At 45.4% G+C, this 124,607-nt stretch overlaps 1 protein-coding gene across 1 annotated transcript; it reads right to left on the reverse strand.

Annotated features, from left to right (window-relative positions):
• Positions 1-282: 282 nt before the first annotated feature.
• On the reverse strand, positions 283-73,666 carry fbxo46 (F-box protein 46). Its single transcript, XM_084328983.1, has 3 exons — positions 73,316-73,666; positions 9,023-9,703; positions 283-2,955 (listed from the first exon to the last, which is right to left on the reverse strand). The coding sequence occupies exons 2-3, from the start codon at positions 9,536-9,538 to the stop codon at positions 1,192-1,194; spliced, it is 2,280 nt and encodes a 759-aa protein (XP_084185109.1). The 5' UTR covers positions 9,539-9,703; positions 73,316-73,666; the 3' UTR covers positions 283-1,191.
• Between the last annotated feature and the right edge of the window lie 50,941 nt (positions 73,667-124,607).

Consider the following 124,607-nt stretch of genomic DNA (forward strand, 5'->3'; position numbering starts at 1 on the left):
TAGGCAAATGATTTTCAGCAGCATAATCAGGGGTCTGTTCGATGGAGGACGACATTTACAGAACATTCATTAGAAAGAGATGGAAACATGTGGCGACGGGGGACGTTAACGGTCCGGTGAAGTCGTGTGTGACGGGAGGTCAGGTTAGCTCTATACAATCACATGTTCTATTGTAACGCTGAACATTCAGCCAGTGAACAGCCTACATCGTGGAGAAAACAAATACTGCCATGCAGCTCATTCCTTCAAAAAAAAAAAAAAAAAAAAAAAAAAAAAGCACCATTGCACGACTGACATGGGAACGTCTATGGATAGAAACGCACAATGTAGATAGAACAGATATGAGAGAGTTGTGGCCATAACAGGAGCAAGTAAGTAGGCTCTAGGGCATTACATTTCTATGCATCATTGTTAAATATGAATGTGTATCTCAAGTACACTCACCAAAAAATTTAATTCACATGTCAACTATGAACCAAGTATGGAGTCAGACAAACTTATACAGTAAAGAGGCATAGAGCTACACATAGACAGACACACATGGACACACACAGAGCAGCAGGAAGGGACCCCAACCCTGGTATCGCAGCTTCTCAAGGTGCCACCGTGAGAGTAGAATGGAGACACACACACACAAGTGTGTTTACATGCACATCTATATTCCAATATCTTCATATCCTGTTGACCAATATGGCCCTATACAGGAGTAAACAGAACGTTGCGAGTGTTACTATATGGAAACAGAACCCACACAGACCACAAAGATTCTACAGTAAACAGTACAGTATAAGGCGTTTACGTGGGCTGGGTAACATCAGGGTCAATCGTATTTGGGTTTCTCATGGCCTGGGATACAAGTTTTTATCCCTGGCGGTTAGTAAAACGGGATCGACTCAAAGACAGAACACAAGAGTATCCTGGACGATACAGGAATGTCGATGTGCATGTAAAAGCACCCACAGAGAGGGCAACTGGAGGGCTTATCAGAAAGGCAAGGAGAGAGACCCCCCTCCTCTCCCACTCATGCACCTCCCCCGAGTGCTAAAAAAATATATTAAAAGAAATTTGCCAAATCCTCATGTTCTCCCTCTAACTCCTTCAAAGAAGGAGAAGGAGAGGAATAGAGAGGAGGAAGGGTTTCTTGAGTTTAGTCAGTGGTGTGGGGGCCTCCTTCCTCCCCTCCTCTTCTCTCTACCTGGCGTCCTCTGCCCTTCTGTCCTCCCTCTTGGCACGGACGGGTTGTGAGCCGTCCGCGGGCGTCGGCACCCAGTTGTTGTCGTGGAGCCCCACACGGCAGCCCGGCGTGTCCTTGTCCGTGCGCCGGCAGCACATCCAGTAGGAGCGTCCGTAAGGCAGGTCGTGGTGGTAAGGTTTGGGGTGCCAGCGGCACAGGGATACGTCCCCGCGCTCGTACTGCCGCTTGCACTGCTTGCACGGGTCGTCCCGGTAAAGCGGGTCCTGGTTCCAGCGCGAGTCCACCGGCCGCACGCCATACGCCTCGATCAGCACCTTGAAGTCGTGGCAGGTGCACTTGAGAGCGGCCAGCGAGCGCGTGGGCAGGTGGCCGAAGATGGTGACCATGATGTGGTCTGGGAGGAGCAGCATGTACTGGCGGGGCTCCAGCAGGCGCTGGATCTGGAAGCGGATCTCCAGGAAGTCGTGGGAGACGTGGCGGTAGAGGCGGCACAGCGAGGGGTCCGAGCAGTCATCCACCACCCCAACGCCGGCCAAGGGAGAGTCTGGCCGCAGCAGCCGCTCCCCCGGGGCCAAGATCACGCTACCGCTATTGTTAGCACAGTCCAACAAACACATTCCTAACCCGCTGCCGCCACCCTTCCCCCCATCCTCCTCGGAGGTGCAGCGGGGCGACGGGAGGAAGAAGAGTTGGCCAGGAGGGGGGTCGTCTGATGAGGGGTCGGTAGAGCTGCCCACGCCCCCTCCCCCGCCAGGCATGGCGAAGCACACCGTCTCCTCCTGCACATTCTCCGTGCTGTCCTTGCCATAAAACACGCACTGGTCCACGGCGCCCGTCACCACCACCTCCACGTGGAAGCCGGTCACTCGCTCCCTCACCGCGGCCTTCTTGTCCCCGGAAGAGAGCTCCTGGGCCGTGTCGGGGGCCGTGTCGGCGAGCAGCAGACTGCTGGGGTCTCTGGAGGAGGGGCTAACCAACTGGTACAGGTCACAGGTGATTTTCTCTTTGGCCCTGGCGCCTGCCTGCCCCCCTCCGCCACCACAGCTCATGAACATACAGCGGGGCCTGCCGGCGGGCTCCGACTGGGACCGGGGGTCCAGGCTGGACACACGGAAAGCTATCCTCACCTCGCCGCGGCCATGGGCGGGGGGCGGAGGAGGGGCCGAAAGAGCAGCTCCCGACTCCCCTCCCCCACCCCTCCGCTCGCCGTCTCGGTCCCAGCTAGATGGGTTCAGACTGTTCATAGAGTCTGGTCGGAGGGTGTTCTCCAGATGCTGGGATTCGAAGTGTGCGATGGCCTGCGCCACCCGGCGTGACTCCTGCCATTGTTGCTCCTCCTCCTCCTCCTCCAGCTCCTGGTCAGTCTGGATGGGGGAGGAGGGGCCCTGGGAGTCGTCTCGGCTCTCAGACAGGAAAACCATGGGGGTGGAGTCGGACACTGTGTCCCGGAGGAGGGTGTGCGGTTGGGGGGAGAGGGGCTGCTGGTAACTCCCCTGGACGGCCACCATCCCCTGCAGCGCCATGGCCGTCCGCTGCTCCACCAGCGCCACCATCTCCGCCACAGACAGCAGGTCCGTCTCGCCCATCCCGCCCAGCGGGGGCTCGTCGGGGCTGGGGGGCTCATCGTCTGGTGCCAAGGAGGTGGAGTCGTGGTTGAGGCTGGGATCTAAGGAGGACTGTGAGCGGGTGGGAGGGTCGTAGGAGGAGCAGCGTCTCCGTCGTTTGGCCTTGGTGCAGTCGGTCGCCCAGTTCCCCTTCACCTGGGAGGAAGAAACACCAGAGTGAACCTCCTTTCCTCATGTCCCTGGATCTATTGTACCATCTACTTATGCATCAATGGAGCAGCATTAACACTATGAGGCCATGGAGCAGCATTAACACTATGAGGCCATGGAGCAGCATTAACACTATGAGGCCATGGAGCAGCATTAACACTATGAGGCCATGGAGCAGCATTAACACTATGAGGCCATGGAGCAGCATTAACACTATGAGGCCATGGAGCAGCATTAACACTATGAGGCCATGGAGCAGCATTAACACTGTGAGGCCATGGAGCAGCATTAACACTATGAGGCCATGGAGCAGCATTAACACTATGAGGCCATGGAGCAGCATTAACACTATGAGGCCATGGAGCATTAACACTATGAGGCCATGGAGCAGCATTAACACTGTGAGGCCATGGAGCAGCATTAACACTGTGAGGCCATGGAGCATTAACACTATGAGGCCATGGAGCAGCATTAACACTATGAGGCCATGGAGCAGCATTAACACTGTGAGGCCATGGAGCAGCATTAACACTATGAGGCCATGGAGCAGCATTAACACTATGAGGCCATGGAGCAGCATTAACACTGAGGCCATGGAGCATTAACACTATGAGGCCATGGAGCAGCATTAACACTATGAGGCCATGGAGCAGCATTAACACTATGAGGCCATGGAGCAGCATTAACACTATGAGGCCATGGAGCAGCATTAACACTATGAGGCCATGGAGCAGCATTAACACTGTGAGGCCATGGAGCAGCATTAACACTATGAGGCCATGGAGCAGCATTAACACTATGAGGCCATGGAGCAGCATTAACATTAGGGATGGGTATCGTTAGGATTTTATCGATACTACTACTCTTATCGATACTGCTTAACAGTTCGGTACTTTATCGATACTCTTATCGATTCTTTTAGATTATTAGTATTTAAAAAAAATAATTATACATTTATTATTTGAACGGCTTAAGGCTATATCTGTACTTGATGTTTGTTTGTTGTGTTGCATATTTTAAATAAACTTCAATCAAATCAAATCAAACCCCCTCTCTTAAAAACAAAAAACCTGTGTTTAACCTATCCATCTATAAAACATCATGCTAAAACTGTGAAACAAATGTCCTCCCCTAAAAAAAGAAATACATAGCAAACATGACTCAGTTATCCAATAGTGCTCCTGCTTTTTATTGTTAAAATATTTGAGTTAATAAGACTAAAAGACTACAATATGACTACAACGATTTCATGACGGCTTCCTGTCCTCGCATTTCCATTTCCGGTTTGATGTTACATTTTCAACAACAGATTGCTGCTAATTAAACACTTCATGGAAACGGAGTAACGTTAACGTTATGTCGAGTTCATTACGTGTAGTGTAGTATGAACTCGACATAACGTTAACATTACTCCGTGTCCACTGTTGCTGCCACCGTTGTCGCAGATGGATGGTACACTCTGTTAGCTCCGTAGCTAATCTGCTCCTAGACTACAGTCAACATTACTCCGTGTCCACTGTTGCTGCCACCGTTGTCACAGATGGATGGTACACTCTGTTAGCTCCGTAGCTAATCCGCTCCTAGACTACCGTTAACATTACTCCGTGTCCACTGTTGCTGCCACCGTTGTGTCGCAGATGGATGGTACACTCTGTTAGCTCCGTAGCTAATCTGCTCCTAGACTACGGATAGCAGTACCGATAACGTCGGAGTTTATCAATACTGAGTTTTTTTCTAATTTAGTACCGGTTCCCGTTTAGAACCGGGTTTCGGGGGGCATCCCTAATTAACACTATGAGGCCATGGAGCATTAACACTATGAGGCCATGGAGCATTAACACTATGAGGCCATGGAGCATTAACACTATGAGGCCATGGAGCAGCATTAACACTGTGAGGCCATGGAGCAGCATTAACACTACGAGGCCATGGAGCAGCATTAACACTATGAGGCCATGGAGCAGCATTAACACTGTGAGGCCATGGAGCAGCATTAACACTATGAGGCCATGGAGCAGCATTAACACTATGAGGCCATGGAGCAGCATTAACACTATGAGGCCATGGAGCAGCATTAACACTATGAGGCCATGGAGCAGCATTAACATTAGGGATGGGTATCGTTAGGATTTTATCGATACTACTACTCTTATCGATACTGCTTAACGGTTCGGTACTTTATCGATACTCTTATCGATTCTTTTAGATTATTAGTATTTAAAAAAAAATTATACATTTATTATTTGAACGGCTTAAGGCTATATCTGTACTTGATGTTTGTTTGTTGTGTTGCATATTTTAAATAAACTTCAATCAAATCAAATCAAACCCCCTCTCTTAAAAACAAAAACCTGTGTTTAACCTATCCATCTATAAAACATCATGCTAAAACTGTGAAACAAATGTCCTCCCCTAAAAAAAGAAATACATAGCAAACATGACTCAGTTATCCAATAGTGCTGCTGCTTTTTATTGTTAAAATATTTGAGTTAATAAGACTAAAAGACTACAATATGACTACAACGATTTCATGACGGCTTCCTGTCCTCGCATTTCCATTTCCGGTTTGATGTTACATTTTCAACAACAGATTGCTGCTAATTAAACACTTCATGGAAACGGAGTAACGTTAACGTTATGTCGAGTTCATTACGTGTAGTGTAGTATGAACTCGACATAACGTTAACATTACTCCGTGTCCACTGTTGCTGCCACCGTTGTCGCAGATGGATGGTACACTCTGTTAGCTCCGTAGCTAATCTGCTCCTAGACTACAGTCAACATTACTCCGTGTCCACTGTTGCTGCCACCGTTGTCACAGATGGATGGTACACTCTGTTAGCTCCGTAGCTAATCCGCTCCTAGACTACCGTTAACATTACTCCGTGTCCACTGTTGCTGCCACCGTTGTGTCGCAGATGGATGGTACACTCTGTTAGCTCTGTAGCTAATCTGCTCCTAGACTACGGATAGCAGTACCGATAACGTCGGAGTTTATCAATACTGAGTTTTTTTCTAATTTAGTACCGGTTCCCGTTTAGAACCGGGTTTCGGGGGGCATCCCTAATTAACACTATGAGGCCATGGAGCATTAACACTATGAGGCCATGGAGCATTAACACTATGAGGCCATGGAGCATTAACACTATGAGGCCATGGAGCAGCATTAACACTGAGGCCATGGAGCAGCATTAACACTACGAGGCCATGGAGCAGCATTAACACTATAAGGCCATGGAGCAGCATTAACACTATGAGGCCATGGAGCAGCATTAACACTATGAGGCCATGGAGCAGCATTAACACTATGAGGCCATGGAGCAGCATTAACACTATAAGGCCATGGAGCAGCATTAACACTATGAGGCCATGGAGCATTAACACTATGAGGCCATGGAGCAGCATTAACACTATGAGGCCATGGAGCAGCATTAACACTATGAGGCCATGGAGCATTAACACTATGAGGCCATGGAGCATTAACACTATGAGGCCATGGAGCATTACAACTTTGGTCGCCAGGCTTAAATTCAGAATAAACCATCCCACACCAGCTCTATTTGTCTATGGAGAAGTTCCCCTTCTTTGCAGGGCTATAACTTTTTAAATTGTATTGCTAAATTGACATTACTATGGCCCATTCAACATCAAGTATCTATTGTTCAGGGTGAAGCAACGTTATACTTTTTCATTCACATATTCATACTAAAATACGGTCTAAAGTATAAGTATGTTTTTATCGTTTTCTGCAGCTTTCTCCAGAACGTGATTTATAGCCCCAAATGCATTATATTGATGATCAAATACAGTTTGATAGCAATCTGTGAGAGATAAAAAAAATTCAAATGGACGTGCTTCTAGAAGTTACTACTGATCATCTGATGTTGACCGGATGGGGGGGGGTAGTTTATAATTCCGTGGCCAACGTTAGATGATTCATCTAGTGTGGGTGATATGATCATCAGAGCAGTTTATATTGAACACGTTAAAAAATAATGCTGAATCTTACCGTAGCTTCCTCATAGCGTTGGGCGATGAGCGTGGAGCAGAAATATTCCTATTATGGGATGTAGAAATATGCGATCCATTTCCAGGTTGTATAATAGTATATACGTCCAAATCATGTTTATCGAGTTATTGGTAACGGATTGCTATCCGTTGCGTCTAGCTCGAGTCCTGGGACTATTAGCGAGTGATCGGACCGAATTGGAATGAGCACCAGCTTCCATTTCCTGTTTCCGCTCTGGGCGATCCGCCGATCGGCCACCAGATGGCGCTCTTGAACCGTTGGAGTTGAGAGGGGATCAACAGTACATCTCAAGTCTCCGGGGGAATTTTTGATATCAAAGACGTGGTACGGCGTCTTTGGCAGAATGAGCATGGCGGGGAATGACGTGGTACAGCGTTTTTGGCGACCATAGTGTTAACACTATGAGGCCATGGCAGGGCTGTACGCTAAGATTTTTCACTAGGGGCACACTTGCCCCTAAATGAGAAATTTAGGGGCAAAGAATATTTTTTAGGGGCACATTTTTTAATAACTATTTTACCATTATAGTAGGGCTGGGCGATATGGCCTCTAAATGATATCGCAATATTTTTTGGCCATATCACGATATATCGTGATATTTTGACATTTCCTCTAAAGCACTTAAAAATGCTTGATTTAACCCTTTGATGCATACAGTCACGCCAATATGATGATTATAATAAGTCCCTGCAACATATGTTTGCATTATTAAACCATGAAGATGCTTTAAAAAATTATTTAATGAAAATGTACTAAGAGTAGTCTACTGACACACTAATAAATTTTTTTATTTACATCTAAGACCATTTATATAAAAACACTTGGGTGCCTTTTTTTTGCACAGTACTGTGTTTTCTATCCACTTTAGCCAAACACACACACATATATGTATGTATATATATATATATATATGTATGTATGTATATATATACACACACTACTGTGAGAAAATAATACACACAAAGGGATAATGGCTTATAGCAGACTTAATGATTTTAGAATATTTCAGATAATGAAATTAAATGTTTATATCATCAACTATCCAGTTAGTATTTATACTGTCTGTAACGTTTGGCTACTTTAAATCATTGAATGTAGAAAGAGAGCGAGAGAGAGAGAGAGGGGGCGAGAACGAACGAGACCCCCAGCCCCCCCCCCCACTCGGGTTTTGTTCTAGGTTCGCGTTTTTTTTTTTTTTTTTTTTTACTTTGACCAGTCAGCTGGTTCTTTTTAGCGTTTATCGCTTTTTCTTCGCATTCATACTTGGTCAAGTTCGACCGACAGAAGCAGGCTGAAAGGGTTCAGATGGGGGGGAAGACACTCTGGGAAAGGCACGGCTGCCGTCCGGGATTCGAACGCGCTCAGCCCCAGATCCGTGACGAGCACGGTTGTCCACGGCGCTGAAATAGCACTCGCGGTACGTGGTGAGCTACTGGAGCTCCCTAGGTTCGCGTTTTGATTGTCTAAGCTGCCATAGGTGATGACGTCACACTCGAATGTAAACAGGAAGAGTTTAACACACGGAGATGGAAACTGGATGATATACAGAAACGAATAACCAATAAATATGAAGTTATGTTTAAACTTCTGTTGTCAAGCGTTGTCAATATAACCCACCCCCTTTCCTCACGAATGGAACTAGTGTTGTGGAGTCCGCTTTGACCGTTTTCCAGGGTTAGCTAGCATAGTCCTAATGGATACCTTGGTTAGCAGCTAACGTTAGCCCATTGCTTGTGTCAATAAAATTGCATGTTATTAAAGGTCCGCGCTGGTCTGTCTAATGAAATTACAACCGCAACATTATGTCGCACTGTACAGCCCTGGTTGTAGGCTAATGTTTTACTATTTTTTTTATCCAATTTGTATGGATTAATGAGTGAAATGCGAATGAAGGGTTGAAATCACTAGTCGCAAGCTTGCCCCCAAATATTACTTTCCACTCGCACAGGCCTAATTAAGGGGCAATTTGCGATCATCTCGTCGCAGTGTACAGCCCTGCATGGGGTCTCAATGTTTCCTTACCTTCATGGCACTTGGTCTGGGAAGCCCCGCTCCGCTGAACTGATGCGCTACGAAGAAAGCGATCTTCTCCTTGGTGTTCCCCGGCTTGATGACGTACCAGGTGTCAAGCAGCACCCGCCCGTCCTCCATCTGCATCTGAGGAGAGAGAGCGACTGAGGGGGAGGAGGCGGCGGTGGGAGGAGGAGGAGGCGCTTGGCTCTGTGTCAAGTCGAGCTCAGGGGGGTTAGGAGGGGTGTTCTCAGAGCCCGCATCATCATCCTCCTCCTCTTCCTCCTCCCCATCTCCTTGAGGCTCCATTACCATCATCCGCCCTCCATCTCCTCCTCCTCCTCCTCCTCCACTTCCATCCAGTGATCTCCGACCGCGTGTGGAGGGCTCGGCCTTGCAGAGGGACGGGGCACCACCCGGCCCTGACCCTCCGCCTGCCGAGCCTGCGGTGCGCGCCTTGTTCTGGGAGTAGGTGCCGAAGGGGCGCGGGCACCACAGACGGATGTGGGAGAAGGTGTCTCGGTCCATCAGGGAGCCGACCACCAGAACATATCAGCATCTAGGCTGGCCAGCAAGCGCCCACCGCCACGCCTCTCATCCTCCTCCTCAGTCCCTCAATTCTGGTCCCCGTGCCAACCGGACACCGGGCACCACCTGCCACCCGACCCCGCAGGGACACTGGGCATATACAATCTGGATGAAGAGAGAGATAAGAGAGAGGATAAGAGGGGAGGGAGAGAAAGAAAGTACCGTTAGCTAGGGCTGGGCGATATGACGATATTATATAAATATCGGGTACAGTTCATTAACGATACACTTTTTCAACGTATCGTGGATATCGTGATGTTTTGCCCAAGAGGATTGTGTCGCGTCAATCTGTCCACACGTTACTCGTTCATATCTCAGCCCGTGCTGAGATATGCCCATTCCGCGGTCTGTTAATAAAGTTTTCAATCAGACAGATGTATGGAAAGGCTTTTATTATAACATTCGTTGTAGTAAAATCATTATGCCTCATTTAGTCATCCTGTTTAGCACTGGTCTCCTACTCGACGGCCGCGGGGAGCTAACGTTAGTAGCCTTGTTGACGTTGTTCAGCCACAGGACATTCAGGAAGTAAAAAGCTAGGAGCTTGCCGATTGGTGCTAAGAACAGCAGGGCGGGTGCAAGCGCTGTGACGTAATTGGCAGACTCGACTGTCAATCAAAATTATATGTTTCCGTCAGAATGAATGAGTGAAGACTTTGTTAAAGGGTTGCAGAATGGGTACAATACAGTACAGGAGGATGAAGACCAGAAAAAGACTTTCGACTTTTTTACATAAGGGTCCTCCATTTTCAATTCATCAAAACATTTAGAGACATACATATATACAGTAGTTTCATTAAAATGCTATTGATTGATTGATTGATTGATTTAAAACTTTATTAACATATTGCAGAATGGGTACAGTACAGCTCAATACATACAATTGTTAAGGGGATGCAGACCAGAGAAAGACTTTAGTCTTGTTTACATCAGGGTCCCCCATTTTCAATTAATCATATTTCATATCTAAATCATATAATATCTCATTGCTAAATATATGCAATATATAATCTAATAATCTAAATCTAATATATAATATAAAAATGCTAAATGCATGGGTATTTTATTTTGTCTTTAATGTTAGCTTGCAAAATCAAATACTGTCTTGGTAAGCCTCATAATGAATTGTTTGGGGTAAAAAAGAAAAACATCGTGATGTGTATCGTGTATCGCCGAAAGGTCAGAAAATATCGTGATATCATATTTAGGCCATATCGCCCAGCCCTACCGTTAGCGGAGACATAAAAGAGCTCAGCCATCGAATCAATGTTCAGAACTATAGAACAACAGTGCTTCACACAGCTGGGATCAAATGATCCCATCAATGACCAGTTGAGGTGGTAGCATTTAATGGTTTCCTGGAGGTACCGCAGGAGCTTGAGTCAGGCAAGAAGATGGATACCAGTTTCCTCTCTGTGCGTTCAGTAGAAAGCTATCCAGCTACAAGCTAGCCTAGCTTTGCACAAATGAATGGAAGTGCATACAGAAGACGGACCAGACAAAATCTCTCCTGGAGTCAGGCTAGCTGGTCTGTATCCGCTTCCATTCATTTGTGCTGAGCTAAGCTAGCTTTCTACTGAACACAGAGGAAATTGGTATCCATCTCCTTGCCTGACTCTTATTTCCCATAATGTCGACGTGTTCCTTTAACTACACTGTGTCCTTTACCAAGAAGACATGAGTCTCATATCCATCCAGCCCTTACATTTGTTGCTTTACTGTAATATCAATTATCTTGCCTTGGGAGACTCGCAATGAAATTAGAGGCCTTTCAATTCAAGCCAGGTGTCTGGGCTGGAACCTTCTTGACAGAGAGGAGGAGGAATAGAGAGAAAAGTACCAAACGGATTCTTCTCTCATCTCTTCGTCTCTTCAGGCTTCAAAGAAGCCTTGCCTAATAGGAGGCAACGCGGGGAGAAGCAGGCGAGGCATATGTTGGGACTATTTGTAGCGGGGAGGGGAGGGAGGGTAGTAGTTAAATGAATGGTGCCATCCTCTGTCCTCAGCCCCCTCTCCCTGCCAAGAGAGCCCCAGGCTGCAGGCTAGCGGGGAAGGCCTTTAGTCTACCCACAGTGCTTTTCTCCTGCATCACCGGGCCAGCTGTAGGGGCTGCCAGGAACGTGCCGGCGTGCTTAAGAGTGGTGGTGGTGCAACATGTTGACCTGCTGATGTAAAGCCCTGAGCTATGGAACAGCTTTAGCCTACACACAATAAGCTCTTCTGTTTGAAGGTATCCAGCAGAGGTTTGTTTCACATTTCCACATGGTATAGATCGAGTTTTCTATTGTTGTTCTATAATTTACAAGCTGAATACATTGCATACCTCATATAACCTTTGCAAAGTCGCCATTATCGCAATGTTTGTTTTAGAGTTGTTCCGATACCGATACCAGTATCGGAAATGCCGCCGATACTGCCTAAAATGCTGGTATCGGTATCGGCAAATACCCTCTAATTTTGCGCTCCGATACCACGTAATTTATCAACAACACTGCGGTCTGCTGTAAGGCTGAGCCCGAACCCTGTTTTTAGGGTTCGAATGTTCGCCAGGGTTTATCGAACGAACGTTCGTTTTTTGTAATTTTTTTAATAAAAAAAAATGTATTACTTTTATTTTAATTTTTTTTATATAATTTTTTTTTTTTATTATTATTATAGATCCTACGGAGGGCGGCATTGCATAATCTATTGGTGAAAAAACATGTTGTTTACAGTGGTGGCTGTTCATGTAAACATGTAATTAAACAAAGCACTCAGAAGAAAATAAACAAGCTACCGAGTACTGCATAAAGTTCCTACTTATGATAAACAATAGCCCTTGCACACCGCAGTCACGTAAGGGGCTAGATAAACAAATGCATTCGTTTTGTGGCATTCACGTTATATAGTTAGTGTTACACGTTCAATAACAGGTATTCACTCTTGGTCGACAGGAAGGAGAGAGGCGCACGCCTCGGCTCCTTCCACCGTCTACCTCTGAACGGGGGACGGCAGAGAGACAGAGAGACACCGGCGCGGGGGTCCCGCCGGGCTCCCAACACGCCTGCCGCCTCGGCCAGAGTTGTTTCCAACGCAACCACCTCCCGCCATGAAGCTCGCGCTCCGTGGCCGAAAAAGTCTGGTATTCATTAATGATCCTTCCGCAGGTTCACCTATGGAAAGTTGTTACGACTTTTACTTGCTCGGCGGGGAGCTAACGCTACGTTAATGCTTCTCTCAAGCAGATCAATGGCGGCATTGCCGGAAGTAAAAAAAATAATAAACGCTTGCCGATTGGTGGTAACAGCAGAGGCGGGTGCAAGCGGTGTGACGTAATTGGCAGAATCGCCTGTCATTCAATCAAAATTGTTCTATTGCATTGGTTGAGACTAGAGCTCTGGTTGAGTATCCAGCAACAGCCCGTCAGAGACCATACTGGTTGAGCCGAGCGACTCGGGGGACGTGCCGCTTCACATCGCCTCACCGTCGTTGCGCCTGCTTTATTTTTTTTCACCGAACGTTCGAACCCATTAATTAAAGTCTGAATGTCAGCTTAACGAACGAACGTTCGAACGTTCGGGCTCAGCCTTAGTCTGCTGTGAGCATTATAAAACAAACATGTGTATACTCGAGTAGCCTCCAGCTCCAGCAAGGATTCTCCGGCGCTGCAGCTGGACCCTACTGGAGCTAACGTGTACTAGGTAGCTACCTATCCAACGGAGGTATTATGCACTACTAGACTTGCTGGAGCATTTGTTAGTAGCTAGCCGGCTAGATAACGGACAATGCCTCAGTATTAAACTAAAAGTGAATAGTTGACTGGGTCATTTTGTAACGGTAGCTAACGTTAGAGCAGTCAGCAGACTGCCCGGCCCGACTCTAGCCTCTCTGTTTACATGGGGTTGGGAGGGGCTGGAGGAGGGAGGAGCAGTGTGTTGCATGTCTGTGTGCTTGAGACAGCGAGTGAGAACTCCGCTAAGAATTGGATCATGTTATTCGATCGGTTTTCACATGACTATTTCGTTGGCCGCCACATGGCGGACAGACCTCTCAGTCCCACCCGCCAAAGGTCAAATCTGCCCGCAAATGGCGCTTGGCAGGCTTTAATTTCGCTCCCTGTCTGTGTGTATACTCGAGTGGCCTCCAGCTCCAGCAAGGATTCTCCGGCGCTGCAGCTGGACCCTAAACGCTACATTCAGCATGCAAAAGGATTCTCCTGAGCTACAGCTGGATCCTATTCAGCAGCGATGTAAGCCAGGGACTCGAATACGCATGTTGTTGTTGTAGGATGTCAGGAGCTTTCTGTAGCTACTGCTGGATGGCGTTGGGACAACGCCTCAGTGAACTATTTAGTTTACTGGGACATTTCGTAGTGACTAGTGAGCTACCTAGCCAACGGAGGTATTATGCACTGGACTATTGCTGGAGCATTTGTTTATGTCGGGAGCTATCCGTAGCTAGCCGGCTGGATAACGTTACACAATGCCTCATGTATTAAACTAAGTGAATAGTTGACTGGGTCATGTAACGGTAGCCAAAGTTATCTCACGGAGGTCCCTCTGACTAGACTAATGTCATGGTGACTGTCTGAGGCAATAGCCTCTGTTTACATGCAGGCATACAGAAACAGGTGGGGAGTATAGGAGCAGCAGCAGCAGCAGCAGTGCGCGGTGCGCTGCATGTCTGTGCTGAGACAGCGAGTGAGAACTCCGCTAAAGAATTGGATCATGATTTTCGGTTTTCACATGACTATTTGATTGCCCGCCACACGGCGGTCAGACCACTCAGTGGGAGGCGCCAAACGTAAAAACTGAGCGCAAATGGCGGGTGGCGCTCTCTAGTTTCGGTCCCTGGCCATAACGTTACCTTGCAGGGTTAGAAATTAACATTTTTTTTCACAGGCTTTTTTTTGCCCCCCTTAATTGATTTTCGGGGGCTTTTTTTTGTATTTCGGGGGCACTGAATTTTTATGATAAACGGTAGGTGTGGGACGGTTCACAAAATGGACGGTTCGGTTCGTATCACGGTTTTGGGGGTCACGGTTTTCGGTTCGGTTCGATATACGTTAATTTTTATTAAAAAAAAATAACACTCAAATATAAACATGCTTCTCATTTATATATATATATATATATATATATATATATATATATATATATATATATATATATATATATATAAAAAGGTTTACAGTGTTACAGTGTTTACAGCCTTAAATAATGTTTGGCACACAAAGACCGAACTGACTGAAAAATATAGGCTACATTTGTCAAAGTATTAACTTAGTGCAAACAAACAATATGCTCAGCCAGCACTAGACTTTCCTTTCTATAATATAAACACAAAAAAACAATGTCAACCATGTTTAAATTCCCTGATTGTCAGTTCTTAATGGAAAGATTCGTTTTCTGCTTGAAATTATTATGTATCTCTACATTTATTTAGACTAACATATTGAGTGCAACTGTGGTGGATTACGTAATTCGTTGAGTTGGAACTTGGAACTATCTATGGGTTGGCGCCGGGTCCCCACGGACATTTTAGCGTGTGGCACCTTCAGCTCCGGTAACGTTAGGAGGAGATCATTATAACATCAACAAGCAGCACGAATGCGGCAATAGTCCCGGTTGGAGTTAGTAAAACACAGTTGTATGTTAGCCTTCTTGGATGTTGAATAAACGCCTATCATTGTCTTTAAACACCCCGCCTCTCAGACTCTCATTCCCTCCTCTGCTAGCTTGTAGCTACGATAACATTTCATTGACTGTCTTAGCTGGGGCTAGTGCTACCATAGTTAAAACGTGCGTTGTATTGTACAAACTGCTAACGCTATGGCAAGATGTGTGTATGCCTATGTAATGTTAATGGCTATGTTTTTAAAGTCGTAATGAAGATTGATTTAGATTGTGCGTGCCATTTGTACACAAACTGACTAGCACCCATGGCTGCAGTGCTGCCTCTCCCGGCTCCGCCAAATAATTTTTTTTATTTGCGCGTCATCTGAACCGTACGATACACAGACGCTCCATTACCGGATAAATATATATAATTAGTCAACTGTCGGGGGCATTTTGTGCCCCCCTTAACTGATTTTCGAGGGCATTTTGTCCATTTTCAAGGGCATTATGCCCCAAGCCCCCGTTAATTTCGAACCCTGTTACCTTGGCTAAGGTTGGGGCTATTCATAATCCAGAAATAATGGCTGCAGACCTGCAAGCAAAGTACAGCAAGTTGGCAAAGGAGTATTCCAAGGAAATCACATTTTTTCACCAGTAAAGTTAGTCTTTCCATCTCCCGGTAGCTCATGCTAGCTAACCTAGCTCACGTTAGCGTCGTCACTGAACCACCTCGAATACACAATTAATGACATGTTGCGGACAGCCATATCGGTGACAATGCCAAATGATAAGAGTCTGAGGCGGAGTCTCAAAAGAGAATGTTGAATATTTATTGTGCAAAAATCACAACAGATCGGGCGGTTACGTGGCGTAGTGGGCAAGGCGCTCACCACAAATGACGGAGACGCTGGGCTTGCCTGTTTGAGCCCAGCGCTCCACATTGCTTTCAGTTTAGCTGGTCGTTCATACTAATACCAGCGTTTCCGTTAGCCGGTAATTACCGGTATTTGACCGGCAAAATCTGTTGAAGTCCGACATATTTAATCTCTCCGGTCATAGTGTCCGGTGAAAATAGTTCCCTCTGGGCACAGTTTGATTATTTGAATTGTATTTGGATGGGCTGGAGTTGGGTGGCCTATGCGATGAACGAAACAATCATTGCGTTTGTTGTCGTTGCTTCGCCAAGCAGCCGGTCTGGTAATGACGACGCTGTGTCAGCGAGAGCTTGCTGCTGGATTTGCGGAAGGCATGCAGCTGCAGACCCACAGAACCCACCAGCTTTGCTGGCACAGTGCGGTCCCCAGACCTGGAAAGCTGCTCTGCGGGTCTGCAGCTGGATGCTTCTTGCAAACTAACTGCGGCCGGCTCGCGCTGACAACAGCGTTCATTGTTGGACCGGCTGCTTGGTGGAGCAACGATGAAACGAATGTAATGAATCGTTCGTCGCATGGGCTATTTAATTTTGGCCTGTTTTGGTACGGTTCGGGTGGTCAAGTTGTGCTTGGAGGGAGTTGTTTTCACCGGACATTATGACCAGCACCAAGTCGTTGGGAGGTGGAGATATACATCACGCAAACCCACGATAATGTTGCCGTCTCTCTCTGCCAAATTTCTCAGTTCTTCGCTTGATATAATTAATACAAATGTCCAATATAACGGAATTCGTTAGCTCATAAAAATGTGATTATAACAGACTGCTGTTTAGTGTCGGACCGACTGCCCACATACGCGGTCTATTTTATTTCAAGTCAGCAGCAGCACGGAGTATCGAGGGACTTATTTTATTTGGAATATATTAATGACTGTATACGCAAAAGTAGCCTAGTTTTAAGTAATAATATTATAAATCTACATGCCTTGAGGATGCCATTCTTTATATAGCCTGCCTATCAATTGTTTTAAAGCTCAATAAACTATGACCGGAATTAATCTCATTTGTCCGGTAGATTGAAATCTTGCAGGTCACGGAGACCGGCAACAATTTTTTCTAACGGAAACCCTGACTAATACACATTGGCCGTATTAGGGGGTGGGAAACTGATGGGTGGGGATCGGGCGTTGTGGACAGAGACTCCTACAGGTCGGTTGGTGCGCCTGCGCAGTAGAATCAGGAAGTGTCGGGGGCAGCGTGAGCCTCCCACGCGTTACTCCTCGCCACTGAGAGATCGAGCTGCGCAGGTGAAAAGATGCGACTGCTGTTACCTCAAGTACCGGAGGGGACTTGTGCTATGTATGACTTAGCTTGTGGGAGGCAAGAAACAGCGTTTGTGACAGGGGAGGGTTGAATTGGATGATACGAAATTGGGATGGGAGAAAATAGAAAAATGGGAGAAAAAGTGGATCAAAAAAATAAATCACAACAGATCCTCTGCTACTTCAACGGAGCCTTCTGGAAGCAAGTGCAGCAACGAATAATGTCCGTGTGGATCATTGGAGTAGGGTATATCTGCAGTGCTGCAGCCCCATACTCATTGATTAATGATACTAATACAAATCTATACAATCACCTGTTGTTGAATAAATACCATTACTTTTTAGTTATTACTAAAAAACAGTATATATAAAACAGTAGCTGTATAAAAAAATTAAATTATAATTTATATTATTTTTTTTATTTTTTTTAATGTATGCACCGGTATCGGATCAGTATCGGTATCGGCCGATACCCAAAGCTTAGGTATTGGAATCGGATCGGAAAGGAAAAAATTGTATCGGAACATCTCTAGTTTGTTTCCCCACCCGTGTTAAGTTTCACTTTCGGTTTTGGCAAAATTCTAAAGAGTCTGGCCTTCTTTGTGGAAGTTGGCTTGTTAAGATTTCGAGGAAGATTGTATAGTATAGACCAATCAATTTGAAGCACAACGGCATGTTTACACGTCTACAGTGCACTCTTTGAATACCTTTAATTCAAGCTACATTGCACACTTGGGGAAAAATGTAATACATTCATACTAGTGAATAAAATCACAGGGCACAGGACAGGACACCAGTGGCGGCCGGTGTGAACTACATTTGGGTGGGTGCGGGGGGGTGAAGGGGGGGCGGGGGGGGGCAAGCGGACAGCTGACCAAACGAATACTGACTTGAGTCTCGACATAACGTTACCCCGTTTCAGTTCATTCATACTACACTAGTACACACCCAAGGAGATCGAGACGACACCCCGCCATAGTCCTAACAGACCTTGACTACGCGGACGACATCAGCCTGCTCTCTGACCAGGTGGAGCAGGCACAGGAACTCCTGTGCAGAGTGGAGACGGAGTGCGCCAAGGTTGGCCTTAGGCTAAATGCCAAGAAAACCGAGGTCATAATGTATAACATCCTCCCGGATCATCCACCTCTAAGGACAACAGGAGGCTCTGCTCTAAAGAAAGTCAGCGATTTCAAGTACCTGGGCTCGTGGGTCAACTCGTCCGAGCAAGACATTAAAGTGAGGAAGGCACTTGCGTGGAGGGCTCTGAACGGCATGACCAGTGTGTGGAAATCCAACCTCCCCCGTCAAATCAAGCTCAACTTCTTTCATGCAACAGTTGAGTCTGTCCTTTTGTATGGCAGTGAATGCTGGACCTTGAAGCCCACCCTGCAGAAGTCCTTGGATGGGTGCTACACCAGAATGATGCGTGTGGTGCTCAACATCAACAGGGATGAGCATGTCACTAATGCAAACTTGTATGGGGGGGTGCTAAAGGTGAGCGATAAAGTGGCAGTCAGGAGAATGAGGCTGGCAGGTCACTGCCAGAGACACCATGAGATGCCAACCAGCAAACTTGTACTGTGGGAACCAACACACGGGCATCGATCACGAGGACGTCCCACGTTAACCTATGTGGACGTACTCAGGAGAGATGTGGGAACAGAAAGCACCGGCGAGCTAGCCAGATGCATGGAGGATCGGGATGACTGGAAGCACCGATGGAGGGCCCGTCCGAGGACGACCTAGATAGTACACGTTAGGGGTGGACGGTATAAACGGTATGAATTTGCTCTACGGTATGGATTTTGACTATACCGTGTAACCGGTAGCGCAGCTCTAAAATAGCAATGACGTCATGTAACCACAGCGACTATTTCAATCGCATTTGCCCCTAAAAATAGATCAAATTAGTCATAGATAATAGATATGTGCAAACTGGAAAAAGTTATTTAGGAGGCTTCGCGCAGTGGGCGCACTGGGCGTGTCAACACGCAATTGTCATTTCATAATAAACACATATCACCGCGGCGCACAGCAAGTTTCAATTTCAGTTCAGGCATTTTTAACCAGTGGAGAAAGGTAAGAGATCTTACCTATCGTTTTTCTTATATGAATTATTCTACGTTAATAAAACATACCTGGTGATCAACTACAGTTTGCTGTAAACATTATGATATGTGTGTAGTGTTATGATAACGACGGGAGGACGGCTGCAGCAGTGGATTTGCGAAATAGCATGCAGCTGCAGAGCCGCAGAGCCAGTGGCTCTTTCAGGTCTGGTCACAGGCCCGCTCAACAGCGCCCCCCCCACCAAACGGCTGAACGACCTGAAAGAGCCACTGGCTCTGCGGCTCTGCAGCTACATATGCTTCTAGCAAAATCCAGCCCCGCTGTTTGCAATGGGAGCAGCACGGAGTCTCGACTCGGGACTTATTTTATTTGGAATATAATGACTTTATACGCAAAAGTAGCCTACACGTAGTTTTAAGTTAAAATATTATAAATCTACATGCCTTGAGGATGTCATTCTTTATATAGCCTGCCTATCAGGCAAAAGAAATTATTCTAACGGAAACACTGATACCGTGATATATACCGTTACCGTCTATGCTTCAAATTATACCGTGATATAAATTTTAGACCATACCGTCCACCCCTAGTACACGTATGATCAATCCAATAATGAACACATATATAACTTGTCATTTTAAACAAGTTACCATTCATTCATTCATCCATTATGCGTCACCAGCGGCGAAATTAAATGTTATAGTTCAACAACAACACGCTGTGTTGAGAGAGCGAGAGAGAGAGAGACCGCATTAACTCACTTTGTTTAGTTGAAACGTGGTCCAGGAGGGCTTGATAAAGTGTATATGTCCACTGTCCCACAGTCCCAGACTGTTGATGTATATCCACTGTCCAGACTGCATCCAGCTAGCCAAATAGCTTCTTGTTAGCCAAGTTAGGCACACCAACACAAGTACTGTGATGAGTAGGGCTGACCTTCGAATTTTTTTTGGCAATCGAAGCTTCGGGGCCGAGCTTCGATTTTAATTCGAAGCTTCGATTTTTTTTTTTTTATTATTATTATTATTATTATTATTATTATTATTATTATTTTTGTATCTTATGTTGTGGGACTTGTACAGCACTTTGGTAAACGTTGTTGTTTTTAAATGTGCTCTATAAATAAAGTGGATTGGATTAATGAATTAAGTAGCCCCTTTCGTGACTGTGACGCAGCCAACACGGCTGTGTGATTTAATTCAAGGTGGATCGCTGTTGTCGTTTGAACAACTTCAGATTTCATGGGAACTACCAATCCCCCAAATCAAGAATGTTTAAGATGAATGAAGTAAGATTTTGATTATTTGAAATATGGCCTGTGTAGACTAAACTATGCACAGAATTATGTCAGTCTACAAGGTCCGGATTCTACATGGTCCGGCAATGTAGACCTTGTAGACTCCACTACAGACCAATTATCAGTGAATGTTCATATATATAATATATCCCATAATGATAAAATTTCTACTCGACGATGATCGCCCAACGGCGCGCGGAGACTGGGGTGAGTTTCAGCGTGTAACGTTACCGTCTTCGATAATAACTGATATTATCAACATTTGACCCACATTAGATGATTGGTATAACGCTGCCCACGGAATTATAAACGCCCCCTCGCCCATCCGGTCAACATCAGATGACGTGTAGTAACTTCTAGAAGTACGTCTAGTTGGAATTTTTTATATCGCGCTGATTGCCATCAAACTGTATTTCATCATCAATATAATGCATTTGGGGCTATATATCACGTTCTGGAGAAAGCTGCAGAAAGAGATGAAAACATACTTATACATTAGACCATACTTTACTATGAATATGTGAATGAAAAAGTTTAACGTTGCTACACAATGAACAATACATATAGGACTTTGAATGGGCCCTAATAATGGCAATGTAGCAATAGAATTTAAAAAGTTATAGCCCTGCAAAGAAGGGGACTTTCTCCATAGACAAATAGCGCTGGCAATCTATGGTATATCATTAATTTAACCTTAGGCAACCAAAGTGTTAACCAACTTCGAAGAGTAACTAAGCCTAAGCAGTGTCAGAGAGCGTCTCAGAGAAATGCGGCTACGGAAAGAGAGCGTCTCCGAGAAATGCGGCTACGGAAAGTATAGATGCTGCTTGCTTAGATGATATAGATCGCTTGAAAACGCGCCCGGCTTCCATCATATTACATCATATTTTAACGCACAGTGCGTTACGTGCGTTGACCTATTTGATTGGCTGCGAGGATACAGCGATGAAACCAGTGCACGCCCTGCTGTGTGCGATATGTCTCGCCCCGGCCTGAGAGGTAGTTATTAGTGACTTCCTGTGAATGAAAAACTATTATTTATATTTGATATATTAACGTTATATATTGTGCATTGGAAACACAAACACTTCAAATGAGTAAATATTCTTAATTTTAAAGATGTTTATTTTATTTCTATGGCTCTTAACACTTTAAGTGCCGAAAACGTGTTTAGGCGTCCTTCCCCGCCATGCTCAAGTTGCTGAGGACGCCGTAACTCGTCTTTAATATCAATATTTAAAAAATCTGTGATCTGAATCATATTTTCCATCCGCAGCCTTCACACACAGTTCTGAGCTCCTCTCAATCCTCTAGCAGTTCAAGAGCGCCATCTGGTGGCCGTTAGGCAGAAGCGCCAAACAGGAAGTTATGTGGATGAAGTGCTGATCACCCATATTACTTCCGGGCACTCGCTATAGGTCCCGGGACTCCATCTTGATACACTGGACATCGATCGGTTGCAAATAACTCGATAAACAACATGATTTGGACGTATATAGTATTATACAACCTGGAAATGGACCGGGTATTTCGACATCCCATAATGGAAAACTGTCTACCCCACGCTGATCGCCCAACGGCCCGCGGAGACTGGGGTGAGTTTTAGCGTGTAATATTACCGTGTTCGACACTAACTGCTATGATGAACATTTGACCCACATTAGATGAATGGTATAACGCTGCCCACGGAATTATAAACACCCCCTCGCCCATCCGGTCAACATCAGATGACGTGTAGTAACTTCCAGAAGTCCGTCCAGTTGGATTTTTTTATATCGCGCCGATTGCTATCAAACTGTATTTGATCATCAATATAATGCATTTGGGGCTATATATCACGTTCTGGAGAAAGCTGCAGAAAGAGATGAAAACATACTTATACATTAGACCATACTTTACTATGAATATGTGAATGAAAAAGTTTAACGTTCATACACCCTGAACAATACATATACGACATTGAATGGGCCCTAATAATGGCAATTTAGCAATAGAATTTAAAAAGTTATAGCCCTGCAAAGAAGGGGAACTTCTCCATAGACAAATATAGCTGGCAAGGGATGGTATATCATGAATTTAGCCTTAGGCAATCAAAGTGTTAAAAAAAAAAAAAAAATCTTCTCTCTTTTAACCAGGGAGGGCGGCGCTCTAGCGCCCACTATTGGCCGGCCGCCACTGCTGGACACCCTTTTAATGCAACATGTGGAAACGCTTTCTCTACAGCATTCCTCTTTCAACACTTGTCAATAAAAGTCATGCTAATAATAATTTGCTTGGTATTTGTACATAATGAAAGGATGTCTGAAACTTGACTTTTAGTTATTGTTATATTATTGTTTATGAGGACGACTTTGTCCATTAACACATTCGGGGCCATTTGGGGCCGTCTAATATCACTCTAGACGGCCAGCATTTCAAAACAGACTTGCATTGTATGTGAGGCTGTTTGTAGAGCTAAATCTATACTTTATAGTATTGCTATCTGTCCATTCTCATTGTCAATTGAGACCATAAACCGTCCCTTCAAAATGGCTTAAAGAAATAATTTTTTCATCAATACGTTCTCATTTTATAGCCTCGTGAATATAAGCGTTATATGGGGTTTGGTCTAGTATATTTCCTGGAAGGCGAGATACAGGGCGCCAAGCTAATAACATTAAATCAAACAGCGTTTCGGCACTACAGAAGCTGGAGCTAAAACGCAAAATGCATATTGTCGGTATTCATGGTCCACCATTAATGCATGAAGGGGGGGGGGAGACGTCGTTTCTGATTATCAATAACCGCGTTAGCCTCAGTAGCCACATTCGCTGATCGGCTGGTTGGTAGGGGTGGGACGGTACGCATTCTAACAGTGTACCGTACGGTACGACCCCCATGGTTCGGGGCGTCTGTGTATCGTACGGTTCAGATGACGCGCAAATAAAAAAATTAATTTGGCGGAGCCGGGAGAGGTGAGCACTGGCTGCAGGCAGCAGCAGCAGCACTGCAGCCAGGTGCTAGTCAGTTTGTGTAAAAATGGCAAGCACAATATAAATCAATCTTCATTACGACTTTAAAAACATAGCCATTAACATTACATAGCAGGGCTGTACACTGCGATGATATCGTCGCGAATTGCCCCTTTAATTGGCCGTTGCGATTGGTAAATATTATCTGGGGGCGGGCTTGCGAGTAGTGCTTTCAAGCTTTGCATTCACTCCTAAATTATCCAAGGCGTCACTCACGCGAGCTGAGCAGTGAGCACTCAGCAGGTATGATCAGCGGGAACAATCGACTGAGCACTCACTCTGATAGACTGGCTGACTGTCTGATTTAGCTATGAAGAAAAGTAAAGTTAGTATTGCTTCATATTTTCGACGCGTTCGACCTCCTATAGTGAGCCGAACTGAACTGAACTCAGACACACGGAGAGAGCTGCGGCGTCTGCTGCTCCTCCTACCTCCCGCACCCGTGGCTGTTGTAAACACTAGTCTCTAGTGGGACACTGGGACCTCGGTGAGCCTGCCAGCCGGCTAGCTACTGATAGCCATCAACAAATGCTCCAGTAAGTCTAGTAGTGCATGATAGCTCGCGTTAGCTTACTGTTCAAAACGAAACGTCCCATTAAACTAAATAGTTCAGATAGCTCCTGATATCAATGTCTTATAACACTGAGTCGATGCATATTCGAGCTGAGGGCACGCTGAATATAGTCAATAGGGTCCAGCTGCAGCGCCGGAGAATCCTGGCCGTAGCTGGAGGCTACAGTATAGGGTCCAGCTGCAGCTCCGGGGAATCCTGGACGTAGCTGGAGGCTACTCGAGTACACACAGACAGTGGAGCTGGTTGCATATAGCGAGCATTTAGACTTGTTGCATGGTGGCGATGTCTCGCAGATAATACAACTACAAGTATGATTATATAATACCGTAATTCCTCTAATAGTAACCGGGTCTCAAATACAAGCCGGGTCTCTATTAATGGCCGGGTGCGCTCTTGAGCTAAGCAATTATAAGCCGGCCTCCTAATACAAGCCGGGTTACTAATATACTGAGCTGCATACTGAGCTAGTTACTTGATTTCACTTTGAAAACGTTGAAATGACCAGTGACCACCTGTAATTGCACTGTTTACTATTTCATACAGTACTGTACTTGGTTTCAATAAATGAATCCAGTACATTTTACTGGGTTCAAACTGACACAAAATGTTGATTTATTCATTATGATCCGTTTGAAAATTTGAAATATAGGCCTCCCTCTTATACAGGCCTCCTCCTAATACAAGCCTGGTACCCGCTACAATTGAAACAAATACAAGCCGGGGTTACTATTAGAGGAATTACGGTATATATATTTTATATATATATTTTTTTTATCAAAAACAATCGATATAAATAATGGTAAAATTGTTATTTAAAAATTTGACCCTAAAAAATATTTTTTGCTTCTAAATTTCTCATTTAGGGGCAAGTGTGCCCATAGTGAAAAAGCTTAGCGTACAGCCCTGCATAGGCCTACACACATCTTGCCATAGCGTTAGCAGTTTGTACAACACAACGCACGTTTTAACTAGAGTAGCCCGCTAGCTAATACAGTCAATGAAATGTTACCGTAGCTACTAGCTAGCAGGAGGAAGAAATGAGAGTCTGAGAGGCGTTTAAAGACAATGATGGGCGTTTATTCAACATCCAAGAAGGCTAACATACAACTGTGTTTTACTAGGGCATAAAAAAAATATTGTTTGTTTCCTGTTGGTTGTCAGTTAAGGCATGGGTAGGTAGGGAATTTATTTAATTTTTTTATTTTATTCTTTCCCACGGCGACTATGGATAGGGAATTTCTTTATTTAATTAAAATGTTCACAACAACATGGATGCATGTACCAGCGTTTCCGTTAGCCGGTAATTACCGGTATTTGACCGGCAAAATCTGTTGAAGTCAGACATATTTAATCTCTCCGGTCTTAATGTCCGGTGAAAATAATTCCCTCTAAGAACAATTTGATTATTTGAATTGTATTAAAATAGGATAAAATTAAATAGCCTATGCGATGAACGAAACAATCATTACATTTGTTTCATCGTTGCTTCACCAAGCAGGTATAATAATGTTGTCAGCGAGAGCTTAGTGCTGGGTTTTGCGAGTGCATGTGTAGCTGCAGAGCCGGAGCAGCAGCGGCACAGTGCAGTACTCCAATTCAGCCATTGGAAATTCAGCTGTTGGGTGGGGGGCGCTGTTGAGCGGTCCCCAGATAGAGCCAAAAAACAGCTGAATCTGCTGCTCTGCAGCGCCATACTCTTTGCAAATAAGTCGTTGCGAGGTGGAGTCATCACGCAAACCCACGATAATGTTGCCGTCTCTCTCTGCCAAATTTCTCAGTTCTTCGCTTGATATAATTAATACAAATGTCCAATATAACGGAATTCGTTAGCTCATAAAAATTTGATTATGCCCACAGACACCCATTTGATTTAAAGTCGGCAGCAGCACGGAGTCTCGGGACTTATTTTATTTGGAATATAATGATTGTATACGCAAAAGTAGCCTAGTTTTAAGTTAAAATATTATAAATCTACATGCCTTGAGGATGTCAATTATTTTTAAGCTCAATAAACTGACCGGAATTTCTCTCATTTGACCCTGAGACCGGCAACAATTTTTTCTAACGGAAACCCTGGCATGTACTCTGCCAGCATGTTTAATATCCATAATACTAAAGGTTTGACTAAGATTTCTATGAAATTTTATTAAAAAATAAAATACAAATAAAAAAAAAAAAAAAATCGGTCGGCAACCGGAAACAAACAATATTTTTTGTTATGCCCAACTCCAACCGGGACTATTGCCGCTTTCCCACTGCATGCCATCACCTCCTAACGTTGGCGGAGCGCGTTGATAACATTGCCTGAGCTGGCGGTCCGTGACACTAAAATGTCCGTGGTGACCCGGCGCCAACCCATAGATAGTTCCAACTCACCGAATTACGTAATCCACCACAGTTGCACTCAATATTTAAATAATGTTAGTCTAAATAAATGTAGACAGCTACATAATAAGTTCAAGCAGAAAACGAATCTTTCCATTAAGAACTGACAATCAGGGAATTTAAACATTGTTGACATTGTTTTTTTAAAGAAAGGAAAGTCTAGTGCTGGCTGAGCATATTGTTTGTTTGCACTAAGTTAATACTTTGACAAATGTAGCCTATATTTTTCAGTCAGTTCGGTCTTTGTGTGCCAAACATTATTTAAGGCTGTAAACACTGTAAACCCTTTTTTTTTAATATATAAATGAGAAGCATGTTTAGATTTTTGAGTGTTACATAATTTTTTTATAAAAATGTACGTATATCGAACCGAAAACCGTGACCCCAAAACCGTGATACGAACCGAACCGTCCATTTTGTGAACCGTCCCACCCCTACTGGTTGGCTAACAAAGCAAGGCCTGATCAGCGTGTAATTTATGTGAAAAAGATCTTACCGTGGGCCGGTTGGATCCCCAAAAGGATTTCCCAGTTATCGATCGCCATCTGGTAGATTGATATGTCCATTGGCTGATGATATATTCCTTTACTGCATAGTGAATTCGGCGTCGCAAAAGGAATTCCAAGCTACAGGCTACACATATAGAATCCAGCTAACAGTAAACTCCATTGAAAGTAAAAAAAAAAAAAAAAAAAAAAGTGCACCGTTCTGCCACAGGGAACACTACATTATCGAGACAGCGCCCCTAAGAGGATCTGGCCGGTAATGCACTTTTCAGAATTCGAAGAGTGGGGTAAATCTGCAGTGCTGCTCGGTGACATTGAGTAGATTATTAAAATGGAATAAAAGCCAAAACAACCTTGCCACGGACATATCCGTGATTGGTCCTTTAAACATGGCACCGAAACACGGACATATCCGTGGTCGGGCGGGAATGTGTTAAACACATAATGGTTGAAGAAGTGAGTCTTTAGTCGACAGCGAAAGATTGGACGGGATTCGGCTGTCCTAACTGGGGTGGGTAGTTCATTCCACCATTGTGGGGCAAGGACTGAGAATAGGCGTGTAGGTGGTGTCAGCGTTTCCGTTAGCCGGTAATTACCGGTATTTGACCGGCAAAATATGTTGAAGTCCGAATATTTAAATATCTCCGGTCATAATGTCCGGTGAAAATAATTTCTCTAAGCACAATTTTATTATTTGAATTGTATTAAAATAGGCTCAAATTAAATAGCCTATGCGATGAACGAAACAATCATTACATGTTGCTTCACGCTGATAAAGCGCGGATGGCGCCGCTCGGATGTGAATCTTTTTTTCTTTCTTTTTTTGAGCCTGTCTGGCCACCATAACGACAAACAGGTATACGAGCGAGAGAGAGAGATGGCCAAACAAGCTAAGCTTAACAAATATTTCATGAAACCAAGCACAAGCAGGTCTAATAATAATGACAACGAAGATGAGTCTTCTGAACTTGAAGTCACAGAGACCGCTGATGCCGTGGTGAAAGAAAACAGAAACAGAAATGTCGAGCGTTCAGGCCCGAGTGGAAAGTTTAATTCTCCTGGCTGAGGTGCGACATTATATCCACATTTTCCAGTTCACTGATCCAGCCAGGGTTACCAGTGACAGTTCATTCTGGAACCTCAGATCCCCGCTGATCATGGAGTTCTACAGTATCGCGTTGGATCCATACACGTATCGATTTTTTCGAATGGTGATCAGGAATTGGATACCATCTGATGTCAGGTAAGGACTCTATGTTATCAGTGTTAGGATAATCAGAGTAAGTTTGATGAAGTTATAAGCTGTTTTGTGAAATGTCTTCTTTCGGTTTCAATGTAAAAGTCCGAGAGGAAATCAACGGGGCGATTATCCGCGCGCGGCCGTAATGTGCTTGCGTGCACGTATAATATTGATCATCTAGCGTTTATTTGAAAACGATTCATAAAAAGGCAGACGAATATCAACGTTGTGGAATATTCCACTAAAAGACGATTTTCATAGAATGCTCCAGAATTAGCTGTTTTTTATCTGAAAACGGGGGCTTTTCTAAATGCTCTGAAACGGAAACGACGCAATAAACAGCCTTGACAGCACTGACTCGAAAATAGTCTTTGATAATGCGATGGGCAGATTAGACACATAGCCATAATTTAAAACATAGATTAGGCGATATTAACGTTAACATTGGCGCCGATGGTGGCATTCAGCGGGTAAAAAGGAAAACCAGGCTGACCGGAATTTCTCGAATATGTCCGGGGATAGAAATCTTGCAGGACACCCAGACCGGCACGAATATGTTCTAACGGAAACGCTGGGTGGTGTATATGTGTTTGAGGATGATATCCTTCAAACAGGCAATAGTGATGATATAATTTGGGCAGTGCTGAGCTGGGTTACTTTCCTCCAGTGTATTTGACCCCCGGCCCCACCCAATGGCCCCATGCACACACACACACACAGAAGTAAAAATAAAAATTGAAAAAATTAAAATTTGAAAAGAAAATTTCTTTTTTTACTTTCTTTTTTTAAACTTCGATTTTTTTTTATGTTCGAAGCTTGTGCCATCGAACGAAGCTTCGAAGCTTCGAAGTATTTAAGACAGCCCTACTGATAACTGAATAATAATAATAATAATAATAATAATAATAATAATAATAATGATGTTATTGAACTGAACAGAACTACACACAGGCTACAAACAGTGTAGTACAGTGTAGTACCCCCTAATAGGCAAAACATATTTGAATAGATATCACTATGAAACTTTCCCAGTTTGTTATGTACATATAAACTAAGAAAAAATATATTGCAAGTTTTCTGAATTGTATGTTTATATATGCAAATGAGGCACTTCCCCATTAAATATGTGCACATTTATATATATTTTTTAATTTTTTATTTGAGATACTTTTTTTAGGCCATATCGCCCAGCCCTACTCCCAGAGCTTGGATAGGAGTAGGTCTGAGGCGGCCAGAAGATGCAGAGCGTAGGGGTCTTGAGGGTGTGTAGTAGGGGTGGACGGTATGGTCTAAAATTTATATCACGGTATAATTTGAAGCATAGACGGTAACGGTATATATCACGGTATCAGTGTTTCCGTTAGAATAATTTTTTTTGCCTGATAGGCAGGCTATATAAAGAATGACATCCTCAAGGCATGTAGATTTATAATATTTTATCTTAAAACTAGGCTACTTTTGCGTATAAAGTCATTATATTCCAAATAAAATAAGTCCAGAGTCCGTGCTGCTCCCATTGCAAACAGCCGGGCTGGATGCTGGATTTTGCTAGAAGCATATGTAGCTGCAGAGCCGCAGAGCCAGCGGCGCTTTCAGGTCTGGTCACAGCTTTCAGCCGTTGGGTGGAGGGGCGCTGTTGAGCGGACCTGACCTGAAAGCGCCGCTGGCTCTGCGGCTCTGCAGCTGCATGCTATTCGCAAATCCACTGCTGCCGCCGTCCTCCCGGCTCCCGCTGCAGCCGTCGTTATCATAACACTACACGCATATCATAATGTTTACAGCAAACTGTAGTTGATCACCAGGTATGTTTTATTAACGTAGAATAATTCATATAAGAAAAACGATAGGGAAATATCTTACCTTTCTCCACTGGTTAAAAATGCCAGGAACTGAAATTGAAACTTGCTGTGTGCCGCGGTGATATGTGTTTATTATGAAATGATAATTGCGTGTTGACACGCCCACTGCGCGAAGCCTCCTAAATAACTTTTTCCAGTTTGCACATATCTATTATCTATGACTAATTCTATCTATTTTTAGGGGCAAATGCGATTGAAATAGTCGCGCTGTGGTTACATGACGTCATTGCTATTTTAGAGCTACTCTACCAGTTACACGGTATAGTCAAAATCCATACCGTAGAGCAAATTAATACAGTTTATACCGTATACCGTTTATACCGTCCACCCCTAGTGTGTAGTTAGAGACCATTGACCGGATGTAGGCGGGAGCGGTTCCCTTTGCTGCATGGTATGCCAGGTCGAGGGCCTTGAAGCAGATTGGTGCAGCAATGGGGAGCCAGTGCAGGTCCCTAAGAAGTGGAGTGACATGGGCCGACTTCGGTAGGTTTGAGATCAGGCGGGCCGCTGCGTTCTGAATGAGTTGAAGAGGCTTGGTGGCAGTGGCCGGGAGGCCAGCAAGCAGTGCGTTGCAGTAGTAGCAAACTGTTGACAGCAACATCACACAGTTGGCCTACATGTTGCCTTCATACTGTTGACAACGTCACACAGTACGTAGGCTTACATGTAGTGATGCACGATATATCGGCCGCCGATATAATATCGGCCGATATGGCCGTTTTTTTACACATCGGTCCAATATTATAAAAAAAATAAATAAAAATTACATGTTTTGGCCTTAAATAGTTTTCATTTATGAAAATAAGTTACAAAAGTAAAAAAATTATGCGTTTTGGAAAATAGCTCTTTATTTGATCATAAAAAAGTGTTTTCTATACAGAGATATCGACATCGGTAAATATCGGTATCGGCCAGAACAGCAATATTAATTAGGGATGCACGATAATTATCGGGCCGATAATTATCAGGCCGATATCAGCAATTATGACGTCATCCCGATAAACTCGATAACGTTATTGATAGCTCCGATAACATATAATAAATTTTTTGGTTAAAAGAAATCCGGTGTGGGTGGATTTGGATGAAGGGCGCTTGTTTTTATTATAGCCTCCTCCCGTTTTGCCAGTACTGTGGTAAAACTGATAGCGTGTGGTTTAGGAACAGGGAGTTTTTCACAAATCCAGCGCTCCCCTTCTTGGCTGTGACGTAGTCACGTTACATTCGGAGACAGACGGTCGATCTGCCAATTATGTTCCACGGCTTGCACCCACCTCTTCTTCTTACCACCAATCAGAAGCTCTCGTTCGTTTATTTACCTCCGGATTGTCAGCCATTACTCTACTCGGAGCTAACGTTATCTCCCCGCCAGCCACATTGACAAGTACCAGCGCTTATACATTACTGGCAAATGTCTTGTTGCACTTGTGGCAACGAGCGTTGTCAGCATCGACTTTAGTAAAATAGACCCAGACTTTTGAACATTTCGTTCTGTCCATTATGAGAGCAGAGCTGTCTGTGGCAGCGCAGCACCCGTGTCTGTGTGTGTGTGTGTGTGTGTGTGTGTGTGTGAGTGAGTTAGTGTGTGTGTGTGGGAGGGAGGGGAAGAGAGGAGAGCACAGCAGGCAGAGACACAGGCAGGAGAGATAATAGACAACTGCCAACAAGATTAGTTTGCGACATTTAAATTCCTAAAAAAAAAACTCCATAATTTCTCGAGTACCGATAGCAGTACCGATGACGTCTGAGCTTATAAATACAAAAAAAAAAAAAAAATTGATAAAAAAAAAATATATATATATATATATATATACCAGGGTTTCCGTTAGAATTTTTTTTTGCAGGTCTGAGTGTCCGGTAGATTTCAATCTACCGGACAAATGGGATAAATTCCGGTCAGAGTTTATTGAGCTTAAAAACAATTGATAGGCCTATATAAAGAATGACATCATCAAGGCATTTATAATATTTTAACTTAAAACTAGGCTACTTTTGCGTATACAGTCATTAATATATTCCAAATAAAATAAGTCCCTCAAGACTTCGTGCTGCTGCCGACTTGAGGTGTCGGTGGGCAGTCTGCCCGACATTAAACAGCAGTCCGTTATAATCACATTTTTATGAGCTAACGAATTCCGTTATATTGGACATTTGTATTAATTATATCAAGCGAAGAACTGAGAAATTTGGCAGAGAGAGACGGCAACATTATCGTGGGTTTGCGTGATGACTCCACCTCCCAACGACTTGGTGCTGGTCATAATGTCCTGTGAAAATAATTCCCTCTAAGCACAATTTGATTATTTGAATTGTATTAAAATAGACTAAAGTTAAATAGCCTATGCGATGAGCGAAACAGTCATTGCATTTGTTTCATCGTTGCTTCGCCAAGCAGCCGGTCTGGTAGTGACACCGCTGTGTCAGCGCGAGCTGGCTGTTAGATTTACGTGAAGCATGGAGCTGCAGACCGACAGAGCAGCAGTGTTTTTAGGTCCGGTCCGGTCTGGGCTCAGCAGCGCCGCCCACCCAACAGCTGAATTGCCAATGGCTGGATTGGAGTACTGCATTCTGTGGGGCTGCAGATGGATGCTTCTCACAAATCTAGGAGCAGCGGGCTCGCGCTGACACAGCGGTGTCATTATTGGACCGGCTGCTTGGTGAAGCAACGATGAAACAAGTGTGATGATTGTTTCGTTCATCGCATAGGCTATTTACTTTTGGTCTATTTTAATACAATTCAAATAATCTAATTGTGCTTAGAGGGAATTATTTTCACCGGACATTATGACCGGAGAGATTAAATATGTCGGACTTCAACAGATTTTGCCGGTCAAATACCGGTAATTACCGGCTAACGGAAACGCTGATATATACAGTTAAAAAAAATATTATAATACAATAAATATCGGTTATCGGTATCGGCTTGAGGAGCATAAAGTTATCGGTATCGGTGTCAAAATCAATATCGTGCATCCCTAATATTAATATCGGTTATCGGTATCGGCCACAATTTTCACATCGGTGCATCACTACTTACATGTTGCCTTTAAACTTAACCAACATCACACAGTTGGCCTACATGTTGCCTTCATACTGTTGACAACATCACACAGTAGGCTTACATGTTGCCTTTAAACTTGACAGCAACATCACACAGTTGGCCTACATGGTGCCTTCATTCATACTAGGGGTGGGACGATACATCGATCCAGATAGATATATCGATCTATTATCAATAATCAAATAGGATCGATGCAACGTAAAAAGATCGATTCATATTGCGATACTCTTATTTTGAAAATCCCATGTGTCGTATCCGCTCGGCTTGGATCAACAGCACACAGCAGTTGCGTCTAGCGTCACTAGAGCAAGACTAGTGTGCCTATTCTGTGACCCAAAACATGTCCCTGCTGTTTTATTCCGCAACGGGTCCAATGCATCTAACCTGCTTTGCAATCCTCGCAGGGAGCGAAATTAACTTTTTGACTCACCGGCCAGTGGCGGGTAGATGGGAAGAGTCTACCCGCCAAGCATATTTCTTACCTGCCAAATTTTTTTTGATTAAAAAAAAATATATATATATTTTATATAATTTTTTTTTTTAAATAAAATATATATTATATAATCATACTTGTAGTTGTATTATCTGCAAGACATCGCCACCACGCAATAAGTCAAAATGCTTGCTATCTGCAAACAGCTCCACTGTCTGTGTGTATACTTGAGTAGCCTCCAGCTCCAGCAAGGATTCTCCGGCCCTGCAGCTAGACCCTATATTCAGCTAGACCCTACATTCAGCATGCAAGGATTCTCCGGCGATGCAGCTGGACCTATTTATAACGTTACCGTTCTTTTGTCAAATCACATTCAACATGCCCTCAGCTAGAATACGCATTCAATCAATGTTATAAGACATTGATATCAGGAGCTATCTGTAGCTACTGCTAGCCCGGTAGATAACGTTAAGACAATTTAGTTTACTGGGACATATGGATCAACGTGAGCTAGCTAAGCTAGCTAACGAGGGACCGGAGGTATTATGCATTCGAGTAGACTATTGCTGGAGCATTTGTTGATATCAGCAGCTATCAGTAGCTAGCCAGCTAGATACCGTTAGACAATGCCTCGTCATGTATTAAACTAAAAGTGAATAGTTGACTGGGCCATTGTTTAAACAGTAACGTTAGCTCTTGGAGGTCCGATATAGACTAGAGCAGATGAAGTAAACAAGCCAAATGATAGCTTCCGATTGGTCATTTGCTTTTTTTCTCATGAAACCAGTCACGTCACTCTACTGTGATTGGACCTAGTGCGATGTGGGACTTGTAGTTTTTTAACGATCTCGCGGCGGAGAAAAAAAAGACGAGCGGCTATAATCTGTACTCGCACAAGAGTATCGTTATGAAGTTATGAACTACACGTCTACACGCCACACGGCGGGCAGCCCTCTAAGTGTCATGCGCCAAAGGTAAAAACAGCCCGCCCCTGGCGGGCGGCGGGCTTTAGTTTCGGTCCCTGAATCCTCGCCACTCCATTATGCCCATGTCGCGTTAAAGATCGAAGATAACGTTACGTTAGCTAACAAGCTAAGCTAACAAGCTAACCCAGAGCCATTAGGCAGAGAGAAGTGGGGACTGGGAAGGAGGGTGCATTCTCGGGATAGCCCCACTAACAGGATCTGGCCGGTACTGCACCTTCGGACTCCCAATATGCCTTTTCCAGCCAAAATACAGCTCTGTGACAGTGAATAGGATATTAATATCGAGAAAAAAAAAAAAAAAAAAAAAAAAAAAACAGTGAACAGGAGGTCTATTTGTATTAAAAACAGATTGTTTTTCATTTAAATGTCTGGAAGAGCTCAAAAATAAAAATGTCAAATGATATTTCCATTGCCTTTTTTTTGGTTGATTTAAATGTTACTGATTGTGTTAAATGGGCATATAATATCGTCTCATATCTATCGCAGGCACCTGAATCAAATCGTATCGTGGCAGACTGTGTGATATCGGATAATATCGTATCGTTGTCCAAAGAATCGATATCGTATCTTGATGAAACTGGTGATTCCCACCCCTAATTCATACTGTTGACAACAACATCACAGTGAGTAGGCCTACATGTTAACTCCATACTGATAACAGCAACATAAGAAATGGTAGTTTATTGTTATTAACACTATGGGTGCCGGCCAGAAATCCGGAAAATGACTGTGGATTGCCAGCGCTATTTGTCTATGGAGAAATTCCCCTTCTTTGCAGGGCTATAACTTTTTAAATTCTATTGCTACATTGCCATTATTAGGGCCCATTCAAAGTCCTATATGTATTGTTCATTGTGTAGCAACGTTAAACTTTTTCATTCACATATTCATAGTAAAGTATGGTCTAATGTAGGGGTGCACCGATATATCGGTCGGGTATCGGTATCGGCCGATAAGTGCCTTGTTGACTGCTATCGGCCTATCGGCCGATAAGCTCAAATGTGCCGATAGCAGTCGCCGATAAATACCCATCAATTTGTGTAGCGTCAAAAGGCAAAAAAAAAAAGTTCACTCGCGACCTACCTACCTGCACAACGCCCGCCGTCCCCCACACACACACACACACAATCTACTGCATCAAAGTAACTATTTATGATTAACAAGGCATTCGTTTTGTGGCATTAGCGTTATATAGTTAGTGTTACACGGACAATAACATCAGCATATTATTATTACCCATAGCAGCAAGGCATTACTCCGAGTCCGTTCATTAGCTACCGGGAGATGCAAGACTAATGTTACTGGTGAAAATGTGATTTGCGTTGGAATACTCCTTTGTCAACTTGCTGTACTTTGCTTGCAGGTCTGCAGCCATTATTGCTGCATTATGAATAGTCCCAACTTTAGCCAAGGTAACGTTATGGCTAAACCTTTAACAATAGTTAACGCTAGCTTTCGGTTAGCTGTTCAATGCTATTAATAACACAACTCCCCGTCAACACCCTCTCTCGGGAAGATGGCATTTAAGAAAGTATCTGCTGTTAAAATGAAGTGTTACACGTTCAATAACAAGCATTATTTACCCGAAGATAGCAGTAAACAAGGCATTACTCCGTTAGTCCGTTCATAGCTCGGTTCCATTCCGTTGCTCATTCCGTACCCAACTACACATTCTGCAATCTGTTAAAAGTTTTCAACCAGACAAATGTATAGAAAGGCTTTGTTTTATTATAACATTTGTTGCAGTAAAATCATTATGTCTCATTTGGTCATGCGTGGAGCGCCGGTCGGCGGGCCGGGCAGCTAACGTAGCTACGTTAAATGTGTTCTGCTCTCGCAAACAGAACAATGGCGGCATGCCCGGAAGTAGAAAAATGCATAAACGCTTGCCGATTGGTGGTAAGGACAGCAGGAGGTGGGTAGAGCCATATGGAATCCGCGATCACGGAATCGCGGACGGAATCGCGGAATTGAGCAATAAAAATGGAATCAACTATAAATTTTTTTTTTTTTACTTTTTTTTTTTTTATGTTGTGGGACTTGTACAGCACTTTGTTCAACTTTGTCAGTGCTGTAAAGTTTAAACCTTTTTAAATCTTAGACAAACAAAACACTTTGCTTTCATGAAATATTGTAAGCAGTCATTTGAGGCTTCATAAAAGCAGCACAATGAACACAAATATGTCAGTGCCGAGTCCGACCTCATCTTAAATAACAAACGGCATTGCTTGTTGTAGTTAACAAAGAGAGGCAGAGTTGATTTTGCAAAAATATATATACCTTTTTATTTTTATTTTTTTTTAATCGAATTTTATTTTCATATTCGAATGAAATAAATGAATGAAGCTTCGAAGTATTTAAGACAGCCCTATTAAATGGACTGTTATATCTTATTAAATTGTGGACATTTATTCATTCCCACTTATTAGACACTATTTCTGATGGTAAAATGAGCGTACAAAGCAAAAAACAGAATTCTGAAATATTAAAACGGAAAAAACGGAATTTGGAAAAAAATAAAATGGAATTTGGAAAAAAATAAAACGGATTTCATATGGCTCTAGAGGTGGGTGCTAGCGGTGTGGCGTAATTGGCCGAATCGACTGTCAATCAAAATGGTTCCATTGCATTGGTTGAAAGCTCTGGTTGAGAGAATAGTATCCCGCTGCAGGCCGCAAGAATGGTTCCATTGCATTGGTTGAAAGCTCTGGTTGAGAAAATAGTATCCCTCTGCAGGCCGCAAGACGATACTGGGAGAGAGATAGTGATACCATAAACATATTTCTTGATGTTTCCTTTTTTTAAGTAAGTAAAGAGGCCTACAAATACAAACATACAAATACAAATATACAGTAGTTTTATTTAAAAAGAAAAAAAAAAAAAAAAAAAAAAAAAATTTACAAATACTTATATACAAATATACAAATATCGGTATCGGTATCGGCCGATAGTGTTAGTTGAACAATCGGTATCGGTATCGGCGGCCAATTTTCATATCGGTGCATCCCTAGTCTAATGTATAAGTATGTTTTCATCTCTTTCTGCAGCTTTCTCCAGAACGTGATATATAGCCCCAAATGCATTATATTGATGATGAAATACAGTTTGATGGCAATCGGGGCGATATAAAAAATGTCAATTGGACGTACTTCTAGAATGATCTACGTATGATCTGATGATGACCGGATGGGCGGGGGATAGTTTATAATTCCGTGGGCAGCGTTATATCATTCATCTAGTGTGGGTGATATGTTCATCATAACAGTTTATATGGAATATGATCAAAAATAACGCTGAATCTTACCGTAACCTCCTCGCGCCGTTGGGCGATGAGCGTGGAACAGTCATTTACCTATTATGGTATGTAGAAATATCGGGTCCATTTCCAGCTTGTATAATAGTATATATGTCCAAATCATGTTGTTTATCGAGTTATTGGCAATCGATCGCTATGTATTGTGTCGAGATCGAGTCCCGGGAGCCAAACAGAGTGCCCGGAAGTAATATGGCCGACCAGCACAACCTCCATAGCACTTCCTGTTTGGCGATTGCGCCGATCGGCCACCAGATGGCGCTCCTGAACCGCCAGAGAGCTCAGTGGGTCCTCCTGGTGGATCTCAGGCCAGCAGAGGGGAAATATGAATCCGATACGCAGATTTTTGAAATATTGATATAAGGACGCTGTACAGCGTCCTCCGGCAACTTGAGCATGGCCGGGAATGACGCTGTACAGCGTTTCCCGGCAGTCAAAGTGTTAAAATGTCTATTTTAGCCTAATTGTGCAGTGTGGTAGCAATACATTCAGCAACTATTAACACTTTGAATGCCCATCACGAGATATCTCGGGTTATCAGCCCGCCCCCTGAATGCCCATCACGAGAATTCTAGTTTTTTTAATTTTTTATTAGCGATCGGAATTCATATTTCATCAACCGAGTCTACCGTTGGTAAACCAGCCTCATCAGGCGCTCAGATGTGAAAAAAGCGCCCCCTATCGTCTCCCAGATGGTAATGCACCCTTTTGGATTGGACTCAATGAAAATGGATGAGAAAAAAAAACCTCCGGAATCCACATTTTTTTTTAACTTCATTTTTTAGCGTTTATCGCTTTTTCTGGTCAAGCATGACCGACAGATGCAGGGTGAAACGGGAGGGAGAACAGGGGAAGACATTCGGCAAATGACGGCGGGTCCGGGAATCGAACTCGGAGTCAACCAGATCCGTGACGCAGCACGGTATTCCCCGCCGCTTTTGCGTCGAGGTACATGGTGAGCTACTGGAGCTCCCCGGAATCCACATTTTACTTCTCACGCATGTAACCAGAGCCGATCAGATTCATTGTGGACCCTCAGCACAGCGTGTAATATGTGTTTTACAGTATACGCGTTGGATCAATAAAAGGATACATTTTTGGAATGGCGATCAGGAATTGGAATAATCCATTTGGATACCATCGGATCTCAGGTAAGGAATCTATTTTACCAGTCTTAGGATAATCAGACCTGTTTTCACGGAGATATAAGCTTTTCCCCTATATGTGATATGGCTGTTTGACTGTGAGCGATCAGGAACTAAGAGAATCGATTTTCAGCTCGCGGCACCAGCGTGCATACGTACACATACCATCGATTAGGGCTGGGCGATATGGCCTAAATATGATATCACGATATTTTCTGACCTTTCAGCGATACACATCACAATGTTTTTCTTTTTTTCCCCAAACAATTTATTATGAGGCTTACCAAGACAGTATTTGAGTTTGCAAGCTAACATTAAAGACAAAATAAAATACCCATGCATTTAGCATTTTTATATTATATATTAGATTTAGATTATTGGATTATTAGATTATATATTGCATATATTTAGCAATGAGATATTATATGATTTAGATATGAAATATGATTAATTGAAAATGGGGGACCCTGATGTAAACAAGACGAAAGTCTTTCTCTGGTCTGCATCCCCTTAACAATTGTATGTATTGAGCTGTACTGTACCCATTCTGCAATATGTTAATAAAGTTTTAAATCAATCAATAGCATTTTAGCATTTTTATGAAACTACTGTATATTTGTATGTCTCTAAATGTTTTGATGAATTGAAAATGGAGGACCCTTATGTAAAAAAGCCAAAAGTCTTTTTCTGGTCTTCATCCTCCAGTCCACTGTTGTTGTATTGAGCTGTACTGTATTGTACTAGGCTTGGGCGGTATGAAGGTATTACGGTATACCAGCAGGGCTGTACACTGCGATGATATCATCGCGAATTGCCCCTTTAATTGGCCGTTGCGATTGGTAAATATTATCTGGGGGCGGGCTTGCGAGTAGTGCTTTCAAGCCTTGGATTCGCATTTCACTCCTAAATTATCCAAGGCGTGTGATGACGCCACTCACGCGAGCTGAGCAGTGAGCACTCAGCAGGTATGATCAGCGGGAACAATCGACTGAGCACTCACTCTGATAGGGCAAAGTGTACCGGTGGAATAAGTCCCCGCGTCGGCAAAATGTCAGGCTGAACTCGCGATGCATCTTGTTGTAGCGTCTTTGCATCATCAAAAACCGATGCATTGATATAATTTCCTCTCATCCACTTGTCAGCAGTGCACTGTGACTGCACACACACACAGCAGATACTATTGCTTCGCTACTACATATAAGGCGAGAGCCGCGTCACAGTTATCAACAAACAGTGGAAGTCGAGGAGACATGAATAGAATTGCTCAACATGCTAACGCTAGTAGCCTCTGGCTAACGCCAGTTAGCCGTTCAGCTAACGCTAAACTAGTGTCTAACTAAAGTGACTCTGCAACACCAGTACCATTAGTGAGGAGGGGGGGGGGTATATTGAAGACGCTTGACAACAGGGGTTCAAAGATAACTTCACATTTATTGGTTATTCATTTCTTAATTATATCGCTTCATGCAATCCATCCAGGCTGGCTGCCTCCGTGTTGTTGACATAATGGAGCGGTCGGAAAGTATAGACGACGCATCCTAGTGACCTAGTCTAGTGTGTGACATCATCAACTGTCGACGACAGCTCAGACGGGGATTCCCTCTCTCCCTCTCTCCCTCTCTCCAATTCAAATGGCTTTATTGGCATGACGTACTTCTACATGTTGCCAAAGCAATATTAAACATAAACATGGATTACAAACAGATATAAGTACATACAAAATATCATTGTAAAATATAGTATATACAAAAATGTTCATCATAAAATAGAACATAAAATATTACGGCATATCTCTCTCTCTCTCTCGTGTGTTTTTAGCTAAAGTGGATAGAAAAGACAGTTTATGCAAAAGTCTTCTTAGGCACCCAAGAGTTTTTATATAAATTGTCTTACAGTAGATTCTTTTATTTTTAATAATAATATAAGCTGCATATAAGGAATACAACCAAATCCTCTGTCATACCATAAAATTGTATTATTTATTATTATTATTATTATTTTGCATCGTGTTGAATCGCATCGTATCGCATTATGTTGAATCAAATCGTATCGTATCTCAACAGGGGGTGAATCATATCGCATCGCCCGGTGCTTCAAATGTATCGTTAATGTATCGTAGGCACCGTATCGAGATGCACATCGCATCGGCCTCAGTGAGGAGATGCACATCCCTACAGTATAGGGCCCAGCTGCAGCTCCGGAGAATCCTGGCCGTAGCTGGAGGCTACTCAGTACACACAGACAGTGGAGCTGGTTGCATATAGCGAGCATTTAGACTTGTTGCGTGGTGGCGATGTCTCGCAGATAATACAACTACAAGTATGATTATATAATATATATATTTTATTAAAAAAAAAATTATATAAAATAATTTTTTTTTTTTTTTTTTTTTAAATAAAAAACAATCGATATAAATAATGGTAAAATTGTTATTTAAAAATTTGCCCCTAAAAAATATTTTTTGCCCCTAAATTTCTCATTTAGGGGCAAGTGTGCCCCTAGTGAAAAAGCTTAGCGTACAGCCCTGAACAGGGTATTTAGAAATCCCGACGGTATTGAAAACCAATACAGTCAAAATCAGTTTCAGTTTATATTACAGTGAAACGGAGTTTTAACAGTGGTTCTGTGGTTGGTTGTAGTGCACTGCACACACGCACCAGCAGAGGGCGAGACCAGTCCTCACTAGTGGAGCAGAGCTGGTTGTCTACACACATGAGGAGGAGGGGAAACCCCGCTTCACTGGAAATTAAATTGAAAATACCGTAAAGCGTTGTGGTAACTAGGGATGCACGATATTGATTTTTTGACACCGATACCGATAACTTTATGCTCCTCAAGCCGATATTTATTGTATTATAATTTATTTTTTAAATGTATATATATATTTTCTTTTGATAATTTTTTTTTTTTTTTTTAGTATTTATAAGCTCCGACGTCATCAGTACTGCTATCGGTACTCGAGAAATTATGGAGTTTTTTTTAGGAATTTAAACGTCGAAAACTAATCTTGTTGGCCGTTTTCTATATCTCTCCTGCCTCGGTGTCTCTACCTGCGTGAGGAGCGGGCTGTGCTCACACACACACTCACACACGGGTGCTGCAGAGTACAGACAGCTCTGCTCTCATCATGGCGGACAGAACGAAACGTTCAAAAGTCTGGGTCTATTTTACTAAAGTTGATGCTGGTGACAACGCTCGTTGCCACAAGTGCAACAAGACATTTGCCAGTAATGTATAAGCGCTGGTACTTGTCAATGTGGCTGGCGGGGAGCTAACGTTATTAGCCTGAGCTCCGAGTAGAATAATGGCCGACAATCCGGAGGCAGGGACCGAAACTAAAGCCCGCCGCCCTCCAGGGGCGCTCAGTTTTTACCTTTGGCGCTTGACACTTAGAGGGCTGCCCGCCGTGTGGCGTGTAATCAATCAAGTTCATAACGATACTGAAAATCTGTGCGGGTCTCATTTCCGCCCCAAGCGCATCTCCAGTCATAATATCGATGGCTCCGGCAGTTAGCAACATTAGGTTCGTATAATACTCTTATTTTGAAAAAAACGTGGCAACGAGTCATATCCGCCCAGCCCTGCAGCGGGATACTATTGGCTAAGGGCTTCTGCTCGCAGTGCTAGTGTCAACACAGGCAGTCTGCTCTAGTCTAGAAGAGCGGACCTCCATGAGCTACCGTTACTGTTTAAACAATGACCCAGTCAACTATTCACTTTTAGTTTAATACATGACGAGGCATTGTCTAACGTTATCTAGCTGGCTAGCTGCTGATATCAACAAATGCTCCAGCAATAGTCGACTCGAGTGCATAATACCTCCGTTCCCTCGTTAGCTAGCTCACGTTAGCTAGCTCACGTTAGATCCATCTGTCCCAGTAAACTAAATTGTCTTAACGTTATCTACCGGGCTAGCAGTAGCTACAGATAGCTCCTGATATCAATGTCTTATAACATTGATTGAATGCGTATTCTAGCTGAGGGCATGTTGAATGTGATTTGACAAAACCGTAACGTTATACCAATAGGGTCCAGCTGCATCGCCGGAGAATCCTTGCATGCTGAATGTAGGGTCTAGCTGAATATAGGGTCTAGCTGCAGGGCCGGAGAATCCTTGCTGGAGCTGGAGGCTACTCAAGTATACACACAGACAGTGGAGCTGTTTGCAGATAGCGAGCATTTTGACTTATTGCGTGGTGGCGATGTCTCGCAGATAATACAACTACAAGTATGATTATATAATATATATTTTATTTAAAAAAGAATTTTATATAAAATATATATATATATTTTTTTTTTAATCAAAAAAGATTTGGCAGGTAAGAAATATGCTTGGCGGGTAGATTCTTCCCATCTACCCGCCACTGGCCGGTGAGTCAAAAAGTTAATTTCGCTCCCTGTCCGGAGGTAAATAAACGAACGAGAGCTTCTGATTGGTGGTAAGAAGAAGAGGTGGGTGCAAGCGGTGGGACGTAATTGGCAGATCGACTGTCTGCCTCCGAATGTAACGTGACTACGTCACAGCCAAGAAAGGGAGCGCTGGATTTGTGAAAAACTCCCTGTTCCTAAACCACACGCTGTCATGCGTACCACAGTACTGGCAAAACGGGAGGAGGCTATAATAAAAACAAGCGCCCTTCATCCAAATCCACCCACACCGGATTTCTTTTAACCAAAACATTTATTATATATTATCGGAGCTATCAATAACGTTATCGGGTTTATCGGGATGACGTCATAATTGCTGATATCGGCCCGATAATTATCGGGCATTATCGTGCATCCCTAGTGGTAACGAGAGTGTGTGTTGTTGTGGAGCAAGCAAATAAACGGTAAAACGTTACGTCGCAGTCCGGTGCATTTTTGAATACACAATACTAACGTTACTAGTACTAGGGTGCTGCGGGGCTCCTGGCTATTATTCTGAGAGTTAACGTTAGTATTACTAGGATGCTGCGGGCTTCTGGCTAGTGGCTACCATTCTGAGAGCTAATGATAGTAGCACTCGGATGCTGCGGGCTAACTGGCCATCTGCGCTGATGAAAATGAAAGTCATACCGTTCAATACCGTACACCGGGGTATTAAGTCATCAAGGTTTGACGTGTGAAATAAATGATACCGCCCAGGCCTATATTGTACCCATTCTGCAATTGTTAATAACGTTTTCATTCATTCAATCATTCAGCCGGCAACAGAATCATTTTGATTGACAGTCGAGTCTGCCAATTACATCACACCGCTTGCACCCGCCCTGCTGTTCTTAGCACCAATCGGCAAGCGCTATGCGTTTTTTACTTTCCGCTCTGTCCTCCATTGATTTTGACGAGAGCTCAGCTCAACAACAGCTCCCCGCGGCCGACGAGTGATTACCAGCGCACCGCAGCATGACTAAACGAGCCATAATGATTTTACTGCAACGGATGTTATAATAAAAGCATTTCCATACATCTGTCTGATTGAAAACTTTATTAACAGACCGCAGAATGGGCACGCACAACTCAGCACGGGCTGAGTCATGAACAGTAATGCTTGCTATCTATGTCGTCATCGGACGTTGCTATGTTTGGGTAAATACGCTGATGTTATTGAACGTGTAACTATATAACGTTAATGCCACAAAACGAATGCCTTTGTTAATAATAAGTAATAACTTTGATGCAGTAGTGCGTGTGTGGGGGCGGCGTTGTTCAAAAGTTTGAACGGGTGTGGACCAGATTGACGAGACACAATCCTCTTGGGCAAAACATCACGATATCCACGATACGTTAAAAAAGTGTATTGTTAATTAACTGTACCCGATATTTATATAATATCGTCATATCGCCCAGCACTACTATCGATAATCTAGCGTTTATTTGAAAACGATTCATAAATAGGCCGAAAAATGACAACGTTCTAGAATATTACAGTACAGGGCGTTTATCACGGATTATTTTTTTCCCCCTTGAAAACGAGGGCTTTTCAAAATGCTATAAAACGGAAATGAACCGATAAAAAAACAATCCGCTACGACAATGTTGACTGGAAAATGAGTCATTGATAAGCGACGGGCAGATTAGACACATAGCCATAATTTAAAACATAGATTAGGCGATATTAATGCTAACATTGAAGTGGATAGTGGGCATTCAAGCACTAAATGTGCGCCCCCTGCTGGGCACTGAAAGTGTTAAAAGGAATAGTCATTTGCACTGAGCCCATGCACAATTTATATGCATTTAGATGAAATAGTAAATGGACTGAATTAGGGCTGACCTTCAAAGCTTTTTTTGGCAATCGAAGCTTCGGGCCGAGCTTCGATTTTAATTCGAAGCTTCGGACATTTAAACATTTTTATATTAAAAAAAAAAAAAAAAAATTATCTTATGTTGTGGGACGTGTACAGCACTTGGTAAACTTTTGTTTTTAACACTATGATCGCCGGGGACGAGTTAAGACGTCATTCCTAGCCATGCTCATTCTGCCGAAGACGCCGTAACTCGTCTTTGATGTCAATATTTCAAAAATCTGTGACCAAAATCATATTTCCCTGAGACACACTGCAAAGCTCCACTCAACTCTCTAGCGGTTCAAGAGCGCCATCTGGTGGCCGATCGGCAGATCGCCAACCGGAAATGAGCCTTTGAACCGGTAGTGCTCATCCATATGTGGTCCGGGCACTCGCTATCGTTAGAGAGACTCCGTCTTGACACAGTGAACATCGATCGGTGCAAATAACTCGAAAAAACAACATGATTTGGACGTATATACTATTATACAACCTGGAAATGGATCGGGCATTTCTCCATCCCATAATAGAAAAGATTCTGTTCCACGCTCATCTGCCAGCGGCGCGAGGAAGCCACGGTAAGATTCAGCGTTATATTCTAACGTGTTCCATATAAACTGCTATGATGAACATATGACCCACTCTGGATGAATCATCTAACGCTGCCCACGGAATTATAAACGATCCCCCGCCCATCCGGTCATCATCAGATGATATGTAGTAACTCCTAGAAGCACATCCAGTTGACATTTTTTATCTCGCACAGATTCCTACTAGGGATGCCACGATCGATCGGCCACCGATCGTTATCGGCCGATATTCAGTATAAATATGCGATCGGGGAATTCCGATAATGAGTCATATTCGCCGATCGCGGAAACTGATCAAGTGGATATCTCACTCGCTTGTCTCAGACGCACAGGACCTGCAAACTGCTCCTCCTCCCTAGCCCCGCCCGCACCCGTGTAGAGTTTGTAAACACAGAGGAGGCGGCTCCTCTGCTGAGTCTAGATAGTGCATTCGACCTGAGCTAACGTTAGCTACCTAGCTATCGTTACTGTTTTATTTTCGCCGATCGTCAAAACAGATCTCACTCTCTGAGTTCCGTCTCAGACACCGGGAGCTGCACACAGTGCTGCGCGTCTTCTGCTCCTCCTCCGGCTCCTCCCGCACGCATGTAAACACGGGTCTAGTCTAGTCTAGTGGGACGGGACCTCCATGAGCTAACGTTAGCTACCGCTACAAAATGACCCAGTCAACTATTCACTTTTAGTTTAATACATGATGAGGCATTGTCTAACTGAACGGTATCTAGCCGGCTAGCTACTGATAGCTCCTGATATCAACAAATGCTCCAGCAATAGTCTAGTTATCTAGTACTAGTGTATGTTACCTCTGTTAGCTCACGTTAGCTTAGCTCACTGTTCAAAACGAAATGTCCCATTCAACTAAATAGTTCACTGAGGCGTTGTCTTAACGTTATATTTCCGGCTAGCAGTAGCTACAGACAGCTCCTGATATCAATGTCTTATAACACTCATTCGATGCATATTCGAAGCCCGGCTTGCGTCGCAGTCATTAACGGGGATAGCTGAGGGAGTAGGGTATATCTGCAGAGCCTAGGGTAAATCTGCAGAGCCGAATGTGATTTGATCAAAGCAGAGTATGTACACACAGACAGTGGAGATAGCGAGCATTTTGACTTGTTGCGTGGTGGCGATGTCTCGCAGATAATACAAGTACAAGTCTAATTATATAATATATATATTTTATAAAAAAAAAAAAAAAAAAAAAAAACTTTTTATATAAAATAATTTTTAATTTCTTTTTAATCAAAAACGATCGGTATCGGATCGGTATCAGCCGATATGGCTCACGACGATCGGTGATCGGTATCAAAAAACGTGATCGGGGCATCCCTAATTCCTACCAAACTGTATTTGATCATCAATATAATGCATTTAGGGCTTTAAATCACATTCTGAAGAAAGCTGCAGAAAACGATAAAAACATACTTATACTTTAGACTAGGGATGTCCCGATCCGATCACGTGATCGGCGTCGATCACGTGCTTTTCAGAGGATCGGGAAAAAATTATAATAAAAATCGGCAGTCAAAAAAAGAACAATTTTATTCAACAAACATGACCATGTCCACGTCTTAAACTCATACGGAGGCCTTAGTTTTGGTTTTAAATTACATATAATATATAATCATTAATGTATTTATTGTCACACAGAGCAGAATAATTGTCCACAACAAACACATTCCCCTTTAATTTACACCGTTGCAACAAACACATTCCCTTTAATTTAGACCGGCTACACGCTAGGGCTGGGCGATATAACGATAACGATAAATATCGCGATATATTTTAATAATCGAATATCGAAATTAAAAAAAAATCGAAAAATCGTTTTTTTTTTTTTATTTAATTTTTTTACCTGCAACAGGGCAGTTTTAAAACCAGAGACAGTGGACAGACTTGTCTTTCTTGCCTGCAACTTAAAGTAATGGCTTTGCTTGTCCAAATGACAATACTGACCAAATTCAGATTTCTTTTTCTCTTGTCCATTTATTTTGTTTGCTTTCTAATTTAAAATACATTGAAACCGTCTGTACACAGTAGGCTATGTGTGCTAGCAGAACTAGACTCCAGTCACGAGTCACAGTGCACATGTGCGGTGGTTTGTCCACCAAAAAAGCGCCAAAAGATCGAAAATAAACTAGCAGAGCCAGAACTGTTCAACTCCTCTGGAGCCACAGCCAGCAGAGAAGCCGGTTTACTTTAGCTTTTAAACCAGCTGCAGCCTGAGAACTGGAGTGTGAGGGGATGTAACACTAAAGATGGCGGCAATGACAAAGAATTGCTGCAAAATAAACATACATATGTTGTTAAAAAAAAAAAAAAAAAATTTGTTTTATACTTATAACAATTCGATAATTATCGATATCGAGAAATAAAATAAAATAATCATATCGTTATCGCGATATGATTTTTTTCCATATCGCCCAGCCCTACTACACGCTACACGCTCCACATCACAACAACAGTACAACACGTCGCTCCCGAAACACGGTTAATATCCACTGACTTGAGCAGCTAGACTTAATGTCAGAGGTTTGGAACTAAGCATTTTAAAATAGAAAGTCAAGCCAGTTGCAATATTTGCAAGGAGGACAGGCTAGGGGTGGACGGTATGGTCTAAAATTTATATCACGGTATAATTTGAAGCATAGACGGTAGCGGTATATATCACGGTATCAGTGTTTCTGTTAGAATAATTTTTTTTGCCTGATAGGCAGGCTATATAAAGAATGACATCCTCAAGGCATGTATATTTATAATATTTTAACTTAAAACTAGGCTACTTTTGCGTATAAAGTCATTATATTCCAAATAAAATAAGTCCCGAGTCGAGACTCCTGCTCCCATTGCAAACAGCGGGGCTGGATTTTGCTAGAAGCATATGTAGCTGCAGAGCCGCAGAGCGAATTGAATTGAATAAGAATTGAGACAAAGGTGCCACTCATCCTCAGCTTTAAGAATTGACAATTGTGTCAACAAATTGACACACGTGTCAACAAATTGACACACAAAATGCTTAGAGACGATGGGGGTCAGAACGGCGCAAGGGTGGGGGGGGCGCTGTTTGACGGGCCTGTGACCAGACCTGAAAGAGCCCCTGGCTCTGCGGCTCTGCAGCTGCATGCTATTCACAAATCCACTGCTGCAGCCGTCCTCCCGGCTCCCGCTGCTGCCGTCGTTATCATAACACTACACACATATCGTAATGTTTACAGCAAACTGTAGTTGATCACCAGGTATGTTTTATTAACGTAGAATAATTCATATAAGAAAAACGATAGGGAAATATCTTACCTTTCTCCACTGGTTAAAAATGCCAGGAACTGAAATTGAAACTTGCTGTGCGCCGCGGTGATATATGTGTTTATTATGAAATGACAATTGCGTGTTGACACGCCCACTGCGCGAAGCCTCCTAAAAAACTTTTTCCAGTTTGCACATATCTATTATCTATGACTAATTCTATCTATTTTTAGGGGCAAATGTGATTGAAATAGTCGCGCTGTGGTTACATGACGTCATTGCTATTTTAGAGCTGCTCTACCGGTTAAACGGTATAGTCAAAATCCATACCGTAGAGCAAATTAATACCGTTTATACCGTATACCGTTTATACCGTCCACCCCTAGGACAGGCTGGAGGCGAAGTTTTCAGACTAACTTTTCACCTGGAGGATAACGTGACTGAGGATTATCGTCGGCGTTTCAGACCAGAATGGACCATTACGTAAGTCGAACACTGAATGTATACTAATGTCACGTGCAAACATATATTGAAACTTTTAATATTTCTCATATGAAGCAGAAGCACATTTCTCAGGGTGAATGTAATAACAAAAGCCTCCGCGCTCGCGCCCCGGACTATAGGCAACAGATGGGCTTGTCTCGCTCTGCCAGTTTCTGACAAATGCGTCAAAATTGATTACTAATGTGAAAGATCGGATCGGAAACGATCGGATCGATAGATATTTAAAATCACATGATCGGGATCGGATCGGGAGCAAAAAAAGGCGATCGGGACATCCCTACTTTAGACCATATTTTAGTATGAATATGTGAATGAAAAAGTTTAACGTTGCTACACCCTGAACAATACATATAGGACATTGAATGGGCCATAATAATGGCAATTTAGCAATAGAATTTAAAAAGTTATAGCCCTGCAAAGACAGGGCTGTACACTGCGAGCATCTCGTCGCAAATTGCCCCCTAATCTGGCCGGTGCGAGTGGAAAATATCATCTGGGGGCAAGCTTGCGAGTAGTGATTGCAACCCTTCATTCGCATTTCACTCCTAAATTAATCCATACAAATTGGATAAAACATTAGCCTACAACCAGGACATATTGTTGCGGTTGTAATTTCATTAGACAGACCAGCGCGGACCTTTAATAACATGCAATTTTATTGACACGAGCAATGGGCTAACGTTAGCTGCTATCCACGGTATCCATTAGGATTATGCTAAGCTAACTAGCGTTAGCTGCTGCTAACCCTGGACACCAGTCAAAGCGGACTCCACAACACTAGTTCCATTCGGGAGGAAAGGGGGTGTGTTATATTGACAACGCTTGACAACAGAAGTTTAAACATAACTTCATATTTATTGGTTATTCGTTTTTGTTACTGTATCAGGGTTTCCGTTAGAAAAAATTGTTGCCGGTCTCCGTGACCTGCAAGATTTCAATCTACCGGACAAATGAGATTAATTGCGGTCATAGTTTATTGAGCTTTAAAACAATTGATAGGCAGGCTATATAAAGAATGTCATCCTCAAGGCATGTAGATTTATAATATTATTACTTAAAACTAGGCTACTTTTACGTATACAGTCATTAATATATTCCAAATAAAATAAGTCCCTCGATACTCCGTGCTGCTGCTGACTTGAAATAAAATAGACCGCGTATGTGGGCAGTCGGTCCGACACTAAACAGCAGTCTGTTATAATCACATTTTTATGAGCTAACGAATTCCGTTATATTGGACATTTGTATTAATTATATCAAGCGAAGAACTGAGAAATTTGGCAGAGAGAGACGGCAACATTATCGTGGGTTTGCGTGATGTATATCTCCACCTCCCAACGACTTGGTGCTGGTCATAATGTCCGGTGAAAACAACTCCCTCCAAGCACAACTTGACCACCCGAACCGTACCAAAACAGGCCAAAATTAAATAGCCCATGCGACGAACGATTCATTACATTCGTTTCATCGTTGCTCCACCAAGCAGCCGGTCCAACAATGAAAGCTGTTGTCAGCGCGAGCCCGGCCGCAGTTAGTTTGCAAGAAGCATCCAGCTGCAGACCCGCAGAGCAGCTTTCCAGGTCTGGGGACCGCACTGTGCCAGCAAAGCTGGTGGGTTCTGTGGGTCTGCAGCTGCATGCCTTCCGCAAATCCAGCAGCAAGCTCGCAAGCTCTCGCTGACACAGCGTCGTCATTACCAGACCGGCTGCTTGGCGAAGCAACGACAACAAACGCAATGATTGTTTCGTTCATCGCATAGGCCACCCAACTCCAGCCCATCCAAATACAATTCAAATAATCAAACTGTGCCCAGAGGGAACTATTTTCACCGGACACTATGACCGGAGAGATTAAATATGTCGGACTTCAACAGATTTTGCCGGTCAAATACCGGTAATTACCGGCTAACGGAAACGCTGTACTGTATATCATCCACTTTCCATCTCCGTCTGTTAAACGCTTCCTGTTTACATTCGAGTGTGACGTCATCACCTACGGCAGCTTAGACGATCAAAACGCGAAGCTAGAACAAAACCCGGGCGGGGGGGGCTGGCTCTCTCATTCGTTCTCGCCCCCTCTCTCTCTCTCTCTCGCTCTGATTGATTGAAAACTTTATTAACAGATTGCAGAATGGGTACAATACAGTACAGCTCTCTCTACATTCAATGATTTAAAGTAGCCAAACGTTACAGACAGTATAAATACTAACTGGATAGTTGATGATATAAACATTTAATTTCATTATCTGAAATATTCTAAAATCATTAAGTCTGCTATAAGCCATTATCCCTTTGTGTGTGTGATTATTATTTTCTCACAGTAGTGTGTGTGTATATATATATATATATATATATATATATATATATGTGTGTGTGTGTGTGTGTGTTTGGCTAAAGTGGATAGAAAACAGTACTGTGCAAAAAAAAGGCACAAAAAAGTTTTTATATAAATGGTCTTAGATGTAAATAAATTTAGAGATATCATTTAGAGGCCATATCGCCCAGCCCTACTATAATGGTAAAATAGTTATTTAAAAATGTGCCCCTAAAAAATATTCTTTGCCCCTAAATTTCTCATTTAGGGGCAAGTGTGCCCCTAGTGAAAAAGCTTAGCGTACAGCCCTGAAAGACAAATAGAGATGGTGAGGGATGGTAAATTATGAATTTAACCCATGGCGATCAAAGTGTTAAATGTGCTCTATAAATAAAGTGAATTGGATTAATTAATTAAGTAGCCCCTTTCGTGACTGTGACGCAGCCAACAAGGTTTCACTCGGCTGCGCTGCCTGGGTGCAGTGGGGCTGCTCTCACAGCCAACGACATGACATTACATAATTATGTTGCAACCTTCGTCTATCAAGCAAACAATTATATAAATATTTATATGTAGTTGATAGAGACAAAGGCAGAATTCGACTTAAAGGGGACATGCATTGCTATTCCTAGCACTATTTGGGCAACTTTACACAATTCCTGTGAGTCTATTGAAGACATCTGTAAGGTTTTTTTCAAAAAAATGCATTGTTTTATATTTCTAATCAAGTACTCAAAACCATCATTCAGCCTCAAGATTTCAGGCGGTTATGGCCTGGCTCCGCCCATAAGCACTTTGAGTGACAGTGAGTCCACACAGTCTGCGACTGGTAGACAGAGAGAGATAGAGAGAGAGAGAGAGAGAGAGAGGGGGTGGGAGAGAGAGAGAGAGTGAGGCCCCGTCCACACGAACGCTGGTTTTAATATAACCATGATTGTATGTGCGCAGTTGCACTGTTCGGCCACACACAACCGGGGATTTGCTACACTGCAACCGCGGTCTTTGAAACCGGTGGCCAGGGTGAAGTTGTGCGGTTTTGCAGTTGCGTGTGGGCATAGCAACCGAGGTTATTCCCAGTGTTTACAGCAGAGCTGTCGCAATTATTTCCCATGTTCACGGCAGACCGCGGGGTAGAGAGATTATAGCAGAGCCAACTACACCAGTGTTTACAGCAGTCCCAAGTAGCGTTATATGAAAATGATTGTAACAAACTTTTGTTCGAAACGTATCGTCTGTGTTGAAGAGTGTTGTGATCGACTGATGTCTTGTCGCATTCCTGACCTGACGCTGAGAGTAAACATGTAGCTGCAGCTAAACTAAACTCATGTGTTGTCAAGTTATTGTTATAAGGAACCCAGTCCAGACTGCATCCCCTTAACAATTGTTTGTATTGAGCCGTATTGTATTGTACCCATTCTGCAATGTGTTAAATAACGTTTACATCCATTTCATATCGGTAACGTTACCACATTACGTTAGCATTTAAGCTATATACTAGGGATGCACCGATATGAAAATTGGCCGCCGATACCGATACCGATTGTTCAACTAACACTATCGGCCGATACCGATATTTGTATATTTGTATATAAGTATTTGTAAAAAAAAAATTTTTTTATTTATTTAAACTACTGTATATTTGTATTTGTATGTTTGTATTTGTAGGCCTCTTTACTTACTTAAAAAAAGGAAACATCAAGAAATATGTTTATGGTATCACTATCTCTCTCCCAGTATCGTCTTGCGGCCTGCAGATGGATACTATTTTCTCAACCAGAGCTTTCAACCAATGCAATGGAACCATTCTTGCGGCCTGCAGCGGGATACTATTCTCTCAACCAGAGCTTTCAACCAATGCAATGGAACCATTTTGATTGACAGTCGATTCGGCCAATTACGCCACACCGCTAGCACCCACCTCCTGCTGTCCTTACCACCAATCGGCAAGCGTTTATGCATTTTTCTACTTCCGGGCATGCCGCCATTGTTCTGTTTGCGAGAGCAGAACACATTTAACGTAGCTACGTTAGCTGCCCGGCCCGCCGACCGGCGCTCCACGCATGACCAAATGAGACAATGATTTTACTGCAACAAATGTTATAATAAAACAAAGCCTTTCTATACATTTGTCTGGTTGAAAACTTTATTAACAGATTGCAGAATGTGTAGTTGGGTACGGAATGAGCAACGGAATGGAACCGAGCTATGAACGGACTAACGGAGTAATGCCTTGTTTACTGCTATCTTCGGGTAAATAATATGCTTGTTATTGAACGTGTAACACTTCATTTTAACAGCAGATACTTTCTTAAATGCCATCTTCCCGAGAGAGGGTGTTGACGGGGAGTTGTGTTATTAATAGCATTGAACAGCTAACCGAAATCTAGCGTTAACTATTGTTAAAGGTTTAGCCATAACGTTACCTTGGCTAAAGTTGGGACTATTCATAATGCAGCAATAATGGCTGCAGACCTGCAAGCAAAGTACAGCAAGTTGACAAAGGAGTATTCCAACGCAAATCACATTTTCACCAGTAACATTAGTCTTGCATCTCCCGGTAGCTAATGAACAGACTCGGAGTAATGCCTTGCTGCTATGGGTAATAATAATATGCTGATGTTATTGTCCGTGTAACACTAACTATATAACGCTAATGCCACAAAACGAATGCCTTGTTAATCATAAATAGTTACTTTGATGCAGTAGCTTGTGTGTGTGTGTGGGGGACGGCGGGCGTTGTGCAGGTAGGTAGGTCGCGAGTGAATTTTTTTTTTGCCTTTTGACGCTACACAAATTGATGGGTATTTATCGGCGACTGCTATCGGCACATTTGAGCTTATCGGCCGATAGGCCGATAGCAGTCAACAAGGCACTTATCGGCCGATACCGATACCCGACCGATATATCGGTGCACCCCTACTATATACTATACATGGATATAGCCATTCACATTAGCATGTAGCTAACAACACCGGCGGTCTTTTGTGAGACTAAACTATCCGCTCTTGGTGGTAAATTGTGTTGCTGATGGTTTTGTTTCATCAACAAAATGAGAGGCAGAACACAGTGAATGTATCCGTTTGTTTATTGCAGTTTCTTTCTTTGCTGAAAATAATATGTTCCGTTGGCAAAATGATCCAGTCCAGCTGTGCTTCTAAACAGGAAGTTTACTTCTTCTTCTTCAGTGAATTAATGGCAGATCGCGACCCAACAGGAAGTTTAGTGAGCGTACAGCCTTTTCTGATTGGTTGAAATGGCCTTCATGTCTGAACAACATCGCCGCCTACTGTTTTGGCATTGTACTAAATGTATCGGTTACTGGGTTCCCAGCTCTGCCGTGAGTACGCAGTTATACACGGTTGTTCGCCTGTGTTCACCGTGTGGACGGAGTTTTATTTTTTCAAACTTCGGTCATATTAAATCCAAACCCTCGTGTGGACAGGGCCTGAGAGAGAGAGAGAGAGAGAGAGAGAAAAAAGACAGGCCGTTATTGATCTCTTTTTTTCTTTCTTTCACTCTCTCCCTGGCGGGGGGGGGGGGACCTGCCGCGCGGCACCCCCCCCCGAACGGGAGAGGGAGAGTGAAAGAAAGAAAGGAAGAGGTGAGTCAGAGCAATCCGCCAAAAATGACTTTATAATGAATGTCACCTTTAATTATTTTTATCCAAAGCGCTTTACACCTAGTGTCTCACATTCACTCACACACCGACAGCAGAAGCAACCATGCAAGACGCCAACCTGCATTTGCATGGTCCCCCCCTCATGCAGTCAGTGAACTAAAGTCAACTTGTGTTGCATATATATTTTTTAGACAAAATGATATTTGCGTAAACTATTAAATGTTTTTGTAATTTAACGACTATTTGAATATTAAAAAATCGATTCCCATCCCTATTCTGCAGGAAGGGTGTCCATCTTCGATTAACTTTCCCTCAGCACTGTTGGCTAACCCCACTTGATGCTGAACTGTGTATTTACTATCATTTACCACACAAACCGTGAGTTTTTGAGGCGCAGTAATCAAAAGTATAAAATTGAAACGGTTAACAGTCAGGAATTCTATTGTGGTTTAGTTTAGAATAAAACCAGTAACCAGTTTCATCCCAAACACCTGACATATGTCACTACAAGTACAATCACCCACGGTCAGGTTCGGATTATGGGAGCAGAATAGACCACTCCAATTAATTAATGCATCACAACATGTTGGTGATCACTGATTGTTATTAGTTGTGATTAGAATTCACCCAGCTTCCATTGGGAGGACGTAATTGGTTCCATGCCAGGAAATGCAACCCACACCATTGCATGACTACCAAAACCCTTCGCTGTAGTGGGAATTTTGTTTATTTTGTAGAAGACAAGGAAACAATAATAATAATAATCTTCATTTATATAGCACCTTTCATACACGGAGTGCAACTCAAAGTGCTTAACAGAGACACGTCTTCTTTAAACAAGTCAAGAAGAAAAAAAAACACTGTAAGTCAAGAGAAAAAAAAGAATACCATAAGGTCCATGAACTCAAAATAAATAATAAATGCTTGCATGCATGCAACACTCCCAGACCCCCAGGCCTAACAAAAATAATAGTTGGTTTCAGGTTGGTTGTCAGTTTGGCCATGGGTAGGTAGGGAATTTAATTTATTTTATTTTTTTATTTTATTCTTTCCCATGGCGACTATGGATAGGGAATTTCTTTATTTAATTAAAATGTTCACAACAACATGGATGCATGTACTCTGCCAGCATGTTTAATATCCATAATACTAAACTAACTTTCCGTGGATAGTCCGGACTTTCTGGTGGACCAAATGTGAAAATGATACATTGTTTGATTTGGTCTGCGTTCACACTACCCTGTTTGGTGCGGATCTAATTTGTAAACAAAGGACATGCTGTCGCCAAGTCGTTCATCTATTGGACTAGCACTCACAAACATAACAGTTGCCGACAGCGTCTCTTGTGATAAAGCAGAGAGATACTGTCATTACGAGCGTGGGCGTGGCGCAAGTCGACTAGAGAGTAGAGATATAGAGAGAGAGAGAGCGAGAGAGAGAGGACGAGAGAGACTGTCCGCGCGCGGCGCCAGTCTAGAGAGACAGAGAGAGGAAGAGAGAGAGAGAGGCAGAGAGAGAGAGAGAGAGAGAGAGAGAGGACGAGAGACTGTCCGCGCGCGGCGCCAGTCTAGAGAGACAGAGAGAGGAAGAGAGAGAGAGAGGCAGAGAGAGAGAGAGAGAGGCAGAGAGAGAGAGAGAGAGGCAGAGAGAGAGAGAGAGAGAGAGAGAGATTGAGGACGAGAGAGACTGTCCGCGCGCCTGTCATTCATTTGAGTTGGGTCGCGCGCAAGCTGTCACTTGGCGCTGTCAAGTTGGGTCGCCCGACCGCCGCTACTAGGCACCTGTCACTCATTTCAGTCATTTGCTCTAGATTAGATACTATATAAAGTTCGTTTTGCGTTCACACCAACAGCAAACGAACCGAGTCCCAACTTTTCAAGAGGACCATGGTTCGGTTGTTTGGTCCTCATTATAGTTCGGTTTGCGTTCATACCTGTACAAACCAAACGGACTATCGATCTAAAGGGACCATGGTCCACTTAAAGGGACCATGGTCCACTTAAAGTGGACCAAACAGGGTAGGTGTGAACGCGCCCTAAGATTTCTATGAAACTTTATTTGTAAAAAAAAAAAAAAAAAAAAAAATCTGATTTTTTTTTTTTTTTATATAATTTTTTTTAAAAACTCATAAAATATATTGGGTCGCACCTAAATCGGCAGGGTCGGTCGGCAACCTGAAACCAACGATTATTTTTGTTAGGCCCCACGCAAAGGTAAGGAAAAACTCACTAAAACCTAATAGGAAAAAATGCACCACAGGCAATGTGGCGGAGAGAAACCTTAGAAGGGCCAATTCAAGGGGGGGATCTCCCTTCTTAGATGTCGGTGATATTAGTGTTGCATGTTGCATTAAAAACAGGCAAACAGCTGGTAAGCATGCACCCATGTGTGTAGTGAAACACAAATGAGTGCATGCGATAGCAACTGAACATTTTGAAAAATTAAATATAGAGCTGATGGTGATAACAACTGAACATTTTATAAGATTAAAGATAGAACTGATAGCGGCTCTAGTTGAGGCACAGGGGTGCGTCCTCCAGGGACGTTCTACACTCTGGTCATCACTCCGAGACAGCCGAAGACAGGGAGACAGGAGGCGACGCAGAGAGGGTTGCTATGTTCGCCCATCACCATCACAATCACGCGTGCAGTCTAACGCCTTTCCCGTCTCCCTGTCTCCCTGTGAGTGGCTGTCCTGGAGTGATGACCGAGTGCTGGACGTCCCGTGATGACACCCACCCAGGAGCCTGTAGCTGTTCCGCAACCGTTCCTACTTCCGGGGTAGGCCTGATTGGCGCTACTGCTGGAGTTCGCTTCGCCTTTCACATCGCTGCCGTTGGCGAAAGCAGGATGAGAGGCGAGAGCGTAGATTCCGGTGTGTATCATTTAATCATTTAACATTTGAAAGGCATACATTGTTGTCATACAGAAGTACAGAATACTTTTATCCAAAATGCTTCTTACTGTTACACTGTTAGAGACTGTGCAGTGCACGGCTTTAGTCTCACTCGAGTGAGGAAGACCGCTGGTTCTCCAACATACAGCGGTGTGCTCTTCAGAATGTACCGGGAGAAACGTTTACTGTACCCCGCAGACATAAGCGTCTCACAGGGCTGAGCTGTGCACGGCTTTAGTCTCACTCGAGTGAGGAAGACCGCTGGTTCTCCAACATACAGCGGTGTGCTCTTCAGAATGTACCGGGAGAAACGTTTACTGTACCCCGCAGACATAAGCGTCTCACAGGGCTGAGCTGTGCACGGCTTTAGTCTCACTCGAGTGAGGAAGACCGCTGGTTCTCCAACATACAGCCCGCTGGTTCTCCAACATACAGTGGTGTGCTCTTCAGAATGTACCGCTGGTTCTCCAACATACAGCGGTGTGCTCTTCAGAATGTACCGGGAGAAACGTTTACTGTACCCCGCAGACATAATAAGCATATAAGCAGTGCTTACTAATGTTATTAGTTACGTTATTTCTGACCGAATTAGTCATTCATTTGTCTGCTTTCGCCAACGGCAGCGATGTGAAAGGCGAAGCGAACTCCAGCAGTAGCGCGCTTGCTCCTGGGGCTGCCGCGGGGCGTGGCCGCGGCGGGTCACGTGCCTGGTCACGTGCCTGTCGGGGCCAATCAGGCCTACCCCGGAAGTAGGAACGGTTGCGTTACAGCTACAGGCCACCCAGGATGCGATCCCCCTCTGCGTGCCCGCCTATCTCCCTATCTCCGGCCGGAGTGATGACTGAAGTGTAGAGCCATATGAAATCCGTTTTATTTATTTCCAAATTCCATTTTATTTTTTTCCAAATTCCGTTTTAATATTTCAGAATTCTGTATTTTGCTTTGTACGCTCATTTTACCATCAGAAATAGTGTCTAATAAGTGGGAATGAATAAATGTCCACAATTTAATAAGATATAACAGTCCATTTAATAGGGCTGTCTTAAATACTTTGAAGCTTCAAAGCTTCGTTCGATGGGCATGGGATTCGAATATGAAAATAAAATTTGATTATAAAATTATAAAAAAAAAAAAAAAATTATATATATTTTTGCAAAATCAACTCTGCCTCTCTTTGTTAACACTTTGGCGGCCTAAGGTTAAATTCATGATATACCATAGATTGCCAGCGCTATTTGTCTATGGAGAAAGTCCCCTTCTTTGCAGGGCTATAACTTTTTAAATTCTATTGCTACATTGCCATTATTAGGGCCCATTCAAAGTCCTATATGTATTGTTCATTGTGTAGCAACGTTAAACTTTTTCATTCACATATTCATAGTAAAGTATGGTCTAATGTATAAGTATGTTTTCATCTCTTTCTGCAGCTTTCTCCAGAACGTGATATATAGCCCCAAATGCATTATATTGATGATGAAATACAGTTTGATGGCAATCAGCGCAATATAAAAAATTCCAACTAGACGTACTTCTAGAAGTTACTACACGTCATCTGATGTTGACCGGATGGGCGAGGGGGCGTTTATAATTCCGTGGGCAGCGTTATACCAATCATCTAATGTGGGTCAAATGTTGATAATAGCAGTTAGTATCGAAGACGGTAACGTTACACGCTGAAACTCACCCCAGTCTCCGCGCGCCGTTGGGCGATCATCGTAGAGTAGAAATCTTATCATTATGGGATATATTTTTACCCATCTCCAGCTTGTATAATGGTATATACGTCCAAATCATGTTGTTTATCGAGTTTTTGCCAATCGATCACCGTGTAGCGTGACGAGCCAGAGTCCCATGACCTATAGCGAGCGCCCGGAAGTACTACGGACGTCTAGGACAACCTCTATGCCACATCCTGTTTGGCGATTGCGCCGATCGGCCACCAGATGGCGCTCCTGAACCGCCAGAGAGCTCAGTGGGTCCTGCTGGTGGATCTGAGGCCAGCGGAGGGGACATATGAATCCGATCGCAGATTTTTGAAATATTGATATAAGGACGACGTAACGCGTCCTCCGGCAACTTTAGCATGGCCAGCAAAGACGTCTAAAGACGGTTCCCGGCAGTCAAAGTGTTAACTACAACAAGCAATGCTGTTTGTTATTTAAGATGAGGTCGGACTCGGCACTGACAGATTTGTGTTCATTGTGCTGCTTTTATAAAGCCTCAAATGACGGCTTACAATATTTCATGAAAGCAGGGCTCTACGCTAACCTTTTTCACTAGGGGCACAGGTGCTCCTAAATGAAAAAATTTAGGAGCACCCAAAAATATTTAGGAGCACAGTGAAAATATGTCAAGTAACAGAGTTTCGTTTTTTTTTTCAAAAATAAATGTATATTTGTACTGTGCAATGTGCAATTTGTAATGTGCAAACGGGACACATCTGTGCAATAGCACATACCACCAAAGTCACTGGCCCACTGTGTGCGTGTGTGTGTATCATCTGCGTGTGCAAACGGGAATGGGACAGACATTTGAACTATTAATTAAGTGATTAATGCCTACTATGGCAAAGTTGTAGCCAACAACTAGGCCTAATAAGAAAGGCAGTGATATTGAACAAAAAGGATACACTGGCTTTACAACCAGGGCCATCAGTAGAGGGGGGAGCTAGTGTTGCTCTTTTAGAAAAATAAACCTTTCAGGGTTGCCTATTGAAATACTGTACACCTCCAGTACAGTAGTTTGCGTGTCAGGTAGACCATTGATTGACAGTCGATTCTGCCAATTACGACGTCACACCGTTGCACTCTGGCCGTCCGGCGCTGCAGCTGGACCCCATTGCCACACCGCTTGCACTCTGGCCGCCGGCGCTACAGCTGGACCCATTGCCCACCTCTGCGGTTGATAACGCTAGCCAAGTTAGCTGTACACAGATACACAGTGGGCCAGTTGTAGGGGTGTAACAATGCATCGCAATGCATCGATCCTACTTTGCAATATTTACAAAACATGACATTGTTTTCGAACTCTAGCCATGGGGAAATGTTTAGCCAATTCACGTTAAATTTGTATGTCTTCCCTCCGGCTCCAGTGGGTGTAGCTTCGCTAGCTACAGTGGCTACATTGGGTGCTACAGTGGGTGTAGCCTCGCTAGCTTGGCCAACTTCGCTAGCATGCTGGCTAGCATCAGTATCTTGGTTAACGTTAACCATCACCTCTGTAACATGAGCTGCCTCGCCTGACTTCTCATTCTCCGGTATCTTTCGCGCAAAATAAAAATGAATGGGCTTCGACATGGCTGTATTATTGTTTGACTCAGACAGTGACGCAGCCGCTGATCATTACTTTCGGTTTCCAGTCACGTGACCACAGGAAACTACTGTGATTGGAACGTTTATGCGGCTGTGAACTGTGGGACTTGTAGTTTTTTAACGATTCTCGCAGCGGAGAAAAAAAAAGGACGAATGAGAGGCTGTACTCTGCACTCGCTGGCCCCACTCGCACGCCGTGCGAGTACTTGATTTTGCATGTTCGCACGCACATATTTTTAGGGGCATATGCGAGCAATATGGTCGCACTGTAGAGCCCTGGAAAGCAAAGTGTTTTGTTTGTCTAAGATTTTAAAAGGTTTAAACTTTACAGCACTGACAAAGTTGAACAAAGTGCTGTACAAGTCCCACAACATAAAAAAAAAAAAGTAATAGTGGATTCCATTTTTATTGCTCAATTCCGCGATTCCGTCCACGATTCCGTGATCGCGGATTCCATATGGCTCTACTGAAGTGCTTTGAGAAGCTAGTAAAGGGCAAGTTTTAGGACCCCTTCTCTTCTCCCTCTACACTAAATCACTGGGTAACATTATCACTTTTCATGGCTTCTCCTACCATTGTTATGCCGACGATACTCAACTCTTCCTCTCCTTCCCTCCCTCAGATATCCACGTCTCTGAGCGGATCTCGGCCTGTCTGTCCGACATCTCCGCCTGGATGACGTCCAACCACCTCGAACTGAACCTAAGCAAAACAGAATTGCTCCACCTGCCGGCCAAATCCTCCCCCCTAACCGACCTTTCAATCACAGTCGAGAATGCAGCTGTGACTGCGTCCCCGACCGCCAAGAACCTTGGTGTTGTCCTCGACGACCAGTTGAACTTCTCTGCTCACATCGCAGCGACGACCAGAACCTGCCGATTCCTCCTGAGCAACGTCAGAAGGATCCGCCCCTTCCTGACAAAAGAAGCCACCCAACTCCTCGTCCAATCAACAGTCATCTCCCGCCTCGACTACTGCAATGCACTGCTCGCTGGCCTCCCGGCCACTGCCACTAAGCCTCTTCAACTCATTCAGAACGCAGCGGCCCGCCTGATCTCAAACCTACCGAAGTCGGCCCATGTCACCCCACTTCTTAGGGACCTGCACTTCTTCAACCATTATCTGAATTAAAAAAAAAATATAAAAAAAAATAAAAAAATCTAACCCTAACTAACCGTACTGTCATGCACTTGTCCTAATAAACTAACCTACACTGTAGCACTCAACACTTTGATGAACATTGTTACTCAGCTGATAGAGTTGTGCCCTTCCTGATGGCTTGTCGTACAGAACTTGTAAGTCGCTTTGGATAAAAGCGTCAGCTAAATGACTAAATGTAAATGTATGTACATCTGCTCCTCCCTCCCCATCAACATGGACCCCCTGCAATTTGCATACCGCCCCAACAGGTCCACAGAGGAAGCCATAGCCCATGTGCTGCACACAGCAGGGCTCGAGACTAACGATGTCCCGTCGTCCCGGGGACGATCAAATATTGATTTGGGACGAACAGAAATCTTTGCTGGGACGCAACCGGGACGGAGAGGATTTTTTTTTTCACATGAAATGTCAATTGGCCGACTGTCAGTGCGCGCATATATTGCTGTCAAATGGTGAATGTCTCGTGCTGACTAAGTTCACTGAAGTCTAAACGTAGCGTGATTTGCCAAATCCAATGACTATCTCCGCCTCCCGAGTCCCAACGCAGCGATACACTAATCCAGCATCAAACTCCTACCCACCTCTCCTCAGCCACTCGCGCTGCAGCAGCGTCACACCCCAAATGAATCTCGCATCAAAAAAGAAAAACGTGTTAACAGGTGAGGGAAATCTCTCTTACCTAGGCTTTCTCCACTGGTATTTAACCCTGGTTGACAGTGAATGACAGCTGGTAATTGACAGTCGCACGTAGGGGTGGGACGATACATCGATCCAGATCGATACATCGATGTAATTATCAACAATCGAATCGGATCGATGCGATGTAATAAGATCGATTCATATCGATACTCTTATTTTGAAAATCCTGTGGCGAGTCTCATATCTGCCCAAGAACAACAGCAGTAGCTCCGTGTGTGTAGATGTTACAGCATAGCATTCTCCCTTTCTGTGTGTGTGTGTGTGTGCGCGCGTCTTTGGAAAGACAAGATGAGGTCAGAGGAGTTTGATGTTTAAATGTTATTTAAACATAAACAATATAATACATAATAAATGTAGGCCTATACATGATCATGCAACATCAACAAATTGTTGTAGGAACGGTTTGGGAGAGGGAGGTTGTGAGTTTTGAGTTCCAAAAAATTTAGCTTAAAGTTTAAAGCTCAATATATAAAAACGTGGCACTTTACAGTGAACAGGAGGTCTATTTGTATTAAAAACAATAGATTGATTTTCCTTTAAATGTCTGGAAGAGCTCAAAAATACAAATGTCAAATGATATTTTCATTACCTTTTTTTTGTTGATCTAAATGTTACCGATTGTGTTAAATGGGCATATGATATCATCTCATATCGATCGCAGGCACCTGAATCTAATCGTATCGTATTGTATCGTGAGAGACTTTGTGATATCGGCAAATATCGTATCGTTGTCCAAAGAATCTATATCATATCGTATCATGATGAAACTGGTGATTCCCACCCCTAGTCGCACGGCACGAGACCACTGTACAAGAACCGCGGAAAGATCAGAATGTTATATATAAAAAAAAAACGCGCGCTATACTGTGGCATCCTCTCGGTGACGAGAGCACCGCAAACATGCTGCGCTATTTGAAGAGGATAAACACAGACCCAAAATGACCAACAGGGAACTGCATCCAGCAATACATCCCCTGAGTCTAAGGTGAGGACACATTTAAATCACAGAAGTGTAATGTTAGTCTATTGGAACTGTATACAGTTATCGACGCGTTCTAGTTATAGCTGCTTATTGCTAGCTAACGTTACTGACTAACGTGCAGACTGCCACTGATTATTAAAGGATTTCTATTCGATTCTATACTAACACGTAATGTTACTACCATTGCGAGTTAATTGGCATAACGTTACATTTATCTAAACGAACGCGGAGAAATAGACGACAGGCTATAGGCAAACTTCACTCTGCAGCTACACAATGAATCCATATTCAGTGAGGAGGGCCCGCTGGAATTTTGCAGCAGTTATCAATATCGACCAGGACTCAGGAGGACAGCGCGATCTAAGGGACATGTTTCATTACTAGTCAAGTGTCATTACTTTAGTTATCAAAGGTGGAATCTCTGGACGCAATGACATTATATAGTTTAAAGCTAAACTATGTTTTTCTTTCTGGTTAGAAGAGGGATAACTTATTCAGTTAGATTTGATTTGATCTTTATTTATCTCTAACATTTTCAACCATAAACACACATTTGTAATAACAAAAAAAACTAAAACGAAATAAAATACAAATACATTTAAATATATTTTCCTATGGAAGGAATAATCAAGATGGCTCCAATTGGTTGACTATAACAGCACCGTGACCAAATATCCCTATACTAGCACCTTGTTAAACACTTTTTTTTTTACATTTATTTTTAATCATAATTATTCTTGTGAAATCTTTCCACTTGGGAGCCTTTTGACTAAATCAATTTATTCTCCCCTTCTCTGAATGGTGTTTCTTATGGCAATAACAACTATAGACGACAAAACCAAAGTAAAGAAACTACATTTGATTTTTGGGACGGTTAAAATTGTATTTCGGGACGGTTCTGGGACGGTGGTGAAAAAAGTTAGTCTGGAGCCCTGGCACACAGCAGCATCACACCTGGACAAGAGGAAGGGGAACTATGTGAGAATGCTATTCATCGACTACAGCTCGGCATTCAATACCATAGTCCCCTCCAAACTCATAGCCAAGCTCAGGGACCTGGGCTTGAACTATGACCTCTGCCAGTGGGTCTTGGACTTCCTGACGGGCAGACCCTAGGTGGTGAGAGCAGGCAACTGCACCTCCTCATCCATCACCCTCAAAATAGGGGCCCCCCAGGGCTGTGTTCTGAGTCCCCTCCTCTACTCCCTGTACACACACGACTGTGTGGCTCAGCGGAGTAGCAACACAATCATCAAATTTGCTGACGACTAGGCCTGCCACGATAACACATTTTGCTGGGCGATTAATTGCCCCCGAAAATATCGCGATAAGCGATATTATTGCGACCGGTTAGAGAATTTTTTTTGAGAAATTTATTTCCCAAAACTTTTATTTTGAAGCCCACCGCTCCGTCTTTTCCGGTTTTAGACTTTTATTTTGAAGCCCACCGACCGGACCGGAAGTATTGTTGCGATTATCCTAAGCAGAACATATGAGCCGACAACATGTCTCGTCCGGTTGTTTTTGAGCTAATAACAAATGTTGAGATTGTTGGTGAACAACTAACTTTAGGTTAGTTTTAACGTTAGCTACTAACGTTAGATGCAGCTACTACAGGCAATCAACGATGAGGAGGAAGCGTCAAAGCAGTATATAATAGAATAGCTGTGGTGCGTAGGCACTGCAGCACGACTCGAAACTACCGGAGTGTTATAATAAATTAATTCGTGTTTAACTTGTCCCCGTGTCCAGTCCTTTGACCAGCCCCACCCGTTCATTGTAAACAATGATGCATGTAATTGTATTAACGTTATTCTGTGTTGTACTTGTAGCTATGCTATACGTTGTATTTCGTTTGTTAGCTAATGTTGTTAGCATGGAATGAGAATCAAAGCTCTATCTTTCATCTTTATTTAGCAGTCCAGTTTCTCCGGGCAGTAGCGAGTAACTACTTGGGTCTAAAAATAGCTAACGTTACACTACAAATAATGCTACTTGGTTAAAAGGAGCCACACTATTGAGAAATGTAGTTAAGCTGTGGCGTTGCCCCACGGGGCTCCCGTGCTGTACTCTAGTAACGTCAGCGACCCGCCTCCCAACACGGACAGTGACTGACAAGCGGCACTGGTTCCGCCTCATTAAAACAAACGCGCAAATAGCAATTAATCGCGCCCGTCAAAATCATTGCATTCATTTTAATTATCGCAGCAATTAATCGATTTATTGCTTATCGCGGCAGGCCTACTGACGACACAGTGGTGGTGGGCCTGATCTCTGCCAACGACGAGAGGGCCTACCTGGAAGAGGTCAAGGTCCTGGCGGGATGGTGCCAGGAAAACAGCCTCTCCCTGAACGTCAGCAAAACAAAGGAGATGATTGTGGACTTCAGGAGGTCGGGGGTCAAGGACTACAGCCCCCTCAGCATCGACGGGGCACCGGTTGAGAGAGTCAACAGCTTTAAGTACCTCGGAGCCTACATATCCGAGGACTTGACATGGACCACACACATTGACAGTGTTGTGAAGAAGGCACGACAACGCCTCTACTTCCTCAGGCGCCTAAGGAAGTTCCAAGTCAGTCAGAAGATCCTTAAGAACTTCTACTCATGTACAATAGAGAGCATCCTGACTGGCAACATCACCTCCTGGTTTGGGAATAGCACTGCACAAGACCGAAGCAGACTACAAAGAGTGACACGTTCAGCCGAACGCACAATCGGAGGGGGGCTCCCCACCCTCCAGAACATTTACAACAAGCGGTGCAGGGGAAAGGCTAAGAGAATCATTAAAGACTCCAGTCACCCGAACAACTGCCTCTTTGAACTGCTGCGGTCAGGCAAGCGATACCGGAGTCTCAAGGCTAGAGCTGCCGCGATAACCGCATTACCGCTGTTGCATCACGCTCACCGCAGAGTTAGGCTGAATACCGCGTCACCGCTGTTTTTTATCATAATAATAAAGTTGGCTTGCGGCTCTGCAGATATACCCTACTCGGTTCCAAGCGACCCTATTGGGTAGAAGTGGTACCAGAAAAGTCCTGTGAAACATTGCAGACCACTGACTGGTCAGAAGAGAGACGCGTCACACTTTGTAGCCTCTGAGTCTGAACAAAAACAGAACGCCGGCGGCGCCATCTTTACTGCCTCGCTAAGGATGCATTTCATTCAGGATTTGTTTGCGTCTTTGCGACAGAACCAAGTGCAATAAACAAAAAAGAATGGATTCACTGTGTATTCTGCCTTATTTATTGATGAAACAAAACCAACATCAACCCAATTTACCACCGAGCGTAGAGTTTAGTGTCACAACAAGATCGCTGATGTGTTAAGTTTGTTGTTGTTTTTATTAGCCTAATACTACCGTCAGCCGATATACACGAGAGGTAACGTTAAACGCGGGTTTGCTTGGTACACAATGAGAGGTAACGTTAGCTTTGGCAGAATAGACGCAACGAGAGTCTGGTTAATGTTGTTATTGATTGATTGATTGATTGATTGAAACGGTGTTAAACTCTGGCTTGCTGCAAGCCCTCGGACATCTATGCCCACGGAGCTTTTAGTGTACACAAGCGAGCGGCCCCGCCTGCATCCCCACACGGAGACAAATGGGGTAGTACCTGGCTGCAGTGGAAAAGGAACGAAGTACCAGGTGCCTAAAGCGGGTCGAGTCGAGTAGGTACTATGCAGTGGAAAAGCGCCATTAGACTAGAGGCAGGCTATAAGAGTAGACTACTAAAAAAAAAAAAAAATGCATTCAAACTTTTTTTTTTTTTGTGCGCACTGTGCGGTAATAACCGCGCCGGTAGGAAATATTTCGCAAATTCGTGCGGTAAGGAAAATATCAATACCGCGGCAGCTCTACTCAAGGCGAGCACAGAAAGACTCAGAAGAAGCTTCTATCCCCAGGCCATCAGGCTGCTTAACGAACAATGAACACTACACAACAACAACCATCAAACGCACATAGCACACACATCCACACGCACACACTCACTTTAAACAAACACTGTAGCACCCACTCCCCACACTTTATAGCACACACTCACTTTAAACAAACACACTGTAGCACCCACTCCCCACACTTTATATTTATTGATGAAGGATTGCACTACAACTCGTACACCTTACTGTAAATTGTACCTAAATTGTACCTCATCCCATTTCTGCTTTGCACTATATAATATTGTACATTAGTACACTGCATAGTATTGTATATTATATGGTAACTCAGTTACGTCTATTCTGCATCGAACATTGTACAAATGTCTATACTGAACACTGTGACCTCATTTTCTACTTCTAATTTACATGCTATACTATGTTATTTGATACTATCTTGTCTAGCACAGTCTCTGGAGCGTAACAGTAAGAAGCATTTTGTATGAAAGTATTCTGTACTTCTGTATAACAACTATTAAAGAAACTGGAGTGCTGGACGTCCCGTGATGACACCCACCCAGGAGCGACCCCCCTCTGCGTGCCCCCCTGTCTGGGGCTGTCTCGTAGTGATGACCGGAATGTTCGACGTCCCGTGATCGGGAGGATGCGACACTCTCTGCGTCGCCTCCTGTCTCCCTGTCTTCGGCTGTCATCTCTACTCTCAGCTACAATGAAAATATCATCTCTACTCTGGTACAGTGAGAACATCATCTCTACTCTGGTACAGTGAGAATACCATCTCTACTAAAGGGAGAATATCATCTCTACTCTGCTACAGTGAGAATACCATATCTGCTACAGTGAGAATATCATCTCTACTCTGCTACACAGGGCTGTACAGTGCTACGAGGGCGTAGCATATTGCCCCTAAAAATAGCCTGCGCTAGTAGAAAAAAATATTTGTGGGCACCCTTGCTAGTACTGATTTCAACCCTTTAATTCGTATTTCACTCCTTTTTTTGAGGAATTTAAACGTTGCGAACTAATCTTGTTGGCCGTTTTCTATATCTCTCCTCCCTCGGTCTCTCTCCGTCTGCCCGAGGAGCGGGGCTGTTACTTACACACTCGCGCCCCCCCCCCCCCTTACACACACACACACACACACACACACACACACACACACACACACACACACACACACACACACACACACACACACACACACACACACACACACACACACACACACACACACACACACACACACACACACACACACACACACACACACACACACACACACACACACACACACACACACACACACAGACGGATAGAACGAAACGTTCGAAAAAAGCATGCATAGCGCGACCTGTGTAACATTAAGTTACACTGCCAACTCCTATCTTAACGTTAGCAAGCTAAGCATGCATAGCGCGACCGGTGTAACGTTAAGTAACTTGTGTTCCGCGGGGAAAGACCGGTCATCACTGCATACAACTTGGTTTAATCCAAATATCCATTCAGAAACTTTGTATTATGAAATAATTCTGGGATGTCTGACTATTTCCCTATGCCTTGTTTGGTGTGAGTTCAGCTGACACTGTTGACACGCCCACTATGCAAAGCGTGCGCTCTCACACACACAGCTCCGGTCATGCATCCACTCAACTCATGGAAAATATATCATCAGGCTATTGTTCTAAAAGTATCTCTACTAATAAAATGGAGTATTGAACCGTTTTTAACAGCTGGGTATTGGACATTCGGCAAAGGACGCCGGGTGCGGGAATCAAACCTGGGTCGGCCGCTTCGCGACGCAGCACGATACATGGTGTGCTACTAGAGCGCCCGAGAATATCATCTCTACTACTTTTGCATTGATGATCGACAGTGACTTGATATTTGCTAAATATTTTAATCTTAATATTACGTTTCTCTGCCACGAGCAGTAGCTGACATAATAGTTCTCCTATTGTATAATTTAACAATGTCGGCATAAAATAACCTAATATGTTGATGTGTAAAAATGCTCTTGTGTGACATGATGTAACCCGCACTCGCTCTATTCATTCCATCCTGCCTCTGAAAGCCTGCAACCAGGGGGACAGCCCCTCAGCTTCAACAGATTGTTGCACCAAACTTCTTATAGTATGTATTGTACACACAGTGTATTTAATTGTTTAGTTGTTGTACTTTAGCCATTGAAAACAAAATAAGACATTGCCAGGCAAGCAGGACGTTTCACTGGCTGTCCCTGTATCCTCATTCTCCTGTGAGTGTGACATTTCAGGATTTCAATTCTGTCTTTCGGTTTCATCTGCTTGCGTTACTGGTTGATTTGCTGAAACAGAGTACAGGGGGGTAGAGGCATGTTTTTCTTGAAATATGATCAGGGGCGCTTCGTTTCAGAGGTGTGTTGTCATCTGCCGTAGATTATAATGTGCAGTGAGACAGGTGGAGAGAGAGACGGAGGTGGAGAAAGAGACACTCAAACTGAAGACAGCAGATTCAATTAGACTTAAGACAGTGTGCTGCAAAATGCGACCAATCATTTACTGCTGTCATTGTCTGTTTCAGTGAAGTAAAGCCATACTTGAGAGCGTTTTTCTTTTGACATGCTGCTGCTCTGCTCATCGTCTGCCACTTTTGACATGCATGCAAGACTGCTGGCTGGGCAGTAGGTGAGATTAAATCAATTCTGTATCCTCGACTGCCCTGTGAGCCCAAGTATTTGAAAGGCTAGGGCATGGATGTAAGATGTCACTTGCGTGTAGAGAATAGAGAGGTCAGATGGTATTAAGTAAGCATAGCTGTCTAGAGCAGCGGTTCTCAAACTACGGGTCGCGACCCAAAGTGGGGTCGTGGGTAGGTGACAGTGGGGTTGTGCATTGGCAAGTAAAAACTCAATTAAAAAAATCATATATGGTACAATGGTTCACACTGTTTCGTAAACCAACACTGGAACCATCTTTGGATAATTTGATTGAAAACATTATTCAACTGAAGGCATATATGGGCCTCTGTGGTTTAAATTTGATATTTGACATGTTCCTTTCGGCTCTGCTAAAAATGGGGTATAGATTTCCCTATACAAAACGTGGACACATGTCCAAGACTCTGAATTACTTGATGTTGTTGTTGTTAGGTCTGTAGGCTCCATGTACTTCAGCACACCACACATGCCAATGGTCCAGTAAGGTGAATTAGGCTTTGACACATCGCTGGATGTCAAATATAGTATGCCAGACCATCAATGTCTAGGTCTTTTTTTGCCCTTAGGGATAATATAGAACGGGGCATTTGGCAGCTCCTTCCAATCAAAGGCTCAAAGCTTAACTAGAATTCACTTGTTTAGACAAAACACCACCCAGTCAACTAACACACCACTCATCCCACTAAAACACCATCCATCCAACTAAAACACTACTCATCCAACATTCTGTCCTCCATCTCTCCCAGTCTCCTTTTCACAGCCAGGCGGGCGGACACAAGCAGTGTGGTGATATATTACCCAAGCCTGCCAGCCAGCCTCAGCTCAAGCCCTCTCTTTCCCCGTGTGTGTGTTAGCCCTTTTGCTCTGCGTCTGTAGGGACAATACAGCAGTAGTATGGCCAGCAGGCCGCCCCGCTTCAAACTGTCTAGCAGAACAATAGGACCGACTACATCCCTCTAGCAGGCTCTCCAGAAACACAGCCGACCACTGGACTAGCCCTTCAATCAGACCTACCAGTGGTATGGTCCGAGCATGATTGCTGTCACACACTATTAAAATGTGGGACATTAAACTAAATAAGTGTATCTCTAATCTATGAAACCCTAGTTGACCATATAACACGTCAAGCCAGTTCAATAGCAAAAGCAGATCAATATTGTGTGATTGGATCATGACTGGTCAATAACGGTCTATCACAGAACACTGTTGTGTTGTGATGGAGATATAACTGGGCAAAAGAACAATGCATTGTAAATACTGGTTTTCAGTAGTAGTACACCCACACGTCAAGCATCACTTCGCTCAAATTATTTCTTCAGAAGCAAATCAATACAATACAATTAAATACACAAACACACTACTTCAAAGAAACATGCCACTGAATAATAGAAATGCACGAATATACTCGCTAGCCCTACAAGAGCAACAGCTGTCACTGATGCTAGCCTAACTTAGTTGCAACTAACGTCAGCCAATGTAGCTAGGCAGCTCAATGCTAACCCCGTCTCCTGCCTCCAGCTGTCCTGGTGCAATTATTAGCGTTAACGAGTCAAACACACCAGCTCCCCTTCTTGGTCAAGTTAGCACCGATGTTGTTTAAATTATTATTATAGCAGCTATTGTTTACACCCGAGACGAGGCCAACTATAAAGCGCACACACAGTTGTATCTAGTTAGCCAACACCAACAGGTTTACATCAACATTAGCTAGACTAGCTAGCCAACTGTAGCGAGCTAGCCAACGTAATGTTAGCAGAACGTTACCTGCGCGCTGAGGTCGACTCGACAGCATCAGCTAGCAAGCTAGGTAGATAACTAACGTTAGCTATTTTCATTATGTTTTGCTGGCTAGTGTTAGATCATTTACCTTGGTGACGTTAATATCCCAAGACGAGCTCCTTTGCCCGTAGGTTGTCGATGATGACAGCGTGTTGTCGGGCCGTCTTTTCTTCACAACAACGTCGCCAGGCAGCAGCTAGTGGGGCGCAGGTGACACTAGTTATCTGTGTCCACGTAGCTCAGCTAGCTCACTGGCTAAAGAGTAAAGACATGAGCTACTAGCTACTTTCTACTCAACCTTGTCTAGGGGGGCTTGGGCTTGCTATCGAGACCTGAATGCTGTCAGTCATTTCAACTCAATCTAACTGGCCCGGCCTAAATGCTATTTTGGATTCTCACTCGGTCCTCTCTTGCTATCTATTTAGAAGTGACACGCGCTTTTACGGTATGTTCTCAGCACTACCAAAATAATCGGTGTCAAAACGGCAGAGCGATGAAGGCCATCTTGTTGACAAGCAGCTGCACAAGGCCTGCAGCCAATGGAAATGCAGAGTCGATGGTGTGCCCATATATGGCTTCTCCACGACTCCCCTCCTCTTGCCCCCTGCTCTCTCCCTCTCTCTTTCGTACACACACACTGCACACAATAACCACTAACAAAACAAGCATGCCAAGTTTCGATGCACAGATAAACAAAAAAATAGCTGATGCTGAAAAATAACAGCAAGAAGATGCACCTTGCACTCTAGCCTGACATGTCAGACCCATGGACCCGTAGAAATGAACAAATAGCTTGCCAGCGTAAATGGTTGTCAATAAAGTAAGTTTTAAAGTTTGATTTACCATGGTGAATGGCTTCCCACCCTCCAGAACATTTACAACAAGCAGTGCAGGGGCAAGGCTAAGAGAATCATCAAGGACCCCAGCCACCCGAACAACTGCCTCTTTGAACTGCTGCGGTCAGGCAAGCGATACCGGAGTCTCAAGGCGAGCACAGAAAGACTCAGAAGAAGCTTCTATCCCCAGGCCATCAGGCTGCTCAACGAACAATAAACACTATGCAACAACCATCAAATGCACACAGCACACACATCCACACGCACACACTCACTTTAAACAAACAACACACTACAGCACCCACTCTCCACACTTTAGATCACCTAAACACACTTTATATTTATTGGTAAAGAATTTGCACTACAACTCGTACACCTTACTGTAAATTGTACCTCATCCCATTTCTGCTTTGCACTATATAGTATTGTATATTAGTATATTGCATAGTATATTGTATATTGTATGGTAACTCAGTTACTTCTAGTCTGCATCGAACATTTTACATATGTCTATACTGAACACTGTGACCTCTATTTTTACTTCTTTTTACATGCTACTTTATTTTATTTCATACTTATCTTGTCTAGCACAGTCTCTGGAGCGTAACAGTAAGAAGCATTTTGTATAAAAGTATTCTGTACTTCTGTATGACAACTATTAAAGAAACTTGAAACGTGATGTGTTGGTGTCTTGTCAAGCTGCGTGGTGATAACATTAACACAATATCTGCCACGCAATATCAGCATCTTATAGCTCTACCGCCAATGCTGTAAACGGTGGGAGTCGCTCACCTTGTTTGCAGGGATATAATTATTTAAATATTATAGCTATATCTGCAATACTATGTGGGAAAGTAATATTTTTTCCATTCATACATTGTCGTTTTATACCGTGGTGAATATAAGTATAGTACGCTAGTTATAGGCCGCGATGCATATTATACTTAATCGATTGTCATTTCGTCCCTATACATGCTTAAAAAATAGGGAAACAATGTCCAGGCACACACTCCAGGTTTTTCCAAATTTATTGGCAGCCTGAAATCATATCATGACGTTTCGGTGTGAACACACCTTCTTCAGAATGGCTTGCTTGGACATTGTTTCCCTATTTTCTATACGATATCAGAGGTTACAGCACCCAGTATCAAGTCTAGTGAGGTGAGCGCGTTCTACAACTTTTGTCCCTATAGGCTACATGCTACAATTAAAAATTCAAATGCATATGATCGGTATATATTATGTTCCATCATGCATGCAGGACATGGGGGGGGGGGGGGGGGGGTCATTTATGATTAATTGATTGTCAATAACGGCATTCGTTAGTACAACTGCATACGTTGATCAAGTCAAGTCAAGAGTTTTAATTGTCACGGCATACAAGTATACAATGAAATGCAGGTGGTCTTGCCTGCAACGATGTGCAATACAGTGGTACAACATATAATTGAATCCAATAAAAAAAAAACATTGTGCAATAAACAGGTAACATGGTGTGACATCTCGGTATCTGTACATAGTTATTTACAGAGCATATAGGACATGCTAGGTAGCTTTGGTAGTGCAATACACTGTTCCTGTTATTCTAATTTAAAGTGGCCTTTCCTTTTGGCCATAAGTGTGCGGCATGAGTGTGTGCCCGCTCATGTTAAAGTGTTAAGTGGCTGCTAGTGTGTGACCGTGCACAGCGTGCGTGTCGTGTGTGTGTTCATGTGTGCTTGTGTGTGGATAGTTCAGTGTTCTGTGGCACTCAATGTTCATTGTTCAGGGCTCTGATGGCCTGGGGGAAGAAGCTGAGCCTAAGCCGCTCTGTCCTAGTAGCTGGGGTTCGCAGGCGTCTGCCTGACCTCAGCAGCTGGAACAGGCTGTTATTGGGGTGGTGAGGGTCTTTCATTATCCTGCAGGCTCTGGATTTGCACCTCTTGTTGTATAGAACCTGCAGGGGAGGTAGTGCAATACCCGTGGTACGCTCGGCTGAGCGCACCACTCTCTGTAGGGCCTTCTTGTCTTGTGCCGTGCTGTTTCCATACATTTTGTTTTTTATTTTATTGTAAATGATTACTCTACATACAAATGTTATCTATAGCTCCTTTAACCCTTTCTGCGCCAAAAACGAGTTAACTCGTTATTGCTGTCCAATCGCTGAGTGCCACATATATAATCCATCAGATGGATTGCAATGATAGAAATGGACAATCAAGCTGGAATTAACGTTAGATTGCTCCTACCTCTAGCCGATAGGGATGGGTACCGAATTCGGTACTTTTGAGGTACCGAACCGAAACACGTCGGTACTACCGAGTATCAATTCAAGTGAGATACAAAAAAAAATTAAAAATTTACCTTTTTTCTTTTCATGTCAACATTCACACGCACAATATATGCTTACCTAGGATTTGACTTGATTCAACAACAAAGCAGTCGGAGCAATGGCAAGCCGAAAACTGTCGAAATTGTAGTTATTTGAAGTTTGGATTTTTTTTACGACTGAGGTAGGTAAATAAAATTTCTTGGGACTAAAGTACAGAAAAAAGGTACCGTTGGGTATCGGTATCGATTCACAGGTACCGGTACCGTATCGGTACAAATGTGAAAGGTACCCATCCCTACTAGCCGATGAGACTGCAGAAATAATATTCCAATTATTTGATTGCCATCTGCTAGATCGTATTTCCGTTTGGCCGACGCCATAAACTCCAAAAGCATATTGATTCTTGCGTCTCGAAGGCGATTCAATGCACTCGACTGTTCATCTGGATCCACGTTACAAGATAACTGCGCCCGGACGACATTCACAGACGCACAGAGCCATGTTTCCTGCAGAAAGTAAGTGCAACATCGGCCGAATACCACCAGGCGGCGGTATCGGGCCGTTGCAATCTCAGACAGAGTGCCAGAGTTTCCCAGAGCCTTGCTGGATGAATTATGAATGGAAATAGCGAATAAAAGAAATAACGATCACAACTTGGCACTCAGCGATTGGACAGCAATAACGAGTTAACTCGTTTTTGGCGCAGAAGGGGTTAAAGGAGCTATAGATAACATTTGTATGTAGAGTAATCATTTACAATAAAATAAAAAACAAAAAAGCATCCACAGAACTTTTAGAAAGGTGCGGTATATAAAAATATTACCCCCCCAAAAAATATATAGATTTTTTGCGGGTCAAAAATGTATGTTGTTGTTAACCCTTTCTCTGCCGATGACGTGTTTACACGTCATTCCTCGCCATGCGTAATCTGCCAATGACGGGTTACGGCGTCTTTGAGATCAATATTTCATATTTTCGTCATGGTATTCACATTTCACCCACGGAGTCTTTGCTGGTGTTGTAGGACTCCGCTCAACTCTGCAACGCTTCAATACCGCCACCTGGTGGCCGATCGGCGAGTTGCCAAAACCGGAAGTGGCCGGAAGTGCTTAGTCCGTCCCCTATTCCGTCCGGCCACTCGCTATCGCTCGCGGGACTCTATCCAGACACTGTGCATATCGATCCGTTGCCATAACTCAATAAACAACATGATTGGACGTATATTAGTATTATACAAACCGGAACTGGATCACCTAGATCAGGGATCGGCAATAGGCGGCCCGCAGGCCGAAATGGGCCCGCCAGCAATAATTTCTGGCCCGTCAGGTTATTTTGAGAATATGATGTTTATTTTACGCGCAGGAAATATTCACTCGTCGTGACGCCAGAGTGTCTTTGTGAAGCTGTATCTATCTATTCATCATATCTATGGCTGTCACTATAGCCAATTGAAATGCCAGAAATGGTCACGTGGACTGGGAGAACCAATGGAATTTCACTTTCACTTCCGTGTATCGGATGCTGTCGTTTGCAAAAACAAAACAAACGTCTTTGAATAACTTCTTTGCAACAGGGAAATATGATGAGCTGAACACTGAGTCTCCATCAGCAGACCCCCCCCCCCCCCCCCCCCCATTGCCGTGGCTTGTAGGCTGGTGTTGTTATTCACAGCCTCAAACCTCGCATAGAAGGTATTGAGATCATTTGCTAAGGAGATGTCACTGTTCAGTTTGAGGGAGGTGCCTTTGTAATCTGTCATTGTTCTGAGGCCCTGCCACATACCTCTAGAGTCAGCCTGTTCAAACTGAAGTTCAACTTTATCCCTGTAACGCCGTTTTGCCTCTATTACTGCTCTCCTGACGTTGTATCTTGCCGTCTTGTGTTCTTCCATGTTGCCTGTCACCAGCCCGGTGTTGTAGGCTGAGGTGCGCACTTTCAGAGCCTCACGGACGGATTTATCTACCCAAGGCTTTTGATTTGGGTAGATTCTAATTGTGGTAGAGGGGATTGTTTCAATTTAGAAATACAATTTAAAAAGTTATAGCCCTGCAAAGAAGGTGAACATCTCCATAGACAAATAATGCTGGCAGAGAGGCTACAAGGATGGATATAAGCTCCGGCAGAGAATGGGTTAAGTGCATGTCCCCACATGGAATGCACCTGATTGGATAAATTACATGTTGGTGCTCTAGTGCAAGTGGTTGAATGTTATAGCACCTATAAAACCTCTTACAGTTTTTCTCAGTCGCTTTGGTGCATTTCTCACATCACTATTTACATTTGCAGTTAGTGCATTTCTCAAAACAATTAGTACAAACTGCAAAACCTTGTTGATAACCTGCAAAAGCATGTCACTTGCTCAAAATGGATAGTTCCTTCTTCAAAAGAAAGTATTCATGTCAATGAAAGTGTCAGTGTCATCAAAATGAAAAGTCCTGACACCATTGTTTATGAACAAGATAGTCAAATGGCTTTGTCATTACAGTATGACAGATCACTCTGTAAGTGTTTTCCAATGCAAAAAAGTCAAGACAGCACTATACACTATTTGCACAGCCATTTGAAATCTACAGTTACACATTACTGTACACACTGTACACATTGTAATATTCCCTCCTTGTTGGTCTGGGACATCAATGGTTGCTCTCTGTCCAATGTGATTTCTTCCACGCCTTCTACCTTTTGCCAGATTGAAACCCGCCTCATCAACGTATAATGTGTGCAGCGGTTCCCTGGTACACACGCTTTATCCCAGAAGAGAGAGAGAAGAACTATAAACCTTTCCTGTGTAACATGCATTTTGGACAACATTATTGTACAGTATGAACTGTCATGTAAGTGTACTGCATGGCACTACACAAGGTAACCAGTTTACAGCACTGAACATTAGAGTATGTGTAGCAGCCTGAAAATATTGTATATTATTCAGAACTGCTGACTTGTGTTTTATATCCCCTTTGTACACAAAGACATCATTGATATTCCCACAAGCAATGATATGAGTTTCTCTTCCTTCTATCGACTGAAGTATGGACCATACACAGTATCGCTGGACCATAATCAACATCCTTCCCTGTGTGACTAGTAGGCGGGACCAGCAGGGGGCGGTGTCTGACAGAGAGTGTTGGAGAGAGATGAAACGTGATATATGGGAGCGGAAGACGGAAAGAGAACCTCTTCGGCAGTGAACTTGAACACGAACAGTCGCAACGGACGGGGGCTCTGGAGAGCCCTGTTGCAGAAGTTATGCCAGAGGGCCCCGTGGGATAGCGACGGGTGATAGGAAGTACTTGCTAGTGGACGCGATATCCTAGCAGTACCAGCGATAGTGTGTGAACAATTAGTGCAGAGCCAGGCACTAACAATCGGGTTATAATAGTTACTGTGTGCGGTATAAGTAACGTGCGGCTAACAACGTATCAAAGTCCTTAACCATCGAGTTATAGTAGTTACTGTGTGCGGTATAGAGTGCGAGCCCCGAGACGAGCGTGGGCCAACAACCGGTCTGCTCCGGCTGCCTTCAATCAGATCTGCACCTGGCTGCCTGCAATCAGTCTGCCCCGGGTACCTGCGACCAGATCTGCACCCGGCTGCCTGCAGCCTACGGGAGTTCGTCCCGTCCAGCAGGGGTCGTCATCGCTCAGCACACGCTCTCAGCCGGCGCGGCCTCTCTGTCCAGCTCCGCCTGCTAGCATCCTCACCGAGAGCGTTCAACGCCATCTTGCTTTCCGGACAACAGTGGCGTGGCGAGGCGGCCATTTCGGATGAGTACAAATGGGCATTGATGCTCCCGAGTTATTATACAGTATACAGTGTGGTGCAGCCTGCGGGCGAAAGTAACGTTGCTACTACCATTCCATAGGGGTACCCCAAACAATACATGCCGGCATTAAGATAGGACTTTACTGGTATTTTGTGGGCCCACTCTTTTGCTTTCTGTTTATTTCTTTTGAGCGTGATACCGTGTTGGTGTAATAATATTTTCCCATTCAGTGAACCCTTCTATTCCTCCCCTATGTCCTCCCTTCTTTCCCCATATTACGGAGTACTAGAGCAGTATAATGTAAACCCTTAGGGAAGGTATTGATACTGTGTCTAGCCCAGACGTGGGCAGCACTTAGTCTGGGTACAACGAGAGCACTTGGTGCCTAGGGCGTAATTACCTAATTAGCAGACTGTAATTATTGTGCAATGATAACCATGGTGCAATAATCACCAGACGTAGCTATTGTGTAACTAGGCCAATGATACAATAATAATCAGACTGAATGGGAGCACGGTGTGTGTGTCTTTTATTGAGCGAAATCTTAACCCTTTGATGCGGGTAACACATATATTATTAACCCCTTCCTATTTAACCTTCCCTTTTCCACTGTAAGGTTTCTGGTGTTAATGAGGGAGGGTACTGCTTGCGGGGGGAACCAAGTTATTTATTTACCATCCAGTCACTAGGTGTGGGGGGGTGCTAAGGGGACAATTGGGGAGAGTGAGGGCGTGTTGGGGAGTACTGCTGACTGCCCTGGAAGAGAGAGGAAGACCAGAGTACCGGACTAGGTTTGTAAATCCTGGGCCCCATACACTCCCACTGCCAGCCTCCAGTTGACGCTCCTGACCCCAAAGACGGAGGTGCAACTAGCCAGAGTTCTACTGTATCTCGCTACCTAGTGACCGTGCACCACAGTTCCCACGAAGCAGGGATAATCCACCCTGCTACATTTGGCGTCACGAACAGGATCTACATCCTACTCCACTCCCTCGTAAGTGACGACCAAGAGACCTAAGATGTCGGACAGCGACACCCCGAAGCCGGAGGTCAAAGCCGGGCCGTCCCGGGCGGAGCGACGAGATGACCCGCCGGCCCCTCTCAAAGAGGAAGGAGGGAAAGCCGAGACGGTGCAGGCTTTGGCCGCAGAAGTGGAGTTCCTAAAGGGTCAACTCCAAGACCAGGCGGGCGTCCTGGACCACCAGGCCGAACAACTGGAACGGGCCAGGCGCCAAGAGTCGCTTGCAGCGGCACAGGCCATGATCCTACAGCTGCCTCCAGCGCCCCTCCCGGTGGTGTACGTCCAACGAGAGCGGAAGTGCAGCGAATTTGGGGGTGAAAAGGAGAGAGGGGAACTGCCTGTGGAAGACTGGATCCAGGCAATGAGGACCCATCTCCATGCCAGTCGAGTGCCCGCGGAGGAACAAGCGGAGGTCGTACAGCTTCACCTCAAAGGCGAAGCGAAGCAGATGGTACGCTTCCGGACAGAGGGAACTATCCCAGACACGGAAGGCTTGTTCTCGCTCCTCGAGGAAACCTATGGGGACAAGGTCCCGGTCAGCGTTCGACTGGGGGAGTTCTTCGACCGAAGACATGCCGCCGGCGAGACCGTACGCCAGTTCGCCTATGACCTGCAGGAGAGGATCCGTCGCCTACGACGTCGGGCGCCTGCGCTGGTGGCCGACGCCACCGCCCTGCTACAAGAGCGGTTCGTGGTGGGCCTCCGAGACGAGGCCCTGAGGAGAGAAATGCGGAAGTACATGAGGGAGGACGGGACGCGGCCGTTCCCCCAGGTACTGCAGGTGGCGATCGATTGGACGGGAGATGAGCTTGTCCTCCCCGCCGACAAGGGTCCCCCCCGGGGCTTGGTCCACGCCGCGACCGGGGAGGGACGAGAGGCCCCGCCGAGCGTGGACACGCTGTGGGACACTATTAAGCAGATCCAGGCGGGAATGGAGCGGCTAGGTGCGCGCCAGGAGCAACTAGCTCAGACCTTCTCACAGGAACGTGACGTGCCCCAGAGAGGCGCTACCGGACGGCGACGCCGAGACGACGCGACCGCCGCCACACGAGAGCCCCGCCGAGACGAAGACGGCCGGCTGATCTGCTATGCCTGCAATTAGCCGGGCCACATCAGCAGAGACTGCCCCCGCTCGGCCGGCGAGCCACGCCCCGCCTCTACTCCCAACCCCAAAGCTCCGGGCTCGTCAGGGTACCGACCCGGAACACGAAGGACAGTCGACGCCGTCGTAACCGGAGTCGCCGACTCGGCCGCGGAGGGCACCGAGACACAAGACGTGCAAGGGGGATGCCTCACACTAGACGTCCAGATCGACGGGGTCGAGACCCGCTGCCTCTTCGACACCGGCGCCAAAGTCACCACCATGTACGAAAGCCACTTTCGAAGACACTTCCCAGAGTCGAGGTTGACCCCCGCCAACTGGATCACTCTCATCGCCGCCAACGGGTTGGAGATCCCAGTGGTGGGGTGTCTCTACGCCGAAGTGAAGTGCCTTGATATGATATTTACGGCGAAATGCATATTCATACTAAAAGACGACCCCGGCCGAGGGGACCCAGGAGACGCCGTCCAGGGACTTCTGGGCATGAACGTGCTCGGCGGGGTAGACGGCCTGTTCGCGGGGATCAAGGGGATGCGGCCGGTGAACCGAAGACGTGTCGACGCTAGAAGCATCGTCATCCGCCGTGTGGTCGCCGTCCTGGCCCAAGAAGCCAGAGAGTGTACCGCCCCGGGGAGGATGGGGTACGTCAAGGTGGCCGGCAGAGAGTCTGTGGTCATTCCCCCGCACAGCGAAGTGGTCGTCTCAGGCCGCTGCGAGACGACAGCGGGGATGCGGCGTCCCGTGATGCTAGAGAATACGCAGAGTGCCAACTTGCCTCCCGGACTATTGGTGGCGAACGTGGTGGCATACGCCCGACAGGGGAGAGTGCCTGTGCGGGTGTTGAACCCGACCAACGTCGAGATGGTGCTCCGACCCCGGTCCAGGCTAGCGGAGCTCCACTGCCCCCGTCAGGTACGGCCTCAGGAGAGGGTGACCGCGGAGGAAGTAGACGGAGGCGTCCGAGTGACGGCGATTGAGACTCGAGCCAGCCCGCCAGAGGCGGAGCCGGACGGTAAGACCCGCGGGCTCGCCGTGGCCGTGCAGGCAAACCTGCAGGATCTCACACCGGCCCAAGTGAGCCGGCTAAATCAAGTGCTGGAGAAACACAAGGTGGTGTTCTCCGTCGACGACGGGGACTATGGTTACACAACCACGGTCACGCACTACGTTCCCACTGGTGACGCACACCCGGTCAAGCAACGACACCGCCGAATACCGCCCCACGTGTTCCAAGAAGTGAAGAGACACGTACAAGACCTGGTGAACCAGGGTGTCCTGGTAGAGAGCTGCAGTCCGTGGGCGTCACCAGCCGTGATCGTCATAAAGAAGGATGGCTCCGTGCGGTTCTGCTGCGACTACCGCCGCCTAAATCACGTGACGCACCGGGACGTGTACCCCCTACCTCGCATCGAGGAGTCCCTAGACGCCTTGGGGCAGGCCAAGATCTTCTCTTCGCTCGATCTCACCCCGGCTACTTCCAGGTGGCGGTGAAAGAAGAAGACCAAGAGAAGACGGCAGTCACGACGCCCTTCGGCCTCTACCAGTGGACCCGTATGCCCTTTGGGCAGTGTAACGCACCAGCGACATTCCAGCGGTTGATGACCGCCGTGCTGGGAGATCTGGCCTTCGACGTCCTACTCGTCTATCTAGACGACGTCTTGGTGTTCGCCAGGGACTTCAAGAGCCACTGTCAGATGTTGGACCTGGTGTTTGGACGGCTTCAGGAGCATGGGCTCAAACTCAAGCCCCGGAAGTGTTTCCTTCTGAAGACCGAAGTCAAGTTCCTGGGACATGTCGTCTTCGCGGCAGGCATACAGGTCGACACCGACAAAGTGAAGGCATTGGAAGACTGGCCGGCGCCACGCTCAGCGAAGGAAGTGAGACAGGTGGTCGGGTTCCTGTCCTATTATCGGCGGTTCGTGCCCCGCTTCGCCCCCCTGGTGGCTCAGCCACTGCACGCGCTGATGGGGAAAGAAAAAAAGGGGTTCGCCAAAGGCCGGCCCGAGGCCTTCAAGTGGACTCCGCAGTGTCAGACGGCCTTTGATAATCTGCGGCAGTGCCTCTTGACACCCCCGGTGCTGGCCTACCCCGACCTCCAGCTCCCCTTCATAGTGACCACAGACGGGAGTTACTTGGGACTGGGAGCGGTACTAAGTCAGGAACAAGAAGGCGTGGAGCGAGTCATCGCCTTTGCGAGCCGAGGCCTGCGTGGGTCCGAAAGGAATGACCAAAATTATAGTGCGTTCAAGCTGGAACTCCTCGCCCTGAAGTGGGCAGTCACTGAGAAGTTCAGAGACCTCTTGATGTACGCCCAGTTCACCGTGATCACCGACCACAACCCGCTGTGGCACCTCGGCACGGCCAACCTGGGAGCAGTGGAGCAGCGGTGGAACGCTCAGCTTGCGGAGTACGACTTCGTGGTGCACTACAAACCTGGTTGACTCAACCAGAACGCAGACGCTCTGTCTCGCATGCCGATGCAATCGGAACCTGAAGTGGAGGACACTGAGAAGGACTTCCTAATGATACCCGCGGCCGGGCCCCACACCCGTCAGGGTCTCCAGGAACGGGCCGCTCCATTGTCCGTCCCCGCCCCAGTCGCCCGCGAGGGCTACGTCGTGGTCCCAGCGGAGGAAGTACGGGCCCTGCTGTGCCCCGGGAGACCGACCGAGACGCGGGAGGTCTCGAGTGTCGGTGCACGACGGATAGTGGCACAGAAGGGGAACAGCGGATATGACTGGGCGGAAATGCGGCAGCTACAGGCGGACGATCCCGAGTTGGGTCCGGTGTGGCGGGCAGTAACCCGGGGAGTCCCTCCCACCAAAGTACAGTTGAAGGAGGGAGACCCGAGACTCTGCAAGTTATACGGGCAGTGGGAGCGGTTTCGTCTGCACCAACAAGTACTGTTTCGACGCGTCAGTGACCCCCGTGACGGGGAGGAGGTTCTGCAGCTGGTGGTGCCCACGGCCCTGCGACGGAGGATCTACGAGACCCAACACGAAGATGGAGGACACTACGGGGGGCAAGGGACAGTGGACCTGATGAGGCGAAGTTATTACTGGACCGGGATGACAGAGGAGGTGAAGAAATGGGTGCAGCAATGCAAGCGATGCGCATTAGCCCGGGACGTGTTTCCTAAAGCCCAGGCCCTGATGACCTGCACCAACGTGACAGCACCCATGGAGGTCCTTGCTATGGACTTTACCGTGTTGGAAAGGTCGGTGGGTGGCTATGAGAACGTACTGGTACTGACCGACATGTTCACCAGATTCACTATTGCCATACCGACCAAAGATCAGACGGCGAAGACCACCGCCGCCGCCATCATCAAGCATTGGTTCGTGTATTACGGTTGCCCTGCCCGACTCCATGCCGACCAAGGGCGTAATTTCGAGTCGAGCGTCATCAAGGAACTCTGCCGACTGTACGGAATCTCCAAGAGCCCCACCACGCCTTACCATCCCCAGGGGAACGGGCAATGTGAGAGGTTCAACCGGACGATGCACGACATGCTGCGGAGTCTGCCCGCAGAGAAGAAGCGAGACTGGAAGGAGCACCTACCCGAGTTGGTACTCACGTACAACTGCCATGTGGACTCCTCCACGGGGTACTCCCCCTTCTACCTGCTCTTCGGAAGGGACGCCAGAATGCCCCGAGATGTCCTGGGGGGCCGAGACATCATCCAGGAGGGAGCGGGGGACCTAGACGAGTGGGTACAGAGTCATCACAAGCGATTAAAGGCCGCTGCCAAGGCCGCCGAGCCCACGGCGAAGCAGGCGTCTCATCGGCGCAAGAGGATTTACGACAGGAATAGCAGAGGTGCACTCCTGCGGGCTGGAGACCGAGTCCTGATACGCGACCACCGAACCCGGGGCCGTAACAAGATACAGGACAAGTGGGAGCCTACGTCGTACGTGGTAGTGAAGCAGAGCCATGAAGGGACACCCGTGTTCACAGTCAGGCCTGAAACGGGGGGCCCCGAGAGGACCGTGCATCGAGACCAGCTCAAGACCTGTCCGTTTCCAGCCTCCGACCCGGAAGCAAGGGTGAGGGCCCCTCGACAGACCCCTGTGGGGCTGCGGAGCTTGTCCGAATCAGACAGTGGAGATGCTTTCGGGTGCCGCCGAGAACCGCATCCTAGGGCGTGTAACCACCCCAGGCCTGTGCGGGACGCCCCTGAAGAGGCAGCGAACGCCGGGTCAGACGCGGAGTCGACCCCATCAGGAGAAGAGGGGGAGGAAGGCAGAGACGGAGTCGAAGAAGAGGCCGCGGGCGGGCCACCGATGGCCCCGGAGGGCGAGGCCGTGGTCCATGACCCACCTACGGACACAGAAGAATCCGACACGGAGTCGGAGGTGAGGGGAGTGGAACCCCCCAGAGTGGAACCAGCCCGGCCCCACAGGAGCACCAGAGGTCGGCTACCCGTTCGGTATCGCCAGGACTACGTGCTCAAGAATGTGTTTGTTGAACAGTGTGTCCAGCTCATGAAGGAGTGTGTGAAACTGTTAGCATAAGGTGTGAGTGTCGATCGATGTGTGAAACTGTTGGTCTCAGGACCGTTTTCATGCATGCGTTGGTTGGTGTTGTTGTTAACTTGCAGAGGACTTAGCAAGTTCAAAGTGGGGGGAAATGTAGCAGCCTGAAAATATTGTATATTATTCAGAACTGCTGACTTGTGTTTTATATCCCCTTTGTACATAAAGACATCATTGATATTCCCACGAGCAATGATATGAGTTTCTCTTCCTTCTATCGACTGAAGTATGGACCATACACAGTATCGCTGGACCATAATCAACATCCTTCCCTGTGTGACTAGTAGGCGGGACCAGCAACGGACGGGGGCTCTGGAGAGCCCTGTTGCAGAAGTTATGCCAGAGGGCTCCGTGGGATAGCGACAGGTGATAGGAAGTACTTGCTAGTGGACGCGATATCCTAGCGGTACCAGCGATAGTGTGTGAACAATTAGTGCAGAGCCAGGCACTAACAATCGGGTTATAATAGTTACTGTGTGCGGTATAAGTAACGTGCGGCTAACAACGTATCAAAGTCCTTAACCATCGAGTTAAAATAGTTACTGTGTGCGGTATAGAGTGCGAGCCCCGAGACGAGCGTGGGCCAACAACCGGTCTGCTCCGGCTGCCTTCAATCAGATCTGCACCCGGCTGCCTGCAATCAGTCTGCCCCGGGTACCTGCGACCAGATCTGCACCCGGCTGCCTGCAGCCTACGGGAGTTCGTCCCGTCCAGCAGGGGTCGTCATCGCTCAGCACACGCTCTCAGCCGGCGCGGCCTCTCTGTCCAGCTCCGCCTGCTAGCATCCTCACCGAGAGTGTTCGACGCCATCTTGCTTTCCGGACAACAGTGGCGTGGCGAGGCAGCCATTTCGGATGAGTACAAATGGGCATTGATGCTCCCGAGTTATTATACAGTATACAGTGTGGTGCAGCCTGCGGGCGAAAGTAACGTTGCTACTACCATTCCATAGGGGTACCCCAAACAATACATGCCGGCATTAAGATAGGACTTTACTGGTATTTTGTGGGCCCACTCTTTTGCTTTCTGTTTATTTCTTTTGAGCGTGATACCGTGTTGGTGTAATAATATTTTCCCATTCAGTGAACCCTTCTATTCCTCCCCTATGTCCTCCCTTCTTTCCCCATATTACGGAGTACTAGAGCAGTATATGTAAACCCTTAGGGAAGGTATTGATACTGTGTCTAGCCCAGACGTGGGCAGCACTTAGTCTGGGTACAACGAGAGCACTTGGTGCCTAGGGCGTAATTACCTAATTAGCAGACTGTAATTATTGTGCAATGATAACCATGGTGCAATAATCACCAGACGTAGCTATTGTGTAACTAGGCCAATGATACAATAATAATCAGACTGAATGGGAGCACGGTGTGTGTGTCTTTTATCTTAACCCTTTGATGCGGGTAACACATATATTATTAACCCCTTCCTATTTAACCTTCCCTTTTCCACTGTAAGGTTTCTGGTGTTAATGAGGGAGGGTACTGCTTGCGGGGGGAACCAAGTTATTTATTTACCATCCAGTCACTAGGTGTGGGGGGGTGCTAAGGGGACAATTGGGGAGAGTGAGGGCGTGTTGGGGAGTACTGCTGACTGCCCTGGAAGAGAGAGGAAGACCAGAGTACCGGACTAGGTTTGTAAATCCTGGGCCCCATACACTCCCACTGCCAGCCTCCAGTTGACGCTCCTGACCCCAAAGACGGAGGTGCAACTAGCCAGAGTTCTACTGTGTCTCGCTACCTAGTGACCGTGCACCACAGTTCCCACGAAACAGGGATAATCCACCCTGCTACATATGCATAGAACACATAAATGTTTTACTTGTGCATACTGGTGCCGGATCTCCTTCACTCTGTCGCTGTTCCGGTCAAATGTCTCATTGTACTACAATTGTTTCATGCACATTTAATTTCCCCTGAGCACTCTGTCAATTGTAGCGATTGAAATGGATTCAATATTCCCGAAGATATTGGCATCCTCTATAACAGCGCTTTGGATCTCTCTCACCATTGCACAAATGGCTTCCACTTGTTGCGGAGTAAAATAGGGGCCCTCTTCCACCTCTGCGAGGTTGTCTTGCAATCCTATGTGGTGCAGAGTAAAATTACAGTAATGTACAGCAAACATGAGATATACTGCTTTACAGTAACCCATATTACTGTAGTGTACAATAACAGTGCTTCCCACTTGTAAAATGCTGCAGTACAGTACCATACTGTAAATATGGCAAATCTTTACTGTAACACTACTTTACACTACAATACAGTAAATCTGTGCTGCAGTAAAGCTGTAAGTCTAAATGTAAAATGTAAAATGTGACAAGTTCTTGTCCCACTGCAAGCTTCATTTATGACACAATGGCAGTAGTGTACTGCAGATTGTTTAGTGCTGAATTACTGTCCAGTATACACACCTGCTCTCCCGACAATTTTTTTTGAATACAGTAATTTAATTTACAGTGTTCTCTCAACATTTGGCTGCACCCTTCGACCAGCCTCAGCCATTGTGAGGCCGTGATTGACAACATGGTCCACAATTGACAGATTTTGACAACTAGTTCAACATGTTTGTATGTAATGACTCAAGCAATGAAATGAGGACTATTAGTTTTATAGGGAATGACTATTCAGCAGGCATAAGTATAGTTAATTTTGACTGACATGACATAAGCAAATGATAATGTTATAAAACAGCAGAGAGTTGTATGAAAGCAATTGATGCATGTCCAAAAGCATTTGCAATTTGTTCGGAGGAATGAGAAACTGCTACTATGATGTGCACAAATGACCAAATGTTGTGGAGGTTGAACTAACAGTTATGAGAACTTTAATTCTGATCAGAGAAATGCACCAAAGCAATTGAGAAAAACTGTAACAGGCGCCCCCAAAAGTGGCAATTTTTTAACTTGTCTGCCGTAAACCTGCCGTAAACCATTTCCTCATTGACTTCAATGCATTCGGCGAAAATTTCTCTTCCTGTTTTCGCTTGTGACTTTTCACCTAGATCCCTGATTCGCTCATCCCCACGTGGGGTACCATTGAAAAGCCACACTCATTGGTTACAACCCTGTCCAATAATGTTTGAGATCTCCAAATGATTGACGGAGCTAGAGCGTCAGGAGTCGGGAGTGGTATTCGAAAAAAATGTAAGTTTGCTAAAGACTTTGGCGCACGCCTCACATATCGGCATGTAACTTTGTCGCCTGAAACGGCAATCGACAGACAACAAATAGGGCTTTAATTCGATCTATATATTATATATTATATAATATGCACACCCGAGCCGCTAGAGGTCGCCAAAGTGGCGTCGGGTGCCGCGGGCAAATCGTCAAGAGGGGAACAAGAACATTTAGATTTTGTGTCCCCCTCTGTACTAACAACAGCAGCATGTAGGCTATTATAAACTTTAACATCCCTATATTGAGTGCACACTTCCAGCCTGTTGCCTTGGTTTGATTGATTGATTGAAAACTGTATTAACTGATTGCAGAATGGGTACAATACAGTACAGCCAGGCCCGGACTGGCCATCGGGACACCGGGAGTTTTCCCGGTGGCCTGGCCTGCACAGATTTAAAAAAAAAAAATTATATATAAAAAAAAAAAAAGCGATTTTTTTATTATAATTTTTTATTTATTTTTTTGCCAGGCCATTGTTTCTAGTTGTGGCGGCGGCGCGGCGCGATAGTTAGATAACCTAGGTGGGTGGGGGAACAACCAGGATTTCACTGTCTGCGACAGAGTTGGAGAACTATCTGACTCTCTCCCTCACGCGGACACACACACACAATGGACCCGTGCTGCCGCTTGTGATTGGTGGAGGCGGGACCAGGCGATACAACTGATTGACAGCAGAGGCGGCGAATGGAATGGCAGACGGCACTCAGATGCAGAATAACAGCCGGGCAGTGAGCCAGGTAGTGAGGGACTCGGGAGAGATCAGAGAGCGAAAGTCAATTAACGTTGATGTCAAGATGGACAGTGGAAGAAAGAGAAAGGGTGGAGGAGAGAGGGATAAAACAAAGAAAAAGAAAGGCCCTTACAGGAGAGAGTGGTTAACTGTATTATAATAGTAAATAGAAAAATATGTTGTGCTCTTGCTTTTTTCTTTTTGAAGGTGGAGAGAGTAGCATTGCTAGTGCCACAACAGTTTTATTTGAGGTCCATAACAGTACATTGTACTAAGCAATTGTTGGCTCATTAGTTTGTGATTCACATGCACTAAAATTCACCAGAATGCAGGAAATTAAGTCTTTGTAACAAAAGATTTCCTGGTGGGGGACCCCCAGACCCCCCGCTTAAAAAGTGGCCTGATTGGGGCTATATTTCGCGCTATATCTCCCGGTATGAATTATTTCCCCAGTCCGGCCCTGAGTACAGCTCAATACTAACAACTGCTGTTCGAATCCAGCTGTCGGCGTTGCCTCCGTCTTGGGCCGGCCGTCATACTAACTCAATTAGCAGAGTTATCGGGTGGGAAGTCGAAGGGTGGTAGTCTGGTCGTTGTGAACTGCGACTCCTACAGGTCGGTTGGGGCGCCTGCACAGCAAAGTTAGGAAAAAAATGGCGGGGCAGTGTGAGCTACAACTGCTAAGCAGGTTAGTATTGGTAACACAGATACATGGAGAAATTGTCTTTGTGTCTTCACAGTCTTCACAGTGCCAGGAATTAATTACAAGGCATAAGAGACAAGACACCATAGTAACTCAAAGTGACTTTAGCAACCATTTTTGCCCAACAAGCTGCTTATTCCTCATTGTGCTGCTTTCAGACCCAATGGAGAGCTAGCTTGTTCCATGGCTCTGACTTGTCAGGCTACTTGCACCCCAATTACAACAGCTAAAGGTCATTGTATCAAATTAACCCAATAGTAGGGGTGTAAAGGTACACATATCCGTACCAAACCGTTTCAGTGTGTACCGTACCGAACGAATACAACGGTATGTTAACCACTAACGACCGCCCACCGGGGGCTGTTTTTTTCACAATCTAATATAATTATTATAATAAAAAAAATTACAAGTCGATTATTAATTTCAATATAGAATATTCGTTGACAGCCCTACAAGTACAATTAGTTACTGCACACTACATCACCCCTGAGTGGAACATGGAAAGCCAAACTTTCCCCCACTGTACCGAAAACCCATACCGAACCTTGACTTCAAAACCGAGGTACGTACCAAACCGTGGTTTTTGTGTACCGTTACACCCCTACCCAATAGTAATTGGCTATACATGGATAATCAAAACATCTTTAATTGTCTTGATTTGTGGATGGTTGCATTAAAAACCATGGGGTGGCAGGGGGGTGGTTGCGGATAAGGAAAGAGGGGCCCCCTCAGGGTTTCCGTTAGCCAGTATACTGTTATTTTACCAGTAAAATCTGTTGAAGTCCGACATATTTAAATCTCTCTGGTCATAATGCCCTGTGAAAATAATTCCCTCTTATTTTTATTTGGTTACCAAGTAAAGTAGATCCACTAAAAGTGCTTGTACATCCATTAAAAGTTCTTGTACATCCAGTGAGACAGAAATCTAGCTCAAACAGAAGTCTCACTCTGAAATTCTGTGAGGCACGTGTGTTTTCCTTGTGATGCAGCTGGATTTGCGAGATGTGTGTGAGCCAGGACTAAAGTTACCACAGCACTTACCACTCACATTAAAGAATTATAATTTTTATGTCATATCCTCTTCAGACTGGATTTATGGACTGGATTATGCGTAACAGAAATTGGTTAAAGGTGAATGCCACCCATTTAAATAATTCACATAGTTCTTACAGTATTAGTGAACATGCACCGCTCTCACCTAAAGCTAGAAAACAAAGAGAGAAGCCTCCAATCTGTGATGTAACTGGAATGAAAATCTGTGGCTGCTCCATAGACAGTGGATGGGGCGCTGACTTTATGAGGCGATAAAACTTTGTGTGAGCTGTTACACCCAGATTGTGGGAGAGGGCCACTTGACTCACTAGTTGGCAGGCGTGATTTTTTTTCCGTAGCCTCTGTGAGCGAAGACGCTCTTTGATTGCAGCGAAGAAGAAAAAGACGCTCTCCGATTGGCTAACCCTAACCCTAACTCCAGTGGCGTCCTTTCAGTAAAAGGCAAGGTATGCAATAGTCACTTTTGGTGAGTTGTTTCTATACAATTCAGTTATATGACATTTAGGTATGACACAGGACTACACAAGCATTTTAGTGTAGAAATGTGTCAACAGACTAAAGCAGGGAACCACAATATTTTGCATACGAATTATGCAGAATGTAATATCATAACTGTCTATTACTTTTCTTGCAATTGAGCCAATTTTCCTTAGGTACGGTTTTGAGGTGTGTGTTCAACAGAATGTAGTATCAAAAACACATTCACAAAAAGTATGGGTTACTGAATGCTGAACTGCACTATTATAATCACTAAGCCAGACCTTACCTGTGTCCCTGTATCACTTGTCTCTGCTGCCCTTTGATAAAATAATTTCCCTATGTCCATTTTCCTTTTTTTGGGGCATATTTCAGTTAGTCACAGTAAAAGTCACCTAGTAAAAGTGAGATAATTGCTTCGTTCATAATGTTGACATTCGAATTATAAATCAACATAAAAAATTGTAAAAAAAATAAAAATAAAAAGGAGGATTTTTTTTTTTTTACATTTTTATTTGCCAAGGTATGGCGAGTGCCATACCTTGCCATACCAAATGGACGCCCCTGCCTAACTCTAAGCATAACCACGTCGAAAGAATGCCTAAGCATAACCACTTTGAAATAATGCCTAAGCATAACTACTTCGAAAGAATGCCTATATAACCACTTCGAAAGAATGCCTAAGCATAACCACTTCGAAAGAATGCCTAAGCATAACAGAGAATATATGTACAAGGCGGAAGAGACCCTTCGGAGCTAAACCAATCAGAGAAGGTCTTTTCTTCTTCGCTGTACGCGCTGTACAGAGGCTACGTTAAAAAATCACGCAGTTGTGGCAGTTAGCTAATTGGTGAGTCAAGTGGTTGCTAATACCAACATTTGCATTGGCCACAATGGGGGCACCTCATCGAAGAGTGGTGGTGCTTGATGTGTTGTTCAACAAAATGTATCCAAAATAATTATGTTATTTTTGAATTTTATAGAAAGTAAATAATTGTTGATAGAACTTCCATAATTTCTACTGATTCCTCCATGTTTAGAATACTGACACCCCCCCTAAATGTCATAACTCCACAACTTGAATATCATACCAAAATTATATAACTCATAATTCTATCTTTAATGGACCGTTAATGTGTGCTGACGTCGCATTTATATTTCCAACATGACTTGAAGGTGGCAATTGTTTCTGATTTAGGGTCTGGTTATATTTCGTTACTGGCTACGCGTCTTGCTCGCCTATTGAACTGGCTCGTTTATACCAACCAAAAAGTCCTTTTCAGGACTCCACCAGCGCTTCCATCTCTCGGCCTCCACAGCTCATCGCAGGGGTTGCCTGGACCGGCTGTCATGGCAGGCGGGTCAGCCCTTGCGGCATCCAGCGTCCCCTTCAGTCTGGGTAGACCATCAACCAGCCCAGGTGTGGTCTCTCTGATGGCGGATGACTTGCGGCTCAAACTCTCCGCTCACGCTTGCTCCCGTTCGACGTGAGCGAGAGTAGCAGGTGGTCGAGGGATGAGAAAGTAGAGTACGTGGGATCAGAGGCCTTCGGTGCCGCGGAAGTGCTGGATCCGGAGGAGGACCCATACGCCTTCCTGAGGCTAACGTTGGTGGAGACGGAGGAAATGGAGGACCCCTTCTCCGATGCCTCGCACGGCGCATCAGGCTTTACAACTCTGACCCCGCGAGATGTGAGTTTGGAGGAAGAGCGACAGCAAAACAAGCTTTGTTCTCTCTTCCCCAGACTGATGGCAGCGGCGGCTGCAGCCAACGGTATCCCGTTGCCAGACCCCCTGCCGATGCCTGTCCCCGATGTCATGGTGGGTAATTTTTTCCGGGAGGACCCACGTGTTAGGCCTGACGTGCTGTGCCCGGGGTTTCCACCCATGGACACCTACGTCACCCGGGGCGACCGTGACCCGCATCAAGGGCCTGACCGCTCCCCACCTGCCTTTTATGCAGGTGGAGGGTCGGGTCCGGGGTTTGAAGACTGGCGTGCCACAGTTGGATAAGCCGCTGGCAGTAGTCCTCTGCCCCGAAATGATGTGGCACCCTAAACAGAAGCCGATGCCGAGGGGGGAATCGGCCCGGCAGCTGGCGGAGTGGGCTGATAAGGCCTACATCGCCGCAACCCAAAACCTGGCCGCTGCGACCAACATCGCCCAGCTCTCGTCCTTCCAGTCGAGGCTGGTCATGAGTGGAGAGACCCTGGGCCCTGACCACTGTGAGCTCCTCGCACAGGCCCTCGGGGCTAGCCTGCACCTTACCCAGCTGCAGGGCATAGCCTCGGGAAACTCATGGCGCTGACCACCCAACGTGAGGCGTCGCAAGGCCGCAGCCAGCGCATCCTGCAACTAGGGTGGCCAGACGTCACGCATTGCGCGTGATTGTACAGCATTTCTGACTCTTTTCACGCGTCACGTAAATTGAGACCATGTCCCGCATGATTGGTTGTCATCCGCGCTAACGTCCCCGCCCCCCCAGCCAATGTGGAGAACCTCTATGCGTCGCGTAACGCTGCAGGCAGACCAGACGCGATTCAAGGCAGGCGGACGGGCAGGCGACCGCCGCTTCACTTCCGCTCCGATGTTAACGGACATAGCTGTGCCCACTGGCCGCAAGCGGGTGCGCGACTCGCGGGGTGGAAGCGATCGTTTTCGCTTCAGTTGGATTCAGAGGCGTGCGCCACGTGCATTTTCACAGAAATACACTCAATATCTGCATTATTACCACACATATAGATGTTGTTCAACCAGCTTTTGACTGCAACTTGTTCCTGTTTGCGGACGACTCAGCCCTGCTGGTCTCTGACAAGAACAAGTTACAGGTTGAAAAAACTCTCAGCTCGGAACTAGGCAAAATCTGCATATGGCTTGCCGATAACAAACTATCATTACACATGGGCAAAACAGAGTCCATTCTCTTCGGTTCAAATAACAAACTCAGCAAGACCGACGGCTTCTCAGTTACAGTGGGTGACAATATTGTCACAAGGAAAGATGAAATTACCTACTTGGGTTCCATCCTAGAGGCTAATCTTTCCTGTGACAAAATGGCATCCAATGTAATAAAAAAAGTCAACCAACGAACTCGATTCTTGTACCGGATCTCCTCTCTGGTAAACAAGAATACACTGAAGACTCTGGCAGGAGCACTCATTCAAGGGTACTACGACTATGCTTGCACCTCATGGTACCAAAGCACCTCAAAGGCACTAAAAACCAAATTACAAACATCTCAAAACAAACTAGTCAGACTACTGCTTGACCTGATTCCTAGAACCCACCTCACCCCTGCCAACTTTGACAACCTAGGATGGCTTAGAGTAGACGACAGAGTACAGCAACTTGCAATGGGCCTGGTCTACAAGATACACTACACGACCAAGGTACCCATGTACATGTCAAGATACTTCCCAAAGGTCAGTGAATACCACGATCACAACACCAGAGGGAGCTCCACAAATCGTATTTTTTTTTTTATCTTCCCCCCCCCCCCCCCCTCTCCCATCCCACTGTTAGTCGTTATGCCAATTCCCAACCCCCTTCCTGGTTGTTGCGCACTTTCCCCTACTGTTGGTTCGAGAGGCCGGAGACCTGGCCGCGCAGATTCTCACTGGGAGAGTGTAACGTGTGGGAGGCCGCACTACCTCTCTCCAGATCCTACCCTCGCTGAGCAGGCGCCCCGACCGAACTGTAGGGGTCGCTGTCCACAACGCCCAGGACGCCTGTTACTGTTCCGCAACTGTAAGTTACTTCCGGGGTAGGCCTGATTGGCCCCGACAGGCACGTGACAGGCGCGGCAGCCTCAGGACGCGCAACTTTCTCTGGTGCGCGGCACGCTCCGCGGCAGCATTATGTAGATTATGTAGCAGTAATACGCCCTTTTTCACTATCCAGAAATAGCTCAATTGGCAGCGCTGCATTGGTGTGGATCCTACCGTCCGTTGCTGGCTAGTTCGATTCCCTTCAATTTTTTTATTTTTTTTTTTTAACATGCATTCGTTCGCCGTTAAGTTTAGGCATGTTAACTTTAAGCATTGTTTCGGAGTTGGTTAAGGTTAGGCATTGTTTTGGAGTTGGTTATGGTTAGAAAGGTTAAGTTTAGGCGCTGTTAAGGAGCTGGTTATGGTTAGAGTTTGTCTTAGAGAATGGCAATATTCTTTCGGAGTTGGTTATGCCTTATGGTTAAGGTTAGGCATGGTTAAGGTTAAGGTTAAGGTTAGGCATAGTTTCGGAGTTGCTTAAGGTTAAAGGGTTAAGTTTAGGCGCTGTTAAGGAGCTGGTTAAGGTTAGAGTTTGTCTTAGAGAATGGCAATATTCTTTCGGAGTTGGTTATGCCTTATGGTTAAGGTTAGGCATGGTTAAGGTTAAGGTTAAGGTTAGGCATAGTTTCGGAGTTGCTTAAGGTTAAAGGGTTAAGTTTAGGCGCTGTTAAGGAGCTGGTTAAGGTTAGAGTTTGTCTTAGAGAATGGCAATAGACAGCCTATTTCCACATTGCAGCGCAAGGCAATAGACAGCCTATTTCCGCGCGACAGCTCTCAGCAGCCTCGTTGCGCGTCCTGAGGCTGCCGCGGGGCGTGGCCGCGCCTGTCACGTGCCTGTCGGGGCCAATCAGGCCTACCCAGGAAGTAACTTACAGTTGCGGAACAGTAACAGGCGCCCAGGACCCACCCGCCAGCTTTCCCCACCCCCTAATACTGCCAATTGTATTAGTGTAAACGGCCAGCCAAGCTGGTGACAATGGCGGGAGCTGGATTCGAACACGCGAACCCAGCGTCTCCAGTGTTGGTGACGAACGCAATCTCCGCTACGCCACCTGACCGCCCACAAATCATGTTAAACCCAGATTCGGCTCAAACAAGGGACTAAACACGTTTCGCAATTATACCACATCAATGTGGAACGCCCTACCCAAAGCTGTAAAGGAATGTGAATCACTACCCACTTTCAAAAACACTCTCAAAGAACACCTACGGGAGACTGCAATTCGAAACTGGCCCCTACAAATGTCCTAACCCAGTTGTACAGTAAATGACCAAGTATGGCTTTGTCAGTATTCCAATGTACAGTGTACAGTGTCCCCCCCCCACCTCCAATTCATCTGTAGGCCTAGTCTAGACTAGACTCTAGAGCAGGGGTGTTATGGTTTGTAACCGACCCCAATCGCACAACACAAGACAGGTATGAGAGTAAGCCAAAACAGGGCAAAATATTTATTATTGAACAAAAGGCGGCACAGTCCCTTTAAGGGAAAACACAAAAACACTGGAGTCAAAGAAAATAGGGAAAATGCGGCACTGTGCCTTTAAGAGGCGAACAGGCCAAGGGACCAAGGCTAAGGGACAGGGCCAGGGCAAAATGTCAAGGACCAGGACCAGGGGCACTGGAGAGGGGGACAGGGACAGAGGCCCGGAGAGGCGGGCTGGAGACAGGGACAGAGAACAGGGTTAAGGCCTTGGACAGGGCGAGGGCCAGAGCTGCTTACAGGGATGAGGAACAGGGGCCCGACGGCGGAGGCCTGGCACGGGGACCAGGGGCCCGACGGCGGAGGCCTGGCACGGAGATCCTCCTCGGATGCTGTAGACGGGCAGCGCAGAACACAGGGGTCCCAGGGGACCGGGGCGAAGAGACGCATCCTCCCGTGGAACTAGGAAGCGATGCGCGCCGGCTTGACGTCTGGAGTGGGAGCGCGCCGGCTTGACGTCTGGAGTGGGAGCGCGCCGGCTTGACGTCTGGAGTGGGAACACCACTCCAGGCCTGGCACGGAGATCCCCCCTCGGATGCTGCAGACGGGCAGCGCAGAACACAGGGGTCCCAGGGGACCGGGGCGAAGAGACGCATCCTCCCGTGGAATTAGGAAGCGATGCGCGCCGGCTTGACGTCTGGAGTGGGAACACCACTCCAGGCCTGGCACGGAGATCCCCCCTCGGATGCTGCAGACGGGCAGCGCAGAACACAGGGGTCCCAGGGGACCGGGGCGAAGAGACGCATCCTCCCGTGGAATTAGGAAGCGATGCGCGCCGGCTTGACGTCTGGAGTGGGAACACCACTCCAGGCCTGGCACGGAGATCCCCCTCGGATGCTGCAGACGGGCAGCGCAGAACACAAGGGTCCCAGGGGACCGGGGCGAAGAGGCGCATCCTCCCGTGGAAATAGGAAGCGATGCGCGCCGGCTTGACGTCTGGAGTGGGAACACTGGAAAACCTCCCGTAGAGAATTAGAGAGCGTAGACGGCGTCCCACTCCAGGCAAACGGCGACAGGTGGTGAAGTACAGGGGTGGCACGACGTCTCACGCCGGAGACGCGGCAGTAGATTGTAGTAACAAGAACGACCCGACCAGGACTGGAGGGAGGTCCAGGTATTTAAAGCCCTCTGGGGTGCTAATCATAAACTATGACAGCTGCGAAAGGTAGTCCAAGGGTGGGGGCTGGTGAAGAGTAGAGGAGAGTAAAACATCGCAAGGGTGGGGGCTGTTGAGGAGAGTAGACAGGGAAAGTCCAAAGGTGGGGGCTGGTGAGGTGAGGAGACAGGGAATAAAGGTCCAGGGAACAGGCGAATCCTCACAAGGGGTCGGCAATAGGCGGCCCGCGGGCCGAAATGGGCCCGCCAGCAATAATTTCTGGGGCGTCAGTTTATTTTGAGAATATGATGTTTATTTTACGCGCAGGAAATATTCACTCGTGACGCCAGAGTGTCTTTGTGAAGCTGTATCTATCTATTCATCATACATATCTTATTTTTTTTGATCAAATTTCTTTATTATTATTTTACATGAAAACAAGACAACACAATAACCATAATAATAATACACAGAACTTCACAGGGAGATAACAGCAACAATAATAATAACAACCGAAATAACAAATTATAAAAATAGAGTATAACATTTAAAAATTTAAAGGGGTACTATCTTATAAATGGCCTCTCCCAGTATTCAGCACCGTTTCCCGGCCGCGTGAATATTAAAGGCAACCAACTTGTGTTCAGCTTTTCTCTGATTGGCCACGACCCCACGCCGCTAGCCCGCCCCCTTTTGCCGCGATCGCGGCAGGAACCTTCAAGTTCCCTGGTGCAAAATAAATCTGGTAGTTGGTTTATGACGTTAATTAATAATAAACACTGTTAGGACTCTTAATAATAAACACTGTTAGGACTATCTGACTCTTAATAATAAACACTGTTAGGACTATCTGACTCTTACTAATAAACACTGTTAGGACTATAAACACTGTTAGGACTATCTGACTCTTAATAATAAACACTGTTAGGACTATCTCGATTCATGCGTCACTACTGTAACTAGAAACTCTGGGTGTCACTGTACATCAGTGTGGAACTGTACGCTGTAACGTTATTATTTCACGTTTTTAACGTCATAAACCAACTACCAGATTCACTCGTCACTGTACATCCGTGGAGGCTGCTGAAGCGCCAGCGGGGCGATGCGGTGGTTTGTCCCCGGCTTCCGTGCGCCGCCGGCGGCTTGACTCGGTCCAGCTCCAGCAGCAGCAGCGGCCGTGCTCCGTTGTAGAAGCCCTTCAATGACAGAGCTCTCATATTTTGCGAATGCATAAACTATATCTTAAATTATGGCTTTTATGTGTCTAATATGGCTGTCGCTTATCAATGACTTCGCGACAGCCATATTAGACACATAGCCATAATTTAAGATATAGTTTATGCATTCGCAAATATGAGAGCTCTGTCATTGAAGTGGGTGGTGGCAGCGTTACTAACAGCGTTCACCCTGATGAAAAGTAGCGATTTTTATTGTTTTGTCATGACAAACCAATTACATAATCCCAACATATGTGTAAAGAAACAACATATTCCAATATTTTTTTAATGATTCATTACGGTATAAATTAGGTTAACTGGAGCTGCGTATTGCTGGCTCTCATATTTGCGAATACAATAGCGTTCACCCTGATGTAAACAATTCTACAACGGAAGACGGCCGCTGCCGTGGGCGGCGCAACTCTCTGCCGCGCGGCAGCGCGGTCACGTTGCGCGGCAGCGCGGTCACCGTGTGGCCAATCAGAGAAACGCTGAACGAAAGGCTGAACACAAGTTTGTTGCCTTTAATATTCACGCTTCCCGGCCATGTGGACTTATATTAATAAGACCTATGTCTCTAATTCTCACATTGGCACATTCTTCCAATTCCCCTCACATTATTCACCCTCACTGAACTGAGTCATCTTAAAATGTGCATATCTGTGATGTCAAGAAATTTCTCAGCTGCATAACAATGTGGCAATTGCCACCAGGCCACACAGTGGTTGGAGCCCAGCCTCAAAACGGCTTAAGATCTTGAGGTAGAAAAATGCAGTTTTTGAGTACTTGATTAGAAATACAAAACAATGAACCTTTTTGAAAAACAAAAACCTACAGAGGTGTTCCATAGACCCACAGGAACCGTGTAAAAGTGCCCAAATAGTGAAAGAAATGGTAAAATAGCTCCCCCCCAATAAAATCACCCCAGTTAAAGTTAAGGAGGACAACACAAAAGACAAGACAAACAAGACATTTCCTCCTCCCCCTCCCACAAGACCGCCGGACTCAGCCGCACACGGCACACGGCGGTTCTGACCTTTTCGGCTGCTGCGACCCACAGTTCAATCCCAGCCTGTCCCACCCCAATCACCCGCGCTGTGGATATCTCAAGATAAATGACATCCATCAGTGTTAGGGACCAGTTAATCACTGTGAGCTTCTCAGGCTCCTTCCATCTCAATGCTATCAGCTTCTTCGCTGCTGTGACGCCTGCCAGGATAACCCTTTTTTGTTGTATGGACGCCGTTAGTGTCGTTCAGGTGTAGTGTAACAGCTGTGAATGGGATTGTTAATCCACATAGATCTGAAAGTTTGTCCGTTATTGACCTCCAGAAGCGGGCTACTGGTGGGCAATCCCAATACATATGCCAGTGGCCCTTTGAGAGCACAAAGTGCACCGAGAGTCGGTTACCAGTCCCATAGCAAATAGCTTCCTAGGTGTAAGATAGGTCCTATGAATATAATTAAAATTAATTTGCTGGTGATTGGGGTTGCGGGAGGACAATGCCACATTTGTCCAAACCTCATCCCAGTCAAACTCGGGGTCCAACTCTGGGATATCCCCACGCCAGATTGTATCCAATGATAAATTTTTATACGTGGATTGAATTAAGAGCGTATAAAAGTCTGAGACAAACCCTCTGGAGGCTGTCCTGTCCACTATGAGCCTGAGGAAAGGGTGTGGGTGCAAAGCGTGAGCCCACGGCACGCCATGAGCCCTCAGCGCTGACCTTAGTTGAAGGTAAAGAAAGAAGGACATTGAGCTAACAAAATATATTCTAGGTAGGATGTTCATTTTGATTATGGAAGCCCGGGCCTGTAAAGAGTTAGGAAGGGACGACCATCTATCTAGATCCTGGTGTATTTTATTATAAGTACCTGTGAAGTTGTATTTAGTAGTTTGATTTAGTGTGGGGAATATCTCTATGCCTAAGTATTTAAAATGTTCCACTATGGGGATATCAGCTGGTAGTTGCACCGCCTTGGCCAGCTCATTAAGAGGTAGGCAGGCTGATTTGTTCCAGTTAATCTTAAAGCCTGACAATTTACCAAAGTCGTCGATTATATCCAGTAATTTTGTGGCTGATTGGGAGGGGTCATTCATAAAAATCAGTAGGTCATCCGCATAGAGAGCAATTTTGTGTGGTGTATTATTGATTATTATGGGGACGATGTCCTCTGATTGCCTAATAAATTGGCCAATGGTTCGAGGGAAAGCGCGAATAGTCCTGGGCTCAGAGGACAACCCTGTCTAGAAGATCTGGAGACTGGAAAAAGTGTGGAACAGTTTTTGCCTGTCAGTATCATTGCCGACGGTGAGGCATACAGGACTTTAATCATATGAATAAAACGTTTTCCAAGTCCCATAACCTCAAGTACCTTCCACAGGTATGACCATTCTAGACTGTCAAATGCCTTCATGGCATCCAAGGACAGAACTGTGGCCGGAGCTGTATTGTCTTTACTGTTATCGATTACATGTAATAGCCTCCTAAGATTATCTGCAGCCAGGCGCCCCGGGATAAAACCAGTTTGATCGCAATGTACCAGTACCGTCATAAACTTCTGCAGGCAGCGGGCCAGTACCTTGGCAAACACTTTTAGATCGGCCCCGAGAAGACTCAAGGGCCTATAGCTTCCACAGTCATTGGGATCTTTATCCTTCTTGAGAAGTAAAGAAATCAATGCCATGTTGACATCTCTTGAGAACTCCCCTTGTTCGACAGCGTAATTGATCATATCGAGCATCAATGGACCCAATTGGTCCCAGAATGCTAAATATACCTCGGGTGGAATCCCATCCCAGCCTGGTGCCTTACCCCTTTGCATTTCAGCAATCGTCTCCCTAAGTTCCATAAGAGTAATCGGTTTTCCCAGTTCTTTAGCCTCTTCCTCAGAAATGTGGGGTATCTCAAGCCCGCCAATGAACGATTCAAATTTAGAATTATCGAAATTGACCTCTGAGCTATATAACTGTGAGTAAAACTCTTTAAAAGTGTTGTTGATCTTTTTCGAATCAGTACTGACTGTTCCCTGTCGCGTCTTGATCGAAGGAATATCCGAGAAATGATCATTCGAGCGTATTTTCATTGCCAGTAGATGGCTAGGCCTGGAACCGTGAAAGTAGTAATTTTGCCTTGTCCTATGTATTAAAAACTCAGACTGTTGTTTAAGTATGGAGTTTATTTCTTTTTTGACTATCTTGCGTTTTGTGTTTAGTCGTTCATTATAGTTAGCTTGCAAAGATGCGTATAGGTCCGCGTATAATGTTTCCAGTCCTTCTAGTTTTGTTGACCGGGATTTACGCAAATTGGAGGCGAAAAGTGTGACATGACTTCTGATAAATCCCTTTAATGCGTTCCACAGGACCCTAGGGTCTTCGACTGTGCCGAAGTTGATCTGCAAGAATTTAACTAGTTTACTTCTGAACTCAGTACAGAAATCCTCGCTTTTTAATAAGGTTGAGTTAAAACGCTATCTGGGAGGCGTGTAGCTTAATCCCAGCGGAAGAGTGCAAGAGCGCTTCCGCATTCTTCGCCATACGCCAGTACGGTAATGCGCATTTCCTTTTCCTTCGCCCAGGTGCTCGCGCGCGCATGCGCATGAGATCCCCGCTTGGTTCGACGCTTTGGTTCATATTAATCACATATTAACACGCTTTGGTTCATATTAATCACATATTAACGCTAACGCGCCATATTAGCACACATATATACACGCGATGGACGCAGCAGGCGATCATATTAATCACATATTAACACGCTTTGGTTCATATTAATCACATATTAACGCTAACGCGCCATATTAGCACACATATACACGCGATGGACGCAGCAGGCGATCACTGCTACTGTTATTCAGCCGCACCGAGGTACATGATTGATTGAGTAGTTCATACAAGACATTATCCTCTAAGCCAAGCTGCACTTTAACATAGGTCTGGGTTGTTTTTATTTCTGTTAGCGCTGCCACTCTGCAGTAAACAGACATCACTGATATAGAGTGTCTGGTCAGTAACATGGGTCTAGAACCCACCTCACCCCTGCCCACTTTGACAACCTAGGATGGCGTAGAGTAGACGACAGAGTACATTTTCCTTTTTGAAAATCATCTGACATGAAGGCGTAACACATTTTTGTTGTTAATATGATTTATATTACTGGTAGTTCATACAAGACATTATCCTCTAAGCCAAGCTGCACTTTAACATAGGCCTGGGTTGTTTTTATTTCTGTTAGCGCTGCAGATATAACAAAGAGGTCTAGCTGAGTCATTGTTGGCGGTTTTGTTGAACATTTGTACGTCACAGGAGAGAAACCGTGTATTCAAAGAAAGCTATTAAAATAGTCTTTGAATCTAAATATACTTTCTTTGTAAAATTTGTCATAATGTAGCATTTGTGTGTGTAACGTACTGTAAAAAATAAATGTTTTTTCACAGGAAATTCACTATTATTTTACAGATTACTTTTGTTTTTCTACTTTAAGTGTAAATGCCATACAAATATAGTAAATTACCTTTTATCAAAATATTAACCATTAAATAAAGGTTGTAATTAGGGCTGTCAGTTTATCTGTATGTCATATATGTCCTGATGAATTGAAAATGGGGGACCCTGATGTAAACAAGACGAAAGTCTTTCTCTGGTCTGCATCCCCTTAACAATTGTGTGTATTGAGCCGTACTGTATTGTACCCATTCTGCAATCTGTTATTTTCATTCAATCAATTTCATTCAATCAATTTTATGAATGACCGAAAAAACAATGTTACAAAGTAAAGTTGACAGCTGCATTGTGTTATCGTTACAATGTACAGGGAAATAACATTATGGCGTTGCGAGTGAATCACGTCGCGATAATATACATGTATTCCATAATATGTAAAGTACAGTTGACAGCTGCGTTGTGTTAACGTTACAATGTACAGGGAAATAACATTATGTGGTCCTCGTTTGGATAATATGTAAAGTACAGTTGACAGCTGCGTTGTGTTACGTTGCAATGTACACGGAAATGCTGCGTTGTGTTGCAATGTACTACATGCATTCCATTTCGGCGTCTGAGCGGGGGGAAAGAAAATGCGCATTTGGAGGGCGTTACCGCGGCCAATCAGGGCAAAATGCGGAAGCGCTCTTGCACTCTTCTGCTGGGATTAAGCTACACACATCTGGGAGCTCTTGTGGAGAGCTTGCCAAAGGTTGCTATAAGGGAAATCCCCTTGTGGTCTGAGAGAGCTAGGGGAACCAATGAGATGTCGAAACTATCAAAAATATTAGGGGACGCGAATGCATAGTCTATTTGAGAGAAGGTTTTGTGTCTGGCTGACAGGTGAGAGTAGTCCTTGAGGGTGGGATTGGATATGCGCCAGAAGTCTGCGAGCCCAGTGTCCTGGGCGTGTGAATATTAAAGGCAACCAACTTGTGTTCAGCTTTTCGTTCAGCGTTTCTCTGATTGGCCACACGGCCAATCAATCAATCCACTAGCACACGCCCTCGCGCAAAGAGAGACGCGGCAAAAGCGCTGGTCGAACCAGCGGTGTTCTGTTGTGTGACTGTACTCTACAGCAGTGTTCTGTTGTGTGACTGTACTAAACACTTCCACCACATGACCGACATTTGACATACAGTACACCTCCTATCTATGTTGGGATTATGTTTGGTCATGACAAAACAATAAAAATCGCTACTGTTAGTAAGCTGCCACCACCCACTTCAATGACAGAGCTCTCATATTTGCAAATGCATAAACTATATCTTAAATTATGGCGATGTGTCTAATATGGCTGTCGCAAAGTCATTGATAAGCGACAGCCATATTAGACACATAGCCATAATTTAAGATATAGTTTAGGCATTCGCAAAATATGAGAGCGCTTGTCATTGAAGGGCTTCCTACAACGGAGGAACGGCCGCTGCTGCTGCTGGAGCTGAACCGAGTCAAGCCGCGGGCGGCACACGGAAGCCGGGGAAAAACAACCGCGTCGCCCCGCTGGCTCTTCAACAAGCAGCCTCCACAGCTCCAGTTAACCTAATTTATACCGTAATGAATCATTAAAAAATATACCGTTAACTGGAATATGTTGTTTCTTTACACATATGTTGGATTATGTAATTGGGTTTTCATGACAAAACAATAAAAATCGCTACTTTACATCAGGGTGAACGCTGAACCGAGTCAAGCCGCGGGCGGCGCACGCAAGCCGGGGAAAAAACAACCGCGTCGCCCCGCTGGCTCTTCAACAAGCAGCCTCCACAGCTCCAGTTAACCTAATTTATACCGTAATGAATCATTAAAAAATATACCGTTAACTGGAATATGTTGTTTCTTTACACATATGTTGGATTATGTAATTGGGTTGTCATGACAAAACAATAAAAATCGCTACTTTACATCAGGGTGAACGCTGTTACACTGCCACCACCCACTTCAATGACAGAGCTCTCATATTTGCGAATGCATAAACTATATCTTAAATTATGGCTATGTGTCTAATATGGCTGTCGCGAAGTCATTGATAAGCGACAGCCATATTAGACACATAGCCATAATTTAAGATATAGTTTATGCATTCGCAAAATATGAGAGCTCTGTCATTGAAGGGCTTCGTTCTACAACGGAGCACGGTCGCTGCTGCTGGAGCTGGACCGAGTAGAGCCGGCGGCGGTGCACGGAAGCCGGGGACTAACCACTGCATCGCCCCGCTGACGTTAAAAACGCGAAATAACGTTACTGATGTACAGTGACACCCAGAGTTTCTAGTTACAGTAGTGACGCGTGAATCGAGATAGTCCTAACACTAGTCTGTAACAGTGTTTATTATTAAGAGTCAGATAGTCCTAACAGTGTTTATAGTCCTAACACAGTGTTTATTAGTAAGAGTCAGATAGTCAGTGTTTATTATTTCATAACTGTATGGGCTTTGTTTATACATGTACAGTGACGAGTGAATCTAACTTTGGTTGTTAAAAACGCGAAACATAATAATCAGTCAGCAGCGCTCCACTGCTACCGCAGCCCAACACAAGTGCGTTGGAACAGCAGCCCAACACTACACAAGTTGGTTGCCCGCGCTGCCGCACTTGCTCTTTGGATTTCATTTGGGACGTGGGACGGCTGCGCTTGCCTGCGCGTGGGGGCGGGGGGGGCGCGGCCAATCAGAGAAAAGCCGAACACAAGTTGGTTGCCTTTAATATTCACGCGTCCTGCGCCCACATCCTGAGGGCCTTAGAGGACTGTTTTTGGTCATGTGTTTCAGAGGACCCGGACCTATCAATCTCTGCATCCCAGCACGCATTAAAATCTCCACCCACAATGAGAGCGTATCCATTAAGTTCCAACATATTTTTTGTGATTATTTTATAGAACGCTGAATCAAATGTGTTAGGGGCATACAATGCGATTATTGCTATTTTCCTATGAGAAAACTCTACTTTTGCTATAGTAATCCTTCCCTCCGTGTCCGACCATATATCCAGGACTTTGATATCTAGGTTACGTCTTGTAACTATAACGACTCCTTTTGTCTTATTGTTGGCTGAGGATGAGGAGATAACATGATATTGTCGATTTGCTAGTCTTGATACATCATTTACCAATAAATGCGTCTCACTAAGGAGAGCAATGTCAATACTTCTTCTCTTCAATAACCAAAGGACACTGGTACGCTTGTGTGGGGTGTTAAGGCCTCCTGCGTTCCAAATTAAGATATTCAATTTAGCCATGGTCGAATTTGTCTAAATGTGTAGAGAACATACCAGTGCAGCCAGGCTGAGGACAGAGGCGCTGATCCAGGCGGGCCCAGACGGTCAATCCCAAAAGTTCAGAGGAGGAACAATTACACATATACAGGACAACAGTACAGAAAACACAGAAATATACCTCCCCAGTTACAACCCTCCCTACTTCTACTCTATACACTAACCTACCCATCCTAATATTAACCTTCCTATACCCACTCTCTAATCCCCTCCCTATGATCCATCCGCTATGGGTGGTCATCTTCCTACCGTTTCCCACTGGAATCATGGATCCAATAAGACGCTTTTCACTCCGACCCCCTCTTTAGATAAAACCCTGATTAAACCCCCCACTAGTCTAAGAAACAAAACAATAAAGTTATTGGTCAAGGTGCAAGCATTTCACAGTCCCTCTGGTCAGGCACATAGGCTGGAAATGACAAAAATCCTATGTAAGAATAGGAGTAAACACCTTCATTAACTCGGAGTTAGTAATAAGCTATACCTGACACAACCTGATATTATATATTATTAGGGCTGTCAGTTTATCGCGTTAATTAGATTAATTAATTACACAGCAAATTATCGCGTTATGAAAATGTATTCAAAATTTATTACCAATATATATATTTTTTTTATAATATTTTTTTTTTATCTCGGGCGGCTATGTGGCGTAGTGGGCAAGGCGCTCGCCACGAAATCTGGAGACGCTGGGCTTGCCTGTTCGAGCCCAGCGCTCCACATTTGCTTTCAGTTTAGCTGGTCGTCCGTACTAATACACATTGGCCGTATTAGGGGGTGGGAAACTGATGGGTGGGGATCGGGCGTTGTGGACAGCGACTCCTACAGGTCGGTTGGTGCGCCTGCGCAGTAGAATCAGGAAGTGTCGGGGGCAGCGTGAGCCTCCCACGCGTTACTCCTCGCCACTGAGAGATCGAGCTGCGCAGGTGAAAAGATGCGACTGCTGTTACCTCAAGTACCGGAGGGGACTTGTGCTATACGACTTAGTCCACATTGCAGCCGGCTTGTGGGAGGCAAGAAACAGGGGAGGGTTGAATTGGATGATACGAAATTGGGATGGGAGAAAATATAGAAAATGGGAGAAAAAGTGGATCAAAAAAAATAAATGTTTATCTCATTCATTCCATACGAATGTAGAATACACATTTACAGACTTTTTTTTTAATATGGTCCATTTGCATGTTCTTGTGCAGTAACTTCCTAGCTTTAACTCCTACTCTGCGTTGTGATTTAAACCTTACAAAGCTCTTGGAAGTACTACTCTCGCCAAATGCAGATAACCAATGTATAATCTGGTTTCTGCTCGTACACCTGAGAGAGAACCACGGCGCGGCAGTTGAATAAGTCGAAGTCCGAGCAGTTTGAAGAGGATCCGTTTTTAATGAAAAAAGGATTTCAATCAGATTACAAATCAAATATTTGAAAGAATGGTGCAATGAATTCTACCGGAAGCAATCGCTATGCCGAAGGACAGTAGAATTCAGTCTAAACGTTCAATATCTAAAAAGCTTGTAGCTGCTCGTTGTTCGTTCTTCAAGGATGTTTTTGCTGCGTCGGTCTCTCTGCTCGTGGTCCTCAATATCTAGTGGAGAAAAGAGTGTGTATTCTGTAGTCGCTTCCTGGTCTGGTCTGGTGGGGTTTTTGTCTCTCTCTCCTAGCGAGGAGTTTGGCCATATCCAAATTTAGGCTCCGCCTCTAATGTTACGGCAAGCGGGCGTTTCCAAAACTCGCCTCGAGCTTTCTCATTGGAGACACTTGTTTTTAGCTCTCCATTGGCTAAATCACTACAGTGACGTTTTTGAACTGATTAGGTCACAAAGTGGATTCAAACGGTCTCTCTTTGATCAAATTGTCCCTTTGTTTCAAAAGAGACTGCTGCCCCCCCCTTAGGGCTTTGTCTGACGCCTTACAAGGCAGTTTCTTTAGTATCTTTGTATTCAATCTGTTCTGACCAGATGGTTCTAGAGCACTGGGTTGTAAAATCACCCATTTGTTGATTTTCCCAGGAAGATCAAACGGTCACTATCTCTCACTTAATCAGCGCCCGCCTGTTTCCTCTTCCTCTGAGGAAGTCTGAGACAGACAGCTGCGGTATCAAATGAGCGATGTGTCTTTTGTTTCTTGTGTTATAAAGATAGAGGAGCGGGGGAGAGATCTTGTGATGTATTTTACCTCTTGTTGTTTTGCCATTCTGTAATCGTTGATTGTTGTACAATAATAATATATACACAGTTTGCTTTGGTGGAAATCTACCACAGTTTCCCCGGTTTGGGGATTAATGATCCCCAATATACTTGTTAGTATTTTCTCAATCAAACTGTTTATAATTACTTTAACCTTACTGTTTAGCCTAATTACCTCAGAACCAAACCTTTCCAGAATCCTTCTGACTCATTTTCCATATTTGTTAGTATCAATTGCTTTCAACACCCACATTAGCTCCCTCTTCCACTGACCGACTATGAATCCATTTATGTTTACACAGTTCTCTATTCACTCACACCGTTTAACAATTTCCACTCATTTGCAGGTTATACACAATGTATCAGTTATATCAATTTCACTTCAGTCTAGGTCCGTCCCTTTATGCAAAAAGGTGATCGTACCAATTACCAGGTTTAGACTATACTTATGTGTTTTTTAACCAAATGTGTCTGTTTTGTGCAATCCACTCTGAAAGAAAAGACCTTACATTGCATTTACTATCTAAACATTTCTAAAAAAGGAGAGAGCTTAGCTAATGAAAAATGAAAAATTAATATATACACGCCCTCTCCAAGGCCTATCAGTTACACTATCCCTTCTTTCGCCTATATATACCGTTGAGGCTTCTGGATGACTCGTTTTGGTCGAGTATCTCGTTCCGGGCTTGTGCTAAGCACTGGTTCCTCCGGTTCTTCTGGTACCTTCTCCAAGTCCACAGAGGAGAAATTATTATGTTCCAATTCATAATCTTCTCCTCTGTCTGGTTCCTGTAAAAAACCTTCATCTTCTACTTGTGGCCAATCGTGGCCCCCTCGGTCTGGCTCGCCATAATCATCCGGGTCTTCCCCATCGTTTGGGGTTAGCGCCACCCCAATTTCATCTTCCGCCGCTTTCACTTCGCCTTCATGTATTGGTTGCGACGCCCCGGTTTTACCTTCAAGGTCTTGTGGTTCAGGTTCCCATTCTTGGTCCGTATCGATTGCTTTTACACAATGAGTAACGTGAAACCACATAGGCGATCCTTGAATTTGTACAGCCCTCTCGGTGGCTCGAACGACTTTGTATGGCCCTTCTCGTCTCGCGCCAAACCACTTGCGTCTAAATACTTTAACATAAACGTAGTCGCCTGGTATGATTTGAGGTGTAGTCTGCCTATTCACCTCCTCCCCGGTTTCATGCTCCTGTCTACTGGAGACATGATCCAGAATACTTTTGTGTATCTTTGACATGTATTTTACGTACTCACGCATGTCGTTGTCCAGGATGTCCAAACTCGGACCTTTGCCTGTCGCGCGCAAACCTGGTACTACCATGCAGCGACCTAACATCATTTCGTGCGGTGTCAGACGCAGTCCGCGAACCTCGCTTGACCGGCATGCCATCAGTGCTAGAGGGAGAGCGTTCAACCAATTCAATCCTGTGTGTTGACAGATCTTTACCAGCTTGTTTTTTAGCGTCCCGTTCATGCGTTCCACCATCCCCTGGCTCTGCGGATGATAAACGGCCCCCAATCGCTGTTTTATGCCTAAATGTTGGAGTATTAAACGTACAGTTTTGTCGACAAACTCTTTTCCATTGTCCGACGAGATTCTGTCCATTAAACCAAAACGGGGACATACCTCCTGGCATAGGAACTTAGCCACAGATGCTGCATCCTTGTGCCGGGTGGCGCACGCCTCCACCCACCTTGAAAAACGACAGACAACGACAAGAATATATCTCTTCTGATTAATGGGCTTAATCATGTCAATGTAATCAATTACAAGGTCTTGCATTGGGCCATTGGGCGTGGGGATATGTCCTGGTGACACACTAATCCCCTTACGTATATTGTTTTTCAAACATATTACACATCTCTGTATCACATGATCAATTTGACTGGTCAAATCTGGCGCCCAAAAGCCATATTCTCTGATTTTTCTCCTTACCTCTCCTTTGTGCGCATGGCAAAAGTCGTGAGCCGTGTGGATCAGCAGTCCGACCAGGCCAGCAGGAGCCACCACAAATCCACTGACGCTGCGCCACAAACCTGAATCATCCTGACAAGCTCCCCTGGTTATCCAGAGGTTCCGTTCTACCTGACTAGCCTCCTCCTGGAAAGTCAAAACATCCTTGTAGGTTATCTTGTCCTCTAACTCAACTCCGTGTGTGATAACCAATACCTTACCTGCTCTGTCAGCACCTGTCACTTCTTTGGCAGCTTCGTCTGCTCTTTTGTTTCCTCGAGTTATCTTTGACTCGTCAGACTGGTGGGCAGCACACTTGATTATCGCAATCTGCTTTGGTTTCATAATTGCTTCTAACAACCGTTTAATCTGACTACAATGTTTTATGGCGCTTCCGTCAGCTTTCTTAAAACCTCGCCCTTTCCACACTGTTCCATGTAAAAATACGGTACCGTGAGCATAGGCGCTATCTGTATGAATATTTACAGTTCTGCCCTCTGCCATGTTGCATGCTTCCGTCAGTGCGACCAACTCTGCTAATTGGGCCGAACAAGGTTGTGATAATGCTTCGGCTTTTTCTACCACAAATCCTTCGCCCTGTGACCTTACCACGGAGTAACCTGCTTTTAGTCCCTCGCCAACACGATAGCAAGAGCCGTCAGTCCATAACTCCAGATCTGGACTGCTAAATGGAAATGCCTGCAAGTCTGCTCTGAGTTTAGAGTACCTCTCGACTTCGACTAAACAGTCGTGGGGTTCTCCATCCTCAGGCGTAGGGATGTCAGCTGCCGGGTTCGTTATGGAACACCTGACCAGCGTCACATCTTCCTGTTCCAAAAGTCTGTAGTAGTGTTTAATGCGAGGCATCGTTAGTGCATATTTACCGGACTCCAACAGACTCTTTAAGTCATGCCTCACCATGATATCCACTGGATATCCCATCATAATACTTGCGGCTTTTTCGTACATCGTATACACTCCAGCCATTTCTCGGTAGCATGGAGCCATCCCCATCTCTACTTCCGAGTAGGCAATTGAGTAGTACGCCATCGGCTGCGGTCGCGCCCCCACCCCTGTGTTCTGGGCCAACACCGCACACGCCTGCTTCTGATCTGGTGAAGAAGAGACGTAGAGTATGAATTTCTTGGTATAGTTAGGCAACGCCAGGGCCGGCGCCTCTAACAGTCGGGACTTGATTGTTTCGAATGCCTGTGAGCCATCTTCGGTCCATACCACTTTACTGCTCAGTTTATCAACGCCCGCTTTCTCATTGGAGACACTTGTTTTTAGCTCTCCATTGGCTAAATCACTACAGTGACGTTTTTGAACTGATTAGGTCACAAAGTGGATTCAAACGGTCTCTCTTTGATCAAATTGTCCCTTTGTTTCAAAAGAGACTGCTGCCCCCCCCTTAGGGCTTTGTCTGACGCCTTACAAGGCAGTTTCTTTAGTATCTTTGTATTCAATCTGTTCTGACCAGATGGTTCTAGAGCACTGGGTTGTAAAATCACCCATTTGTTGATTTTCCCAGGAAGATCAAACGGTCACTATCTCTCACTTAATCAGCGCCCGCCTGTTTCCTCTTCCTCTGAGGAAGTCTGAGACAGACAGCTGCGGTATCAAATGAGCGATGTGTCTTTTGTTTCTTGTGTTATAAAGATAGAGGAGCGGGGGAGAGATCTTGTGATGTATTTTACCTCTTGTTGTTTTGCCATTCTGTAATCGTTGATTGTTGTACAATAATAATATATACACAGTTTGCTTTGGTGGAAATCTACCACAGTTTCCCCGGTTTGGGGATTAATGATCCCCAATATACTTGTTAGTATTTTCTCAATCAAACTGTTTATAATTACTTTAACCTTACTGTTTAGCCTAATTACCTCAGAACCAAACCTTTCCAGAATCCTTCTGACTCATTTTCCATATTTGTTAGTATCAATTGCTTTCAACACCCACATTAGCTCCCTCTTCCACTGACCGACTATGAATCCATTTATGTTTACACAGTTCTCTATTCACTCACACCGTTTAACAATTTCCACTCATTTGCAGGTTATACACAATGTATCAGTTATATCAATTTCACTTCAGTCTAGGTCCGTCCCTTTATGCAAAAAGGTGATCGTACCAATTACCAGGTTTAGACTATACTTATGTGTTTTTTAACCAAATGTGTCTGTTTTGTGCAATCCACTCTGAAAGAAAAGACCTTACATTGCATTTACTATCTAAACATTTCTAAAAAAGGAGAGAGCTTAGCTAATGAAAAATGAAAAATTAATATATACACGCCCTCTCCAAGGCCTATCAGTTACACTATCCCTTCTTTCGCCTATATATACCGTTGAGGCTTCTGGATGACTCGTTTTGGTCGAGTATCTCGTTCCGGGCTTGTGCTAAGCACTGGTTCCTCCGGTTCTTCTGGTACCTTCTCCAAGTCCACAGAGGAGAAATTATTATGTTCCAATTCATAATCTTCTCCTCTGTCTGGTTCCTGTAAAAAACCTTCATCTTCTACTTGTGGCCAATCGTGGCCCCCTCGGTCTGGCTCGCCATAATCATCCGGGTCTTCCCCATCGTTTGGGGTTAGCGCCACCCCAATTTCATCTTCCGCCGCTTTCACTTCGCCTTCATGTATTGGTTGCGACGCCCCGGTTTTACCTTCAAGGTCTTGTGGTTCAGGTTCCCATTCTTGGTCCGTATCGATTGCTTTTACACAATGAGTAACGTGAAACCACATAGGCGATCCTTGAATTTGTACAGCCCTCTCGGTGGCTCGAACGACTTTGTATGGCCCTTCTCGTCTCGCGCCAAACCACTTGCGTCTAAATACTTTAACATAAACGTAGTCGCCTGGTATGATTTGAGGTGTAGTCTGCCTATTCACCTCCTCCCCGGTTTCATGCTCCTGTCTACTGGAGACATGATCCAGAATACTTTTGTGTATCTTTGACATGTATTTTACGTACTCACGCATGTCGTTGTCCAGGATGTCCAAACTCGGACCTTTGCCTGTCGCGCGCAAACCTGGTACTACCATGCAGCGACCTAACATCATTTCGTGCGGTGTCAGACGCAGTCCGCGAACCTCGCTTGACCGGCATGCCATCAGTGCTAGAGGGAGAGCGTTCAACCAATTCAATCCTGTGTGTTGACAGATCTTTACCAGCTTGTTTTTTAGCGTCCCGTTCATGCGTTCCACCATCCCCTGGCTCTGCGGATGATAAACGGCCCCCAATCGCTGTTTTATGCCTAAATGTTGGAGTATTAAACGTACAGTTTTGTCGACAAACTCTTTTCCATTGTCCGACGAGATTCTGTCCATTAAACCAAAACGGGGACATACCTCCTGGCATAGGAACTTAGCCACAGATGCTGCATCCTTGTGCCGGGTGGCGCACGCCTCCACCCACCTTGAAAAACGACAGACAACGACAAGAATATATCTCTTCTGATTAATGGGCTTAATCATGTCAATGTAATCAATTACAAGGTCTTGCATTGGGCCATTGGGCGTGGGGATATGTCCTGGTGACACACTAATCCCCTTACGTATATTGTTTTTCAAACATATTACACATCTCTGTATCACATGATCAATTTGACTGGTCAAATCTGGCGCCCAAAAGCCATATTCTCTGATTTTTCTCCTTACCTCTCCTTTGTGCGCATGGCAAAAGTCGTGAGCCGTGTGGATCAGCAGTCCGACCAGGCCAGCAGGAGCCACCACAAATCCACTGACGCTGCGCCACAAACCTGAATCATCCTGACAAGCTCCCCTGGTTATCCAGAGGTTCCGTTCTACCTGACTAGCCTCCTCCTGGAAAGTCAAAACATCCTTGTAGGTTATCTTGTCCTCTAACTCAACTCCGTGTGTGATAACCAATACCTTACCTGCTCTGTCGGCACCTGTCACTTCTTTGGCAGCTTCGTCTGCTCTTTTGTTTCCTCGAGTTATCTTTGACTCGTCAGACTGGTGGGCAGCACACTTGATTATCGCAATCTGCTTTGGTTTCATAATTGCTTCTAACAACCGTTTAATCTGACTACAATGTTTTATGGCGCTTCCGTCAGCTTTCTTAAAACCTCGCCCTTTCCACACTGTTCCATGTAAAAATACGGTACCGTGAGCATAGGCGCTATCTGTATGAATATTTACAGTTCTGCCCTCTGCCATGTTGCATGCTTCCGTCAGTGCGACCAACTCTGCTAATTGGGCCGAACAAGGTTGTGATAATGCTTCGGCTTTTTCTACCACAAATCCTTCGCCCTGTGACCTTACCACGGAGTAACCTGCTTTTAGTCCCTCGCCAACACGATAGCAAGAGCCGTCAGTCCATAACTCCAGATCTGGACTGCTAAATGGAAATGCCTGCAAGTCTGCTCTGAGTTTAGAGTACCTCTCGACTTCGACTAAACAGTCGTGGGGTTCTCCATCCTCAGGCGTAGGGATGTCAGCTGCCGGGTTCGTTATGGAACACCTGACCAGCGTCACATCTTCCTGTTCCAAAAGTCTGTAGTAGTGTTTAATGCGAGGCATCGTTAGTGCATATTTACCGGACTCCAACAGACTCTTTAAGTCATGCCTCACCATGATATCCACTGGATATCCCATCATAATACTTGCGGCTTTTTCGTACATCGTATACACTCCAGCCATTTCTCGGTAGCATGGAGCCATCCCCATCTCTACTTCCGAGTAGGCAATTGAGTAGTACGCCATCGGCTGCGGTCGCGCCCCCACCCCTGTGTTCTGGGCCAACACCGCACACGCCTGCTTCTGATCTGGTGAAGAAGAGACGTAGAGTATGAATTTCTTGGTATAGTTAGGCAACGCCAGGGCCGGCGCCTCTAACAGTCGGGACTTGATTGTTTCGAATGCCTGTGAGCCATCTTCGGTCCATACCACTTTACTGCTCAGTTTATCAACGCCCGTTTCTTTCAGCATCTCTCTCAATGGTTTCACTATTTCCGTATAGTTCTCGACCCAAGGAGAGCTGTACCCCATTATACCCAGAAATCCCATTAGCTGTCGTACCGTCACAGGCTTGGGCGCCGTCCTTATGGCCACCAAATGTTCTTCTGAAATAGCCCGATGGCCCTGTGAAATTGTTTGTCCTAAATAGATCACTTTAGGTTTACAATATTGCAACTTTTTCAACGACACTTTGTGGCCGTTTTCCGCCAACAGTTGCAACAGTTTCACGGAATCGCGATGACATGTTTCCTGATCGTCCGCGCACAGTATCAGATCATCCATGTACTGAATGACCCTAGAGGTCACGACTTTATCCAACCCCTCTAAATCCTCCCTTAGGATTTTGTTGAATATGTGTGGCGAATGCTTTAGTCCCTGCGGGATCCTAGTATACTCATAATATTCATCCTTATAAGTAAAACCAAAAAAATGCTGGCACTCCTCGCTCAAGGGCACACTAAAATATGCACTACACAAATCTATAACCGTAAAGTATTTAGCTTTCGACGGGATAAATGTCAATAGCACATGGGGGTCGGGGACATCGGATGGATAGTCAAGTAACACCTCGTTGATAGCTCTTAGATCATGCACCAGCCGGTAAGAGGTATCAGGCTTCTCCACGGGTAGCAACGGCGTGTTGCTCCGGGGATCAGTTGTTTTCCGTAAGACTCCTGCAGCTAAAAGTCCTTTAATTTGTGGCTCGATTCCAGCCACTGCTTTCTCCTTCAATGGATACTGTTTCTTCCAAGGCAGGGTGGCCCCAGGTCTAAGCTCCACCTTCACAGGTTGAGCGGACTTGATTAGTCCAATGTCAGTGCTGTTTTTTGCCCACAGCGTCTCAGGCACCGCCTCCATCATGTCCTCTTGGAGGCTTGATGCATTAGGGAGTTCTTCCAGTGTCTCTTGGGATAATTGCACAGTTTGGGGACGACCCATCCCTGTGCCTTGAACCATGATCTTAATAAACCTTTTATCAGGGCTTATCCAGATCTGTTTGTTTTCTTTCATCTGTTCAAATTCTATCCCTTCAGCTTTTTTCATCATTTCGCCTATGTGTTGTTGATCACATGAGCTGATTACCTTCAAAGTCACATGGGGAACACTATCCATAATGCCGTGCTCTTTAAGCAGATAGTCGCTCCGTGCAATACGTAACGCTGCTCCCTGTGGCCCCAATATGATATTGGTAGCATTCAGCTGTACTTTGTCAGGTTGCACCCTCAGCCACTCCTTAGTCTGTGACGAGTTTGCATCTCTATGATACTGCAGAGTGCAGTGATAGGGGGTCTTTGGATCCCTTGCTTCAGGCATATTGGCAGTGATAAATTTCTCCCATTGTAAGGCGGGGCCAAGTAGCTCTTGGTCCAGTCCCCCTAGACAATAGATCTCTGGTGGTTGACTGTCAATTCGTTGTACCATCTGATAGTACTGGTCTTCTCGTTCGGCTATCACGCAACCCTCCGCAGTACATTTAATGTCCATCCCCAGTAACCCCAGCCCATCTCGGCCGAGTAAGTTAATAGGTGTGCTTTCCGAGACCAGCACAGGGAGAGTCGCTTCCCTGCCTTGATATCTCAGAGTCACAGGTTCGGTAACAGCCGTCAGCTGGTTTACTCCCTCAAATCCAATTGTCCGTACGTATCGACCGGACATGGTTAGGTGCGTCGCGTCTTGGGGTTGTACTACCGTGTAGGCCGCGCCGGTGTCTGCCATCATCTTGACAGATTTGTCATTCACCGTTACGCACACAATAGGCTCCTCCCTTAAAGACGACACTGACAGCTGACACCTCCCCATTGGACTCTCTGGGCCTCTTCATAGTGGTACATCTGGCCCTCTTGATGGATTTGCCGGGCCATTGTTCGCATTCTGGTCTTGGACTCGGGGTTGACCTTGGTCTTGCCAAGTTCTTTCCTGGTCTCCCCCTCTAGCTTGACAGTCCTGTCCACACTCCCGTGCGATATGACCAATCCCCCCGCACGTCCAACACACCACCTTCCGCACCGGAAATCCATTCGGATTCCGGCCTCTGCCTCCACCTCTTCCTCGTGGTTGCCACCCGCCTGCTCCTCTCGACCTCTGTTGTTGGTCTGGCGCATAACCCCCTTGTGTTCCCACTTGAGCCCGTCTTTGTTCCTGTGGTTCCCCTTCATAGCCTGTCCCACCTCTTGGTTGTGGGACCTGGACTAAGGCTTGAAGGTATTCCACTACCTTCACTGCATCGGTTGGCTGTTGATACATGATCTTACGTTGTTGCTCCGTATCCTTCTCCTTTGCTCTTTGCTCTTTTTTCCGATACAGGTCAACGTAATGCTCTACTTGATCAATATACAAGTCCAGCGCCATCTTTGACAATGACACCACCTCGGCCAATCTTTGTCTTACCTCTAGGGGGAGGCCGTTTTCAATCTTGGCTCTTAACGAGGCTTCATGCATAGGGTCAAGTCCCGCCTCCTGACCAGTTGTGTTCTTCCACGCGGCATAGGCTTGTCGTACGTACAGCCTGGGGTGCACTATTGTCTCCAAAGTACCAATCTGAATTTGGTCTGCGTGCAGTCTCGTTGGATAGGCTTCTCGTAGGGCCGCCCACATTACTCCCCTGTACGCTGTGAACAGGTCCGCATCATGCGCTCCAGTCCCCACATGGCCATGCAGGCGAGCCATCTCCAGTATCTTTTCCATGCCGTCTTTTCCCATCATGTTTGTCAATATTTTCTTGACATCCCCCATTGCCATTTCTGTGCCGACCATCAACTCCTCCAGTTGGGCAATCCAAGGGTTGGCCCCATTCTGGAGGGGCGGCATTTTCTCAGTCACCTGTGTCATGTCCGACGCCTTCAGGGGGTGATATTCCAGGTCCTGTCCTCTTATTATTATAGGAGCCATGCGGATAGGGGTTTGCTTGTCTTTCGTCTGTGATCTGGTCTGCGTTCTCTCCCTTACAGCCTCTTGTACTTTCTGGAGGGCCTCTTGCTTCTCTCCTTTTTTGTCTTTCAGGGCAATTTGCTTTCCCTCAATGCCAGCCTGCACCCTCATGAACTCCTGATATTCCTTTCCCTCCTCTTCCATGCTTGCGTGGTCGGGAACTTGCCCTGCTAGGACCACTTGGTCCCTGTCCAAGTCCGTGAGCGCCTGTTCTATCTCTGTCAGATCCTCTTGTATCCGTGCCATCTGCCCCCCAAGTGTGAGGTCGATAGCCTCCGGCTTCTCACCTACTGCATCTTTCTTTGCCCACTGTGGTATCGTGAGACCAATCTCGTGACTGCCAGGGGCTACCCCCTTGCGGGGCTGGGGTTGGGGGGAAGCAAAATGCTGGGGGGGAATGAGATCTCGGTATACCGAGTGGGGCGCAGGGGCTGGGGGACTTTTGAGGTACTCTGGCTGGCGGACAGACTCTCTCTGATAGTCATACTCCCTCTGGTGGTCATAAACTCTCTGGTGGTCATAAACTCTCTGAGGCTGGCCGTAGGCCTCCTTCACCCTTTCCCACTCTTTCTCTTTTAACATTGCCTCATAGCCTTCCTTTCCCTTTCTTTCAGCTGCTTGTATCACTCTAGTTCGCTCTGACGTCTCTTCTATCCTTTCCCTTGGCCGTGAGGTGGCTGCATACTCTCTGACTGACCCAGTCTGGGCTGACCTGTCTGGTCGCCGTGAGGCGGCCACACCCTCTCTGTCTGACCAATTCCAGTCTGACCTATCTGGTTGCCTAGCTGTCAGCTGAATAGATGTCTTTGCTTGTCCCTTCTCTTGGTTCCCCAGATCATCTGTCAACTGGTAAGGGCTTATCATCTCTAATAAAGGTAGGATGGGGTATATTGTCTCCCCATTCCTACTGACATATGGCGGGGGTGCTAAAGCTCCCTCAATTCTTTCCTGTTGGGCCATAAGATAGGAGGCTGAGGTGGGTGAGGCTAACTGCACTGCACTTTGGGCGGTGACAGGTGTTGTGTCAGGGGCCAGGGGAGTTATGGTGACCTGGACTACCCCCTCTACAGGTTTGTCTGCATCATTGCCATTTGCAATGGCCCTCTTTTCACTTTCTCTTCTCTCAGCTTCCCGTGCATAAGCTTTTAAAAAGCTATTTTCTTGCAACCTTTTCTTTGCTCTTTCCTCATCGTTCCCCTGATATCTGTATGCCTTAATTAGTGTTCCTATAAGAGCTATTAACTCCAAATCAAAAGAACCATCGACTGGCCAAAGCTCCCATCTTTCATTCCATCTTTTTGATATATAAATTGCTTTGTTCAAATAATATTTGTTACCTTTTGTCGTGTCGTGTTCATTGGCAATAATTTGTACTGGACTTTCTTCCATCCACCCAATTACGGTCGACTTACCTGCGTCGGTTGTGTCTTTTATTTTCTTATATGCGCTTTTTCGCCCCATTTTTCTCTTGTCTTTTTTATCTTGTAACAATGGCAACAGGCAGAACAATAGCTTGTGTAATCCCTATCTAAGTGTAGGTGTCTATGCTTTTGTGACTAACTCCTACTCGGACAGCCAATAGTGGCACTGTGGGCCCTTCCTATTCTCTTCTGTCCCTTGTTCAGTTGAAATTCCTATTCTTACCTGATTTGTGGTGTTCCGCGTGGCCAATCGAACTGCTGGAGATCAGAGCACACAATGACAACAGTTCTTGTTAATTTATCAACCGGACTTGTATTTTACTCTGTCTTTATAATCAAATTCCTGAGAGGTTCCTTTCATTCACTGTATGAGTATCTTTTTACTTTCCTCATACACTCTTAAACATGAGACAATTGTAATTGATACATGTGTGTGATACCACCCGTTTCTACTCCCTGTTTTTCTTCTCGTTCGATCTCTGTCAACACACTGGGTTCCTATTTTTTGTTGAATCTCCGCTCTCCTTTACTTCCGCTTGATCCTGCTCCAATTCTGATACTCCTCGGAAAACAAAAACATCTTGATTAATATAGTTACATTCATTTTTCACATTCTTTTCCATTATTTAGTACCACACCCCCCAGGGGACACCTGTCACCCAGACACGTGTCCCCCAGAGGTAACCTAAAGAATGCCACGGACGCCGCGCCACGCACGCCGTGAGGTGTCAACCCTGTTTACTGAAGAGACCTTGACAGCCCCTCCACAGCGGTCTAAACCCACCTCACCACAGGCACAAGGCAGTCAGCATCCCGGCAACCTCACCCGTCCTTCAGGCCAGCATCCCCAGAGTCCAGTGCCCTGCCGGACGGCCATGCATAGCCGCCCAGACCCAACACCGAACCCCGGGCACACCGCCCCCCATCACACAGTCAAACCAAACGTACCTACTATGGGGAAAAAAAACACAATTGCATACACAACCCTATCCTGCCAACGGCAACGCACGGTCGTCCAGGAACGTCCCCCGCCTCACACCCACACGCACGCCCCGGCCCTCCCACTCCCCAACCCTGAATGTCCACCACCCAGATCAGAGAATAGTTGCCAGCGCAGACGCCGGGCACCTCGGCTTTATTGGAACGCCCACACCCACCCTGCCACCCTCCGCGCCATCCCTTATCACCATCATCGCATACGCAGGCGCAACCGAGCGGTGTGGGTCCCCAGACGCAGAACCAACCGCGCCGAGAGTCCTGAACACGTACGTCACACACACCCTGATAACATTCACACAAACCACTATAACCGCAAACATCACCACAGCACACAGCAAATACTTAGCAATCGTCCATCCTATATAGCCCATCCAACTTTGACCCCAGCCCTCCCACGAGTCCTCCCGCACGGGCTGCATCTCCCTAGTAATATTCTTCAAATGCTCTATAACCTCCTGTATGCCACCTACGTCATTTTCTGGGATAAATGTGCAGCATTCCTGACCAATCAATGCACACGTGCCTCCCGAACTTGCCAACAGGAAGTCCAAACCTGTCCTTGACTGCAGCTCCATCAGTCTTAAGGACCGTAACTCTTGAGCCTCCAGGGTCAAACCTTTCGCGGTCGTAGCCGCCATATCTTCAAACACGCGAGCTAGATGGTCCAGTTCACCCATGTTCGCATACGTCCCCCACCAGGGAAAAGCCACCCTGAAAAAGTGGTCCGCATCCATCATCCTCCTCCTCCTTGACTTGGGAATCGTCGGCAAAACATCTGACACCCTCATAGCTGGCACCAAATACCCCAACGCACATCTACCCCTCCACTTAATAGGCAACGCCGCGTACGCATACTCACCACAAATCCAAAACGCCCCCCCTAGGGGCTGGCGCCTCTGAATCCTTACCCCATACTCCACTCTCACCCACGCAGCCATCCAAATACCCCACGTCCTTACCACCGGACTTCCCCTCTACGCACATCTCAAACCCAGCCGCCCTAAACGCCACTGGAATGGGGCTACTGTCCTTCAGCGCTTTGACCCTTTTAACCTCCTTCCAGTTAAGAGTACCCTCCTCCCGTTCGGATGCACTCCTTCCCCTACTTAGATGCACCTCTCCCCGTAAGGTTTAGGCAGTCCGCTACGACGGTACAACCAGCTCCTTTCTTAGGACTGCCTTGTCCGACGCCGGCCCCTCTCCCCCAACAGAGATGCAGGTCTCCACTTCCGGCGGTAAGGTCTCCTCTCATGAACGGAAGAAGCCCCCTTATTTTACCTTCAGGTGCAGTTTAAGGCTGGGTCCCTTTCCAATCTTAGGAGAGACAATCCAGATTCCTCTGAATTGACACCCCTCATCCCTCTGCTTCCCAGCATTTTCTTTTCAAAAACACTGATCACAGAAGCACAACTCGCCTACTAACCCTGTATCGGCTAGTAAGGTTACTGTGGCCTGACTGTACATTGAGCCAGGTGCATTTATGGTCTCTGCCATAACGCTCTCCCAACCGGCTGGCGACCCAGTCGATAGCGACCTCATAGTCCGTCATCAAGTCAGGACCCCAAGCGGCTGACTGTCCGTAGTACCTATCAGCCACTCAGTTTAGAAACCGACGGTCTTGTCCCCACCCCGCTTGCTCTGGGCATGGAAATATTGACCGTTTTCGCCAGCCTTGCCTGTTCACGGCAGGAGCTGTGCCCCCTCCGGTGCACCGCCCTGCTCCTAGGTGTGGACTGTCGCCCACGTACCACCCAGTGCCCACACCAACTTACGTGCGACGTTTCCTGGGCCGACTAGGCGGTGCCACAGTGGTATGTTATTTCATACCTCGTTACGCACGAGGGCCTTCAGTTTCTCCCCAGCACTATAGGTT

This window comes from Notolepis coatsorum (genome assembly GCF_963971535.1).
Source record: "Notolepis coatsorum genome assembly, chromosome: 1".
Taxonomy (NCBI): Eukaryota; Metazoa; Chordata; class Actinopteri; order Aulopiformes; family Paralepididae; genus Notolepis; species Notolepis coatsorum.

What these genes read in the sequence shown, in the direction of transcription:
- fbxo46 (XM_084328983.1), bottom strand. Translation starts at nt 9,538, where the DNA reads ATGGACCGAGACACCTTCTCCCACATCCGTCTGTGGTGCCCGCGCCCC. An exon ending in CCAGACCAAGTGCCATGAAG is followed by an intron (nt 2,956 to 9,022) that starts GTAAGGAAACAT and finishes TCTTCCTCCCAG; the next exon opens with GTGAAGGGGAACTGGGCGAC.